This window comes from Schistocerca nitens, chromosome 9 (genome assembly GCF_023898315.1).
Source record: "Schistocerca nitens isolate TAMUIC-IGC-003100 chromosome 9, iqSchNite1.1, whole genome shotgun sequence".
Lineage (NCBI taxonomy): Eukaryota > Metazoa > Arthropoda > Insecta > Orthoptera > Acrididae > Schistocerca > Schistocerca nitens.
In genome coordinates, this window is record NC_064622.1 from 59,226,466 (window position 1) to 59,363,881 (window position 137,416).

At 43.3% G+C, this 137,416-nt stretch overlaps 1 protein-coding gene and 1 non-coding gene across 4 annotated transcripts; both read right to left on the reverse strand.

Moving 5' to 3' along the window:
- Positions 1-2,486: 2,486 nt before the first annotated feature.
- On the reverse strand, positions 2,487-120,827 carry LOC126204471 (circumsporozoite protein-like). Of its 3 annotated transcripts, XM_049938860.1 has the most exons (5): positions 120,603-120,827; positions 70,265-70,462; positions 48,734-48,994; positions 22,679-22,900; positions 2,487-3,384 (listed from the first exon to the last, which is right to left on the reverse strand). In XM_049938860.1, exons 1-5 carry the CDS (start codon positions 120,603-120,605, stop codon positions 2,716-2,718), a joined length of 1,353 nt encoding a protein of 450 aa, XP_049794817.1. In that variant the 5' UTR covers positions 120,606-120,827; the 3' UTR covers positions 2,487-2,715. The 3 variants fall into 3 exon arrangements, with proteins under 3 accessions (XP_049794817.1, XP_049794818.1, XP_049794820.1); XM_049938861.1 differs by lacking the exon at positions 70,265-70,462; XM_049938863.1 differs by lacking the exon at positions 22,679-22,900.
- LOC126204710 (U6 spliceosomal RNA) lies at positions 94,551-94,657 on the reverse strand. The gene has a single exon (XR_007540518.1). It is a non-coding gene; the product is annotated as a U6 spliceosomal RNA (small nuclear RNA).
- Positions 120,828-137,416: the final 16,589 nt, after the last annotated feature.

Below are 137,416 nucleotides of genomic sequence, written 5' to 3' on the forward strand. Positions count from 1 at the left end.
TCTCTTATAACGTAAAATTGTAATTAATTCTTAAATGTGAGAGGGCATACAGGTGTAAAAATTAGCGAAAAATAGCAATTGTGGTTTTTAATTGGGAAATGCATCAGGCGCAACGCAAGCGGTGCCAACAGTCAAATTTTATACAATCAGCTGAGCTGGGAAGGAGTGCGCAGTGAAGTCTCTCGAACATTTTTCCATGCAAGAGGCTTCCAGAACAGGAAGAGACTGAGGCAAAATGACAGTAAGGTTGCCCTCAGTTGTCTACCTGTATATGTTATAGTGGAAGTGGAAGTTTCAGGGAAAGTATGCGAGGTGCCGGGGCTAGCAGTGTATTTAACACTAAATTCTTCTAGAATCTACATATGTACATGATGCTCTAAGCCCCCCCTATTCTAACTCCGACTTTTGCTGTTGCACAAGGATTAAAAAAAAATACGCGAACTGACTCTAATCAACCCTGCCAGTGGAGTAGAAGAGAGTTTGGCACCTGCAATAATTTAATTTGATGAATAAGTTAAATAAACGAAGGTTTCATTAACATAGTGCGGAATGATAGGGTTGCTCTACCGATTAACAGAATGAAAGTTCTGTCCAAAATAACAATATGATTTATTAAGACTAAACACAAAATAATAAACAAAAAGACATGAAACTTTTATAACACATCAAATTGGCTCAAATTGGATACTCAAACAAACGCTGTGAAGGTGAAGTTGTCCCTAAGCTAGATTGTGAGGTTTAAGACGAAGTGGTATGTGGAGCCAATTCCTTGCCACTCAAATCTTAAGAGACACACAGCTAACCCAACATTAATTGCTGCTACTCAAGACAGAACAAAGTTAGAAAAAGACGAACAGGCGCGCTCTGCTGAGCTCTGATTATCACCTAGGAAAATCCCTATCTGCCGGTGCTGCGGACATACATTACCAAACTGTCTTCTTAACTGCCAGAACACGATCTGGCGTACAGGAGGCGATGGCTGGTTGCTTCGACGTCTTCGACCGAAAGGCGAGAGCCGACTACCCCCAAGAGCACCCGTACAAAACCGAACACAGAACATTCCCGCCCCCACGACAGTGGCCGTGGTTAACCGTTCCAATCAGCAACTCGAAAACCGGCGGAAAATTCCACTCCATTGCTGGAACACTACCATTCCACCAATGGAGATTCTTGGCGCCAATTTCTGCGCCGATTTTGCTACGTCACGGAGCTATGCCCTGAGTAAGCCAATCACAGTTACGATTTTGCAGAAAGCGCGGGAATTTGCCCGCCACAACTGCCTGGGTACACAAGTCATTCCCACGCCTCGCTGGTAGCCCGCCAGAAAGTGTTTTCGCTAAGTTTCTGCGAAGTAACGGAACCTCTAGCCCAGCCGCTACTTCAGGCCACTGCGGGCGTGCCTCTTGACAATGTCGGCGTCTGGAAAGCATTCACTCGACTCTCCCACACCAGTCGGCTTACCCTTTCAAAGTCAGAGGAGCCCGCCTGTCACCGGACCACCTGGGTGACGAAAGACGCTACGTGGGAAGTCCGCGTGTGAAGGAATAGCAACTTTCCACCGCATGCAATTAGAGAGGAGAATCGTAAGATAGAAATATGAGAGGGGGCTCATGCCACCTCTCAAGTATACCATCACTGGTGATAGTGCACCTTCAGTGGCACATTTAGCTCTCCCTGATCGTTTTAGTGATGGTGTACATGCACTAGGGAAGGTTTACCTTCTCTAATCTTCCACTTGCACTATAACATATACAACGTGGGCCTACAGCACAGATAACCCTGACTCAACATGAGATCAATAGATTTCAGAAGCATTAATAAATGCTACAATCTCCGTAAGATTCCGTAAGATTCTCACTGCCTCAAGTGGATTAGAATCTGATAAAATTCACAACTTAATGTACCATGACTCATTCACAAACCCACAAAATAGGTTTACTGTCAGTACAAGTTTAAAATATACTGACGTCCGATCTAATTTTACAGCATTATGTAGTGAGCGAATTAGCGTATCGAAGGAGTGTGCTATCGTCTAGCAGGATTTATGTCGAGCGAATGAGGATAGAAGTTTGCTGCAGTGTGGCACTGAAGTAAACTTCTAGTTGAGTGGCAAGGGCTAAATGTGCACATCGTGAACCGTGCATGTTATTTATCAAATCCAGATGTATTTGGCCCGAAAGGCAATCACGTCGTGCGTGCGCAATTGCTCCTTAAAATGTGCACAACTGAGGGTGTGCTCGCGAGCCTGGCGCCAAGTTTCTTGGAGTCTAGAGGAACAGTAGCGCCGTAGATTTAAGTGCCATATCTTTCAGACTGCAGCACCTATGTTACGTTTGACAGCATTCAAAGAAAAATACATAATAAATTCGCATTGTGTCGGAAATTGGGATGTTCACATGCTTTTGTGCTCTTATACAGCAGCCGCCACTGATGACGATGATGACTGTATCTGTATTTTTACAATGAAGTACAATAAATATGTAACGTTTATGTTCTGAGCTCAAATTATCTACATCATTATTTTAAAAGTTACACTTGCTGTATTACTGAGACGCATGTATTTGAGGAGCAGCTAACAAAATCAGTGCTACGATACTGCATTTGGCACATTGTATTTACTGAACCTATGTCTAGTGAAGCTAGAAATTACAGTTCTTACACTGAAAGTACATAATCAAATCTGAACCTCAACAAACTCAGGCAGAATGGCATCCACTAGCCCAAGTCGCCACCATCACCGCCGTTGTCGTCGACGTTACCGCCGTCGCCGTCGTCGTTACCGCCGTTGCCGTCGTCGTTACCGCCGTTGCCGTCGTCGTTACCGCCACTGACGTCGTAGTTACCGCCACTGACGTCGTAGTTACCGTCGTTGCCGTCGTCGTTACCGTCGTTGCCGTCGTCGTTACCGTCGTTGCCGTCGACGTTACCGTCGTTGCCGTCGACGTTACCGCCGTTGCCGTCGTCGTTACCGCAGGCGCAGCTGGCTTTACCGCCGTCGCCGTCGTCGTTACCGCCGTCGCCGTCGTCGTTACCGCCACTGACGTCGTCGTTACCGCCGTTGCCGTAGTCGTTACCGCCGTTGCCGTCGTCGTTACCGCCACTGACGTCGTTACCGCCGTTGCCGTCGTCGTTACCGCCGTTGCCGTCGTCGTTACCGCCACTGACGTCGTCGTTACCGCCGTTGCCGTCGTCGTTACCGCCGCTGCCGTCGTCGTTACCGCCTTCGTCGTCGGCATCTCCGGCGTCGCTGCCTGACACTACATCACTCCGCGATGTGCCAGGCGTCGCCTCCTTATCTCCCTTCATCTTGCTTGTGAGGGCAGGTTTATTAACTTTTATGATGGGGATCAAGCGCTCACTCCCTCGCGCAAGTCGGTCAGTCTCCTGCAAAATTTCTGTGTTAGAACGCCATTATACTGCGCTTCTCCATATTTAACGTTAATTTTGTGCATAGCGAGACATACATTTGATTCAAGCGAAGCAGCTATAAATGCAAACCAAATTATCCTTATACAGGATATTCATCTGCCCCTGCCGATGTCGCTTTATGCAATCCCCAATGTGACAGCCGGCGTTAAAAACACGCGCGAGATTTTAACGTTCTCTCACTCGCTGCGTGCAAATTGTTGCTCCTACAGAAAAAGTGAAGAGGACTCTTGTGTAGCAAATTTAATGTAGCTTACACGGGAAAACCTTTTCGCTAGAGGACGTTGTTTTCTAGTTACGTTGTTCATGGCTCTCCCTCCTAACACTGCACAGACGTTTGCGACTGCACGAATTACTTCCCACATTCGACCTTTTTTGGTGTTCATTGACTGACTTTATTATGCCACCGACACCTGACAGTTTTGTGAATTTTAACAGCATAAAGTAACTAATTATGTGGTTGTATTCATTAGGCCTTCTGGCTACGAAACTACTGTGTTTGTAAGGGTTAAGCTTGGATCCAATTGTCAACGCGACTAGTTTCAGTGTTTACAGTAGCCGTTTTCCTTGCATTACCCTTGCGGGTATGTTTACCTCATAGTCTCAGGCGCCTTGCTACGGTTCGCGCGGCTCCCCCCGTTGGAGGTATGAGTCCTCCCTCGGACATGGGTGTGTGTGTTGTCCTCAGCGTAGGTTAGTTTAAATCAGATTAAGTAGAGTATAAGCCTAGGGACCGATGACCTTAGCAGTTTGGTCCCATAGGAACTTACCACAAAAAAAAAAATAGTCGAATATCGGGAATAGTTCGTGTAGTCGGGAATTTTTGTACAGTGATAGGAGGGAGTGCCATGAACCACATACTAGAAATCCTGACTGGTGAGGGATGAGTGTGGGGGTGGAAGTGCTTTCAAAGTCACTTTTGTACGTTTTTCATCAGTAACTCGAAAACCGCGGACTCCAGCGAAACTGAATTCCAGTACAAAACTTAGCTACATTAAATTTCCTACAACAAGGTCCTGTTCATTTTTTATGTAGGATTAATACCTTGCATGAATCGAGCGAGCGAATATGAAAATCTCGCGCATGGTTGTTGAAGGCCAGCTATTACATTGCGGGTTGTGTAAAAAGACGTCGGCAGGGGCAGTTGAATCGCAATGTACACTACTGGCCATTAAAACTGCTACACCAAGGAGAAATGCAGATGATAAACGGGTACTCATTGGACAAATATATTATACTGAACTGACCTGTGATTACATTTTCACGCAATTTGGGTGTATAGATCCTGAGAAATCAGTACCCAGAACAACCACCTCTGGCCGTAATAACGGCCTTGATACGCCTGGGCATTCAGTCAAACAGAGCTTTGATGGAGAATGTGCTGGCCAGGGCAGCAGTCGAACATTTTCTGTATCCAGAAAGGCCCGTACAGGACCTGCAACATGCGGTCGTGCATTATCCTGCTGAAATGTAGGGTTTCGCAGGGATCGAATGAAGGGTAGAGCCACGGGTCGTAACACATCTGAAAAGTAACGTCCAGTGTTCAAAGTGCCGTGAATGCAAACAAGACGTGACCGAGACGTTTAACCAATGGCACCCCATACCATAACATGACGATGACGAATACACGCTTCCAATGTGTGTTTAACGCTATGTCGCCAAACACGGGTGCGACCATCATGATGCTGTAAACAGAACCTGGATTCATCCGAAAAAAATGACGTTTTGCCATTCGTGCACCCAGGTTCGTCGTCGAGTACACCATCCCAGGCGCTGCTGTCTGCGATGCAGCGTCAAGGGTAACTGCAGCCACGGTCTCCGAGCTGATAGTCCATGCTGCTGCAAACGTCGTCGATCTGTTCGTGCGGATGGTTGTAGTCTTGCAAACGTCCCCATCTGTTGACTCAGGGATCGAGAAGTGGCTGCACGATCCGTTACAGCCATGCGGATGAGATGCCTGTCATCTCGACTGCTAGTGATACGAGGCCGTTGGGATCCAGCACAGCGTTCCGTATTACCTTCCTGATCCCACCGATTCTGCTAACAGTCGTTGGATCTCGACCAACGCGAGCAGCAATGTCGCGGTACGATAAACCGCAATCGCGATAGGCTACAATCCGACCTTTATCAAAGTCGGAAACGTGATGGTACGCATTTCTCCTCCTTACACGAGGCATCACAACAACGTTTCACCAGGCAACATCGGTCAACTGCTGTTTGTGTATGAGAAATCGGTTGGAAACTTTCCTCATGTCAGCACGTTGTAGGTGTCGCCACCGGCGCCAACCTTGTGTAAATACTCTGAGAAGCTAATCATTTGCATATCACAGCATCTTCTTCCTGTCGGTTAAATTTCGCGTCTGTAGCACGCCATCTTCGTGGTGTAGCAATTTTAATGTCCAGTAGTGTATTTACATAGCTGGCAACAGAAGTTACATCACCAGGAAGGGGAAGAAATTACTGAATCTTACTGGTGTTTATACAGAATGTAGCTCTGACCCAGTTGATAACAGAGTCGAACTAAGTTTGGATGAAAGATAAAGGTACGTCATTCAGTGGCGCTTCAAATCTGTGTCAGTGCTCACCAACAGCAGTGGCTAGCTAATTGGTGTTACGCCAGTCCTTTGGCAACCATGACCATGTGAGGGACTATTTGAGGCCGCTCACATTTTTATTTATTTGTTTATTGTTTTTTCTTGTACTAACAAGCTATGCTTTCCCTTCCACGCCAGACTAGGTTTTGACACGAGGTATCGTCTTTTCTCTTCCATGATAACTGCGAACTTCGTGCAGGCCAAACGATACAATACGAGACAACTAGACGTTGGGGCTTGACACAATTCCTCTCACACAGAGGAATATACAGGGTGTATAAATACTATTCAATGAACTGTGGATGAAGCCCGACCAACAGGCATTACATGCATTAATCAAAAATGATAGTGCACTGAGAATGGCGAGTTTCTAGCTGAAACATAGATCTGCCAACTATTATCTTTTTTGAGATACGTGCGTGAACAACGTACTGTTGGAAAGGGAAAACTCCCGCTAGGTAACAGCAGTGTGCGCCCACTTCAGTTCTAATAAAAATGGTGTCCGGACAACACAAAGCGTTTTGTTTTCTACGTTCTGCGCAGTGCGAGTCAGTAATAATTGTTCAGCGTGACTTTCGTACTAGGAATGGTGTGGATCCTTCAACACCACAGAGTATTAGATGATAGCATGAACGAATCCGAGAAACAGGTTGACTGTGTGTCGACAAACTGCCGGCCGTTCCCTACTGTCTGACACAGACATCGAACGCATCCGCCATAGTTTCACAAGGAGTCCGCAGAAATCCTTTCGCCGTGCAGCTCGACAGCTCAGCATGCCCCCAATGTCCGTCTGTCGTGCATTGCATCGACGCTTACACATGAAACTACAAAATTAAGCTACTAGAAGCTCTTCGTGAACGTGACCAACAACAACATGTGGAGTTCTGTAATTTCGTTCTTGGCAAGGTGAAGGATGACGGTTTTCTTACACATTTAGTGTTTAGTGACGAGGCAACATTCCATTTAAATGAAAAGGTGATCCATCATAAAGTGAGAATCTGGGGCATGGAACAACAACATGAAGTTGTACAACATGAGGGAAACTCTTCAAAATTGTATGTGTTTTGTGCGGTTTCACGGGAAAAGGTGTATGGTCCATTTGTCTTTGCCGAGAACACTGTTACAGGAAGCACGTATCTCGATATGCTTGAGAACTTTCTTTTCTCACAGTGGGAGACTGATTCTAACCACCTCATTTACCAACAGGATGGGGCACCGCCACACTGGCATCTGGAAGTGTGGGATTTTTTAAATCAAAGGATTACTGAACGATGGATCGGTCGCACCGAACCAAATGATTCAGCCTTACATTAGTGGCCTCCAAGGCTACCGGACCTGACTGTATGTGATTATTTCTTGTTGGGGGGGGGGGGGGGAGGGGGTTATAAAAGACTGTTTATGTGCCTCCGTTGCCGACAACAGTGAATGAACTGAGTCATCGCAGAACAGCAATTGTGGATGCTGTAACTCAAGACATGCTCGCTGCAGTGTGGGAACAATTGAATAACGCGTTGACACATAGCGTGCATCTCAAGGGGCGGGGGGTATTGAACACCAATTAATATGAAAAAAACTTTTTGAGTTTCCTGTTCATCAAAAAACTAAATTCATTGTATATGTTTATTAGTTTCAGAAATGTAGAAGAGTCTTTCATCGACTTTATTAACAAATATATAAAAGAATCAAGACCCTTCCCACATTGCACATTGGCAGTAGAAAGAATGTTTAACTGCAGTAAAATTATCTCACTAGCGACGTGTTTCTTTTTGTGTTGCTGGTTAAAGCCGCACAGAAAAAAATAAATAAAGCACGAATTTTTCCTCCACAGTTACTGATATGACAGTGACCTGCAGCCGGGCAACCAATATGAATATGCAGACTATGGTCTCGCAGTACTGGGTGAGTCAAAAAGGACTTTACAACTTTGAAATTACGTAGAAATTTACTGAGATAACTTTCAGAATGGGTAGATGTGTCATTTTGTAGCAAACAACCTTAAGTTTGATACACGTAGTGCATCAGTACGCCATTCCGCCTTTGCGAGCGCCAGTGTAGAGCGCAGTTAAAATGGCAACTTTCTCTGGTGCCGAGTGTGCTCGCTGTGTGTTTTCGTTTCATAAAACAAACTGTGCAACAACTGGTGGGCGTAAGTTTCGCACCAAATACACTAAAGGGACTCCAGGGAGACCTACAATTTACTCTTGGCACAATAACTTAGGTGAGACAGGTTGTTCACTGCAACATGATGAATCACCAGGTCGCCCGTGTGTTCATTATTATGTCGAACAATTAGGGAGAGCTTTGCCTGCAGTCCATAAAAATCAACTTAGGAAGAGCGTTGCCTGCAGTCCACAAAAATCAACTTAGGAAGAGCTTCGCCTGCAGTCCACAAAACTCAACGCCAAGTGCGTCTCATGGGACTGGAATTTCACAAAAGACTGTTTCGTGAGTACTGCGTAGAAGTTTACACTTGAAACCATACAGCTTCACAATGGCACAGCACAATAGTGATGCAGGTAAGGTTGCACATGGGGAATTTTGTGCAGAAATGTTGCATCGGAGAAGAGGACGACGAGACATTCCTGACCACAATAGTCGTCAGAGTTGTGTCTATATTTCTCATCAGTGGAATGGTGACTACTTACAACTACAGTAGAATATGGGCAGCAAAACTCCACATGCCAGCCTGGAACACGTTCTTGATAGTCCCAAAGTTATGTGTTTTGTGCCCTTAACAAACTGAAATGGTACAGCCTTTTCTTCTTCATGGAGAAAACTGTCACTGGTATTTTGTATATGAGGATGTTATGAGGATATTTTGTATTTGAGGATGTTTACAACAACATGACATCTACCGATTCTCAACAAATTTTTACGTCATTCCAAAGTTGTATTGTACTTTTTGACACAACCTTTATATTTAAATAGTATTCTTCCAGTGAAATCCAAGATACAAGTCAGGATACTAAATCGACACTGCTGTTTGTGACTACTCCATTGGGAAATCGTGACCAGGTGGCTTCATTAGACGTAAATGTTTTGGACAGGGCAGCAGTCGAACATCGTCTGCATCATGGTATGTCAGGACAGCAGAATAAAGAGATAGTCTTGCATTATCTTTTTAGAAGCTGGCATCATTGAACTTCAAAGACAGGGCACAGCCACCGGCCTTAATACGTCAGAAATATAGTGAATGCTGTCCATATTACCAGCTATACAAAGCAGAGGTGATGTTAATGACACCCAGTAGCATCACACAGCATTTAATGTCAGAAGTTTGAACGTAGTACGAAAGCTAGAAAATCTAAAAAGGGGCATGCAACGTATCAATCTAGATATATTGAGGATGAGTGAAATGAAACAGAAAGAAGATGTGCATTTCTAGTCAGACGAATATAGGGTAATATCGACTGCATCAGGAAATGGTATAACAGGAGTAGGATTCGTTATGAATAGGAAAGTATGGCAGAGAGTGAGCTACTATGAAGAGTTCAGTGGTAGGGTTGTTCTCATCATATTCCAAGGCAAACCCACGCCGACCACGATAGTTCAGCGTCGCAAGCAGAAGATGAAGAGATAGAGGAAAGTATATGGGATACTGAACGGGTAACTTAATATGTCAAGGGGGATGAAAATCTAGTAAGCATGGGGGATTGGAATGTGGTTATAGAGTTACAGGAGTATATGGGCTTGGAAATAGGAATGAGAGAGAACAGAAACAAATTGCGTTCTGCAATAAATTTCAGATGGTAATAGCGAATACTCTGTTCAAGAACCACAAGAGGAGGAGGTATACATGGGAAAGACCTGGAGACACGGGAAGATTCCAGCTGGATTGTATCATAGTCAGACAAAGATCCCAATATCAGATATTGGATTGTAAGAAATACCCAGGAGCAGATATAGACTCAGATCACAATTAAGTAATGACGAAGAATAAATTGAAGTTTAAGAGACTCCTACGGAAGAATCAGTGCTGAAGTACTGAGGATTGATGAGTCATGTGTGAAGTTTGCTGCGGATGTTGATGCTGCAGTAATGCATACCCCAGTAGACAGTTCAGTTGAAGAGGAGTGGACATTTCTAAAAAGGGCAATCACAGAAGTTGAATAATCACAACTACAAGGAAGCCAACTCCAAAGAAACCATGGATAACAGAAGAAACACTTCAATTGATCAAAGAAAGAAGTACCAAAAGACAGGAACACAGCAACGCAAATCACTGGCTGTATACAAATTGTGAAGAAATCGAGAAGAAAATGATCGTCGAAAGGACTGACTCAGCACATGGAACACATGGAAAAGTCAAAACAACTTGAAATTAAAAGCACGGGCGGTAACATTAAGAGAGCAACGGGAATTCCACTGTTAAATATAGGGGAGAGAGAGAGAGAGCAGATAGGTGGAAACATACGCAGATGGCCTTTATGAAGGGGGAAGACTCTTCTGATGACATGGGTCGATAGGGAAGAGACTGGGAATCCAGTTTAGAGTCAGAATTGAAAACTGCTTTGAAAGACTTAAGATCCAAAAAAGCAGACGGGAAAAATAACATGCCACTAGAATTTCTAAAATCATTGGGGAAATAGGTAACAAAACAACTACTCACTTTAGTGTGTATGATATATGAGACTGTCGATATATCATCAGACTTTCGGCAAAATATCATCCACACAATTTCGAAGACAGCAAGAATGGCTCTGAGCACTATGCGACTTAACTTCTGAGGTCATCAGTCGCCTAGAACTTGGAACTAATTACACCTAACTAACCTAAGGACGTCACACACATCCATGCCCGAGGCAGGATTCGAACCTGCGACCGTAGCGGTCGCTCGGCTCAAGACTGCAGCGCCTAGAACCGCACGGCCACTCCGGCCGGCAAGACAGCAAGAGCGGCAGGTGTGAGAATTATCACACAATGTGCTTCACAGCTCATCCATCAAAGTTGCTGGCAAGAATAATGTCAGTAGACTGGAAAAGAAAGTTGAGAATGTGTTAGATGACGATCATTTGGCTTTAGAGACAGTAAAGGTACCACGGAAGCAGTTCTGACGATGCACTTGATGATAGAATCACGACTAAAGAAAAATCAAGGTCTCCGAAAGGATATCAGGATACAGAAAAAGCGTTCGACAGTGTGAAATAGTGCATGGTGTTCGAACTTCTGAGGAAAATAGAAGTAAGATATACAGAAAGATGGGTAATATGCAGTATGTACAAGAATCTAGAGGGGACTGTGAGACTGGGAGTCAAAGAACGAAGTGCTCGGATTAAAAAGTTTAAGACAGGGATGCGATCTTTCGCCCCTGCTGTTCAATCTAGAGTATATATCAAAGAACCGATTACGGCAAACAAAGAAAAGTTCGAGACTTGGAATCAAATTCAGTGTGAAAGGATATCGATGATAAGATTCGCTGATGGAATTCCTGTCCTCAGTGAGCGTGAAGAAGGATTACAAGATCTGTTGGATGGAAAGAACAGTCAAAAGAGAAAAAAATATGGATTGAAAGTAAACGAGAAAAAAACAAAGTCAACGAAAAGTAGTTGAAATGAGAATAGCCAGAAACTCAACATCAAACTGGTGGTCACGAAGTAGACGAACTTAAGAAATTCTGCTACCTGGGAAAAAGTAACCCAAGACGGACGACTTCCTAATATCTGTGTCTGACCTCCATTTGCCCGGCGTAGTGCCGCAACTCAACGTAGCACGGACTCAACAAGTCGTTGGAACTTCCCTACAGATATATCGACCCGTACTTGCCTCTATAGCCGTCCATAATTGCAAAAGTGTTGCCGGTGCAGATTTTGTTGACAAATTGATCTCTCTATGATGTCCCACAAATGCGCGAGGCGATTGATGTCAGGTGATTTGGGTGCCCAAATCATTCGCTCGAATTGTCCAGAACGTTCTTCTAACCAATCGCAAACAACTGTGGCCCGGTCACATGACGCAATTTCATTCACAAAAATTCCATCGTTGTTTGGGAACATGAAGTCCATGAATGGCTGCAAATGGTATCCAAGTAGCCAAACATTACCATTTGCAGTCGATGATCGGTTCATACGGACCAATGGACCCAGTCCATTCCTTGTAAACAAAACCCACACCATTATGGAGGCACAACCAGTTTGCACACAGTCTTGTTGACAACCTGGGTGCACGATATCGTAGTGTATGCGCAACACTCGAAGCTTACCATTAGCTCTTACCAACGGAAATCTGGACTCGTCTACCAGGCCATGGTTTTCCAGTCGTCTAAGGTCCAACCGATGTGGTCACAAGTCCAGTGAGAGGCACTGCAGGCGATGTCGTACTGTTACCAAAGGCATTCGCGTCGGCAGTCTGCTGCCATAGCTCATTAACACCAGATTTCGCAGCACTTTCCTGACAGATACGTCGTCGTACATCCCACATTGATTTCTGCGGCTATTTCACGCAGTGTTGCTTTTCAGTTAGCACTTAAAACTCTACACAAACACCGCTGCTTCCGGTCGTTAAGTGAAGGCCGTCGATGACTGCGTTGTCGGTGATGAGGGGCAATGTCTGAAATTTCGTATTCTCAGGACACTCTTTACACTGTGGATCTCGGATTATTGAAATCTCTAACGATTTCCGAAATTGCATGTACAATGCGGGCAACTTCGAGTATCATTTCGCATTCAAAGTCTGTTAATTCCCGTCTTGCGGCCGTAATCAAATCGGATACCTTTCCAAATAAATCACCCGACGACTCACTCACTCATTCACTCTATATTGACGGGCCTGCCTTGGCCCGAGGTGACGGAGTTTAAGCTGGTTGAGCTGAAATCCTCTCTGTTGGATTGGCCTCTGGTTTCTGTGGATGCAGGAATTTATCTGCCAGCTGATTCTGGCGGCTTCGTGTTCTTCTTCTTCTTCTTACTGCTTCCTGGCTGCCCGAATTCTATTTTCTTCAGGCGGGAGAAGTCCACTGGCAGCGTCTGTTGCTGGATGTACATGACTGCTTGGTCAGTCAGGTACCGCCAGTCCTCGTCCGTGAAGATCGGGTGCTTGTTTATGAGCTCCAGATCTGCACGCCTGACGAGTTCCCTCCCGTGTAGCTTCTGATTCAAGGGTTCGCACCCCAAGTGGAATGGATAAGGTTTATGAGGTAGGGGAGGGATGTTGTCTACCGTGAAAGGGTAAGGATGGCCACGATGGGGGTAGCTACCATCGCGCAGGGAATCGGCGATCTTGGTGAGCACCTCCCTCACACACTTCTTGTTGGGGAGGGGGAGGCACTCGGACGGCTCGCCTTCTTCTTCTTCTCCCTCGGTCTCCGTCGGCACTTCCTGTGTCGTCTGCGTTTCCGCAGAGACAGGAGTGACGACTGCTTCCGAGGGGGCCGTCTCCTTGTTGTCGGCGGTTTTCCCCGACTGCATGACCGCCTCCCTAGCAACCTGCGTTGCCGCGTCGGCCAGGGAGGCGGTCGTTTGTGTTGCGGCGTCTACCCCCGTACTGGTGGGGGTCGGTGCCACGTCCGGCGTCGTGCGAGACGCGAGGTATAGTTTGTCGGTAAACTGAAGAGCGAGCGCGCGAGTCCCCACTTTGCCTACCCTACTACGTCACAGGGCGCTTCTACAGGTTGTTCCACAACGTAGTTACAGTCCCTGCCGCGGCGCGCGCTTTAAATCTATGACGACACCGTGTACAGATACGTCCCGTCTGCGTTTATTTTTAGACAAATGCGTTAAGAGTATAAGGAAAACAAAAGAGGGTAGTTTCTTCGCAACAAAACATTATACAGTAAATAATATTAACATAAGAACGGAAATCAGGATTCTACTAAAAACATAGAACCGAATGCCTATTCGTATGAATGTATGTTCCTCTATTCGTAAGACGAACCAGATATATTGCAATCAGTCTGTAGAATTTAAGGCTTGTTCTCTTTAGTGTTTCTACTAAAAGGTAGAAGTTTTCTTTGAAGGGCTGCATTAAAACTTAACAATTCTTGCAACACGAAGAGTGTTTAAAAAGTAACCAGATATTCATAATTACGTGTGATGTATTAGTTCGATTCGCACTGCTTATTTTGTCATTGCCTTCGTAAACATGTCTGAAAAGTATTTCCAGGTAAATCCCATTTCACGTAATGTCTTGTGTAAAACATCTTTCTGTAACGAAAATGTATTTTTTGTTTCACGCCAGTGAGTAATTTCCGTAATGTGGGCATTATTTTTTGGTTTATGTAAAAGTCCTCCATCGTTTGTCGAATGAACGATTTTGGGAAACTGTCTATAACGATGGGTTTCCTCCCTAAATTATTAGTTTTCCTTCGCGGCGATTCCAGTAAACCATGCGTCTTGTTTTCGCGTTCCTTCCCTATGCGTCCTATTTTGGCGAGGCTGACGTTTGCATTAACTGCAGCCCTTTGATTGGGACTGGTAATATTAGCCAACAGTTCCTTTTGTGTGGCCTCTTTAACACAAGATGTAATAACGTTAGAGACGATCGAACGCTCGTTCTGCGCAAATATCTCCTTCGTATTCTGCACATGTTCTTGCAATGCAGGGCGATTATCCATCACTTCCGGATACTGAAGTATATCAGTGAGTACACAAAGTCAACTGACTGAGATTGGCAACTAAGATCCAACGAACAGAAACGACGTATATCACTGCACGCCGAACTACACCGCTAGATAGGTAAAGGGCAACTGATTTTGGGTTGCCCTGTAGGCCAGTGGCAGGGTTCTTCCGGGGAAGACCACTTCCCCCACCAAAAGCGCTGCTCGCTCTTGAGTTTACAGACAGACTATACAAGGCGGCCCTTAGCTGAGTCACCTCCTGACGCGTCTCTTCCAGTTCCGCTCTCAGGGCCGCACTCTCCTCCGCCGTGGCGGATTTAAACGCGGTGATTGCGTTCTCGTTGGCTTCCCGCAGTGCTTGGCGGAAGGCGTCCACGTCGTCTTTGTGGGGCAGCCCGCTTGCCCTACTAAGGTAGGAGGGCGGGGTGTCCACCTTTTCCTCTTGTTGTGCCACCTCTTCGTGTGTGGTGGCCAACTCCCGCTGCTTCCGCGTCTTCAGATAGCTGCAGCTGCGCGCGTTTGCGGCGTGCGAGCCACCGCAATTTACGCACACTGCTGCAGTACCCCTCGGTTTGGTGCAGTTCCGTGTGTCGTGCGGTTTCCCGCACTTAACACACGCAACCACACCGTCGCATTCCTTGGCTATATGTCCCAGCTTTTGGCACTTATAGCACTGTAATTGTGCCACAGGCTTCCGCTTCTTCTTCTTGTTGCCGTAACCGTTTCTCCCGACTGCGTTTAGCAGGAGCTCCACAGCAGCAGCAATCTTGCCTCTTCCTCCATTCCGGCTTCTCGGCATGGCGTTGGGCTAGTGGCGTTGGCGTGCGCAAGCGACGGTAACGAAGTGAGCCGCAGCGAGTCGAGCAGCGGAGTGCGTGCCAGCTCCGCCAGTGTAGTGTCCTTTTATATCTTGCGTACGCGATACTACCGTCATCTGTACAATTGTGTCACCTCAGTGCAATTTGAGGAATAAATTTCGGAGAGTGTACGTTTGGAACAGAACATTGTACGGTGGTGCATGATGGACTGTAGGATAACTTGAACGAAAAAGAATCGAAGGCTTTCAGACGTTGTGCTTCAGAAGCATGGCGGAAATAAGGTAGACTTATCAGGAAACGAATAGGAGGTTCTCTACAGAATCGGCGAAGAAAGAAACATAATAGGGGAAAATCGACGAAGAAAAAAATGGTTCAAATGGCTCTGAGCACTATGGGACTCAACTGCTGAGGTCATTAGTCCCCTAGAACTTAGAACTAGTTAAACCTAACTAACCTAAGGACATCACAAACATCCATGCCCGAGGCAGGATTCGAACCTGCGACCGTAGCGGTCTTGCGGTTCCAGACTGCAGCGCCTTTAACCGCACGGCCACTTCGGCCGGCTTCGACGAAGAAAGAAATATATGCAAAACACTGGCATAAAGAAGGGATAGGATGATTGGACATGTGCTGCTCTCGTATGACGGAGAAGTCAAGAGTTTGGCGCAGGATAGGAATTCGCAGCTGATCGCACTGAACCAGTCAGAAGACTCGTGAATAATAAAAACAGCCATCACGGATGGTGCTGCCCTCGTATGACGACGCTAACTAAAGTCAGCCTCAAGAGGCCTTGAAGGTCCAATGGTACTGGCCAGCCGCCATGTCATTCTCAGCTCATAATCATAAGTGGATGTAGACATGGCTGGCCGTTGTCAGTTTACGAGACGACAGCCGCTACATCTCACTTAAGTTGCTCCTCAACTGGCCTCAAGAGTGCTGAGTGCACCCCGCTTGGCAACAGCGCTCAGCAGACCTGGCCTGTCACCCATCCAAGTCCGAGCCAACCTGCTTTTGGGGCTGTTTGGGGGAGGAGAGCAGACAGCGAGATCATCGGTCTCATCGGATTACGGAAGGACGGAGAGGGAATTCGGCTGTGCCCTGTCAAAGGAACCATCCCGGCATTTGACTGGAGCGATTTAGGGAAATCACGGAAAACCTAAATCATGATGGCCGGACGCGGGATTGAACCGTCGTCCTCCCAATGCGAGTCCAGTGTGCTAGCCACTGCGCCCGAGCCAAGCCCAACAGCACTTCAGTTCGGTGATCTGACGGAGCTAGTGTTACCACTGCGGCACGGCCGTTGGCTATGCATGATGAAGACAAACACTATTTAGCAATGTTCGTTCTTTTTTTTTTATGGGACTTAACATCTGTGGTCATCAGTCCCCTAGAACTTAGAACTACTTAAATCTAACTAACCTAAGGACATCACACACATCCATGCCCGAGGCAGGATTCGAACCTGCGACCGTAGCAGTCGCGCGGTTCCGGATTGAGCGCCTAGAACCGCTCGGTCACACCGGCCGGCTGTTCGTTCTTCTGGGAGCCTCCACACATGGATAAGTCCATAGTGAACATGTACGCAGAACTAGCACTCTTTAGAGAAAAGGACTCGATGCTGCTCCTGTGAGCAGTGTTGTCGCTGGGCGCAACACTGACGCCATACTTCTCTCTGCTGCCAGGTCGAGAGAAACCAAAACAATTGTCGCCATGAGGACAGTCCGTGGTGCTCCAGACGTTGCCTCACTATCCGTGAGGATACTTGTCTTGCTGGAAACAAACCTACTTCCTGATCCGAGGTACGTGAAGCGACTCTACGATTCCATATAGCCCGGCGTACAATATGTTGCTATTCGCATGGGGTCGCTGAGAACTGGCATGACACAGAGTATGGCTTTCCTGGACTAATTTACTCCACATTACAGTCCTGAGGATCCAGTTAACGTGAGCAGCAATATCGCTCAACAATAAACTTGCCAATGTCAAATGGCGACGCATGTTGGCGTACATTTCTACTTCTTACACGAGGCATATGACGAATTGACAGCCTACATTTAAATACTACACTCGCGCGTTAAACTGAAGCACAAAAGTAACTTCCTTGTGATGTATCAGTGCCAAGTAATATACCTCGGTGAAACTTGGACCATACATAGAAACGACTGTTATGGTATTATACAGAAGGTAACTGAAGGAAATACGCAATGAGACGAACAGAAATGTCACTTTTATTCTGAAGACGATGGTTGCACTGAAGACACCGCGATTCATGATGGTCCTGTGGACATTACAGGAGGTGGGACGTACTGTGCAACGTGTTCGTCAAAGCTGGCCACAAGCTTCTGAGGATATGTTGTGGTAGGGCGTCCCACTTCTCCAGCAGTGCCGTCGACAGATGCTGGAGGGTCGTTGGTGTATGTGGGCATGCTACCGTATATCTCCCAAACGCATCCCACACGTGCTCATTGGGATTCAAATCGGAGGAACTTGGAGGCCAGTCCATTCGCTCAGCATCCTCTCTTTCCACCTGTGTGCGGTTGCGCACTGTCGTACTTAAAAATGAGGTCAGCTCCGAATTCGCCACTGAAAAAGATACATGTAGAGAAGAAGTACAGTGTCACAGTAACGTTGACCATTGATTGTACCTTGTTCAAAGATTTCCGTTGATTCAAAGAGCATAGTCAGGCCACACGTTCTTCGCGCATGAGAGCAAATATAATCTGTTTAGTAATTCCGGACGTACCTAATATGGCAAGACGGCGGAACACGTAATACATCCAGGAACATTGTCGAACATGCTCGCTTTGGTGGTCCACATACTGTGGTGTGGGGAGGCATATCGTCCCATAGGCGTACGGATCTCCAACTGTTTGAACACGGTACACTCAGCGTTCAACGTTATTGTGACACCGCAATCCTTTCCCATGTGCCTCTTTTCAGGGGTCCATTTGGACCGGGATTCATTTTTATGGATGACGATACGCGACCGCATTTAAGAGACACGTGGACGAGCCAATGGACAGAGTGGACTGGTATGCCAGTTCCCCTGAATGGAAAACCATCGAACATATCTGGGATGCGTTGGGGGATATATTGTAGCATGTCCACACGCACCAGCGACCGTCCAGCACTTGTCAACGGCGGAGGAATGGCACGCCCTACCGCAACAACTCACACCACCCTCGTAGCCAGCATGGGAGCACCTTGCAGAGCATACACTGCCGTCCGTGTTGATCACTCCCCCTCTCAAGAACCACTTCCCATCTTTTATAATGTCCAGGGGACCATCATGAATCACGGTGTCTCCATTGTAATTCTTGTGTTTGAATGAAAACGTTGTTTCCGTTCGTCTCATCGCGTATTTCTTACACTCGTCCTTTGGACTGCTCTATAGCTCTTCTTTCTATGTACTGTACAAGTTTCATACAGCTATGTCACTTGGCAATGCCACAGCATGCGAACTTCACTCTCTTTAACTTTCCCACGCCAGCGTCTTTCTGACGGAGAGTCCCGACTTGTACGAGGGTAATCCCAAAAGTAAGGTCTTCTATTTTTTATAACACATAGACCTGTTTATTTCTACAACGGTTTACATTAGTTTACAGCTTGAACATTTAGCTATTTTTGGACATAATCACCATTTCTGTTAATGCATTTTTGTAGACGCTGTGGCAGTTTTTGTATGCCCATGTCATACCAGCTCGCCGCCATGCTGTTCAGAAAGATATGAACCTCTTCTTTCACCTAATCGTCGGAGCTGAATCTCCGGTTCTGAATTGCCCGTTTGAGATTTTTCAGAGCCTCACAGTACCTGTCACCGTTAACAGTGCTCCCAGTGGGCATAAAATCGACCAACAATACCCCTTTCCGATCCCAAAAAACGGTTGTCACGACTTTACCGACAGGCTGTTTTTGTTTAAATTTCCGCGGTTTGGCGAAGAAGGATGTCGCCACTGGCGTGATTGTTGCTTGGTCTCAGGTGTGAAGTGGTATGCCCAGGTTTCGTCACCATTGACAACTGAGTCGAGAAAGTTGTCCTGTTCGGCTGCAAGGCGGTGAAGAAATGCGTGGGAAGCATCAACTCGTTGCCGATGTGGTCCTCAGTCAGCATGCGTGGCACCCATCTTGCGCACACCTTCCCGTAGTTCAATGTTTCCGTTAAAATTCTGTGAGCGGTGCTTCGGGAAACCTCAGGAACCAACGTGCAGAGATCATGCAGGGCGATCCGCCGATCTTCATTCATCCTTTGCTCAATCATCAACACTGTCTCCTCAGAAATTGACGGTCTCCCGCCCCTTTGTTCGTCGTGAATTTCAGTCCGACCAGCTGCAAACTCTCTATACCACTTACGAACATTTTTGACATCCATGCACGACTCACCATACACTCGCGTCAGTTGGCAATGGCTTTCAATTGGCGCAGTCCCCTTGGGTTCAAAAACCGAATAACTGCGCGCAATTCGCACTTGGCGGTAACATCCAACGGGAGCTCCATTCTCAACGGCTGCCAAGCCAAGACTGAGCGCCTCAGCGCGGCGTGCGCATGTTTACACATAGCGCGTGAAGCACTCTTGATAACAGTGTGACCAACTGCCACATAAACAGAGTTCTGTACTTATAAAACAATAGGAGACCTTACTTTTGGGATTACCCTCGTAATCTCCTCTTATACAGTATGATTTTGCTCAACGGAACAAACTGTTGAGATGGCAATGAGCAAGAAAGGTTACATGGAAATATGACTGGAAGTGTGTTCCAAGGGAGGTACATCCACTTGAATGTGGAGATAAAAGATCTTTGACAGCATAAGTTTCAGTGATTGAAAGGCCACACGAGAACACGCCAGGAATGTTGTGTCTGTACTCGAGTTTCAGCTGTGTACTCAAAAGAGCAGTGAGTTCCAGCACCAACATGTAGTATCCACATTACCTTTTGTACCACCAACGACACGTCTTCCAGGAGGGAAGCAGTGTCACCCACAGGAAGTGCAATCACGTCTAGCCTGTGAGGCGTTGTAGATGGGAGGTTAAACCCATGCTAAGGGTCGACTGCCACCACAATGTGGGGGTTATCTTTATCCCACAGGCCGGTATTGTGAAGATTTACAGTACCAACCCTCCTAAAAACAGCCTCATCTGTAATAGGATTCATGACAGAAATCCCAGCAGCGTGGTGGCGTATGCGACAAATCGTGGCCGCGGAGGCACGTCAGTAGGAACTAAGGCCTGCACACATTGTAATGATACAGTTAGTGTCAGCTGTCGTGAAGAATGTTCCACACAGTCGTCCGTCTCACCCCATGCTGGGGGTCAGTCTGCTTGGTGCTGACAACGACACTGTCACAGACCTCGTATGTAGACTTTCAAGTGGATGTACCTCCCTTGGAATGCACTTCAGGCTACATTTCGCGCAGTTTTACCCTATTTAGCAGAATCATTCCGTAAACAGAATACAGATGCTGTTAGTCCTATCTTCTTCCATCAGTTGCTGTGAAAAGCTAATCATTTGTACAACACTGGTCATTAAAATTGCTACACCACGAAGATGACGTGTTACACACACGAAATTTAACCGACAGGAAGGAGATGCTGTGATATGCAAATGATTAGCTTTTCAGAGCATTCACACAAGGTTGGCGCCGGTGGCGACACCTACAACGTGCTGACGTGAGGAAAGTTTCCAACCGATTTCTCATACGCAAACAGCAGTTGACCGGCGTTGCCTGGTGAAACGTTGTTTTGATGCCTCGTTTAAGGAGGAGAAATACGTACCATCACGTTTCCGACTTTGATAAAGGTCGGATTGTAGCCTATCGCGATTGCGGTTTATCGTATCGCGACATTGCTGCTCGCGTTGGTCGAGATCCAATGACTGTTAGCAGAATATGGAATCGGTGGGTTAAGGAGGGTAATACCGAACAACGTGCTGGATCCCAACGGCCCCGTCGAGTCGACAGGCATCTTATCCGCATGGCTGTAACGGATCGTGCAGCCACGACTCGATCCCTGAGTCAACAGATGGGGACGTTTGCAAGACAACAACCATCTGAACGAACAGTTCGACGACGTTTGCAGCAGCACGGACTATCAGCTCGGAGACCATGGCTGCGGTTACCCTTGACGCTGCTTCACAGACAGGAGCGCCTGCGATGGTGTACTCAACGACGAATCTGGGTGCACGAATGGCAAAACGTCAGTTTTTTGGATGAATCCAGGTTCTGTTTACAGCATCATGATGGTCGCATCCGTGTTTGACGACATCGCGGTGAACGCACATTGGAAGCGTGTATTCGTCTTCGCCATACTGGCGTCTCACCCGGCGTGATGGTATGGAGTGCCATTGGTTACACGTCTCGGTCACCTCTTGTTCTCATTGACGGCACTTTGAACAATGGACGTTACATTTCAGATATGTTACGACCCGTGGCTCTACCCTTCATTCGATCCCTGCGAAACCTCTAGGCGCTCAGTCCGGAACCGCGGGACTCCTACGGTCGCAGGTTCGAATCCTGCCTCGGGCATGGATGTGTGTGATGTCCTCAGGTTAGTTAGGTTTAAGTAGTTCTAAGTTCTAGGAGACTGGTGACCACAGATGTTAAGTCCCATAGTGCTCAGAGCCAACCTGCGAAACCCTACATTTCAGCAGAATAATGCACGACCGCATGTTGCAGGTCGTGTACGAGCCTTTCTGGATACATAAAATATTCGACTGCTGCCCTGGCCAGCACATTCTCTAGATCTCTCACCAACTGAAAACGTCTGGTCAACAGTGGCCGAGCAACTGGCTCGTCACAATACGGCAGTCACTACTCTTGACGAACTGTGGTATCGTGTTGAAGCTGCATGGGCAGCTGTACCTGTACACGCCATCCAAGCTCTGTTTGACCCAATGCCCAGGCGTATCAAGGCCGTTATTACGGCCAGAGGTGGTTGTTCTGGGTACTGATTTCTCAGGACCTACGAAACCAAATTGCGTGAAAATGTAATCACATGTCAGTTCTAGTATAATGTATTTGCCCAATGAATACCCGTTTATCGTCTGCTTTTCTTCTTGATGTAGCAAGCTTAATGGCCAATAGTGTATATCCAAATGTGTAGTACGCGTAACGCCATACTGACATTTGTTGCACGCCGCCTTCATAGGGCTGCACTTCCAACAACTAGTAGAGTAGAAAGCATCCCACCCTTATGGATATCGCAATGTAATTCATGAATTCCTATCTTTTTAACAAATAGGACCTGGTTGAAAAATGAACTCGAGATTAAAAGGTTCTGCAGCTTGTTTGCTTACCTTCTTCGGAGCAGTGATAGTGAGGATGCCGTCTGAGGATAGTTCTGATGCCACTTTCTCGATATCCACGTCTTCCGGCAACGCGTACTTGCGCCTCAGGCTGCGTGAGATGAGGCCGTGCTCATCTTGACGTTCATCGTGCTCCGCCTCAACCACCACCTGGTTGCCGACCACTTTCACTTTCAAATCCCCTTCTTTGAAATGTTGGACGTCCAAGGTAACCTTTACGCAATTTGAGTTCAGTAAACTCCGTCAGAAGAATGGAACAGGGAGCATGATGTAATTAATGTTTATGCTTTGTTTTAAAAAAAGATATTTTACAAATACTGAAATAGGCTAAGACAGAACAGGAAAAAAATACTGTGTAAGTTACTGAATGCCATGCATCAACTTTTATTCATTCTAACAAGGAAGACCCATACACTCAGCTAAGAAATTTCATTAATTAACGATAATGGTAAGACAAAGATTCAGGAACCAGGTTTGAAATTTTAAGACATTTCCAGGGGCAGATGTGGACTCTGACCACAATCTATTGGTTATGAACTGCAGATTAAAACTGAAGAAACAGCAAAAAGGTGGGAATTTGAGGAGATGGGACCTGGATAAACTGAAAGAACCAAAGGTTGTAAAGAGCTTCAGGGAGAGCATTAGGGAACGATTGACGAGAATGGGGGAAAGAAATACAGTAGAAGAGGAATGGGTAGCTTTGAGAGACGAAATAGTGAAGGTAGCAGAGGATCAAGTAGGTAAAAAGACGAGAGCTAATAGCAATCCATGGGTAACAGACGAGATATTGAATTTAATTGATGAAAGGAGAAAATATAAAAATGCAGTAAATGAAGCAGGCAAAAAGGAATACAAACGTCTCAAAAATGAGATTGACAGGAAGTGCAAAATGGCTGAGGAATGGGATGGCTAGAGGGCAAATGTAAGGATGTAGAGGCACATATCACTAGGGGTGAGATAGATACTGCCTACAGGAAAGTTAAAGTGACCTTTGGAGAAAAGAGAACCACTTGCATGAATATCAAGAGTTCAGATGGAACCCCAGTTCTAAGCAAAGAAGGGAAACCAGAAAGGTGGAAGGAGTATATAGAGGGTCTATACAAGGGCGATGTTCTTGAGGACAATATTATGGAAATGGAAGAGAATGTAGATGAAGACGAAATGGGAGATAAGATACTGCGTGAAGAGTTTGACAGAGCACTGAAAGATCTGAGTCGAAACAAGGCCCCGGGAGTAGACAACATTCCATTAGAACTACTGATGGCCTTGGGAGAGCCAGTCATGACAAAACTCTACCATCTGGTGAGCAAGATGTATGAGACAGGCGAAATACCGTCAGAATTCAAGAAGAATATAATAATTCCAATCCCAAAGAAAGCAGGTGTTGACAGATGTGAAAATTATCGAACTATCAGTTTAATAAGTCACAGCTGCAAAATACTAACGCGAATTCTTTACAGACGAATGGAAAAACTGCTAGAAACCGACCTCGGGGAAGATCAGTTTGGATTTCGTAGAAATGTTGTAACACGTGAGGCAATACTGACCCTACGACGTAGCTTAGAAAATAGATTAAGGAAAGGCAAACCTACTTTTCTAGCATTTATAGACTTAGAGAAAGCTTTTGACAATGTTGACTGGAATACTCTCTTTCAAATTCTGAAGGTGGAAGGGGTAAAATACAGGGAGAGAAAGTCTATTTCCAATTTGTACAGGAACCAGATGGCAGTTATAGGAGTCGAGGGGCTTGAAAGGGAAGCTGTGGTTGGGAAGGGAGTGAAACAGGGTAGTAGCCTATCCCCGATGTTATTCAATCTGTATATTGAGCAAGCATTGAAGGAAACAAAAGAAAAATTCGGCGTTGGATTATAATCCATGGAGAAGAAATAAAAACTTTGAGGTTCGCCGATGACATTGTAATTCTGTCAGAGACAACGAAGGACCTGGAAGAGCAGCTGAACGAAATGGACCGTGTCTTGAAAGGAGGATATAAGATGAACATCAAAGCAAAACGAGGATAATGGAATGTAGTCGAACAAAGTCGGGTGATGCTATGGGAATTAGATTAGGAAACGAGACGCTTAAAGTAGTAAAGGAGTCTTGCTATTTGGGGAGCAAAATAAATGATGATGTCGAAGTAGAGAGGGTATAAAATGTAGACTGGCAATGGCAAGGAAAGCGTTTCTGTGGAAGAGAAATTTGTTAACATCTGGTATAGATTTAAGTGTAAGGAAGTCGTTTCTGAAAGTATTTGTATGGAATGTAGCCATGTATGGAAGTGAAACATGGACGATAAATAGTTTAGACAAGAAGAGAATAGAAGCTTTCGAAATATGGTGCTACAGAAGAATGCTGAAGATTAGATGGGTATATCACATAAGTAATGAGGAGGTATTGAATAGAATTGGAAGGAAGAGAAATTTGTGGCACAACTTGACTAGAAGAAGGGATCGGTTGGTAGGGCATATTCCGAGGCATCAAGGAATGACCAATTTAGTATTGGAAGGCAGTGTGGAGGGTAAAAATCGTAGAGAGAGACCAAGAAATGACTACACTAAGCAGATTCAGAAGGATGTAGGTTGCAGTAGGTACTGGGAGATGAAGAAGCTTGCACAGGATAGAGTAGCATGGAGAGCTGCATCAAACCAGTCTCTGGACTGAAGACCACAACAACAACAACAATAGGCACAAATACAGATGCCGGTCAATTGTGTACACCAGGAATTAAAGGGCAGTGCATTGGCGGAGCCGTGATTTGTACTCAGGTGATTCATATCAAAAGGTGTCTGACGAGATTATATTCGCACGACGGGAATTCGTAGACTTTGGACGCAGAACGGCAGCTGGAGTTAGATGCATAGAACATTCCATTTCGGTACCCACTAGGGAATTCAATATTCCTAGATCCACAGTGTCAAGAGTGTGCCGAGAATACCAAAATTCAGGCATTACTCCAACCGTGCACAACGCAGTAGCCGATGTCCTTCACTTAACGACCGAGAGCAGTGGCCTTTGCACAGAGTTGTCATTGTTGACAGACAAGCAACACTGCGTGAACTACGTTCAGAAACCAATGTGGTACGTACTACGAGCGTATCCTTTAGAACAGTGAGGCCAAATTTGTCGTTAATTGGGTATGGCAGCTGATGACCGTCGTTAGTGCCTTTACTAACAGCATGACATCGCCTGTAGCACCTCTCCCGGGTTCGTGACTATATTGGTTGGCCCTAGTCCGTTATAGAAACGTGCCCTGGACAGATGAGTCCCGATTTCAGTTGCGGTTCGAGGTTGGCGCAACCCCACGAAGCCATGGACCAAATTGTCAACAAGACACTGCGCTAGCTGGAGGCGGCTCCATAAAGGTGTGGCTGTGTTTACATCGTGTGGACTACATCCTCTAGGCCAAAGGATGACGTGGCAGAAGGAGATGTTGGGAGGTACCTTATGACGTGGTGTTGGGAAGTATCCTGAGACTTTTGTCACCTCAGTGTATGAGGATCTCCAGAAAACGCTAACTGACAGCAAATCCCACTACAGGATGATAATGGGAGATTTCAGTGTGGGTGTAAGGCCAAAACTAAACAACTGTTTGTCTGTGCGAAGCGTTGGATAAAATATTAGAAACGACAAAGATCATACCTCAGTGTCAGTTGCCTACCAGTATCTTCTAGAAAAAATGGGCAAGGATTAAATAGAATAAGAAACGAAATTCAATGTATTTTTATAAATGAAAATCTCATTATTGTCTATGTGCTACAGAATTAATTAATTTATTTAATCGTTTTCGGCTTACATTGGTCATCATCAGACGTTAAGTGACTAAAGTCGTCAACTAAGGTACAACATTCGTGAACAACATTGAAAGACGTTACTCATCAAGAGTGAGACACGAACACAGAGTAAATATAATTTTTGACAATGCGGTCGTATTTCAACTATAAAGTTAAAACCTAAACAGTAAAAGTTTTTAAAACTTAGTATTTCAAAATTTATTGATACTTGGTACTTACTGGAATTAAGTAAAATGTGGAAGGGAGGACCCACTAATATAACTTTCTTTTCACACGATATGTTTATTTGACAATATATAAACTGTGTTTTACAGATAATCGAAGCATTTAACCATAACATTTTCTATAACAGAATGAACAAAGTTGCAAAATTCTTCGACCTTATACCTTAAGTTGGATCAGCTTTTAATCTTTGCAAAAGAAATCTGAAGTCCTGTATTGCGAAACAGGAACCAATATCACAACGATTACAAGATCACGCGACCTGCAGCCCTCCCGTTATCGGGTGAAACAGCGATGTTTATACAGCGCTAGACACAGTCTGCCTTATTAAATGCTCTTCTGCAACACATGAAGACTATATAATCACCACCGATGAAAATGGTTCAAATGGCTCTGAGCGCTATGGGACTCTGAGGTCATCAGTACCCTAGAACTTAGAACTAATTAAACATGACTAACCTAAGGACAACACACACATCCATGCCCGAGGCAGGATTAGAACCTGCGACCGTAGCTGTCGCGCGGTTCCGGACTGGAGCGCCTAGAACCGCTCGGCCACCGCGGCCGGCACACCACTGATGAGAAAAGTGATTCAATTACTCAAAACAAATGACTTATCTTTTAATTTGAGAGCTGTATGTCGAAAGATTCGGGGTTAAGATGCTCACCTGTGCTTAAAGGTTAAACAGATTAGCAAACACTATGACAATGATAAGGCTTGCTTCAAAGCTACCAAACCCTTAATTTCATTTCGGCAACCAAGGTGCGATTGGACCGAAACCCGTCCCTTCTGACAATTGTCTAGACCCCGGGTGACAGTTGGCTGTAAATGTTGTCAAGGTTAAACTGAATGTCAGTTATTAAGACCGCTCTGAAGGAACGTCTTAAAACATCCCTTGTGAACACTTATTACAAGATAACTCATTCGACTGAACCACAAGATCCAGCTAAAATGCACTAATAATGACGGAAACGAACAGCTCAGTACAACAGATTGATCAGATTAAGACTGGTGGCGGAGATATGCAATTACCATCAAAGAACTGAACCGGTTAACAGCTAAATCTAACCACAAGACAGTAAAAAACATTATTGCTCAACTCGAAAAAATTCCCATTACAAACTTCGGGTATTGTACAGGTGAGTGAGTGGATAATATTTTGAATAAAAACGCATGTCTGGAAATGTACCATTTCCGTTCTGCGACGGTTTCAGTTCAGATATGTAGCTTCCCCTGCAGGTCCGGGGGTTAGAATAGACCCAAGGTATTCCTGCCTGTCGTAAGAGGCGACTAAAAGGAGTTTCACACGTTTCGGCCCTCATGTGATGGTCCCCTGTAGGGTTTGACCTCCATTCTTCAAAATTTTCCTGAAGTGTGAGCCAATTCTGGAAGGGCGTCTTACATAGTGCAGTGTGTCCATCGTGCATTGAAATCTTTAGCCCACTTTCTTTTCGTTGAATTGCAGCACCACCCATTTTCCATCTCTTGGGCGAGGACACCTTCCAGGGTGCGTTTTCCACCACGCACTATGCAGAGTCGCTTTCTGCGTCGACAATGACCATGGAATTCTTTGCACCTGGTGTCCAGCACGGTAGCCTGTCCATTGTGGTGGGGCTGCCATGTACCCTGTTGGTTGTAGCCCCCTGACCAAACAGGAATCACTCTGCTGATGCCTGCACTGTCAACTCCCCACGTATGCCAAGGGGTATATGCCAATCCCTCTGGGGCATCGGGACTCCCGGCAATGGCCACCCTGCCAATGAAGCCTCAGTTTTTTGTTGAGCATTTAGAAGACAAGTTCGAGGAGGTGGAGGGCTTGTTCAAAATGAGATATGGGTCAGTCTTGATCAAAACAGCATCCTCTGCCCAGTCATGGGCGTTACTCGCTTGTGACAAGCTGGGGGATGTTTCTGTAACCAGCTTAAATATGGTCCAGGGTATCATATTTCACAGGGACCTTCTTTTGCAGTTCGACGATGAACTGCATGCCAACTTAGAGTGTCGAGGTGTACATTTCATCCGGCGTGTCCACCGGGGTCCGAGGGATAATCAGGTTACCACCAGTGCGTTCATCTTGGCCTTCGAGGGTGATACATTGCCCGAGAAGGTCAATATGATGGTCTACCACTGTGATGTAAAACCCTATATTGCTTCCCCGATGCAGTACTTTAAGTGATGGAAGTTCGACTATATGTCTTCCCACTGTACTTCCAATATCACATGTCCAGATTGCCGACGCCCATCACATCCCAATACTCCATGTGCCCCACCTCCCATCTGTGTCAACTGCAGAGAGCACCATTCCCTTTGCTCGCCAAACTGCAGGATTCTTCAAAAAGAAAGGAAAACTATGGAGTAAGGGCCCTGGACCAACTGACCTACATTGAAACTAAGAGAAAATTTGAACACATGCATCCTGTTGTATGACATCGTCTTACACCGTCACTACAACAGTTCTGCCACCATCAGCTCCGCCAAACCCAGTCACCTCTCAGAGCTGGAAGACTACACCTGCCCCCTTGATGGTGGGGAGCATTTCCCTCCCTGATGCTCCTCCACCACCTACTTTGGGAGCAACACCCCTCCTCAGCCATCGGGGACGTCTGTCCCCACTTCTAAGCCGGAGATGCGTCAGTCTCCTTCGGCTTCTCTCACTAGGAAGGGGTCCCTTGGGTCCCTCCCTTCCCAGGTTTCTGTTAGTAGGAAATATGACACCCGCTAGTGGCTGAAGAGCCCAAAAGCAGCTGGTCGTAGGGCTTCACACTCATCCTCAGTCCCAGAGACTAAGCCAGTGAAGTCCTCCCAGCCAGGGAAGCCCAAGGAGCAGCGAGAGAAATCCAAAAAGAAAACCCCTAAGACCAAGGAAATGGCGTTGGCACCCACGCCACCGCTACCTACAAGCTCTGCGTCTAAGAATGGGGTGGAGATTTTGGCGTCCGCTGAGGGCCTAGATCTCGCCAGACCCTCAGACGCAATGGATATAGACCGCTCAGGCAATAAGTCAGTGGTAGCAGGTGACTCTGAGGCGTAAACTGCCTCACTGAAAATTCCATTCCTTCCCAGGATCACGGTGTCATCCTCCAGTGTAATTGCGGCGGTTTTTTCCGCCGCCTGGCTCAGCTATGGCAACTGTTAAGCTGCACACCTGCTATCTGTATTGTCCTCCAGGAAACCTGGCTCCCAGCAATGCAAACTCCTGCCCTCTGCGGCTATAAGGGGTATTACAGGAACCGTAGCGACTATAATCGAGTGTCAGGTGGAGTTTGTGTTTATGTCCTAAACTCAGTCTGTAGTGAACCTGTGCCCCTTCAAACCCCTCTTGAAGCTTTGGCTGTCAGAATGAGGACGATGCAGGAAATAACTGTCTGCAATGTATATATTCCTCCAGATGGTGCAGATCCCCTGAATGGATTAACTCCACTAATTGATAAACTCCCTAACCCTTTCCTACTTTTGGGAGATTTTAATGCCCATAACCCTTTGTGGGGTGGCACCATGCTTACTGGCTGAGGCAGAGATGTAGAATCTTTACTGTCTCAGTTCGACCTCTGCCTCTTATACACTGGGGCCACCACACATTTCAGTGTGGCTCATAGTAGTTACTCGGTCATTGATTTATCAATTTGCAGCCCAGGACTTCTCCCATCTATCCACTGGAGAGCACATGACAACCTGTGTGGTAGTGACCAATTCCCCACCTTCCTGTCACTGCCCCAGCGTCAGGCCCATGGACGCCTGCCCAGATGGGCTTTAAACAAGGTGGACTGGGAAACTTTCACCTCTGCTGTCACCGTTGAATCTCCCCCACATGGTAACATCGATGTGATGGTTGAGTGGGTGACTACAACAGTTGTTTCTGCGGCAGAAAACGCGATTCCTCGCTTTTTAGGGTGCCCGAGGTGTAAGGTAGTCCCTTGGTGGTCGCCGGAAGTCGCTGAAGCAATTAAGGAGCGTCGGTGAGCTCTACAGCAGCATAAGCGGCATCCTTCCCTGGAGCACCTCACAGACTTTAAACGGCTCCGTGCCCGTGTTCGCCAACTTATCAAACGATGGATGCAGGAGTGTTGGGAGAGATACGTCTCCACCATTGGGTGCCATATGTCACCTTTCCAAGTCTGGGCAAAGATCAAACGTCTTTTCGGGTACCAGACCCCAACAGGTGGCCCCAGTGTTACCACCAATGGCTTGTTATCTGCTGACACAAACGCGATTGCCGAGCACTTTGCTGAGCAGTTTAGTCAAGCCTCTGCGTCGGAGAATTAGCCCCCAGCCTTTTGCACTCTCAAACGGTGGCTGGAAGGGAACGTCTTCTCATTCACTACACACCGCAGTGAATCCTATAACACCCCATTTACAGAGTGGTAGCTCCTCAGTGCCCTTGCACATTGCCCTGACACAGCTCCTGGGTCTGATTGGATCCACAGCCAGATGATTAAACATCTCTCATCTGACTCCAAGCAACATCTCCTCGTCATCTTCAACTAGATCTGGTGCAATGGCGTCTTTCCATCACATTGGCGGAAGAGCACCATCATTCCGGTGCTCAAACCCGGTAAAAACCCGCTTGATGTGGATAGTTATCGGCCCATTAGCCTCACCAACGTTCTTTGTAAGCTGCTGGAATGTATGGTTTGTCGGTGGTTGGATTGAGTCCTGGAGTCACGTGGCCTGCTGGCTCCATGCTAGGGCGGCTTCCGCCAGGGTCGCCATCTGAACAGCCTTTTTCAGACGGCAACATCTGGTTGCCGTCTTTTTTGCTGTGTGACTTAGCCTGCTGCGCGTCGCGTAAGTCACGTGACCAGGGCTGTACACTGAGCGCTACGCCAGGGCTGACCATTGCGCCAAGCGAGGCATACGGAACACGGGCCCTAGTTTTACTAGGCCCGTGTTGCTCGAAAACGACACGACCTGGCGTTATCATATCCTTGCCACATTTTATGAGTGGGGTCTCCAGGCCCCGCTCCCGATTTTTATCCAAAACTTCCTGTCGCTCCATACTTTCCGTGTCCAAGTTGGTGCCTCCCATAGTTCCACCCATATCTAGGAGAATGGAGCCCCACAGGGCTCTTTATTAAGTGTCTCTCTATTTTTAGTGGCCATTAACGGTCTAGCAGGAGCTGTCGGGCCCTCCATCTCACCTCTCTGTATGCAGACGACTTCTGCATTTCGTACTGCTGCTCCAGTACTGGTGTTGCCGAGCGGCGCCTACAGGGAGCCATCCACAGGGCGCAGTCATGGGCTCTAGCCCACGGCTTCGAATTTTCAGCTGCAAAGTCGTATGTCAGGCACTTCTGTCGGCGTCGTGCCGTTCATACGGAACCAGCACTTTACCTTAATGACGATCGACTCACTGTAGTGGAGAAATATCGATTCCTAGGACTGGTTTTCGACGCTCGATTGACTTGGCTCCCTCATCTTCGTCAGCATAAGCAGAAGTGCTGGCAACACCTCAATGCCCTCTGTTGGCTCAGCAACACCAGTTGGGGTGCAGATCACTCTACGCTGCTGTGGCTCTACAGAGCCCTTGTCCAATCCTGAATTGACTATGGCAGTGTGGTTTATGGTTCAGCAGCGCCTTCAGCGTTGCATTTACTCGACCCTGTGTATCACTGCGGGGTTCGACTAGCGACAGGAGCTTTTAGGACGAGTCCGCTGACCAGTGTACTGGTGGAGGCTGGTGTCCCTCCACTGCAGATCAGACGTGCGCAACTGCTCTCCAGTTACGCAGCACACATTCGTAGTCCCCCTGAGCATCCGAATTACCGTCTCCTTTCCCGCCCACGGCAGTCCATCTCCCGCATCGGCGGCCCAGGTCGGGGCCAACGATTGTGGTTCGCGTGCGGCCCCTTCTCTTCGAACTGGAGTCCTTCCCTTTACCACCTCTACTTGCTGTCCGTTCACGTACGTCTCCATGGTGTACGCCTCAGCCGCAGCATCGTCTGGATCTTTCACGTGGCCCTAAGGACTCCGTTAACCCTGCGGCTCTCCGCTGTCACTTCCTCTCGATTCTTGACGTGTTCCAGGGCTCTGAAGCGGTTTACACCGACGGCTGATGGTCGCGTTGGCTTTGCCTACGTTCACGGCGGCCATATTGAACAGCATTCCTTACCCGATGGTTGCAGTGTATTCAACTGCAGAGCTGGTGGCCATGTCTCGTGCACTTCAGTATCTCCGTTCATGCTCTGGAGAGTCTTTCCTTTTATGTACTGACTCCTTGAGCAGCCTGAAAACTATCAACCAGTGCTACCCTCATTATCCTTTGGTAGCGTCCATCCAGGAGTCCATTTATGCCCTGGAACGGTCCAGTCGTTCAGTGGTGTTCGTCTGGTCCCCTGGTCACGTCGGGATCCCAGGCAATGAACTTGCTGACAGGCTGGCCAAACAGGCTACACGGAAACGACTTCTGGAGATGGGAATCGCCGCAACTGACCTGTATTCGCTATTTCGCCACAAGGTTTTTCAGCTTTGGGAGACGGAATGGTAAAATCTCAGTACGCATAACAAACTGCGAGTCATTAAGGGGACCACAAATGTGTGGCAGTCCTCGATGAGGGCCTCTCACAGGGACTCTGTGGTTCTCTGCAGGCTCCGCATCGGCCATGCCTGGGCGACCCACGGCTACCTCATGCGCCGTGAAGACCCACCTCAGTGTCTGTGCGGAGCCCGGTTGACAGTTGCCCATATTCTTCTGCTCTGTCCTTCTTTGGCTGCCCTGCGACTTCATCTTCGGTTGCCGGACTCGTTATCATTGATTTCAGCAGACAACGCCTCATCGGCTGATATAGTTTTTAAGTTTCATCCGTGAGGGTGGGTTTTATTATTCGATCTGAGTTTTAGCGCCGTCCTTTGTCCTTCTGTGTCCTCCACCCTAGTGCTTTTAGGGTGGAAGTTTTAAAGTGTTGCAGGGTGTCTGGCTTTTCCTTTTTATTTTCGTGGGCGGCCAGACACTGTAATCTGCTTTCTTGTTTTACTCTCTCCTGTTTCTTGCATCTCTCTGTTTTCTTGTCCTCTTTTGTTCCTTGTTGCCTTTCCTTATTCGTTCTTGTGGTCTTTCCTATCTTTCCGTTTTGTGTTATATGACTCATCAGTTTTCAAATGGCTCTGAGCACAATTAGACTTAACTTCTTAGGTCATCAGTCCCCTACAACTTAGAACTACTTAAACCTAAATAACCTAAGGACATCACACACATCCATGCCCGAGGCAGGATTCGAACCTGCGACCGTAGCGGTTGCGCGGTTCCAGACTGTAGCGCCTAGAACCACTCGGCCACTCATCAGTTTTATTCTCACATTTGTGGCATTGTTTTATTAGGAACAAGGGACCGATGACCTCGTAGTTTGGTCTCTTTCCCCCTCTTTTAAACCAATCAGATGTGTAATGCTTCCACGTCTGCTTAGAGAAAGAGAAAAGTCTCAGAGTTTCTTGTCCTGGTATGCAATAGGGCAGACAGGATGACGCTGTACTACGTCAGACGGTCACCTAATGTCACTTAACGTTTGCCTTGCTGCGATACCTATTCAGTGCCTACACGTCCCCTATTCGGTAAAAATGGTTCGGTACACGTTTACAGCAATACACGACAGGCTCCTTGTGTATGAGGAAGGCCGAGGCGACGAAAGAGCTGCTAGTCGGCTGTATTATGAATATTTTCCACAATGTAGCACGCCATCGCATAAACGTTTTGTCCAAGTTACGCAGCGGTTCGGAGAAATAGGTACCTTCACCATGAGGAGGCAGGACCGTGATGCTCCACGGCGCCGCCGCACGCCTCAATTTGAAGATGTACTACATCACTTTGAAGAGAACCTGTCAAAGAGTACCCTAACAACTGCGCGAGCAATGGGTGTTAGTCACAGCATCGTCTGGGGCAACCATTACATCTGTCCTACTTAACAAAGGGTTCACGCAATCGGTCCAACCAACTTTCCACAATGTGGTGCCTACTGCACGTGGTTCCTGCACTGCTGCTGCTTCGACACACCTCTGTTTCTACAACGAGTTCTGTTCACAGATGAATGTAAGTTCTCTAGGGAATGTGTTCTGAATTCGCGGAACAACCATGTCTGGGCAGACGAAAACTCTCGTGCCACGGATTTAAGCATTGGTTTGATATTAACGTGCGGGCTTGAATTCTAGAGGGTCATGTGATTGGGTCACACCTCCTTCCACTTAAGCTAACCGATCCTGTATACCCGATCTTCCTACAAAACGTATTGGATCTGTTCTTGTAACCCATGCCACGCAATGCGCGTCAGAAGATGTGGTTTCAGCATGATGGTGCACCAGCTCACTTCTCACGTGCCGTTCGCACGATATGGTGAAAGATCCAGAGGTGCCCCAACTGCGTGGCCGCCGCGATCGCCGGATTTAACTCAGAGGTGCCACCGTACCACCACCCTTTCCTCCCCCCTCCCTCCCCCCTCACCAACCACGCTGAACAGTGTTCACAATGCAGTGTCTACCAATCTGCAATCGGTCTAGTCTGGGGGAACACGGCAGACAGACATTTAACAAAGGCGCTTATTTAAATATCAAAACGTGTTGCAACCAAGAAGAAAGCAAAAGAAAAGAAAATCTCCAATGGAATAGGTAAATATTAAGGAGAAGACGAGAGTTTCAAGCAAACAATAATAAAAACTTGAAGAAATATTCGAAATTAAATAAAAGTATTCGTAAATGGCTTTGAACGGGTGTGAGAAGATACAATCGATCTCTCTAGTATGAGAAACATCTGAAATCAATATGAGTACGAAGGAAATAATTGACACTTGTGTAGACTTTTAATGTTTCGTGTAAATGTTTTGTCTACTTGAAGAAATGAATTAAAGAAACACATTGTCAATAACGAAAATAACGGTGTTCTGCATATGAGATGCAAAAAATTCCATGAGACTCGAAGAAAGGAAAGCAATATGTAGATTATAGTGTTCCAATGAAAATGGTTCAAGCTATAGACAGAGTAATAATAAAGACTTATAACATTAATTACAGAATACCTCTAAATGAAATTAATTCCACAATGTTATAATTATTCAACTTCACACAACAACTGTAAATATTATAAATTAAAGTCCACAATTGCATTTTAAAGGTGGTGTAGTAATGATGAAAGTGCAATTTATTGTGGCATTACTGTTACATATCGCTATACGATATTGATTGAGTTTCACCACCATTTTCTGCTCAATTTTATTTAGAGTTCAAATGGCTCTGAGCACTATGCGACTTAACTTCTGAGGTCATCAGTCGCCTAGAACTTAGAACTAATTAAACCTAACTAACCTAAGGACATCACACACATCCATTCCCGAGGCAGGATTCTAACCTGCGACCGTAGCGGTCGCTCGGTTCCAGACTGTAGCGCCTACAACCGCACGGCCACTCCGGCCGGCTTATTTAGAGTGTACTAGGTACATTTGATATGACGAAGGCTTTGAATTTTTCTCACTGGTTGAGGTGTCCTCCCATTGATGTGTCTGGGTCCTCTTTGTTGGGAGGACGCCATTTTTTGTGGGATATTACGTTATCGTCTAGCAGTAGCAGTAGTAGTAGCTTTATTCATCTGTAGATCTCTTTTTACAAGGATATAGGACATGTCAAAGTATTTACAGGTTTAGACCAATTTAAAATAAGGTCATTCGTACACAAATACATTTACAAACTTCTAGTTAGAGACAATCATTAGAGTTACTCCCCCTATACAATACTTTTTATACAAATAACTTGAAATAATCTAATGCCACACTGTTCACTCATATCCCACTATCAGTCACTGCACACACTATACACACATTGTTTCGAAACACTTCACTCACTACATACACACACACACGCACGCACGCACGCACACACACACACACACACACACACACACACACACACACACTCACACACACACACACTGGTGCTCTCTGGGCCATTTTCTGTACCACAACTTCCCCTTTGCTATCCTGGAAAACTGAGTCAGCATCCCTCTATAATGAGTGAGATGTTGAGCTCAGAAAGAGGAAGAGGTGTTAGTGTTGTGCTATGCATAACTTGATGGTAACTATTTATAGAAAAGGAAAAAAGAAGGAAAAAAACATAGCATTAAGGTGTTGTGTGGAATGTTGGATGTTTTATAATCATTATTATTATTTATTTGTATAACATTCGTTTTTACCAAACCCTTACTCTGTTTTATCTAAGTAAACCTTCAATGTATGAAATGTATTGCATAACAGGTACTTTTTAGCTGCCTTTTTAAATAAGTATATTTTTGCAATTTCTTTAATTTCTTTTGGTAATTTATTGTGCTGTTTTATTCATTGGTAGAAAATGCTATTTTGAGTTTTATGTTTATTTTTTCTTGGTAAATGTAAGTTGAATCTAGCTCTTGTTCCATGGTCATGGACAGAGCTGTTTATGCAGTAATTACCAATGTTATTTTTGATGTGTACAACTGACTGGTAAATGAATTCACACGGAGCAGTTAAAATCCCCAGTGCTTTGAACAGATCCTTAAAATGAGATTGACTATTATTTTTGGTTATTATTCTTATGGCTCTTTTCTGGAGTTTTAAAATTGTTTTCATATTTTGTGCATTTGTTCCCCAAAAAAGAATGCCATAGCTAAAATTGAGTGTATATGTGAAAAGTATGTAACTAAAAGGCACTGCATATTACACACTGATAGGATTCTAAGGGCATAACATTCTGATGACATTCTGTTTACAAGTACCTTTATGTGTTCACATCACATCAACTGAGAATCAATATTCATTCCTAAAAATTTTGCATTTGCTACACAGTCTATAGAGGTACCATCTACATTTAATTTAACATTGTCATTTTCCCTCTTCAATTCAAGGCATTAGTTTTCTTTACGTTCAATGTCACTTTATTGCTTATTGACCAGTCATAAACTTCCTTGAAAGTTTCATTTACTTTCTTGGCCAGGAGTTCTCTTGTTTTCTCAGTGACTATAATATTGCTGTCATCAGCAAAGAGAATTTTTTCACCATGAGTAACACTATTGGGAAATTCATTGATATATATCATGAATAGTATTGGTCCTAATATACTACCTTGCTGAACCCCTATATTAATGTATTTTAATTCTGATAAGTGTTTAACTAAATGTTTAGATTTGTTTGAAGTATGCGTTACCTCTATTCTTTGTACCCTATCTGCTAGGTATGATCGAACCAGTCATTAGATACCCCTCTCATTCCTAATGCTTCTCGTTTATTTAATAGAATCTTGTGGTCAACTGCATCAAAGGCCAGCCGCGGTGGACGACCGGTTTTAGGCGCTTCAGTCCGAAACCGCGCGACTGCTACGGACACAGGTTCGAATCCTGCCTCGGGCATGGATGTGTGTGATGTCCTTAGGTTAGTTAGGTTTAAGTAGTTCTAAGTTCTAGGGGACTGATGCCCTCAGATGTTAAATCCTATAGTGCTCAGAGCCATTTGAACCATTTTTGCATCAAAGGCCTCAGAAAGGTCCAAAAATATGCCTGTGACACACTCATCTTCGTCAAGAGCATCAAGTACAACTTTTGTGAATTTTACTATGGCTGACTCTGTATCTTTGCCAGTTCGGAAACCAAACTGTGATTCGCTTAAAAGATTGTATTTATTCAGGTAATTCATTAATCTGTCTTTCATAATTGCTTCTATTATTTTCGAGAATGCTGGCAGCAGAGAAATGTGTCAGTAATTTTCTGTCTTCTGCATTACCTTTCTTAAGCAAATGTACAACTCTTGCGTTTTAACTGCTCTGGAAATGTCCCTGATGTGAAGGATTCATTTATCATAGTTGTTAAGGGGCCTTGTATAATCCCGATGCATTGTTTCAGTACACACACTGGTACTTCGTCTAAGCTTACTGACCTTTCATTTTTTAGTTTTTAAACAGTTTTATTGACTTCATTCTCTGTCGTTGAAAGTAACATCATTGTATTTAGTGCAGCATTATTTACAGGTGTTATATTTGTTTTGGGGAATTTTTGCTGTAACTTCTCTGCAATACTTGAAAAATGTTCGTTTACATATTTTGCTAAGTGTTGTGGATCATTTACTACCTTACTCCCCTTCCTTAGCATTATGTTATTCTGAATTTGTTTGCCCCTCCCCGTTTCCTTTTTTATAATATCCCAGAGTGCTTTCTTTGTCAAAGTTGATATGTCAAATATTTACGTCAAAGAAATTTGATAGTGTAATAGCCAACTTTGTCAAATCTAGCCTTTCGTCAAATAAATACGATCACTGTACAGTTGATCATAAAAGTTGTTCGTCTTCTGTTGACTGCATTGTGAAATGTAACGGCCTGGAGTGCTCGCATTGTAACAGCTATCTGATGTCTCTGTACTGTGTTTGTAAACATGGGTTCAAAGTTAAGTTGGTATGTTCCTTCGATTCTTTTTCATAACCTTGCTTCCACTGTCCGGTGAGGGGCGGGGGGAGGGGGGGGGGGGAGGTGAGCAAGGGGCACGTTAATCGTGTGCTGATGAGCAGGTAGAATATGCTGCAGGCGACTTCATATCCCCAGTCACAGCTACAGCTATCCACCTCTACATCTGGAAACATCCAGGCAGCTTTCCAGCAAGCCAGAGTAGAGGAGGTGTCACACTCTAAAATAAAAATAAAACTATTCTTAGCTTTCCATTCCACTTTGTCTATTTTTGAACTCTGGATGCTACTAGTTAAAAACTGCATCATATGTTTCGTACTTCTTATTAGTTTTGTAGTTGTTGGTACATTAATTCTATTAATTAAATTATTCAAAAAATAAAAATAATTCTTATTGCCCTTATAGTGTACTAAATATATATTTACCTTCAGATATTCCCCCCTCAGTACTTTACGCATCACTTCACATATTTCTGGAATTATTTTGGTTAATGCGCAACGTGGTATTTGAGCACTGTATTGTAACCTAGAGTCGCTCTACCCTGTATCAAGAAATCGCAGTGTTATGGTGAGACTGTCTTCTGCACATATAGCACTTCTGAAGTAAGTATTCTGTTTTGCAATATGAGAAGCCACTTTACTGAGCAAGTACTGAAATGCACTCTCATCATTCGTACGTAATTTATATAAGACTTGACGTCCGCCACTTGCAGCTCTCGTAGCAAATTTTGCTGAATGCTTTTACTATCTCGATCTAAAACCCACAGCTTCACCCAAATTTTCTTTTTATCCTCCGCTTCTCTTCCAAATGTACACACAACTCAATTGTGGTACGAGCAATTGCAGCGCATAATAACAAGTTGTTGCTCTCTGCCATCTTGACTATGACGAAAAATGTGGTGACAGTGTAATACCCGTTGTGTAGCCCCACGTCAAAAATCTTTGTAAAAAATATTTGACGAAAATTTGTTACAGTAGATACAAGAAATACTGCTCATAATGTGTAATCTTTATTTACAATTACTACAGACTGTTTCGACTTTATCGCCATTTTCAAGTGCCTGCAATTACAATTTTCGTGAGAATAGGTATGGATCACAATGTACACGAGTATTTATATGTACACGAGAAAATACCCACAGGAAATATTAAACGAACATACAGAATTTAGACACAAATACGACCTTAAAAACTTTATTGAACTTTTAGAACACGAACATGGATAAATCGGAAGTAACATTTGCAACAACCAAAGATAAGCGTAACAAAGTTTAGTTAGAAAAATAATATCGCTGTTCATCTGCACAATCTTTGTAAACATAAAGCTTCGTAATAGTGGGACTGTCAAACTGCTGTCACATCGTAATTAACATTTAATTTTGACATCTTGACAACAACATTTACGATCTTATTAAAGCAGTGACAGTTACAAAACAGTCCACTATCGACGCAATATGGAAGTCACATCAGTCTAGACGTGAGTCCAAGACAGCTACGTTAATATGAATGACATTGATATCTATACCTTCTCTCGCCAAAATTGTAATAGCAGGTACTTGAAAATAGCGATAAAGCCGAAACATGCTGTCGTAATTGTAATTAGAGATTACTCACTATAAGCAGCTATTTGGTTTATCTACTGTAACAATCATGTCGTTATCAGACATATATTACGCTGCTGGCCCTAAAGAAGAAAAATTGACGAATATTTGATCATATTTCTTTGTCAAAGAAATATGATAGTGTGATACCGGCCTAAGGCTGCAGCCTGCCGGAGCCGGCGCCTCTCCTAGCATTGAGTGGTGGGCGCCGTGCTGCCACCGCCATCCTCAGAAGATAACTGAGCACGACATTTCTCTCCATTCTGGTGGGACATCAGAGGACGAGACACCAAGACACCACCCGACCAGCGTCGGTAGGTCCATTGCTTTCACTCCAAAATTTAGTGCACCCAGTCGAACTGAGCCGCCCCGCTTGGCTCGAAGATGCCGAACAATTGACGGGACACTGCTGGATCAGACTACCAACTTCTCCTTTGTTAAGGTGCGTTTTGAACGCCAAGAGTGCCAAGTTTCTGCAGCATTCCCCCATTCATTCATTAAATTAGCCGTATTCTCGTCTGTCACATTGGCAACAGCAAAAAGTCGTCCCCTTCATATAGTATTTTAGAAAGTAAGGTGGTTGAGCGCTGTGAACTAAGATTCTGGGTCATTCTGCTCTGGGTCTCCTTGCTGGGTCATTCAGTCACTGCCCGACAGAGGGTCACTCATCTCATGGCCACCATTTGATCCTAATGGGCGCCCGGAATGTAAGTTTTACGGAAATGTAAATATCACTGTTGCGTTATAAGAGCATCTCGTTAACTGCCTACTTTGCCACGCAACTTGCGTTGCTTAATATCGTTACAGTTTATGATAGCTTTCTGTGTTGTAACTTTATCTTGTTGCACTTTTCGTCAGCGAACGCACTGCAAACTTCATTATACGAGATGGACTATGACCAATGGTACTTATACAGACATCTAACTTCTGAGACTGTGTCATTAAAGAATCTAAAGAGATTAAGGGGAGAGTAAGGGAAATGTTGGTCAGCCGTGACTGGCTACATCCTTAGTAAGCCCTGGAAACCTGCGCTTACCCTGTCAGTCTGATTAAGAAGAGGGAGGAGATATCCCACAACAAACTGATTTCGGGGGCAGGGGGGACCAACAGTCAAGACGCCTCTAGCATGCGTCCTTGGGAGCGAAACGTGGCGTAAGCGCCGTGTTGGGGGGAGGAGGAGGAGGGGGAAGGAGATGACGGAGGAGTGCTCGCACCTGGATGCGGACCGCTACTAGAGCACCCGGCTGGAAGCAAGGGTCTGGGTGTAAAAGCACTGCGCCAGCTTCTAGGCAATCAGTTCATCAACCGACCTGATGATGGTTCGCTTGACCGTTCGACACTGACTTCCGGCCGTTCACCGGCGAACTATTTCATCACGAAATACACCGAGAAATGTTAAAGAATCACTGACTTTTATTAGTTTTATAATGACAGGTCCTTGAAGGCGTAGGCTGACTGGTGAGAATCCAGTTGCTGTTTCCTCTCTTTTGGGTACGAGTTGGAATGGGAAACATAAAATAAGCACACTGGAATAAATATATTCACCCCTAGGTGGCGTTACGTTGATACCGTGTAACAATTATTAAGCGAGGAATAGAGTCCACTGTTTCTTCAGGTGTGCCACATCCATCCATCTCACTGATGTTTAGACACCACAGGACTACGAAACCGCGAAGAAGCTGATTGTTACAGCTCACCCACTGTTCCAAATAGCTCCAGATTTTTTGTGGTATTGAAATAGGGTGGTTTATCGTGCCATTCTAGATTAGATTAGGTGCCTGAGTGTTCGTCAGACCAGTGAACACTGATGTCGTCATCTTGGAAGACGAGAATTTCCATTACATACATCATAAAGATGTGGAGCAAGGTGTAACTCTTGGTCTTAAAAACATTTCTCACCAGCTTACGATATAGTCTGGAGACACTGTCTTCTCTACAAACTCATTCATATAATCCCACTCTGAAAAACAGTCAAACTTATTAACACCATGCTTGCCGGGAGGTCATTTCGAATCGTACTGGGGAACAGGATAAGCTCTTCAATGACGCTAAACGATGGACTACCTAAAGAACATGTCCTCGCTCACTGCTCTTTAATCTATACATATTCAATATGCTTGAAACTAGATCTCACATGTTTGTCTATACCGATGACTAGCAATCGGACGCCGAAATTTTGAAGCAACGGAAGCCATCTTAACGTCTTACCTGGTAATAACGAGAACATACTTTCGGAAATGGAGACTGAAACCAAACACCACAAAAATAGAGACAGCTTGCTTTAATTCGTGGGATAGAGAGGCGAATAAACAGCTCCATGTCCAATTTGGTGACGACTTCACCACATTCAGTACCCAAAATATGTAGGGGTTTCATTGAACCCGACACTGTCCTACAAGAATCATCTGCAAGACACCGCAGCAGAGATACGACCTGAAGTCGAGTGGAAGAAGGTGCCTGGCAGCTCGCAGCACTGTTACGAGCTTTCATCTACGAAGTGCAAACGGCTGCAGAGTTTTTACAACACTGATGCATTACCATAGAGACGTTTACAAAATTGCAACTGACATCGATCAAGAAAACCACCCACGAAAACAACCATGGAACTACACACATCTCAGTTCAACTTAACTGACTCATGGGAACGAGACTGGCCAGAGGCTTACACTTCGCATTGCCAGAACTTGTAACGTGCAAGAAAGAGACCCCCTGCCTTTGACCAACCGTGCAGAATATGAACAACTATTAACAGAATACGCTCTAATCATGGCACGAGCGGAGATTTTCTTTATAAATGGGGTTGGGCTCCATCTTTAAAACGCGACTGTGGAGCAGCAAGGCCAACCGTTCGCCACACTGTTTCAGAAAGTGCCAGCAGGGCACATCAAGGAACTTTCAACGGCCGGCCGCGGTGGCCGTGCAGTTCTAGGCGCTTCAGTCCGGAACCACGCGACTGCTACGGTCGCAGGTTCGAATCCTGCCTCGGGCATGGATGTGTGTGATGTCCTTAGGTTAGTTAGGTTTAAGTAGTTCTAAGTTCTAGGGGACTGATGAGCTCAGATGTTAAGCCCCATAATGCTCAGAGCCGTTTTTTTTTTTTAACTTTCAACGAATTCCTGATGACAACGAATGACGCAACTGATTGTATAAAAATTTAAAGATCTGTTTGCAAATTACATAATATGCTATTGCTTGCATTTTATTTAATAGTGTCCTTAAAAAACCAGACGAAAAAAATGAGTGGGTTCACGTAATGGTGCGAAAGACATTACCAATCATCACAGAAACAACTCCGACCCGAACTACGCTCTCTGCACTCTACATGTTAAAACCTCATTCGGTTTTTGGTGCAAAATCGCTACTTGTCGGACGACATTACATTCCTACAGTCGGCTACATAGTCCACTTCCAGAGCTGAAGACGTGCACCTTCAAGTATTTCTGTGAGTAATGGCTTCTTACGAGGAATCCTTCTCCAAATCTCCAAATATTTATTGCATACAGATCCTTTTTCCGAACAGTCGCTCAGAAACTGTTGATATGGACCTACAATCACTAACAACAGCAGTACCTGCCAGGTTTAAAACCGATTGTGATTGCCACGGCGTGAAATGCGTCTCTAAGCCCCTGGTGGATATGATGTTTTTGGGATGCCTGTCCTAACGCGGTGTTACATGGCTGTGGCTGGTACACCACTCCATGCAGAGATGTCGGGCAGTCCACACTGATACACCAACACATCGGGCAACTTCATTCCCAGTGTGGTCATGGGCACATCCAAACACAATAGCTCCTTTCTACCATTCTACTCATTTTTTAACTGCTTTTGAGGAGAGTGCAACTCATGCTAACTCAGGAAGAAGGCTTCCAGTTATCTTGCTTAAGAAATGAGCAGGCCCAGGTTTTCCTTCTGATGTCAGTCACAGATGCTCTAGAGAAGGGAAGTGGCTCCCCAGGACATTGCAGTTCATGGAAGCAGTTGCGGTACAACCCTCCTCCACGCTTTGGTGGCGAATGCAGAGGTCTCTGTTGAAGGCAGCTGCCATTAAGCTACTGCAAGTCCCTAGGGTACAACTGTATGTGTCAGTTCACCTTCCTGTACAAATCTAAGAACAGGCCGCCACAACAACCCTCGGCCTCCACAATAAAATCAGTTGCTTCTCCCTCCAGATTTTCTTATCCAATCAAATGAACTTTGCCCACCACCATGCTTAGGTGCGAAGGGGTCGACCAATGACTGGAACATGGCTAGCAGCCGATATCAGCTCACATGTTAATAAGCATGCTATGAGCCAGGAATGAGGAATTTCTACAAGGCTCCCCTGTATTCACGCCAGTAAAGCCAAATTGACGTTGGTCACTGTAGCAATGTCTGGGTATCCTACCTTCCATGGAGAGTTTTTCCAAAAGTGGGGAGTTTGGTTTAGAGGGTGATAATTTTGGGCATGGCCGCCCTGGCACAAATGGAGAGAGATATGCCGTCCCTTCATGGAGAGAGAGAGATTTCTGTTCCACATTTTCAACGTTTGGGGTAAGTGTTGCATTTCGCATTTGCGCTATCCACTTTCTGAGCAGCTCACAAACTGCGGAGTATGCTGCTAAATTTGCGTTCCGTGATTAATTGTATTGTTTATGGATCTTGGTCTCGTTTACCTTGCATTTTTTCCCTAAATCACTCCAGGCAAATGCCGGGATGGTTCCTCTGAAAGGGCACGGCCGACTTCCTTCCCCATCCTTCCCTAATCCGATGAGACCGATGACCACGCTGTCTGGTCTCCTTCCCCAAAAACCCAACCCCCCCCCCCCCCCTTGCATTTGCGAGGTGCGCTGCTTAGGAAAGCTTGCAACGTTGCCAAGCAGTATTCCACGTAGGTGAGGTACCTCGTCATAGTGTTAGAAGGACATTCATAACTGAACTGAGCTTCTAGAGAGCACAACGTTTAAAACTTTTAGGTGACTTTGTGCTCCTAGTGTGGAAAGTTATTCTCTGCCACATTAAAATGGTATGAGCAGAGACATTAAAGTAAATAAATAACTTATTAAACTCAGACTCGATTTGAATCTCAGACCCAAACTATTGCCCTACAACACATCCTGGATAGGACTCACACTAAAAACAAATACACTCTAAGACAATAAAAGACGCACTATGAAGGAAGTATCCAAAAAATGGTTCAAATGGCTCTGAACACCATGGGACTTAACAGCTATGGTCATCAGTCCCCTAGAACATAGAACTACTTAAACCTAACTAACCTAAGGACATCACGCTACACCCAGTCATCACGAGGCAGAGAAAATCCCTGACCCCGCCAGAAGTATCCAAATGGGACGGAAGTCGTTAGATGTCATATACACGCACGGTCAAGCAAATGATTACAGTTTCAGAGAAAAAATACAGGATGATGTATTCAAGATAAAGAGCTTCACAAATTGAGCAGGTCATTAAAGAGTTGCTCCACCTCTGGTCCTTACGCTAGCAGTTATTCGGCTTGACATTGGTTGATAGAGTTGTTGCATGTCCTCCTGAGGGATATACTGCCAAATTCTGTCCAACTGGCGTGTTAGATCGTCAAAATCCCGAGATAGTTGGAGGGTCCTGCGCATACTGCTCCAAATGTTGTCTGTTGGGGAGAGATCGGCTGACCCTGCTGGCCAAGGTAGAGTTTGACAAGCATGAAGACAAGTAGTAGAAACTTTCGCCATGTTTTGGAGGGCATTATCTTGCTGAAATTCAATCCCAGAATGGCTTGCCATGAAGGGCAACAAAACGGGGCGCAGAACATCGTCGACGTACTGCTATGCTGTAAGAGTGCCTTGATGACAACCAAGGGGTTCTGCTATGAAATGAAATGGCATCCAGACCATTACTCCTGGTTGTAGGACCTTACGGCGGGCGAAAGTCAGTTTGGTCTCCCATCGATGTCTAGGGCGTCTCTAGACCCATCTTCGCTGGTCATTGGGGCTCAGTTTGAAGCGAGACTCGTCACTGAAGACAATTCTACTCCAGTCAATGAGATTCCAGGCCGAAGAAGTGTCTGGAGATGCACTGGACAGCAGTGGGATTCCGTCCCATTAGGATAATTCCTTCGTGGTGCGTCATTTTTCTTTCCTTGAACTGTATAACCGTGCAGTCCTAATTCGTTTGTCTTACTATGACGATATTCCATGGAAAGCAGGCCCTTGGCCTTTTTATTTAAATATTAAATGTGAGGTAGTTTGATCTGTGGTTAAGACTTATCAGCATTCCACTGAGCTCGTCATAGGTTTGTTAAAGGCAAGTTGGAGAGAGAAGTAAGAAAGGCAGGAGCGCAAGTTCTGTTCAACAATACTTCTGTGCCAAGACTTTCATCGGGGACTAAGGTCCACACAGTGGCATGGTAGCAGTTCAGCACCACCTACAGCGCTCGAGAGCGACCATTGTGTTCTTTTATTGCAGTCAGTAATATCTTCTACATCTACATCTACATCCATACTCCGCAAGCCACCTGCGGTGTGTGGCGGAGGGTACCTTGAGTACCTCTATCGGTTCTCCCTTCTATTCCAGTCTCGTATCGTTCGTGGAAAGAAGGATTGTCGGTATGCCTCTGTGTGGGCTCTAATCTCTCTGATTTTATCCTCATGGTCTCTTCGCGAGATATACGTAGGAGGGAGCAATATACTGCTTGACTCCTCGGTGAAGGTATGTTCTCGAAACTTCAACAAAAGCCCGTACCGAGTTACTGAGCGTCTCTCCTGCAGAGTCTTCCACTGGAGTTTATCTATCATCTCCGTAAGGCTTTCGCGATTACTAAAGCACCCTGTAACGAAGCGCGTTGCTCTCCGTTGGATCTTCAACCCTATCTGGTACAGATCCAATACTGCTGAGCAGTATTCAAGCAGTGGGCGAACAAGCGTACTGTAACCTACTTCCTTTGTTTTCGGATTGCATTTCCTTAGGATTCTTCCAATGAATCTCAGTCTGGCATCTGCTTTACCGACGATCAACTTTATATGGTCATTCCATTTTAAATCACTCCTAATGCCTACTCCCAGATACTTTATGCAATTAACTGCTTAGAGTTGCTGACCTGCTATATTGTAGCTAAATGATAAGGGATCTTACTTTCTGCGTATTCGCAGCACATTACACTTGTCTACATTGAGATTCAATTGCCATTCCCTGCACCATGCGTCAATTCGCTGCAGATCCTCCTGCATTTCAGTACAATTTTCCATTGTTACAACCTCTCGATATACCACAGCATCACCCGCAAAAAGCCTCAGTGAATTTCCGATGTCATCCACAAGGTCATTTATGTATATTGTGAATAGCAACGGTCCTACGACACTCCCCCGCGGCACACCTGAAATCACTGTTACTTCGGAAGACTTCTTTCCATTGAGAATGACATGCTGCGTTCTGTTATCTAGGAACTCTTCAGTCCAATCACAAAACTGGTCAATAGTCCATATGCTCATCCTTTGTTCATTAAACGACTGTAGGGAACTGTATCGAACGCCTTGCGGAAGTCAAGAAACACGGCATGTACCTGGGAACCTGTGTCTATGGCCCTCTGAGTTTCGTGGACGAATAGCGCGAGCTGGATTTCACACGATCGTCTTTTTCGAAACCCATGCTGATTCCTACAGAGTAGATTTCTAGTCTCCAGAAAGGTCATTATACTCGAACATAATACGTGTTCCAAAATTCTACAACCGATCGACGTTAGAGGTCTAGGTCTATAGTTCTGCACATCAGTTCGACGTCCCTTCTTGAAAACGGGGATTACCTGTGCCCTTTTCCAATCCTTTGGAACGCTACGCTCTTCTAGAGACCTACGGAACACCGCTACAAGAAGGGGGGGGGGGGGGGCAAATTCCTGCTCGTACTCTGTGTAAAATCGAACTGGTATCCCATCAGGTCCAGCGGCCTTTCCTCTTAAGCTGGCAACGCTGGGTAATCAGCCAGTTTCACAGTAAGGGTAATAATTTTTTGGTCGGCTTATGAAATGAAAACAACAGTTTAAGGGAAGCAGATATCGGCTAGCTGCTTACCTTGAAGCCGTCCTTGCTGCGCTCGATTTTGGAGAAGCCAGACTTTACCGCAGGAGTGTGGCGCCAGGGCCGATTGTACGAGCAGCAGCAAGCGTCTGGAGCCGCGGACGGGTCATAGCACGACGTGGTGGCGCCTAGGCGGGCCGCGTTCAGCTCGTCGTCGCTGTCGCTGTCGCTGTCGTCGAGGTCCAGAAACAGCCAGTCCCGAGCCCAGTCCGTCTGCCCCGGCCAGTAGCAGATCCTCCTCTGGGACATGGGGACCTGGCGTCACAGGGAGCCACAGTTTGGCAATATCCTCAGCTGAAACGATGTAGCTTCTACATCTACATCTACACGATTACTCTGCAATTCACATTTAAGTGCTTGGCAGAGGATTCATCGAACCACAATCATACTATCTCTCTACCATTCAACTCCAGAACTGCGCGCGGAAAACGAACACCTAAACCTTTCTGTTCGAGCTCTGATTTCCCTTATTTTATTTTGATGATCATTCCTACCTATGTAGGTTGGGCTCAACAAAATATTTTCGCATTCGGAAGGGAAAGTTGGTGACTGAAATTTCGTAAATAGATCTCGCCGCGACGAAAAACGTCTTTGCTTTAATGACTTCCATCCCAACTCGCGTATCATATCTGCCACACTCTCTCCCCTATTACGTGATAATACAAAACGAGCTGCCCTTTTTTGCGCCCTTTCGATGTCCTCCGTCAATCCCACCTGGTAAGGATCCCACACCGCGCAGCAAAATTCTAACAGAGGACGAACGAGTGTAGTGTAAGCTGTCTCTTTAGTGGACTTGTTGCATCTTCTAAGGGTCCTACCAATGAAACGCAACCTTTGGCTCGCCTTCCCCACAATATTATCTATGTAGTCTTTCCAACCGAAGTTGTTCGTAATTTTAACACCCAGGTACTTAGTTGCATTGACAGCCTTGAGAATTGTACTATTTATCGAGTAATCGAATAACAACGGATTTCTTTTGGAACTCATGTGAATCACCTCACACTTTTCGTTATTTAGCGTCAACTGCCACCTGTCACACCATACAGCAATCTTTTCTAAATCGCTTTGCAACTGACACTGGTCTTCGGATGACCTTACTAGACGGTAAATTACAGCATCATCTGCGAACAACCTAAGAGAACTGCTCAGATTGTCACCCAGGTCATTTATATAGATCAGGAACAGCAGAGGTCCCAGGACGCTTCCCTGGGGAACACCTGATATCACTTCAGTTTTACTCGATGATTTGCCGTCTATTACTACGAACTGCGACCTTCCTCACAGGAAATCACGAATCCAGTCGCACAACTGAGACGATACCCCATAGGCCCGCAACTTGATTAGAAGTCGCTTGTGAGGAACGATGTCAAAAGCTTTCCGGAAATCTCGAAATACGAAATCAACTTGAGATCACCTGTCGATAGCGGCCATTACTTCGTGCGAGGTTCTCTGAATATGGATGAATTCTTTAGAAAATACGCCTCCCAGCCTACGCTCCCCAGCATCTGCCACAGCATATTCAGGTGAGAGGTCCTCAACCATAACGTTGGCTTGATGTACCGGATGGTTATTACTGAAGTGGAGCTACTCATAGAGGTCCAGTGATTGCTGTGATTATCGAATGGCAGGGAAACTTGGTAGATAAGCTGATGCGTTAATGCTGAACCGATTTACGCTGCAAAATAGTTTAGGTAAAATTTTGGTCACCAGCTGCAAATCTGGCGCTGTATAGCATCTCTCCTTTAAAAGGAACCATCCTAGCATTTGCCTGGAGCGATTTAGGGAAATCACGGAAAACCTAAATCAGGTTCAGATGGTTCAAATGGCTCTGAGCACTATGGGACTAAACATCTATGGTCATCAGTCCCCTAGAACTTAGGACTACTTAAACCTAACTAACCTAGGGACATCACACAACACCCAGTCATCACGAGGCAGAGAAAATCTAAATCAGGATGGCCGGGGATTTCTCATTTGGTTCACCTTTTCTGCCCATGTCCTGTTCCCAGCCCATTACATACGGAAATATGTCTATACGACTTTCTTGCATTCACAGCGCCAGATTTGCACCTGGAGTCCAAAGCTACTTTTTTTCAGCGTAAATCGGCTCTGCATTAACCCACTGGAATATCTGCCAACTTTTGCTGCCATACGAAACTACAGCCCACACTGAACGTCTGTGAATAGCTGCACTTTATCACCACCCTCTAGATGTCCATTCCTGGTGCTGGCGATCTTTCCTCTTCATTTCAACGTAATGTAATACGCTGAAAAATTCCATATAAATTACGTAATTTTTGCTTGATTTCTTAATTTCTGCTATAATGGATATAATTCTTATCGAGAAGATATTCTATCGCAGCGTTTGTTTTATCCCTATGTTTTTTTTATTTAATGGACACTCTCGTCTGGACACACTGATGAACAGTACTTAATTTTAACTTCTCTTGTAACTGCTTATATTTGTCTTTATTATTGGTTAGACAGTTCACCTGGGGCTTATTTGTAACCACTGCACGATGAAAAATAATTAATAATAAATAATATGAAGTAACAAGTTTTCATTTATTTATAACTTATTAATTTAAATCTGTTGTTGCCAATCTATTTTCTGTTTGTTTTGTAATAGTTCGTCGTTGTGGTGCCCAGCAACACGGACGGCCTACGCTACTGGGAGAGACAGATGTTGAACAGTTATTTGCCAGCGGTAATTAAGTAAGAACGGACCTGCAGCTTGTTGTTCAGAACAACAATTTATTTCCGTACATCCATCTTTTTATAAATAGTGTGGCAACAGCTGTTTTATTTATGTGTAAAATCATCAGTTATGTGCATTAGTTTTGTTTAATTGTAACCGGTTTTGATGATATAATCTACCATCTTCAGGCCCCTAGATAGATACAGTCAACGTATCACTATCAAACTACTCGTTAAGTGAATTATACTGCACCAATTTAAATATTTTACATAAGTAAGCAACTATCGTAGTACTAAAACTGTAACAAAGAGCAAATAAAGATAGTTCCCTTCTGTAATATATGTGTAAAAGCTGTTAAACACCTAGTAGCCTTCACAACAGGTATCGGCCTCCGTAGCTGATCTGACTGTTATGCGATAGACCTGCGTTCAATTCCCAATACTATCAGGAATTTGTCTTTGGTAGGAAGATAGGAATGAGGAGCACTCAGCCACGAAATACCAACTGAGGAGCTACCCAAGTGATAAGTAGCGGCTCAAAGATCAAGAAAAGCGACAGTATTGGGACAACCTGTGTATCAGTCCAAAATACCATTATCCAAGATGGTGGCGATGACATCATCCAAGATGGCGGCTGTGACGTCAATCAAGATGGCGGATTTTGGCAGGAAGTTTGAACTTTGGCAGGAAACTGCCACGCTACCCTCCGCTAACCTAATCCTCCAGAAAAATGCCGCTAAGTTCAAATTCCAGCAGGATAATGCACCACACCCCAGTTACTCTACTAAGCAAAGAAAATTATGGGAAGATAGGTCACTTGGGCTAATGTAAGTCACCTGACCACCCCTTCCTCCTAAGCACTGGCGCCAATTTTGGCTGGAAGATAGGTCACTCGTGGTTTCACTGGTGGCATGAAAGAAACGACACTTATGTTAACCCGGCCTCCTCCTAAGGATTCCTGGGAAAAAGGACTTGTCTTTATTATTTAAACAATTCCATGCAGGTGTGTTCGCCACTGGGTCTGGACTCCAACTGACTTAGTACACATCGCCACTACCAGAGGTGCTCTGATCTGTGACGTAATCCAAGATGGCGACACCCAGTGTGTCTACCGCAAGTTCCAGACCCCAACGACTTAGTACATATAGCCACCACCAGAGGGCACTACCGTTACGTCGGGTGATGACGCAAGTACCGTTCTTCAACATGGCTGCAACCAGTATATTCGCCATGTGCTCTAGGACACACAGCCAATGCACGGTCCCATTACGTAATCCAAGATCGCCCGCCTTCTCTCCCGCGTGTTTATAACGACATACGTGTCGCGTCTGCGGCCCACGAGCACGCGACCGCTTACATCACAGCCTCAAGCCCGCACCTTCATACTTGTGCCTGAGATAGTCTTCTGTAAATATGCTAACGAATTTAACTGAACACACGTGACACCAACATCGCGCATCTAACCTATCAATTACCTAAGTACTTAATTCCATTTCAATTTTAATCATATTCAATAAGTGAATTTACAATTTCAATATTCAATGATCAAATGAGAAGTTCCACATTTTCCCACTATGAGTGCAGTGTTCATTCATGAGCTAGTACCCCCCCCACCCCACCCCCACCCCCACCCCCACCCCTATAATGTTGCACTCCTATTGGCTACTGCATTAGTCAAGTGATTCAACTGCATAGAACCTAGGACTTGGAATCAATTTTCGCGAATTCCACGCCCACCTGGACCTGGAATCAAATAGTTAAAGTCTCCACCACGATCCTCAGCCGACCGCCACATCCCCCTACCAGACCATGTTGTCAGGCTAACGTGCACTAATGTGTACTAACGTGCATAGTGCATGATGTAATCGAAGATGGTAGGGCGCACAGGGTACTGTCACCCCTCCTGTGACCTAATCCCAGATGGTGGTCTGTAGGAGGAGAAAGGCGCGAAAATGACTCACACTCCGCTGGGCTGCTGGGGAGAGTAAGGAAGAAGTTCGAAACATTTTATTTAGGGATCGAATATATTCATCACACTGACGCAAAACACTCGCCATGTTACGCTTGGGGTCACAATACACAGTCTGCAGACACGCAAACAACTCCTAATTTACGCAAACAATGTAAGTACAGACATTCAGACTCCCCCTAAATAATGCAGCACAGTGATGTGTAGACACGCTCAGTACACGTAAACTGTTCAAATAACACATAGCACAGCCTACAGACCTGCTCGCAAAATAATCCAACAGACACGCAACCAACGTACGCAGACACCTCCCCCTGTCCACTAGAGTGCATAGGAGACTACCAACAGCCCCGCCAAGGGACGCAGCCGTCAGCTGTCAAACCACACACAGCTGCCCACAGGCATGATGCAGATACATCCCTTTTCATACTTGACACTAGAGAAATTCCTATCCAAATACGTGTTCACCTAAACGCCGATGATGACACGATCGGACGGGAGCGAAGACTCATATACAGACTGCAGACACTCCAAGTTTTGCTGCACGCGCATGTGGTTGATGCAGCTGATGCAGCTGAAATCTGCGTCTATACAGTTTCCCTTATACCGACGTCACAGAACTCCAAGGCGCAGCCCCAATACCAGAAACACCTCTGGCCAGCATTGACTTCACATCAGATGGCAGACTAGCACACGCTACTTCCATCTACAATCTAACAGAACATACGTGACGTGTTCAGCCGGGCGTACACGCCCCAACATGGCTCAAGCCGCATCTCCCGGCGAAACGTCTGCATGGCGGCTCGCCATCTAACAACGGTCCCAACGTTTCTCTTACGTCACATGGCTTTGTAAAAAAAAAATAAGAGCCAAGTCTACCTCTCGGGAATTGCATAGTGTCCCAGAAATAGTTAACACTAGCTTTCTAGATGTCTCAGCTCGTATGCACGGCAATTCCTACTCTAAAAGAACTTGTTTACGAAAATAACACCGAATGCACTCATCCCAGCGCTCCTAACGTCTTACCCCTCCAGATTTCAACATACACAAATGTTCCCTCCACTACGTAGAGACCCCTATATCCCAGCACAAATGATGTCAATGAATCGAGCATTCTAATTGGCTCTTATCGAATTTACACGCCGAATTACTTATGCCGCTGGTATCAAGCACCATCCACCTACTCTTTCTGGGGCTTTCAGCGGTTATTTTACACAGATCGCTAAATTGCATTGACAGTTAAACGCGCAAAATTCTCTCCACATTATCAAATACATATCAGACTCACAAGAATATTGCAAGCCAGGAAGATATTTACCACTGTAACTACAATTAAATATTACGATTGCTCCTACAGTCTGACACCAATCAATGTACAGGTAATCTCTCCTCTTGACAACTGTACTTCAGTATCTATAGAGCATATAATTTTCCACTTAAAAACTCTCTTTCATACACTCATCATTATCAATGTGCTCAATCTATATGTCCCTCACGATAGGACTCACAGTCATCCTCTCTAGTCATGCCATAACATAAACCATATTTACTTTACAATGCAATATATACACATTTTACACAATGTAAGTCACAGTAACTTTACAATACAATATATACACATTTTAGACAAACAGTGCAGTTACCTTTTATATCTCTACAGAACCTGAAAAATTATCGTATGCCTACACTCACACCGGCTATATGTTACGATCCTCCCCAGTCCTAGGGAAGCACCATCAGCCTTTTCTTTCTTTCTACAGACAAGACATTCAGTGGTAATAAACTACTTTACACTGATCACCACTTCACACCAACAACTAAACCTCGCAAAGTGCCATACATATCGTCAAATACTTAAAGACACCTACTCATTTACACTCTCCTCCCACTGTGGCCAGGAGCTTGAATATTAGTTCGTGAAACCGATCTCCAACTCGGCAGCAATATATCAGCAAATACTGTGTCGATGTAGTAAACAAACAATTCCTATCCTACACCATATAAAATCACCCCTTTTACATCAGAACGGCCTTCAGTGAATCGAAGTCACTCTCAGAACTGATGTACAAAGACAGACACGTTTCCCCCTTGGTACAAAAGCGCTACTGTTTCTGGTCTGGACCTGCCTGCATGCTTGTGTTCCTACAGACATCTCCAGACTCTGGGATTACCATAATAATATATCATTTTCGCAGTACTTCTCGATATCAAGCACACAGCAGTAGCTCACCGATCGCTAGCACAACGTAATTCCGATGACATACACTGGAAATTATTTCTCTACAAACGCGAAACTTTAGCTACGTGGAGCGTGCTCTAGACCACTGAGTAACTAGAAACAAACAGATCAAAAATCCTATTTCCACCCGCGAATACCGATCTCGCTCATGTAACAGATTCCAAATCGTCCCTAAAATTTACAAGCCAACTAAGGTCTTTCCCATGTCTAGAGAACTGGCGACCATGTCTTCCACATGCCAGGTACACATACCACAATCGATTTTCTCTCAACTAAACAAAGGCGCGAAATGTACAGAAGGAGTGAACAGAACAATTTACATGGGAGCGAATAACGGTCAAGTGCAAATGCACCTCCATACACAATCTTCTCAAATCTCCACTTGATCACGAAAGCCGCCCATCTTACGATCGTGGTCTCAATTGAAGGTCATTCAACAGTGAGCCAAGTATCAGAAATACACCGTGCTGCCTGCTGTCACTCTCGAAATATAAATATCTATACCTTTCTTATGACTCGATATACTATTCCCCTTGCTGTCGCAGTACTCCAAGTCAAATCCATACCCTCCTTACGACCAGACATAGTCATTTCCTTTAAACAAACACAAACTTTATAAACCTTATGCTCAAATACGAACATATCACGCACCCACCACTACTACTAACTATAGTACTTCGTCAATGGATGATTGCCTACTATAGGAAATAATGCTGACCCCAAAATCAACAAATTGTGTGCATGTCTCTTAGATTTCTTCCTGCGAGTGCTACCACTGTGTCTTAGAGAGACGTAATCGGACAGATGTTAAAGAAAAAAGCCGATCGCGGCAACTACTGTACGTTACTGTCACAAGCGATCTTAGTTCTACAGATGCACACAAGTATCCAGGTTAAAAGTTATACCCGCTTTATAGATGGTGGTACGACATTACCTCTGAATGAGGTAGTTTTCTTTTTTCCGGACAAATACCGTGACCGTGATTGTAGGAGTGTGTAAGCCCATGATGCATCCTCTGGATAAAACTACCACATTTTGAAAGTGATTCAGTTAAGGAACGTAGTATTTAAGCAGTATTTGCCACTCCCCCAAACGGATAATTCTACGAGGGCCGTTCAGAAAGTAACCTCCGGTTGATTTAAAAAAATACACCAAGTTAAATAAAAATATTTTAATATATACATCTTACAACTACATCTTTGCACTATTTTTCTACATAGTCTCCATAGCGATTGAGGCACTTATCGTATCTCTTCACAAGCTTTGAAATTCCTTCTGCATAAAAATCACCCGCTTGTGCCTGGAGCCAGCCTGTGACCACATCTTTGAGCTCTTCGTCGTCATCAAACCGCTGTGACCCGAGCCATTTCTTCAAATGCATGAAGAGGTGATAATCACTTGGCGCCAGGTCTGGGCTGTAAGGTGGATGGTTGATAACATCCCACTTGAAGGACTCAAGAAGGGCCGTTGTTCTGTGAGCAGAGTGAGGACGGGCGTTATCGTGCAAAAAAACGATACCGGAAGTCAGCATACCACGGCGTTTGTTCTGTATAGCCCGTCGTAACTTTTTTATTGTTTCATAGTACACGTCTTGATTAATGGTCGTACCACGTTCCATGAATTCAACCAACAACACCCCTTTGGCATCCCAAAACACCGTTGCCATCATTTTTCTGGCAGAAAAATCTTGCGAGGCTTTTCTTGGTTTGGTAGGCGAATTTGAATGTGCCCACATCTTTGATTGTTCTTTTGTCTCAGGGTTCACGTACTTAATCCAGGTTTCGGCACCGGTCATGATTCTGTTTAACAATGGTTCTCCTTCGCCCTCATAACGTGACAGAAAGTCTAATGCAGAGGCCATTCTTTGAGTTTTGTGGTGGTCGGTAAGAATTTTGGGCACCCATCGTGCACAGAACTTACGGTAACCCAATCTTGCTGTCACTATCTCGTACAAGAGAGTCTTAGAAATCTGTGGAAAACCAGTAGACAACTCCGACATTGAGAAACGTCGATTTTCACGAACTTTTGCATCAACTGTCTGAACGAGTTCGTCAGTCACCAATGATGGTCTATCACTCCTCTCTTCATCATGAACGTTTTCTCGTCCACTTTTAAATAAACGTACCCATTCACGGACAACTCCTTCACTCATAACTCTTGGTCCGTACACGGCACAAAGCTCACGATGAATAGCTGCTGCAGAATATCCTTTGGCTGTAAAAAACCTTATGACAGCACGCACTTCACATTTGGCGGGGTTTTCTATTGCAGCACACATTTCAAACTGCCACAAAAACTAAACTAGCGCGGGTACGACGTTCACTCGACCACGGCTTGATGCCGACTGACCTGTTGAGTGCGTGAACGCACAGATGGCGTCGCTACTCCCCCCACAACCCGCACTGTGACCAATCGGAGGTTACTTTCTGAACCGCCCTCGTATGGTATTTCCAGCGCATTCGCTCTCAATACCATATAACACATTCCGCAATATATCCACTGAGTTATAGGCGATGACTGACTGAGGAGGAACACAACCAGTAGTAGTAGATGATGTGCGGATTGAGGTCATAAGAAAATGTACACTACCTTCACAGATCTCTAGTGTTACACTATAGGCTAGAAATCATGTCCATCATTTGCAATCTGGTCTTTCCATTCAAGCATGTACTTGCATATGCTCACAGCCACATGTCAATCGCCAGCCACGGTGGCCGAGTGGTTCTAGGCGCTTCAGTCCGGAACCGCGCGACTGCAACGGTCGCAGGTTCGAATCCTGCCTAGGGCTTGGATGTGTGTGATGTCCTTAGGTTAGTTAGGTTTAAGTAGTTCTAAGTTCTATGGGACTGATGACCTCAGATGTTAAGTCCCATAGTGCTCAGAGCGATTTGGACCACATGTCAAGCATATTTCAGGCACTCTCATATCTCTAAACGAGTCATCTTCCTCGAACCTATCAGCTACAGTAAAAATACAACGTGGTTTTAGTCACACCCTACACATCCTGCAGCCGCAGCCATTTCTACAGCTTCGCGCGTGTGATCGCTCCAATTTAAGTTGGAACTGAGCAGAAGTCGTAGAAAGACACATACAACACATTCAGCACTCCATGTAGAAATAGAAAGACCGCATTTACTGCAACAGGAGCGTGTTTTGACCATTCGATGCAAATGCGCACAATGTCCTACGTCCCCAAACTAGATGCAAGTATTACAGATCCGCGTCCATTCAAATCAATCAGCCAAACATCATATCATCATTATTCCTACCCCCCAACATAGAAAAATTACGAACTACAAAAGCTCATCCTATTTGCAAGTCACCTAGGGACAGATGAGCGTGCAATGACGTACAGCTGCGGTCGGCCTCCAGCACAGAGAAACAGATTTCACAATACTTCCCCAGAATAGCGTAGCGTGCAACCATCCAAACATTCCTAATGGTGTACCCACTCCCTCACATCAAACTGCTACTGCTACTGACGCTGTCTCTATGGCACGATCCTATTAAATATACAGGTACCACAGAGACCACTTTAAAGTTTGTTCTCCTATACTCTAGACGAATGATCGTATGAGACGCCCCCTCTGGTTGTGTTTAGTTGTTTCAAACGCTGTTTTCTAACACGCTTTTGTACAACACCAAACATTTCCTTTTTTCTGCCACGACTTCGATGGCTGTGTCAGGTTCTAAATTGACATTAAGACGCTCTGATCGATGGCCTCTCACAGAAAACTAGACATCGCACGGTATAAATAATTTTGTTACTGTAACTACGCTAACTCGCGACACACGGTGGATGATTTTAAATAGAACACACTTACAATATGAGGAAAGTAGAAGACTTTGGCTGCGTCGTGGAGAGTTTCCAAACTGATATTCTAAAGCTATTGACGACCTCTACATTTAAACTCACCTGTCACAATGACGGAATAGATGATGGCTCTGCGTTCCATTTCGAGTGATTGCTCATTTTGCACTCATGTACGCGATCACTGAAACAACCCCCACTGCTAGCAACCCCCAGAAGCCGTCCCCCATCCACAAATCTGATTCCCCAGCTCTAACAAGACTTGTCACTCAATCATTATGTGGTAACCAACAGCACACCAATACATGGATGGGATGGAAAAGACAACGCTCATGTATTGTAATATTAAGCAGCACAGTTGATACCGCTAACGACTTTACCAATTTTACAGTAACTCCAACACCTGCCAATCATGTGACAGCATGTTTCCCCAATTTCAGTATCATAGCTAACCCATCCCTTCTCTACTTTGCCAGTATCATTGCGAACATGGATATATCACTGCTCAGTACGCCCATCCACTATTAATTCTCGAACACATAAATCATCAAAATATACCAGACAGTGCTCTTCCCGCGCCCGGGTTCCCGGGTTCGATTCCCGGCGTGGTCAGGGATTTTCTCTGCCTCGTGATGACTGGGTGTTGTGTTCTGTCCTTAGGTTAGTTAGGTTTAAGTAGTTCTAGGTTCTAGGGGACTGATGACCACAGATGTTAAGCCCCATAGTGCTCGGAGCCATTTGAACCATTTTTTTTGAACAGTGCTCTACATATTTCTAAGACCTCGAGTATAGCACTTCATTTACGATCCATCTCTCTGTGTATGGAAGTCACATAGCATTTCCCTGTCTTAGGGTAAAATTAGAGAGTGAAAGACCATCCTCACACTGTCATTGACCAACCTGCCATGCAGCACCGTTACCGAAATAATTGACGTCTCGTCAATAAATCGAGCTTTCCGAGTCCTAACCCGTCCAAGTGCACCAGTTTTCTCGAGATGGGACCATGTTGAGGAGTTTAGCACTCCTTATCGATGTAGAGCAACAGATTTCTAAGTGCCGTAATTTAATAGCAGACAGTTAAGGAGAACAAGAAAGAATTAATTTTTATACGCGATGTACTTCCAGACGGATGGAGTTCGACACATTTTTACGTAAATCATCCAAGCTATCAACTCTAAAGTATTGTTCTAGAATCTAGGATCGGGACCTGGAGGTATTGGTAAGAGAGAGAACATAAACACACACACTCCTAAGGCTACAAGGTTCTGCGCTTAAAATGGGCCTATAACGTTAGATCGCCTACGTTTCTGACCTATCAGTTGTATGGAATGTGGCGTTGTTAATATTGCATTGTGAGAAACATATTTCAAGCGAATGACATACATCCTTCTCCCAGATTCCACTACATTGAACTATCTTATCAAACCGTAAAACGAAAAACGAACTACTTCCGTAAAACGATCGCTCTGCCTGATACGAGCTCAATATAGATTTGCAGAAACGTATAGCGTCCACTGTTCACATCCGATCTCGGTTCACAAATTATACCATGCCTGCATAAGGCCTATATAAAATGATCGTAGCAGTGCGGGATACATCCAACATGAAAACAGATAAACGCATAGCAGCAGCGTCCTACATGTGAAAATTACATGTCATTCCGTCACTAACTCTATAAACAGCACATTTGTCGGGCAATTGTGTACACGGGGATTGCAGCACCTCACAAGCTCCTATCGCTAGCTTAGTTACGATGCTGAAGTCTCGATTCTGAACCCAAGATGCGACGGGGGGGATTGCATAAATCAAAGTTCGTTTAGAGGACTGCATCAAGTTTCATCACACATGAGATGGAAGTCCTCTGATGACTGACAGGTTTAAAGTTAATGATCCCTAGTAGACAATGCTTTACACCACATACACGTTGCTGTACACAAGTAGAACGCAGGCTATGTCACGTGACTGATGCATCCAGACAGAACACTGCAAAAAAATTGACCTCGAGCAACTTCTCCTTCTCTAGTATGAATCAGTCAACCACTAAATCGTACCTCGTTACAGCTCTTTCTCAATCGATCAACCCATCCACTCTCGGTTATCCTTTAGTGCAGACGCAACTAAGTGTAGAGGTGAATAGTTCTCTGTACTCCTGAAAAGTACCAAATACAGTAGTCAACTCTCGTGTATCACCCATACCTCAACAGAAATACAATATAATACTGCCTCAATGGAAAAAAATGGACTGCCTCCCTGATTACCTTCGTTTCGATGTCAACATTTTCCTGGATTCCTCTTGTTGCCACATACTTGCCCCCATGTACAAACTGCTCAACACGAACCAGAAGATATGCAAGTACTTCCTCAATTTCCCCACACAGTTCTTAGGAGTAAGTGGCGGGTGGGTGACTTGCGTTAGCCCAAGTGACCTATCTTCCCGTCGTTTTCTTTGCTTAGCGGAGATAACCAGGGTGTGGTGCATTATCCTGCTGGAATTTGAACTTAGCGCCATTTTTCTGGAGGTTTAGTAGAGGGGGAAGTGGCACTTTTCCGCCAAAATTCAAACTTCCTGCCAAAATCCGCCATGTTGATGGACGTCACATCCGCCATCCTGGATGACGTCATCGCCGCCATCTTGGATGACGCCATCGCCGCCATATTATATCACGTCATCGCCGTCATCTTGGCAGTACTTTGGACTGATACACAGGTTGTCCCAATACTACCGACAACAACCGGAGACCAGTGTGCTGATCCCACGCCCCTCCACAGACACCATTAGCACTTTTACGACGAGCAATCAGAGTCACATTCACTTCACGTGTTCTTTATGCACTGATAAGTTACAGAGACGCCTCTTTGGCTTCTTTTATATTTTGTGCCTCAGATGCAAGATTTTTGAGGTTCTGGTATGTTAATGTTGCTCACTCTCCAAAGTTCAGCAAAGGTGATTGTTATGGAAAAGCAAAAAGGCGAGGTTGAGCTACATTTGTGCTAGGAGACGTGCAGATAATGCAATCTGTTGTCTGATTACTGCTCACACGTCTGTGCATCATTAGGAAGGCATAAATGTTTCCATTTCCGTAGAACTATAAGAGGAAGATCAGTTATAGCTGTACTTTCTAACTATTTTTGAGCAGTCCATTAGTTTTGTAAAAAGTATCCTCGTGTCAGTGTAAATTATTGTGGAATAGTCATTTTCTTTCGTTTATATACTTGAACAGTAAAATAACTGTTGTGCAATATGAATGTTAATTGTATGCACTCAGCATAAAGAAAACATGGCTTCTTGATTTTTCGTTGCCTATTACTATTCCATTAATCCAGTAAAATAAATGAGAACGCAGAAACGATAGCTTTGCTTACTTACAAATAATTGTCTCAACGTTATTATTTTCATGATTAATTGACTTTTAATGTCTTCTATGCCCAATATGAAAAAGTTAAACATTTATATCTGTTTACATTCCATTATAAAAAGACATAATTCTTACTCCAAAAAGTGTTCAGATTGTGCTTGCTTGAGTGATATTGGATTGACTAAAGTGCCTGACTCAGCCAGTTACTTCTTAATCGAAATTTAAAAATATTTTCCAGTTGTTCCTTCAGTACCAGCTACCGTTTCTTCATTATTTGTTGTTTTTAAAAAGGGATTTTCGCACGGCGAGGTAGTAATGGTACCCGCCCCAGTTGCGAGTATGGCGCTGTTGTTTAGTGGATAATACGAAGTGTGGGATCATGCACACTCGTCTCTTATAGGGTGCCTAGGAAGCTGTTTTCTCGGATAGCTAGACAACACACAAGCAGATCATATTAATGGAGTTTCTTACAGTAATTTAATTGACAATGCTCAACTTTGTCGTCTACACTGAAATGTCGCTAGCAATTGGCGACTTGCAAATAATCAATGTCCTTCGCTATATACACTACTGGCCATTAAAATTGCTACACCACGAATATGACGCGCTACAGACGCGAAATTTAACCAACAGGAATAAAATGCTGTGATATGCAAATGATTAGCTTTTCAGAGCATTCACACAAGGTCGGCGCCGGTGGCGACACCTACAACGTGCTGACATGAGGAAAGTTTCCAACCGATTTCTCATACACAAACAGCAATTGACCGTCGTTGCCTGGTGAAACGTTGTTGTGATGCCTCGTGTAAGGGGGAGAAATGCGTACCATCACGTTTCCGACTTTGATAAAGGTCGCAGTGTAGCCTATCGCGATTGCGGTTTATCGTATCGCGACATTGCTGCTCGCGTTGGTCGAGATCCGATGTCTGTTAGCAGAATATGGAATCTGTGGATTCAGGAGGGTAATACGGAACGCCGTGCTGGATCCCAACGGCCTCGTATCACTAGCAGTCGAGATGACAGGCATCATATCCGCATGGCTGAAACGGATCGTGCAGCCACGTCTCGATCTCTGAGTCAACAGATGGGGACGTTTGCAAGACAACAACCATCTGCACGAACAGTTCGACGACGTTTGCAACAGCACGGACTATCAGCTCGGAGACCATGGCTGCAGTTACCCTTGACGCTGCATCACAGACAGGAGCGCCTGCGATGGTGTACTCAACGACGAACATGGGTGCACGAATGGCAAAATGTCATTTTTTCCGATGAATCCAGGATCTGTTTACAGCATCATGATGGTCGCATCCGTGTTTGGCGACATCGCGGTGAACGCAGATTGGAAGCGTGTATTCGTCACAGCCATACTGGCATATCACCCGGTGTGATGGTATGGGGTGCCAATGGTTACACGTCTCGGTCACCTCTTGTTCGCATTGGCGGCACTTTGAACAGTGGACGTTACATTTCAGATGCGTTACGACTCTTGGCTCTACCCTTCATTCAATCCCTACGAAACCCTACATTTCAGCAGGATAATGCACGACCGCATGTTGCATGTCCTGTACGGGCCTTTCTGGATACAGAAAATGTTCGAAAGCTGCCCTGACCAGCACGTTTTCCAGATCTCTCACCAACTGAAAACGTCTGGTCAGTGGTGGCTGAGCAACTCACTCGTCACAATACGCCATTCACTACTCTTGGTGAACTGTGGTATCGGGTTGAAGCTGCATGGGCAGCTGTACCTGTACACGCCATCCAAGCTCTGTTTGACTTAATGCCCAGGCGTATCAAGGCCGTTATTACTGTCAGAGGTGGTTGTTCTGGGTACTAATTTCTCAGGATCTATGCGCCCAAATTGCGTGAAAATGTAATCACATGCCAGTTCTAGTATAATATATTTGTCCAATGAATACCCGTTTATCATCTGCATTTCTTCTTGGTGTAGCAGTTTTAATGGCCAGTAGTGTACAATTTCCATGCAAGCTAATCACACAACTTCGTAAGTCACTGCTGTCGTTAATATCACTGCTCTTCTAGTGCAGCTCTTGTAGTGGCTCTCTTCTAGTGCGTCTTCTAGTGCGGCTCTTCTAGTGCGACCGAGGCTAGGCAGTGCGTCGCTTTTATTCCCTTCGTGCAGAGGCTGCTCCTGTAGTGGTGACGTCCTAGTCACCATACCATTGGCTGACGTCGCCTCACAGCCCTCTCTGCTGTATAATTATTGATCCTCGTGCCGGTGGTTGTCGTTACGCTGGAACATTCCTCCCCACCAAAGCGACGGACTTCGTCGAGTAGGGAGCGCGACAACGGCGGGGGAGGCAGGAGTGTGGGCGATGTGCTGGACCGGAAGCTGTGGCGGCTAGGGAAGTCAAGCTTCCGGTCGTACCCCGCCATCGGGCCTTAGCTCTGGCGGAAACGTCCACTGGAAAACGACCAGAAGGGTACGCGTCCACCTCCTGATGAAGAAGGCGGCGATCGCTACGGTGTGGGCGGATCCAACTCCATCGGTAGGACGAAAGGAGGCGGAGGAGACGAAGGCTCCGTCTCCATGGGGTCGTCCCGCGTTGTCGTGATGACCCTCCGGCTACTGCTGTGGCCGCGTCATTCTCCGGATCCGTGAATCTGGGGGAAGAGACACTGAGAAATCACCGTGCACATGACAGTGGCGAAGCTGATTCTGATGCCGACACTGCAAATAAGATACATGCAAGCGGCAAGTCGACGGACAATCTCGCTTCGCGCCCACCGTCTGCTGTCGCTAAAAACCCTATAGAAGACAATTTCATGCGGCGCGAAGTGATACTTGTGTCCTTCCTGCGGCGCCGGATGCTGAGGAGGGTGGAGCAGCGTCCGATGGCGGCCGTGAAGCATTTCCGCTGGCAATGGTCCATGTCGTGGATGCGAACGATATGGGGCGAAAAATAGTTGCAATGCTTGATCCCCGGTGTGTAGGGAGCGAAGTTTGGCCATGTGCTGCTTGAACATTCTGACGAAACGTTCCGCTTCGCCGTTTGACCGCGGATGGAACGGTGCACTAGTTAGATGTTGTATGCCATTGTGTTCACAGAATGTTTCAATTTAATTTGACGTGAAAGGAGGTCCATTATCTGACACTTTTTCTTCAAGTAAACCTTCGAAGCATAAAATGGAGGACAGCACCTGAATTGTACACTACTGGCTATTCAAATTGCTACACCATGAAAATTACGTGCTACAGAAGCGAAATTTAACCGACAGGAAGAAGATGCTGTTATATGCAAATGATTAGCTTTTCAGAGCATTCACACAAGGTCGGCGCCGGTGGCGACACCTACAAAGTGCTGACATGAGGAATGTTTCCAACCGATTTCTCATACACAAACAGCAGTTGACCGGCGTTGCTTGGTGAAACATTGTTGTGATGTCACGTGTAAGGAGGAGAAATGCGTACCATCACATTTCCGACTTTGATAAAGGTCGGATTGTAGCCTATCGCGATTGCGGTTGATCGTATTGCGACGTTGCTGCTCGCGTTGGTCGAGATCCAATGACTGTTAGCAGAATATGGAATCGGTGGGTTCAGGAGGGTAATACGGAACGCCGTGCTGGATCCCAACGGCCTCGTATCACTAGCAGTCGAGATGACAGGCCATCTTATCCACATGGCTGTAACGGATCGTGCAGCCACGTCTCGATCCCTGAGTCAACAGATGGGGACGTTTGCAAGACAACAACCATCTGCACCAACATTTCGACGACGTTTGGAGCAGTATGGACTATCAGCTCGGAGACCATGGCTGCGGTTACCCTTGACGCTGCATCACAGACAGGAGCGCCTGCGATGGTGTACTCAACGACGAACCTGGGTGCACGAATGGCAAAACGTCAGTTTTTCGGATGAATCCAGGATCTGTTTACAGCATCATGCTGGTCGCATCCGTGTTTGGCGACATCGCGGTGAACGCACATTGGAAGCGTGTATTCGTCATCGCCATACTGTCGTATCACTCGGCGTGATGGTATGGGGTGCCACTGGTTACACGTCTCGGTCACCTCTTGTTCGCATTGACGGCACTTTGAACAGTGGACGTTACATTTCAGATGTGGTTCAAATGGCTCTGAGCACGATCGGACCTAACATCTATGGTCATCAGTCCCCTAGAACTTAGAACTACGTAAACTTAACTAACCTAAGGACATCACACAACACCCAGTCATCACGAGACAGAGAAATTTCAGATGTTTTACGACCCATGGCTCTACTCTTCATTCGATCCCTGCGATGCCCTACATTTCAGCAGGATAATGCAGTTGCAGGTGCTGTACGGGCCTTTCTGGATACAGAAAATGTTCGACTGCTGCCCTGGCCAGCACATTCTCCAGATCTCTCACCAATTGAAAACGTCTGGGCAACGTTGGCTGAGCAACTGGCTCGTCACAATACGCCTGTCACTACTCTTGATGAACTGTGGTATCGTGTTGAAGCTGCACGGGCAGCTGTACCTGTACACGCCATCTAAGCTCTCTTTGACTCAATGCCCAGGCGTATCATGGCCGTTATTAGGGCCAGAGGTGGTTGTTCTGGTTACTGATTTCTCAGGATCTATACACCCAAATTGCGTGAAAATGTAATCACATATCAGTTCCAGTATAATATATTTGTCCAATGAATACCCGTTTATCATCTGCATTTCTTCTTGGTGTAGCCATTTTAATGGCCATCAGTGTATTACATGACGTTGTCGAGTTCATTGGCACAGCAAAAGGAAATTTGCTATACAAGTCAACCTCAATCAACCAACGAGTGTTCCAAAAAGGTTCCTCAAAGTCTATGTGCACACGTTACCATGGTGATTGCGACTTAGGCCATGCAGAGAATTTTTGTGTCGGAGCTGTCTGATTTTTCGCACATGCGTGACAATGTGACGTCATCTGTTCTATTTGGGTGTCCCTATCCTGCCAGGTACAGTGAAGACACGTTAACTGTTTCCTACGAACAATCCCCCAGTGTCCTTGGTGAAGTAACTGCAACACTTCCTTTTGCAAAGTTTTAGGGATCGTCACACGTGACTAAGCATCGATCACTGAGCAATGCATCTTTAAGTTATTGCAAAGCTACTTGGCACTCATCTGTCCAAACAAAGGGGACGTTCTTGCAACGCAAGCGATGCAATGGAGCCGCTATTTGCGCAGCATTCGGTATGAACCGAATATAATAGTTAATTTTTCCCCAAGACTGACTGCAATTCTGTGACACTGCGAGGAACTGGCAAATCTCGTATGGCTAACAAATGCGACTGAAGAGGATATACACCCTGACTGTTTATCACATGACCAAGATACTGCAACACAGGTTTAAAAAAGTCACACATGTCCGGTCTACACTTTAGTCCTGCATTAGATAACACACGAAACAAAGTACGCCAATTTGCAATATGTTCTTCAGGTGTACGACCTGCTACGACAATATCGCCCAAATAGTTTGAACAGTTTGGCACCTGTGCAGTCAGCTGTTCCAAATACAGTTGGAAAATGGCGAGTACGGAAGCACTGTCAAAAGACAAACGCAAATATTTAAACAAGCCCAAATGAGTATTTACTACAAACACTTTTTGAAACTCTTCATCGAGCGGTATTTGAAGATACGTGAGATCCTCTGGGCGTGGCAATGGATAAGTATCAATTACAGTTTGTGGGTTGACTGTAGACTTTAAGTCAACAGAGAGGCGAATGCGACGTGAAGGTTTGGAGAGCAAACCTAGTGGACTTGCCCATTGACTAGCTTGTATGGGCGCAATAGCTCCTCTATCTTGCAATTCTTAAAGTTCGGCGCGACTTCGTCCCGTAATGCAACGGGAACAGTTCTGGCCCGGCAAAATTCTGGCTGAGCATTGTCTTTCAGAGTAATATGTGCAACAAAATTGTTTTCCTTGCCTAAACCTTCAGAAAAGAGTTCCGGGAGTTATTTTAGCAAGCTAGCTACACAGTATTTTGCATGTAATGCAGACACTGACAACAAATTGTACTGAATGTTAAAGCCAAACAAATGAAATGAATCAAGTCCAAATATGTTCGCACAATCGTGTACTGGAGCACCGTAAAAGTCACTGTTCGCATATGCGAGCGATACATGGCAGGCATAAGTGTGTGCTAGTTTTAGACTGGCGTTCAGTTCATATGTGTGATGATTTAGCAATGTGACAGAGGCATCCGTGTCCGACTGAAATTTCCCACCTTTCCCACAAAGAAGTCAGTGAACAAAAAGTTTGTTTGACTGGCGTATCACTGAAGAGACTGCCCATCTACCAGTTTTGAGAACGCATTAATGACATGGGTCTTGTGACTAGCTTTTAGTGATTGGGACAAATTCTTCTTTTTGTTCCACTGCGAACATACGGATTGTAAGTGTCCTTTCCTGCCACAATCGTAGCACTGAGCTTGGTCACGAGGGGCAGCCTTGACGATTGTGCCGTGAATAACACCGAGGGCAAAACTTAACTTTTTCCGCCTGTGTAGCCGTGTGTTAAGCGAACTGCTTACGCGGCATGAAGCGTTGTTTACTCGGTGGGGCGAGTGCAAGCTGACACTGAATGGGCTGGTCACAAACAAGGGACTCAAGCCGACAAATAGCTGACTGCTCGAATTTATTGGCTGACGGGGGACCAGAATCGTACTGATCTAGTATTTGCACCACCTGCTGAAATGATGGATTGGACTGTTTCAAAATCTGTTCTCTGAGTTTGACATCAGGTCCACTGTACACAGCCGGCCGGAGTGGCCGCGCGGTTCTAGGTGCTACAGTCTGGAACCGAGCAACCGCTCCGGTCGCAGGTTCGAATCCTGCCTCGGGCATGGATGTGTGTGATGTCCTTAGGTTAGTTAGGTTTAATTAGTTCTAAGTTCTAAGCGACTGATGACCTCAGAAGTTAAGTCGCATAGTGCTCAGAGCCATCCACTGTACACGATCGCATCACGCAACGTAACGTCTGAATATAAAGCACCACAAGCACATTTGAATTTGCATTTCTTTGTCATACCCTGCAAATCTGTTACCAACTCACGATAAGTTTGTTCTGGCCGTTTTTTACAATTAAAGAATTGATATCTAGCTGCTACCACATTCACTTGTTGGTCATAATAGCTATTTAGAGAATCTACAACCTGTTCATTACAAAATTCACTCAGAGTCCCGTTAGGAAACAACTGAGTTAGTCGGAACACTGCACTTGTTCAAAAAAATGTGTGTCAAATATTGTGGGACTTTACTGCTAAGGTCATCAGTCCCTAAGCTTACACACTACTTAACCTAAATTATCCTAAGGACAAACACACACACCCATGCCCGAGGGAGGACTTGAACCTCAGCCGGGACCAGCCACACAGTCCATGACTGCAGCGCCTTAGACCGCGGGCTAATCCCGCGCGGCTGCACTTCCTACCGTGGATAATAGATAGGGTAGCTTCACAGTACCTGATACGTTGTGAGCAAGTATGTGTGCTTCGAACTGTTGCGACCACTCGAGTGATTCCTCTTCTCGTTCACGAAACTGGCGAAAAGGCGGCATAGCGGTAGGTGTTGCTGTAGGTGGTGCTTGTTCCGTCTGGCGCGCAGGATGGACAGTATCAGCTCCACTGTGTTGAGCAGGGTAGAGATTTGCTGCATCAGAAACTGAAACATCTGCATTAGCTGTGTTGCATCTAACACTGGCAGCTGTGTTGGCAAAGCAGGCGGTGGGATAGGTGGGGTGGAGATATTGGAAGAGACAAATGCAACAAACAGACAAGACAAGCAAGAAAAATAAGTACAAAAGCAAAGAAAATTTCTGCAATGCCCACCTGAAGACACTGATTAGCTATAGCGATTGTTAAAGCAAGTAAACTCCCCTGCAAAGTAAATACGAGAGAGAATTAAGGCACCAGCAAAGCAAAAGAAAATACCGTGTCCGCGGGCGTGGGGTTTGTTTGTAAATCAGCGACGTCAACGTAGGATCTGGCCCACTCGTCTCTTAGAGGGTGCCTAGAAAGCTGTTTTCTCAGATAGCTAGACAAGCAAATCATATTCTTCTTCTTGGTTGGCTCTACAGTCCTTGAAAAACCTTGGCCTCCTGCATCACCTGCCTCCATTCTTCTCTGTCCATCTCCTTCTTCTCCAATTTCTTATTCCCATCGCCTTTACATCTTCTTCCATATCGTCCAGCCACCTTTTCCTGGGTCTACCTCTTCTCCTTCCCCCGTCAGGTTTTCCCATGAAAACTTTCTTGACACTCCGAGTTTCTGGCATTCTCTGTACATGTCCTGCCCATCTTATTCTTCCCTGCTTAATTTTAACAACGATATCCATCTGTCCAAAAAGTGTTTGTAGTTCTACATTTATCCTTACTCTTCAGCCACCTTCCTCTCTCACTGCTCCAAAAATCGTTCTCAGTATCTTTCTTTCCCATCTCAATAAGCAGTTCTCCTCCTTTAATGTCAATACCCAGCCTTCTGATCCATGTATTACTATAGGTCTTAATATAGTCATGTAAATTTTAATTTTTTGTTTCCTACTAAAATTCGTGGAATTAAATACATTCTGCAAGGCAAACTAGCAACGATTTCCACTCGCTATCCTTTCTTGAATTTCTACTGCTACTTTATTGTCCTCCGTTATTACATAACCTAAATATTTAAATGTTTTCACTCTTTCATATTCTTTCCCATTAATTACTATTGAATTCTTTTGTCCGTTTGTATTGGGCTCCCCCATCACCATATACTTTGTTTTGTTTATATTTACTTCTAAACCTACTTCTCTTGCTGCTTCCTCTAACGTATCGTAGTTTCCCTTTAGTGTCCTTACATTCCTTGTCATTAATGCTACGCCATCCGCATATGCTACCACTTGAGCTACCTGCTTAAGTATTGTTTCTCCTCGGTTTATCGGCATTTGCCGCATCACCTTTTCTAAAACTAAATTAAATAGCTTTGTAGAGATCACATCTCCCTGTCGTAGCCTCTGTACTTGGAATCCACCAGACAGTTCTTGCTCTACTCTTACTTTACACACTGTTGCTTTCATTGTCATTTCTGTTAAATTGACCAGTTTCAGTGGGTTTCTAAGTTCTTTCATGATCTGTATAATTTTATTTCTGTGCAGGCTGTCGTACGCTTGCTTAAAATCAATGTACAACTGATGTAGTTGCTTGTCATACTCATAAAACTGCTCTAGCACTTGTCTTAATAAAAATATCTGATCAATCGTGGATCTGTTCCTCCTAAATCCAGCCTGATAGTCCTCCAATATCCCTTCTATCATCCCTTCAAGTGTGGAGGCTAAAATTTTACAAAGTATCTTATATGTTACGTCCAAGAGAGTGATTCAACGATAACTGCTACATTCTGACTTGTCGCCTTTTTTTGTAACGGGCAGATAATTCCCATGTTCCAATCCTTAGGCATTGCCTCCTTTATCCATATTTCCTTTATCAATTCACGGACTACCTCCTCCATTTTCTTTCCCTCGTATTTTAATAATTCGGCCTCTATGCCATCTTCTCCTGCTGCTTTATTATGTTTTAGGCTCTTGATAGCATTCTTCACTTCCTTTAGCTCTGGTACTGCTTCCTCTCCCCGATGCTCTACATCTAACTCTGATTCCAATTCTGAGTCCTGTTCCCTTTCATTCTCAATCACGATTCCTTCTTCTTTATCCCCTTCTTTCCCGCCAAGTAGTTCGGTAAAATACTTTTGCCACCTTTCTAGGACTTTGCTTTTATCTCCAATTACATCTCCGCCCGTATCCTTATAGAAAACTGCTCGAGGTTGGAAACTTTTCTTTAAATCTCTTGTTCTTTCATAGCACCTTCTGATCTCTTTCTTGTCTCCCATTTCGTCCGGCTGCTCTATGCTTTCATATTAACGGAGTTTATTACAGCAATTGAGTTGACAGTACTTAACTTGGCCCTCTTCACTGAAGTGTCGCAAGCAGTTGGCGACATGCAAATAATTAATGTCCTTAGCTATATACAATTTCCATGCAAGCTGATCACACAACTTCATAAGTCACTGCTATCTTTAATATCACTGCTCTTCTAGAGCAGCTCTTCTAGTCCTCTCTTCTAGTGCGGCCGAGGCAGGCAGTGCGTCGCTTATATTCTCTTCGTGTTGAGCCCGTTCCTGTCGTGGTGACGTCCTAGTCAGCATGCTATTGGCTGACGTCGTCTCACAGCCCTCTCTGCTGTATAACTCTTGATCTTCGTGTCGGCGCCTGTCGTTACGCTGGAGCACAAAGTTATGTAAAAGTTAGCTCAGCTAACAAGGGAACCTCCCCATCACACCCCCCTCACATTTAGTTATAAGTAGGCACAGTGGATAGGCCTTGAAAAACTGAACACAGATCAATCGAGAAAACAGGAAGAAGTTGTGTGGAACTATGAAAAAATTAATAAAATATTCAAACTGAGTAGTCCATGCGAACATAGGCAACATCAAGGAGAATGGGAGTCAAGGAACGCCGTGGTCCCGTGGTTAGCAACAGCAGCTACGGAACGAGAGGTTCTAGGTTCAAGTCTTCCCTCAAGTGAAAAGTTTAATATTTTATTTTCAGTTTATGTGACAAACTCTTATGTTTTCGTCACTTTTTTGGGAGTGATTATCATATCCACAAGAAAACCTAAATCGGGCAAGGTAGAAGAATTTTTTTACCCATTCGCTAGGTGTACAAATTAGGTGGGTCGACAACATATTCTTGTCATGTGACGCACACGCCGTCACCAGTGTCGTATAGAATATATCAAACGTGTTTTCCTGTGGAGGAATCGGTTGACCTATGACCTTGCGATCAAATGTTTTCGGTTCCCGTTGGAGAGGCACGTCCTTTCGTCTACTAATCGCATGGTTTTGCGGTGCGGTCGCAAAACACAGACACTAAACTTATTACAGTGAACAGAGACGTCAATGAACGAACGGACAGATCATAACTTTGGGAAAATAAAATTTTCAGTTGAGGGAAGATTTGAACCAAGGACCTCTCGTTCCGCGTCTACTCACGCTAACCACGGGACCACGGCGCTCCTGGGCAAAAATTCTCCTTGATGTTGCCTATCTTGCGCATGGACTACTCAGTATGTATATTTTACTAATTTTTTTCATACTTCCACACAACTTCTTCCCGTTTTCTCGATTGATCTGTGTTCAGTTTTTCAAGGCCTATCCACTGTGCCAACTTATAACTAAATCTGAGGGGGGTGCGATGGGGAGGTTCCCTTGTAAGTAGTGAAGTGTTAGTGAAAAGTGTTTTGACAATGGCATCAATAATATCCACTAGACGCTTCGGAAAATCACGATAACCTCTGCAATAGTTGTAATTGCTGTTCGAAAAAGGTTAAGTTTTTTAGAAACTAAAATCATTAAAATAATTCTTAAATCAGTAACAGTTTCATTAAAAGTAACGTGATTTCCCTAAATCGCTTCAGGCAAATGCCGAGATGGTTCCTTTGACAGGGCACGGCCGACTTCCTTCCAAATCCGATGAGACCGATGACCTCGCTGTTTGGCCTCTTCCCCCAAATCAACCAACCAACCATTAAAAGAAATCATCACTAATGTTAAAGTGTCACTTTGCTAGGCTGTTCATGTGCTTAGCTTACGCATCTGTAGCAAGTCAAGATTGTAGGAAGGTCACAAAAGCTAGCAGACATGATTTGACACTCCGAAGGTAACAGTTACAAACAAATGATAATAAAAAATGAAGTGACTGGTCGTCGAAAAGTGTCTCCATAACCTGCAGTCACTGGAAGAAGGAGGCCAAAGTTTGGGGCCTCCCTAACCAATCTAGTTTTCTAGAAATGGCAGCGTCAGGTGCCACGAAAATTTGCTGGCGCTGCATCCTGCCTGAACCATATCTGTAGTCTTTGCTGAGATGGCACGAACTCCAGGAAGGTTAGAAAATGTCCTGACAATGAGACCCGTTTAATCCCCCGTACTGTGCTATTAATCTGCCGCCAAGAACGCCTGCCTCCTGTCCGTAAGCTGAATGAGAAGCGGAGCAGCTTCCCGCTGCAACTGCATGAAGGTTTTCATTATTTCACACACACACACACACACACACACACACACGCTGATTATGAAAGTGGAGAACACTATCTCCTGTGAACTACGCCTGGTCGTAAACAAAATCAGAGATGTAAACTGCCCGCATGTCGTGGTCGTGCGGTAGCGTTCTGGCTTCCCACGCCCGGGTTCCGGGGTTCGATTCCTGGCGGGGTCAGAGATTTTCTCTGCCTCGTGATGGCTGGGTGTTGTGTGCTGTCCTTAAGTTAGTTAGGTTTAAGTAGTTCTAAGTTCTAGGGGACTGATGACCATAGCTGTTAAGTCCCATGGTGCTCAGAGCCATTTGAACCATTTTTTTTAGAGATGTAAACTGTGATTCTGCATCACACTTTTGCAAACAGCCATTGACGGAACCGCGACCTGCCACTGTGATCTTGTGGCGTTCATGTCCTGGGAGCGATAAATATGGCATGGATTGGCGAGGGTCGGATACTATCGAATACGTAAGCTTTTCCGATATTACATTCTTTCTGAAGGCTGTATTGGAATCTTGTTCATACTTACCAATACTGTGATACTTTACTTCATATAATTGTAAAATTCAGTGTCATAAGAATACACGTTTGTTGTTGTTTTCATATTTTTTCCTCCGTTTGAATTTTGGTCGTTTAAATTTTTGGAGGGTTTTATTGGCCATAATATTGCAACGTGTAAAAGTGCCATTTTTTTTACAAAAACGCCTTAATTGGGCCGTAAACAGATATAAACATTAAACGAAAGTAAGTACAAGCTATACATCTTACTACTTAGTTTCAACATGGGGAAAAATTTGAGTCTAAGAAGCAAAACTTCATAACAATTACTGAGTAAAATTTTGAACAGAATAGGCCTAAATCAAAATATTAGTTTCACCTGTAGTGAAACATTTACCGCACATATGTTTTGATAAGCTTTTTGAAATGGTGCCAAAGTAAGTAATAGATCCTCAGAACGTTTTGAAAAGCTGTAACATTAACCCAACAAGCGATGGTTAAAAGATTATTAAAAAATCAGCGTTGACAGCAGAAAATAAAATGAACCCACTGACGATGCTGAATCTTCACTGTAATCTGTAAGTGTGTTGAAGTATTTGTGTTTCATATTTCCATAATTACGTAGTAGAAAACCATATCCACCACATCGCTTATGGAGTAGTAGGCTTCCATTGCTTATATGTGGAAAAACACGTCCGACCCGGTAGCTGAATGGTCAGCGCGACGGTATGTCATGCCAAGGGGCCCGGGTTCGATTCCCGGCTGGGTCGGATATTTTCTCCACCTACTCTTCATCATCTCATCCTCATCGACATGCAAGTCGCCGACGTGGCTTCAACTCAAAAGACTTGCACCAGGCGAACAGTCAACCCGACGGGAGGCCGTGGCCACACGACATTTCATTTCATTGGAAGAAACGAGAACATAAAATGCACTGAACCATTCATATCTCGAGCAGCACAACAATAATGAACACAGAAATGAAGTCATTTGTGTAAGTAGGTACGATACCACGATATATCCCCAGAACTGAGAGTAATCTGTATACAGGCTGAGGGGTCATTCCACGTCAAATCAACAAATGAAACCATCGTTTTCAACCTTACCCCCTTGGATTTAAAAGAAATTAAGTATGCCTATAGTACTCATAAATAGTACCACAAATTACTTTTTTCACATTTTTCTGACGAAAAGTTACTGAGTAATGGACTTTCAAAAATTGAAAAGATGACAAATTTTTAACTCGCGGGCCAATGTTGTTTCCTTTATAACTCGTGTTCTAATTAAGCTAGAACAGTAAAATTTACTTCATTGGAAAGCTCTTTTAAAGAGCTTTTATATGATACCAAACGTCATTAGTTATATATATATATATATATATATATATATATATATATATATATATCGTTTATAAAAACAACATTGTTGAATATATCGAATTTCGAAAAACTGTATTTTTTAAATTCTCAAAAAAATATATGTGAAAGATACACTTTACCTCTACATATTCTGAAAGTTTCAACTTGGGATGAGCATGGGATCAGTATCAAAAGCAATTTTATGTTTACCACGATTCTCCTAAATCACAGTCAAGCTACACATGAAAATATTACAGTGTTAGATTTTGTTACATGGTCCACAAATTGTACTTTTGAAATGAATAACTGCTTTAGTGCTAACTATTTATTAATAGCTGTAAAACCATGGCAAAAAAAAGAAAAAAAGGAAGCTATCTCTCATTTTAAAGATTATATATAAAATGCCCCTTGTGGTGTTACTATCTGCAATCTATTCAGTATTTTATCTCTGGTTAATATTGCCAGCAATTTTCACCTATTGTTGAAAGTGACCCACACATTCTTTTGTTGTGAGGCAGCTGTAGTGAAATTATGTGATGTGTTTTGAATCTAGCTTACAGGTACTTTTGTACAAACCTCACAAGAGTCTGTAAGTTTGTATGCCTACAACCAGTTAATGTTTGCATACTATTAACATAATGAAATATTTTTTTACAGGAAGTGAAAGAATAGAGAAGTAATATTGTGTAGTATTGAATATAGAAAGCTGGGGAATTCAACTTCAAAAATATATTTTTAATTTATTTTTTTCACTTGAGAAATATAAAATGCCTAAAATTTCAGCTTTGTGATGTAATCCATTTAATGAAAAGGGCCACAATAACCACAATAAAAACATGACCTGTGGATGATAGCAAGAATGGATGATAGCAAGAAAACCTTTCTTACCTTTAAATCAAAAAGTGTGTGACAACTGCCGTAAAAATTTTGTGATACGTCTAGCACAGAAATTATGATGATCTACTGTACGGGAAACAAGAAAGTGAAAAGGTTTTATGTGATAGTGACGTACAATACATTGCAGCAAGTGAGGCCTTAGAAAGGTTGAATATTTCTTTGCAGTCCGTTAGTGAATCGCCAATTAAGAAGAAACGACTGTGTGAAGCAAAATATCGTTAGGAAAAACTAATTAAATTAACTTCAACAATTCAAACAAATGTATTATTGCTTCCTTCCGAGAAAGAAGAAGAGGTACATGATGATGCAGAATCTGAGATGATCAGTCAGCTAAAAGATAAATTTCGTACATGTACATCTCGAAGTAAACGGATGGAAATTCTTACCATTTTACCTAAAATCTGGGGTGTTAAGAAGCTTCAAGATGAATTTAACATAACAAATTACATGGCTCGAAGAGTAAAAGATTTGGTGAAGGCCAAGGGAATTTTGTCTTCACCAAACCCAAAACCTGGCAAGACTTTTGATCAAACAACTGCTGATTTTGTTAGAAACTTTATTGTTCTGATGAGATAAGCAGGGCAATGCCTGGGAAAAAAGATTTTGTGCTTGTGAGAGATAACGGAGAAAAACTGCAAGTACAAAAACAGCTAGTTTTAAGTAATTTGAAAGAAATTTACGCGAACTTTAAAGACAACCACCCAGAGCTCCACATTGGATTTTCGAAGTTTGCAGACCTACGTCCCAAAAATTGTGTTTTAGCTGGAAGTAGTGGTACACATAGTGTCTGTGTGTGTACTACCCATCAAAACTTCAAACTCATGCTGACTGGATGTAACATTCCTCAGCTGACAAAGGATGAAGATAATCCAATAAAAACTTACAAAGACTGCATTGCAAGAGTTGTATGTAATCCGTCATTACCTGCTTGTCATTTTGGTGAATGTAAATTGTGCCCTGGCCCAGAAACATTTAAGGCATATTTACAAGATTTGTTGAATACTAATGATACTGATAATATAACTTATCAGCAATGGGTTTCTATTGATCACACATCTCTAGAAACAATCATAAAATCATCTGACAACTTTATTGATTGTTTTTTTATAAATTAAAATCGCTTACACGACATTCATTTGTTGCTAGTCAACAATCAACCTTCCAAAAGAGACTGAGAAATGAACTTATAGAAGGCGAGGTCTTAGCGATCTGTGCCTTTTCTGAGAATTACTCCTTTGTCATCCAGGACGAATTTCAAGGCTATCACTGGACAAACATGCAAGCAACGATTCATCCCATTGTTGCTTATTACAAGGATGGGAACAAACTCGAGCACACAACTCTTGTAATCATATCAGAATACCTAACACATGACACTGTTGCTGTGAATTTGTTCCAATCGTACTTGATGGACTTCCTGACTGCTAAATTCGGTAGAAAACCAAGAAAAATATATTATTTCTCTGACGGAGCAGCAGCTCATTATAAAAATAGGAAGAACTTTATCAACCTGTGCCATCATGAAGAAGATTTCCAAACTGAAGCTGAATGGCATTTTTCAGCCACCTCGCATGAGAAGGGAGCTGGTGATGGTGTTGGTGGAACAGTTAAATGACTCGCAGCTCGAGCAAGTCTGCAACGGCCATACAGTGATCAAATAATGACACCAAAACAACTTTATATGTTTGCCAAGGACAACATAGAAGGAATGAACTTCAACTATGCTACTAAAGAAGATCACAAAAATGAAGAAGTGAAACTTATGGAGAGATTTGAGAAATGCTGCAAAATTGTAGGGACACAAAAACTTCATAATTTTATTCCTTTTAGCAAGGACAAAATAATAAGAAAAGTGTATTCAAACCCTGATGATAGTAAAATTGAACTGATGACAGTTTCTGACAGTGATACAATACCGTTCAAAGACATAAAAGGATATGTTTCTTGTGATTATAATGGACACTGGCGGTTAACCTGTGTGCTTGAAAAAATAAGGAGAAGGATGAAATCACAGTTAGTTTCTTACATCCACATGTACTGTCACCATCTTTCCCATTTCCGAGTCATCCAGACATTCTTTCCATAAGCAGTAGGGAAGTAGTGGCAATCGTGAACCCTCAAACTGCTACAGGGCGAACATATAAGTTATCCAGTGCAGAAATGTAGATGTGCAACAGACTGATTAGTTCGAAGTATGAAGAAGTGCACTAATAGGACGCCTATTTGTAAATAACAGTAATTACTAACTTAATTTAGTTCAGATCTCAGGTATTCATCTTTCTGTGTTTTTTTATTTATTTTAAGTTTTCATTTTGTATTTATTAATTACAGAAGCATAAAACATATGTTCTCTTGTCAATTATAAGTTAATTTTAATTTCCACATTTTACAAAATACAGCTGGTGAGAAGTAGGCCTAATGTCTAAAATAAATTAGTTTTTACGAATTTTTAAAGCACCACCCTTAACATAAAATTGCTTTTGATAGTGATCCCATGCTCATCCCAAGTTGAAACTTTCAGAATATGTAGATGTAAAGTGTATCTTTCACATATATTTTTTTGAGAATTTTAAAAATACAGTTTTTCAAAATTCGGTAAATTCAACAACGTTATTTTTTTTAACAATTTGTGTGTACATATTAAACTAATGATGTTTGCTATCATATAAAAGCTCTTTGAAAGAGCTTTCCAATGAAGTAAATTTTATTGTTCTAGATTAATTAGAACACGAGTTGTAAAGAAAACAACATTGTTCCGCGAATCAAAAATTTATCATCTTTTCAATTTTTGAAGGTCCATTACTTCATAAATTCTCGTCAGAAAAATGTGAAAAAATTAATTTGTGTCTTGATTTATGAGTAATATATGCATACTTCATTTCAAAAAAATCTGAGAGAGTCAGGTTGTAGCACTTGTTGATTTGACGTGGAACTGCCCTGATACAAGGATCAGTGGTCACATAGCAACCGTGGGTCGCAACGCCACGAGTGGGAGCTATGGGCACGAGAGAGCGTTGCTATACAAACGGTGGTGGAGCGAACGGAGGCCGTCGCCATTCACGCCGTGGAAACGTTAACACGGCTAACTAAACGTACCCTGCAACGGCCGAGACGCATCTGATCTATGGCACGGCCAATTACAATGGACGAGAAAACTGCGATGTATCGTACGAAAAAACCCAAGAGCAAGGTGCCGTGCCACACATTCGCCACCAAGCATCAACAATTGTGCGAAGCCGGACGCAGGTCGCCAACGAACAACACGGCCAAATGTGGCGGAAGAAAGGGTCCTCAAAAGCGTGCAGCATACGCCGTCATCAAATACACTCCTGGAAATTGAAATAAGAACACCGTGAATTCATTGTCCCAGGAAGGGGAAACTTTATTGACACATTCCTGGGGTCAGATACATTACATGATCACACTGACAGAACCACAGGCACATAGACACAGGCAACAGAGCATGCACAATGTCGGCACTAGTACAGTGTATATCCACCTTTCGCAGCAATGCAGGCTGCTATTCTCCCATGGAGACGATCGTAGAGATGCTGGATGTAGTCCTGTGGAACGGCTTGTTGGACCAGCGTTCGTGCTGGACGTGCAGACCGCGTGAGACGACGCTTCATCCAGTCCCAAACATGCTCAATGGGGGACAGATCCGGAGATCTTGCTGGCCAGGGTAGTTGACTTACACCTTCTAGAGCACGTTGGGTGGCACGGGATACATGCGGACGTGCATTGTCCTGTTGGAACAGCAAGTTCCCTTGCCGGTCTAGGAATGGTAGAACGATGGGTTCGATGACGGTTTGGATGTACCGTGCACTATTCAGTGTCCCCTCGACGATCACCAGTGGTGTACGGCCAGTGTAGGAGATCGCTCCCCACACCATGATGCCGGGTGTTGGCCCTGTGTGCCTCGGTCGTATGCAGTCCTGATTGTGGCGCTCACCTGCACGGCGCCAAACACGCATACGACCATCATTGGCACCAAGGCAGAAGCGACTCTCATCGCTGAAGACGACACGTCTCCATTCGTCCCTCCATTCACGCCTGTCGCGACACCACTGGAGGCGGGCTGCACGATGTTGGGGCGTGAGCGGAAGACGGCCTAACGGTGTGCGGGACCGTAGCCCAGCTTCATGGAGACGGTTGCGAATGGTCCTCGCCGATACCCCAGGAGCAACAGTGTCCCTAATTTGCTGGGAAGTGGCGGTGCGGTCCCCTACGGCACTGCGCAGGATCCTACGGTCTTGGCGTGCATCCGTGCGTCGCTGCGGTCCGGTCCCAGGTCGACGGGCACGTGCACCTTCCGCCGACCACTGGCGACAACATCGATGTACTGTGGAGACCTCACGCCCCACGTGTTGAGCAATTCGGCGGTACGTCCACCCGGCCTCCCGCATGCCCACTATACGCCCTCGCTCAAAGTCCGTCAACTGCACATACGGTTCACGTCCACGCTGTCGCGGCATGCTACCAGTGTTAAAGACTACGATGGAGCTCCGTATGCCACGGCAAACTGGCTGACACTGACGGCGGCGGTGCACAAATGCTGCGCAGCTAGCGCCATTCGACGGCCAACACCGCGGTTCCTGGTGTGTCCGCTGTGCCGTGTGTGTGATAATTGCTTGTACAACCCTCTCGCAGTGTCCGGAGCAAGTATGGTGGGTCTGACACACCGGTGTCAATGTGTTCTTTTTTCCATTTCCAGGAGTGTATATGAAGTGTACCCAGCACCGCTGATATCCCCAACCATCCGTCTGGCGCACTGTACACAATGAAGCACTGCATCCACTTCATTTCCAATGCATTCAGGCATTGCAGCTGGGGGACTACAACAAGTGCATGGGATGTGTGCTGTGGTTTCTGGAGGAATCCGCTGCAGACCGAAGCTCCACGGCTAGTGTCCCCTTCACTGATAAGTCTGCGTTGTCACTGTGTGACGAACGTTCACAACATGAGATCACATAGGCGTATCTGAAGCCACATGGTACATGCACGCTTGTCTCACAACGCTAATTTACCCTTAACCTGCGGGCTTGAATCGTCAGAGACTGTTAATTGGGCAGTACATTCTCCCGGACGAAGTTGATGGGACCGGACGAAGTGGCCGTGCGGTTAAAGGCGCTGCAGTCTGGAACCGCAAGACCGCTACAGTCGCAAGTTCGAATCCTGCCTCGGGCATGGATGTTTGTGATGTCCTTAGGTTAGTTAGGTTTAACTAGTTCTAAGTTCTAGGGGACTAATGACCTCAGTAGTTGAGTCCCATAGTGCTCAGAGCCATTTGAACCATTTTTGAAGTTGATGGTCGCACGTATCATGTATTCCTGCGAGAGGTTCTGCAGGATATGTTCCCATGCCTATTCGTCGCCACATTCGATTGCAGCACGACGGAGCACCCACGCATTTCAGCAGACATGTGAGGGCACATCTGCAGGCAACCTTCCCCGACCATTGGATAGGTCATGGTGGGCCAGCCACATGGCCACCCAATCTGTCCCCAAACTTTATTTTTCCTGTGTGTTTGTGTATATTTGTGTGTGTATGTGTGGGGGGGAGGTTGTATCTGAAGTGCCTTGTGTATGAAATACCTATTACATCGCTGGAGGATCTAGTGTGCAGTATTGCTGCGCCACCAGGATGTCTTCAAGATAGGCAAAGTATGTTTGAGAGGGTGTGCCGTTCCATTCAACGCATCGTCGACGTCAGGTGTGTCTTGATGCATCTGGGGAAAACTTTGAGCATCTCCCGTAGCGGGTGTCCATTTGTAGCATGTGACTACATAACTGTAACGCCATTTTGTTGCCCCAGATGACCTCTGAGACCCCCCATGTGACTACTGATCCTTGTTGTATGCCCTAAATGCCATGTCAGTTCGTAACTTTTTTTAATCACCCTCTATATAAAAGACAATGTCCCGACTGACTCATCACTTACAAGCCCAAGCCACTAAGGATGTTGTTGTTGTTGTTGTGGTCTTCAGTCCTGAGACTGGTTTGATGCAGCTCTCCATGCTACTCTATCCTGTGCAAGCTTCTTCATCTCCCAATACCTACTGCAACCTACATCCTTCTGAATCTGCTTAATGTATTCATCTCTTGGTCTCCCTCTACGATTTTTACCCTACACGCTGCCGTCCAATACTAAATTGGTGATCCCTTGATGCCTCAGAACATGTCCTACCAACCGATCCCGTCTTCTAGTCAAGTTGTGCCACAAACTTCTTTTCTCGCCAGTCCTATTCAATACGTCATCATTAGTTATGTGATCTACCCATCTAATCTTCAGCATTCTTCTGTAGCACCACATTTCGAAAGTTTCTATTCTCTTCTTTTCCAAATTATTTATCGTCCGTGTTTCACTTCCATACATGGCTACACTGCATACAAATACTTTCAGAAACGACTTCCTGACTCTTAAATCTATACTCGATGTTAACAAATTTCTCTTCTTCAGAAATGGTTTCCTTGCCATTGCCAATCTACATTTTATATCCTCTCTACTTCGCCCATCATCAGTTATTTTGCTCCCCAAATAGCAAAACTCCTTTACTACTTTAAGTGTCTCATTTCCTAATCTAATTACCTCAGCATCACCCGACTTAATTAGACTACATTCCATTATTCTCGTTTTGCTTTTGTTGATGTTCATCGTATATCCTTCTTTCAAGACAATACCCATTCCGTTCAACTGCTCTTCCAGGTCCTTTGCTGTCTCTGACAGAATTACAATGTCATCGGCGAACCTCAAAGTTGTTACTTCTTCTCCATGGATTTTAATTCCTACATCGAATTTTTCTTTCCCTCGACTCTTATAACTGCCATCTGGTTTCTGTACAAATTCTAAATAGCCTTTGGCTCCCTGTATTTTATCCCTGCCACCTTCAGAATTTGAAAGAGAGTATTCCAGTCCACATTGTCAAAAGCTTTCCATTCGTCTGTAAAGAATTCGCGTTAGTATTTCGTAGCTGTGACTTATTAAACTGATAGTTCGGTAATTTTCACATCTGTCAACACCTACTTTCTTTGGGATTGGAATAATTATATTCTTCTTGAAGTCTGAGGGTATTTCGCCTGTCTCATACATTTTGCTCACCAGATGGTAGAGTTTTTTAGGCCTGGCTCTCCCAAGGCTGTCAGTAGTTCTAATGGAATGTTGTCTACTCCCGGGGCCTTGTTTCGACTCAGGCCTTTCAATGCTCTGTCAAACTCTTCACGCAGTATCATATCTCCCATTTCATCTGCATCTACATCTTCTTCCGTTTCCATAATACTGTCCTCAAGCACTTCGCCCTTGTATAGACCCTCTATATACTCCTTCCACCTTTCTGCTTTCCCTTCTTTGTTTAGAACTGGGTTTCCATCTGAGCTCTTGATATTCATACAAGTGGTTCTCTTTTCTCCAAAGGCCTCTTTAATTTTCCTGTAGAAGGATAGAAACTTGAAATTTGGAAAGGGTATTGATCTTACACTGAAGGAATCGTTTACAAAGACATTTTCGAAATTCCACACCCTAAGATGGTGAAATAGGGGACCAAAGATATTTTGAAAGTATGCCGCTATTAAACACATGTTGAAGCTTAGACCTACGAAAATTGGTGTTTTGTTTCTTGGTCAAAAATAAAAAAAAACATATTTCAGATATTTTTGAAAATTGACCACTTTGGGGGTGAAATAGTGTGTGAAATATGTTTTTGAAAATAAATTTTTAAAGAACTACTAAGATACTTCCACCTATTGTAAGGTGGCAGAATAAATGAAGATCAATTTCGCACCTTACATAAGAGTTTTATACATCGTAACAGGAAGGTGAATATTACACCTAACTTACTTTGGCAGTAATGAGCAGATTTGGCTATAAGTATGTAATGCAAAAGGGATGACACTCAATTGATGGTATTAACACAACCCTCGTATATAATGCATGTCAATGAGCAGAAGGTGAAAATACTGGAGAGAAAGTACAGGCCACCAGAAGTAGGACAGAAAGAAGCTTTAGTAAACTGCGTTTCAGAATTCCAAATGGATACAAACAAAATCAGTGACGCGATCACGTGAACAGCGAGTGGTACACATGTAACTTTCAGGCGTCTGGAGCGGGCTCAAAACGTCCGATTGGCAGAAACTAACTAGGAAGGAGTAAATTTCCGAGATTTCGGCACAGTTTAATGGTAGAGCCCTTGCGATTGGCAGAGAGAGTTCCCACAAAATAAGAGGAACGCTCCTATTGGTCGAAAAAAAAACGTGACATGGAGAACGAAAGAACCCAGGTGGGAGACAGTTGGGCTACGAGGAAGACAAGAGCGAAATTTTCGGGAGCTCTTCTATGAACTGGCGTCAAGTGCAGAACAGGCCGCATAATGCTCTGTATGACGACGCAGAGGAGAAATTTGTATGAACACTGCTTTCACTGCAGCTGACATTCAGCTAGATATTAGCTGTAGCATCGTTGAGCTCCAACTGTGGAGAAACGTTAGTTAATTGTTCTTGCGAGGACTGAGAGAGCATTTTAATATGCACGCTGCTCCAGCCATGCACGTGCATATCTCCATATTCCATGACTATGGATGAGTACATGTTTTCTCGCATAACGAGAAACGTAGGGAGAGTTTCTGCTGGAAAAATCAGCAAAGGCTTAATTAGTTTTTATAGCAGCCATACAGACGACAGCTCATCGCAGCTAAGGTAAATGCCCGAGCAGAGGCGTAAACTTGTTGGTTCACCAGCCTACGTCCACTGTAAACTCGAGAGAACTTTGTTAATCTTTTGCTCAATTTGTCACAAAACTACTCATTCTCCGTAGACTTGTGGTCATCCTAAATAGCACCGAACTTTGAACCAGAATTGGATGATTTATCATGATGTAGTCGTAAGAATAAGTTTGTAAGGAAACTTCTAGTTAAAATTTACCATTGTTGTGTTTAGTATTATTTCACTTTCTCAGGGCGAGATGTGTTCGTTTGACAACTGTCGTAACATTATCACATTGTAAACTGTGTAATTGCATGTAATTCTGTGATAAGATTGCAACATTAAACCAAAAATATTTACAGCTTACACAGTTGTTGCTCTGTCCTCAAACCTTCCACTATGAAAATTGGTACTTAACTTCTCGGTTAGAAATGAAAAAATTAGTGTTCAACGTTTTTGTAAATTCAACCCTTAATAGGGGGTAAAATGTTTTATCAAAATATTTCATTGTGAAAGCTTATTGAAGCTAAATCTCTGAAAACTGGAATTTGGCTTCTTAATTTGAAATGAAAAAATACATGTTCTGCTGTTTTTAGAGATTCAACCCTAAAGGAGCTGAAACAGGGGATGAAAATGTTTGCGTAAATATTTCGTTACATTAAAAGTATTTTAAAGCCAAGTCTGTGACAGCTGGTATTCTACTTCTCTGTTAGATATAAAGAAATATGTATTAGGAAATGAAAGTTTCTATCGAAATATCACCACAAGGACTCAAAAGGTATGATTAAAGGAAACTTAGACTCCGACTACCAAAATCGCTTTTTGGCCAGAAGTACATTCGGAAAACACCATGCGTCTATGGCCTTAATTAGCTGAAGAATTTTAGAAGGTACTGTAATTTGTGAACAACGCAAAAACTCAGCTCAGAAACGCACACTAGACGAAAGGACATAAATCACCGATAGGAGAAAATATAAAAACATAGAAATCAAGCAGGGATTCATAAGTCCAAAAATGAGATTGATAGCAGGCGCAAAAGGCTAATCAGGAATCGCTGTAGTACAAATGCTTGGACGTAGAAGCATGCGTAACTAAGGAAAAGATACAGCCCTTAGGAAAATTAAAGAGACGTTTGAAGAAAAGAGAAGAAGTTGTGTGAATACCAAGAACTCAATGGCAATCCAGTACTAGATAAAGAAGGAAAGCTGAAAGGTGGAAAGAATGTATAGAAGGACTATGCAAAAGAAACAAACTTGAAGACAATATTATAGAAAGGGAAGACGAAGGGGATGAGTACGAGAATTCTAATTCCAGAAAATGCAGTTACTGACAAGTGTGAGTATTACTAAACTATCAGTTTAATAGGTCAAGGTTACAAAATACTGACACTAAGTATTTACAGAAGAGTGGAAAATCTGGTAGAAGCCGACCTCATAGAACATCGGTTTGCGCTCCTTAGAAATGTAGAAACATGAGAGGCCATATTGACCCCACGACTTACGTTTGATGATCAGAAAAAAAAAACGTTACACCATTTGTAGATTTAGCAAAGTTTTGGCAATGTTGACTAGACTACACTAGTTGTAATTTTGAAGGCAGCTGGGATACAATACAAGGAGTGCAGGATTATTTACATATTGTATAGAACACCGACAGTAGTTATAAAGAGTCGAAGGACATGGAAGGGAAGCCACAGTTGAGAAAGAGGTGAGTCGTGGACGTAACCTGTCCTCCATGCTATTCGATTTTTACATTGAATATACTGTAAAAACACGGAAGACGAATTTGGAGGAGGAATTAAAGTTTTGGAAGGAGAAATAAAAACTTTGAGATTTGCCGATTACATTGGCGTTCTGTCTGAAACGGCGTACGATTTGAAAGAGCTGTTGAATGGAATGTGATAGAGTCTAGGAAAGAGACCATAATACCAGCATCGACCAAATTAAAACAAGAATAACGGAATACAGTCAGATTAAATCAGGCAATACTGAGGTAATTAAATGAAGGATTGATACACTAAAAGTAAAAGACGAGTTTCATTTATGGCAGCAGCAGCACTCCATCTTCAGGCCACAAGTGGCCCATTGGGACCATCCGACCGCCGTGTCATCCTCAGTTGAGGATGCGGATAGGAGGGGCATGTGGTCAGCACACCGCTCTCCCGGTCGTTATGATGGCTTTCTTTGACCAGAGCCGCTACTATTCAGTCGAGTAGCTCCTCAAATGGCATCACGAGGCTGAGTGCACCCCGAAAAATGGCAACAGCGCATGGCGGCTGGATGGTTACCCATCCAAGTGCCGGCCACGCCCGACAGCGCTTAACTTCGGTGATCTCACGGGAAACGGTGTATCCACTGCGCCAAGGCCGTTGCCAGATTCATTTTTGGGCAGCAAAATAACTGATGATGGTCGAAATAGAGAAGATATGAAATGTAAAATGGCTATAGCAAGAAAAGCATTTCTGGAAAAGAGGAGCTGATTCACACCTAATATCAGTTTAAGTGTTTGCAAGACTTTTCTGAAGATATTTGTCTCGAGTGTATATTTGCATGGAAGTTAATCGTGGACTGTGAGCTGTTCAGACAAGAAATGAATGAGGGAAATGGTATAGGGAGACCAAGGAATGCATCAAAGGGACGTAGGTTGCCATAATTGTGCTGAGATGAAGAGGCTTTCATAGGAGAGACTAGCGAGGTGAGCTGCTTCAAACCACACCTCGGCCTGAAGACCACAACGTAAAACAACGACACGCAGTAACACCTCGAAACTTTGTTCCCAAATTTTTTTCTACGTTTACCTTTTACTTATTGTGCGTGGTCTCCTTCGAAATACTCTCCTCCGCAATAGACACACCGCTCCCAACGCCGTTTCCACTTCCGGAAGCAGTCTTGGTACGTCTCTAGGTGGTTCGCGTGAAGGATCGTCTGCGAATTTTCTTTTATCCCGTCTATCCTTTCAACGGGGTTCTCATCTCTGGAAATAAAAAAAAGTCCGCAGGGTTCAGGTCTGGAGAGTACCGGGGATGAGGCAGCACATTGATTTCATTCTTTGTGCAATACTCACGCACGAATGTGTGGGTGCGTTATCGTGATGCAAGAGCCACGAATCGTCGCCGCCACATTTCAGGCCGTTTTCTTCTGACATTTTCTCGCAGGGGCCGCAAAACGTCCCGATAGTACCATCGATTAAATTATCAGCATGGCTTTGATATTTGACCTGATCTCGCGAGCTATTTTTTGCTTTTGGAGAACCTTTCCCTACCCATTGTGAAAACTCAACCTTGGTCTCTGTTGTGTACATAGTTCCGCGTAGTCAGCGCGTACACAACTTTCCCACTAGAGCGCGCTCCGCTGAGCACAACAGCGCAGATGCAGTGCTCGTCCGTCTCCGCACTACGAGATGGCGCTGCCGTAGAGACGGACCAAATTCTGCTTCCGCCGATCCGCGTATTAATATGTAACGCAGCCAATGAGATTGCTGCTAACGTAGAACCTTTTCTCCTCGTGGATCACGCTCGCGCAGTGATACATGAACGCGCGAAGTATTATAACGAGTGTACAGACCTCCGATTAGTCAGTCTGCATTGGTCTGTACCAGTCCAGAGTCAAGTTTCAGTCTGCACCTAATAAGATTACCATATCCCTGTACATAGCCATGAAGATAAATGTATAGACACTTTTGTCAAGTATCAATAAGATTAACGAACCAATACCAAATGAACTTCAGATTGTCAATTGTAAATAGCATCCAGAACCAAGTTATGTAATTTTTATGCTTGTTATTATTTTAATACATGTGTGTGAAAATTAATCAAGTTCTGTTTAAAGTTGGTCACTGTCAATCCGCTACTCTAAGCGTGCAAGTGGCATTTCTATTGTCTGACCTAACGGCAGAAGATAAACACGCCACGACAAGACCGCGAGACATATTGCTGACACTCGCCTACTTCATTAGAGTGACAAGTCAAATAGTCTGATGGTGTGTGTACTGAAGGTCTTACAGTACGCTCACCACAGTCCCATTATCAAACTATAGACCCATGTCTCATCGCCAGTTATAATTCTCTTAAAGAACATCTCATTCCTATTTGCGCAATCCAAAAGCTCTTCACAGATTGCGAGGTGAAGGTCTTTCTCGTCTTGACTCGTGAGCCGTGGGACGAACTTGTCGGCAACACGATCCATTCCAAGATGCTGTGTCAGAATCTCCTGACATGATCCAATTAAAATGTTACATTTTTCTGGAACCTCTCAGACAGTCAGTCTTCAATTGGGACGCACAATTTCATTGACGTTCCTGACATGAGCGTCGTCGGTAGACGTCGAAGGGAGTCCTGAACGAGGGTCTCTTTAACATCTGTCCGACCATTTTTAAACCATATGAACCATTCGTAGTATCCGAGTATGGCTTAATCAATCATCACCGTAGCCTTCCTGCATCATTTGATGTGTCTCTGTAAAGGTTTTCTTGAGTTTCACGCAAAATTTAACGCAGACGCGTTACTCCTCTAACTCGGCCGTCTCGAAATTCGCAAACACTGCGACACAACGGTCTACTCAATACAGCAGTGAACAATAACTAACAGACATACAACGATGGAACTTCCCACAGATACACATTAAACACAGGCGTGTGCAGGGATGCCAACCGCACTTTGCTCCAACACATCGTTGGCGCGAAATTACGAATGTTCCGGAATTTTTTGAACAGACCTCGAATACTGTGCCGATTTTCGGCACGATTGTGTGCCGGCCGCGAGTGTTAAGGTCGATATTGGCCTCGTCATCGATACTGGGGCGCAGAGTTGGCGGCGAGTGGCCCTCTGGCCACGAGGAGAGGAGGGTTGGAGAGTACCGAGCGAGATGGACAGAACCGCAGAGTGTTGGGGTCCGGATGGTCCGAATTGTGCATTAATAAATTTGGCATTCTGTGGTAACGAACTGATGGTGAAACCGAGACACTTGGGAATTCAACACTGTTGTGGAACGATAAGCCGTGGGCTCTGCAATTGTATTGACACAATTTACGGCGAGCTGTGGCCGATGTCGTTTGTGGGTGTTTTGCCACGGCAGATAAACAAGACAGCGCGGGCCCAACCTGAGCACGCTGTGCTGTAGCATCTTCGCCCACAATAAGGATACTGGAGAAGAAAGCAGTGGAATACGGTACGTCTATTAACCTTCAGTGACTTCTGTGGTGTTAGTTTACTTAACTGTGGGAGATTGAGCAGTAACTGTCACTTTTCAACGAAATTTACGATTGTGTAAAAGTGTGGACAATGTATGTGCGTTGTCGTACAGTATCATATTTCTTATTTGTGAACATAATTTTCTGTTATCAGAATTACTCATTGGACAGATTTGAAATTGTCAGCTCTGCGCTGCAGTTCAGTGGGCTATAAATACTCGAATTTGACAAATATGCTAACTGAGTTTTGGATATGTTTTTATATCTGCGTGTTAAATGAAAGTAAATATTGAAGTTTGTAATGTACCTTTCTACCATTCTGTAAGTTTTTATGTGGAAGTGATGTTGTTTGCTACTGTTATTGGTTGAGAATTTATTACCCGATAAATCAAAGGAACAGTTATTTAACCAGCCTTTCTATGGGGTGTTTTAAGACTTGTTTTTCAGTGAACTATTATTAATAAATTACGAAAATCAGTAATGTTGTGTAAGCAGTTATTGAAGGCACCCATCTCCATTAGCCAATCAACCATGGCCAGTTGGGAACGGGCACTGATGTAACATTACGGGACTAGAGGCTATTTGTTGAGTTGTGGCAAAGCTAATCCTGTTGTTTGTTGTTCTTGTTGAAGTGTCTAGTCGCCCCTAAATTAAATACTAATTCCGCACAATACAACACGAGTCGAACCGCGCAACTGACTGCAGACTGCCTAATGCTCAGACTATTATGTACGTAGAGTGCTGTAATACAGGACATCAAAACCCTCTATTGATCCAGTTGGCGAAGTACTAATGCAACGAATTTGATCAATTAGGCAAGAGAGCGCCTTTCATCCACACTTAAGAACAAGTTCCCTGATCACAGACATACGTGCGTCCGACCCATGTGTATTGGACTTAGTTTCTTGTCTCGCTGAGTACTAGCATCTCACAAAATAGTCGACGATTTCTGTTAACACCCTCTAGTTTCGGATGTTAACGGCTGTTTAGTTTAATAGAAAGATAGACAACTCTTTTGTCTTGTGCAATCCCTGCTAATATGTTGTGTTTACCGCGAATCTTTCACAAAGAGAGGAGTCTCAGACGAGTGGAAAGAGCGTAAGACATTCCTGTTCATAAATTTTTCAACCCTAAGATTAATTTAAGTCTAATTTGAACTTCACTGTAGGTGTGATCCCGTTCTAGGTGGTATCTCCTTACATTACGGGCCCAAAATCAAATGTCTGAGCTGAAATGATGTTAAAGTGATTTTTTTTTTCATCTGCATAAAGCTAGCAGAACTAAAAGAAGCGTTTTGAAATAAAACAAGAAAACAAAATTAGTTAATAGTTCGTGAGTATTAAAGCATTCTGTTATTGACACACCCACCACGCCCCCCTTAGTAGACTATTTATAAAAAGGCAAAACAACAAACTTGCAAAACTGTAGCCCAAAAAATAAAAACGTGTCTGTTTGAGAATCCCTTGTGATGTTTTAAGCTTGAATAAAACGATTTATCCACAAACACAGAAAAGCTTATAATTAAAAACCAGCTCTTTCGGTACGTAACATCTGCAGCTCATGGTCGGAGTTGAATATGAACATTATGGGCGCCTGTATTGCTGAAATGTGCTCAAATGGTACCACGCTGTTGACTAATAAAAAAGTACAATCATCTAATATCTTCGCTAGTATGTGATTCTCTAGAAGTATTTTTACTGGCAGACTCAATCACATTACTCTACGCATCTAGTGTTCATCAGATACAAATGTTTAAACACAGTATCCATGTAGTGTATTGAATCTTGGCTTGTCTTAAATTAGCATAAAAGCAAGATGGTGTTTATTACATGGTCTGTCGCACAGTCTTCGCCTTACCATTCTTCGGGGTCAAACAAGTCATGTAGCATCGAAATCTCCTCTCTATCCCGTCTGCCTGAAACCACAGATGATGAGTTTCTAGTATCTGACCATCTCACAGTTTCCCCTTTCCTGTTTCGCTCAACATTTTGTCACTAGAAGAGTTATCTCTACTACATTCTTCCCCAATATCCCTACTCCTCCCCACACTACATCTGTTTATGGTTACCCCTTAAATTATTATACAAATCATTCTGATTGTCCGTTGACAACTCTGTCACTCGTGGATAACTCAGGAACTGAAACTGAAGATACCAAAGAAAAATCAGTAATACTGAACTTTGTTTTCAAATGCTGCTATACTAATAAAGATACAGAAGTACTGTCCCAGTTTACTTCTCCATCACTGTGAAGCTTAGTGATACGTATGTTACTGGCAGTGGCTTTGAGAAACAGCTAATATCGCTCATGGGCCCGATGAAATCACTCTCAGGTTCCAAACAGAATTTGCATCTGAGTGAGCTCCCATTTTAACCACAGTATACCGAAGATCCCTTGAACAAAAATCTGTGCCCAGTGACAGGAAAAAGGCAGAGGTCATAATTGTCTACAAAAGGAGTAAGAGAAGAGATCATCAACACTACCAGTCCAATCTCATTAACATCCACATCTTGCAAAGTTCTACAAAATAATCTGAGCTCAAACATAATAAGATACACATGATAATTAATTGAAACCCTCAGCTGCCGACAGGTGTTGTTAATATACCTCGATGGGGACAGCTGAAAATGTGTGCCCCGACTGGGACTCGAACACATGATCTCCTGCTTACATGGCAGACGGTTTATCCAATTTTTTTTACCGAACCAGCTATCCATCTGAGCCACCGAGGACACAGCTGAAGAGCGCGACTGCAGGGACTTATCCCTTGCACGATTCCCGCGAGACCCACTTTCCCAACTGTCCACAATCTACATACGTAATGTACCTAATAGATATTTGCCCATCCACTCATTACTCACGCACACTAAGGTGACGATTCCCGTAAGAGTTTGGGCAACCTGTGCGCATTCGCTCAGACGAAGGTCAATAACTGGGTAGCCTTTAACTATATATATGAATACAGTAACTGTTCTCGAAAGAATAGATACTATTGATGACCGTGCAGCTTCTTTATCATTTATTCTAGAGAAGCTACAAAAGAAGATAATTAGTTGTCAAAAAATGTGGAACGCTTCACGATTTTGCGTGTCATCCTTGCGCAGGGGCCATGCTAATCTTCTCTGTATCGTTCCAATTTTAGTATATGTACTGCCGAAGCAAGTACATTGGTGTGCTGCAAGTATTTTGTATATATACGACGGAGACACGGTTCAAAATACATTCTACTCGCTACATAAGTTTTGTTCCATTAAACTTCTTTTAAACTGATGATTAGCTTTGAAATATTATGTGGTTTCAAGGGACGTACGTTTTGGTGTCTATTTTACCGGTCATTAAGCCTATACGTAAACACTGTTTAAAACAACAAGTTAAATTTCTTTTTGTACTACCCGTACTCACAGGCTATGTCTCGCATCTCCTGCCATCTCGTGACGGCCACGTGAACTACAGCCGGTACACAGGCAGGGCATGCCAAATTGCGTGCGCACGCAGTCTGCCGTTCCGTCATTAGGATTGCGGAAAGCGAAAACACGTACATTGTTAATGCAAGCAAATTCCCAAATCCCTGCGTTCAAATAAAAAGAATGCAGTTGCTTATTGGCTATTCTTCATGCTGGTGATTTTGTAGTATTATGAGCAAAAGCTGAAATCATCGTGCTATTGCTGAAAGCTAAAGTGCTTCATATGAAACTGCAGATGTTCACTATCGATTTCCAAAAGATGAGAGAACTATCCACAAATGAGTTTCACGTTGGAAAAGAACGATTTTGTTAATGTGAACAACGCAAGGATTTGTTGAGATCATCTCCTTTCCGAATATTATGAACGGTACTTAAAAAATTATCTCTTAGGGTTTTAAAGGGTGATTTTTTGCTATCACAAAAAGCTCCAAATTAACATGGAGGTGCCTCCGAAGTTGCAAGTACTAGCGAGGACCAAGTACACTTGGCAGACATTTATCCTCTTTAAAAAAAAAAAAAGTTTTAATGTATTATCGCCTTTTCTATGGCTTTGACAAAAGTTTCATTTTTGCAACAACAATAATGCTTTTGTAAAATAGATTTGCATTTATTAATAAGCAAGAAATCGCCGATTTGAAAAGAAAAGAATACGCTGTCTGCTATAGAAGCTTTATCTCGGAAGAAAATTAAATTAGACCAGTCGAACCTAGACGATCAGTCTTGACCTAAACGATACAGATAAACACCAAACAGACGGTTAAAAACTAAAATACGACTGCTGAGGAGAGAAATCCACTTTTTTGAAAAGAAGTAACAGGGTCGTTTAAGTATTCGGAGTACGAATTGGAAGTAAATAAATGTGCTTCTTCTACATCAACAGGACTACTCTGCAATTTCCAATTAAGTGCCCAGCAGAGGGTCCATCAAGCTGTTTCTCCCAAACAGAGAGCGGGTAAAACGAACAGTTAACTTTTTCCGTGCAAGCTGTAATTTCTCTTATTTTATTACGACGATCATTTTTCCATGTGTAGGTGGGTGCCAAAAAAATATTATCTTAATCGGAGGAGAAAGTTTGTGACTGAAATTTCATGAAAAGGTGCTGCTGCAACAAAAACGCCTTTGTTTGAATGATTGCCACTCCAATTAGCGTATCATATCCGTTGCACTCTCTCCGCTATTTCGCGACAGTACAAAACGAGCTGCCCGTCTTTGGACTTTTTCGATGTCCTCCGTCAATCCTATCCGATGCTGGTACCACACAGCAGTACTCCAGAAGAGGGCCCACAAGCGTAGTGTAAGCAGTCTGTTGCATTTTCTAAGCGTTCTTCTAGTAAATCGCAGCTTTTGGAATACTTTCCCGACAACACTATTATGTAATCATTCCAGCATAAGTTATTCGTAATCACTGGCGTAGCCGGAGGGGGATGGCGGGTGAGTTCAAACTCTTCCCGAAATGTTGACGAAGTTAAAAAAAGGGGGAAAAGTGATTTTGAAGCATATTGCGACATAATCTTGATTTAAAAATTACGTAATTTTCAAACCGCCGCTTTTACCAGCATGACGTAGTGCACAAGGGGATTATGGTCCAGCGTTAGCAACAACATTGGCACCAATGTCGGACTGAGCGTAAAAGGAGTGCGGTATGTCTGGAGTCCTGGGAAATCCAGTAGTGCTGTCCCTGCGTGGGGGTATCCTTAATTGTTGCTGTTACTGACAGTGAGGAGACATTCGTTCATAGCCGGCCGGAGTGGCCGAGTGGTTCTAGGCGCTACAGTCTGGAAGCGCGCAATCGCTACAGTCGCAGGTTCGAAGCCTGCCTCGGACATGGATGTGTGTGATGTCCTCAGGTTAGTTAGGTTTAAGTAGTTCTAAGTTCTAGGGGACTGATGACCTCAGATTTTTAAGTCCTATAGTGCTCAGAGCAATTTGAGCTATTTTCGCTCGCCGAAAGATCCATACCTAAGACTGGAAAGTTGCTTTGGAAAGTTACTAAAGTCGCACCAGTACCCAAAAAAGGAAATAGGAGTAACCCACTGAACTACGGGCCCATATCACTAACGTGGATTTGCAGTAAAAGTTTGGAACATACACTGTATTCGAACATTATGAATTAACTTGAAGTTAACGATTTATTGACAAATAGATACATGGATTCAGAAAACATCCTTCTTGTGAAACACAACTACTTGTTTATTCTCACGAAATAACGAGTGCTTTCGACAGCGAACGTCAAAATGATTCCATATTTTTAAATTTCCAGAAGGCTTTTGACACCGTTCCTCGCAAAAGACTTCTAATCAAATTGCGTGCCAATTAGTGTGCGACTGGTTTCGTGAATTCCTGTCAGAAAGGTCACAGTTGGTAGTAATTAGTGGAAAGCGATCGAGTAAAACAGATTATTATCTGCTGTTCCCCATGGAAGTGTTTCAGGCTGTCTGCTGTTCCTGATCTACATAAACAAACATAGAAGAGAATCTGAGCAGCCCTCTTAGACTGTTTGTAGATTATGCAGTCATTTACCGTCGTGTAAAGTCATCAGAAGGTCAAAACCAATTGCAAAATGATTTACACAAGATATCTTCTGTATAGTGCAGGAAGTGGCAATTGACTCTAAACAATGAAAATTGTGTAGATATCCACACAAGTACTAAAAGAAAACCGCTAAATTTCAGTTACACGATAAATCAAACAAACCTAAAGGCTGCAAATTCAACTAAATACTTTGGGATTACAATTACTTAAACTCGAACTATCATATAGATAATGTTGTGGGGAAAGTGAACCAAAGATTGGTATTTATTGGCAGAAAACTCAGAAAATGCAACAGGGCTAGTAAAGAGACTGCCAACACCGCGCTTGTCGGCCTTCTTATGGCGTATTGCTGCGCGGTGTGCGATCCGCATCAGATAGAATTGACAGAGTACAACGAAAAAGTTCGAAGGAAGGCAGGTCGTTTTGTGTAATCGCGAAATAGGGGAGAGAGAACAACGGAGATGATGCGCGAATTGAGATGACAATCGTTAAAACAAAGGCGGGTTTCGTTGCGGCTGAATCTTCTCGAGCGATTTCAAAAAAATGGTTCAAATGGCTCTGAGCACTATGGGACTCAAATGCTAAGGTCATCAGTCCCCTAGAACTTAGAACTAGTTAAACCTAACTAACCTAAGGACATCACAAACATCCATGCCCGAGGCAGGATTCGAACCTGCGACCGTAGCGGTCTTGCGGTTCCAGACTGCAGCGCCTTTAACCGCACGGCCACTTCGGCCGGCTCGAGAGATTTCAATCACCAATTTTCTCCTCAGTGTGAAAATATACTGTCGACGCCCACCTGTGCTTGTGATAAAATAAGAGAAATCTGAGCTCGGACAGAATACTTAATGTTCGTTTTTCCCGCGTGGCATTCAAGAGTGGAAGTGCAGAGAAATAGCTCGAAAGTGGTTCGATGAACCCTCTGCCAGTCACTTATTTGTGAATTGCGGAATAATCATGTGGACGATGATGATATAGACAGATCTAACACTTGGTCGGGATGTGGAATGAAATGAGCACGGATGGGCTCAGCCGCAGTAAAGCAGGCAAGAGACTTCGTTTCATTCGTAGGACACTGGGTAAATGAAGTCCCTTTGCAAAGGAGATGTAGCGGTTCCAGCTGCTTTATTTATTTTCACTATGTAGTCCTCGGTGTCGACGTACTGCGTTGCTACGCTGGCTGAAAAACGGTGTTTGTAATTTGGACACTGACAAAGATAAATAATGTAGCCGACAGATGCTCAGTTGGATTTCAGTCTTTTACTTCAGCTGATCACAACCTCCCGATAATACACTGTTATACAGGGTGGTCCATTGATGGCGACCGGGCCAAATATCTCACGAAATAAGCGTCAAACGAAAAACTACAAAGAACTAAACTTGTCTAACTTGAAGGGGGAAACCAGATGGTGCTATGGTTGGCCCGCTAGATGGCGCTGCCATAGTTCAAACGGATATTAACTGCGTTTTTTTAAAATAGGAACCCCCATTTTTATTACATAATCATGTAGTACGTAAAGAAATATGAATGTTTTAGTTGGACCACTTTTTTCGCTTTGTGATAGGTGGCGCTGTAATAGTCACAAACATATGGCTCACAATTTTAGACGAACAGTTGGTAACAGTTAGGTTTTTTAAATTAAAATACAGAACGTAGGTACTTTTGAACATTTTATTTCGGTTGTTCCAATGTGATACATGTACCTTTGTGAACTTACCGTTTCTGAGAACGCATGCTCTCACAGTGTGATTACTTGTAAATACCACATTAATGCAATAAATGCTCAAAATGATGTCCGTCAACCACAATGCATTTGACAATACGTGTAACGACATCCTCTCAACAGCGAGTAGTTCGCCTTCCATAATGTTCGTACATGCATTGACAATGCGCTGACGCATGTTGTCAGGCGTTGTCGGTGGATCACGATAGCAAATCAACTTTCCCCACAGAAAGAAATCCGGGGGACGTCAGATCCGGTGAACGTGCTTCGACGACCAATCCACCTGTCATGAAATATGCTATTCAATACCGCATCAACCACACGTGAGCTATGTGCCGGACATCCATCATGTTGGAAGTAGATCGCCATCCTGTCATGCAGTGAAACATCTTGCAGTAGCATCGGTAGAACATTACGTAGATCAGCGTACATTGCACCATTTACATTGCCATCGATAAAATGGGGGTCAATTATCCTTCCTCCCATAATGCCGCACCATACATTAACGCGCCAAGGTCACTGATGTCCCACTTGTCGCAGCCATCGTGGATTTTCCTTTGCCCAATAGTGCATATTATTCCGGTTTACCGCTGTTGGTGAATGACGCTTCGTTGCTAAATAGAACGCGTGCAAAAAATCTGTCATCGTCCCGTAATTTCTCTTGTGCCCAGTGGCAGAACTGTACACGACGTTCAAAGTCGTCGCCATACAATTCCTGGTGCATAGGAATATGGTACGGGTGCAATCGAAGTTAATGCAGCATTCTCAACACCGACGTTTTTGAGATTCCCGATTCTCGCGCAATTTGTCTGTTTCTGATGTGCGGATTAGCCGCGACAGCATCTAAAACACCTACTTGGGCATCATCATTTGTTGCAGGTCGTGGTTGACGTTTCACATGTGGCTGAACACTTCCTGTTTCCTTAAAGAACGTAACTAACCGGCGATCGGTCCGGACACTTGGATGATGTCGTCCAGGATACCGAGCAGCATACATAGCACACGCCCGTTGGGCATTTTGGTCACAATAGCCATACATGAACACGATATCGACCTTTTCCGCAGTTGGTAAAAGGTCCATTTTAACACGGGTAATGTCTCACGAAGCAAATACCGACCGCACTGGCGGAATGTAACGTGATACCACGTAATTATACGTTTGTGACTTACAGCGACATCTATCACAAAGCGAAAAAAGTTGTCCAATTAAAACATTCATATTTCTTTACGTCCTACACGAATATGTAATAAAAGGGGCTTCCTATTTAAAAAAAAACGCAGTTGATATCCGTTTGACCTATGGCAGCGCCATCTAGCGGGCCAACCATAGCGCCATCTGCTTTCCCCCTTCAAGCTAGTCGAGTTTCGTTCTTTGTAGTTTTTTCGTTTGATGCTTATTTCGTAAGATATTTGGCCTGGTCACTATCAGTGGACCACCCTGTATATGTATGGCCAGTGCACTACTGTCTAACCTTTCCATAAGCCTCGTTAATTGTTTGCAGGCGAACCTCCACAAACTGCTACAAGTTAACTGTTGAACATTTACGAGCAGTATAACCTAACCAAAAAAGTTCACGGTTCTTGAAGAATAATCAAGTACGCATGGAGCAGACATTGTTACTGTTTTAACACGTGGCCTAATTGTTTAACACTTATTCCACAGTTAAAGTTGAAGCATTGTTGTTGTTTTAATCAGCACAGGTTTCTCATCTGAAACTCAGCCGTGGACTGACTGTCTCGTGACCAAAAATAGGACCTTACTATAATAGGTCCTGAAACTACATTGTTCGAAATTAAATTTACAGAAATTACGATTAAAACTTAGCTCATTAAATTAAATGAATACATCGAAAAATTCCGTCTTTTTAACTGTTTCTTCTACCGCAAGGGTTAAGCCGAATTATTTGTTTAAATCGTGAAATTAACAAACATAGTTAGGCAAATAACACTTTTGACAAAACTGTTAATTACTTTGGAGTTAATGAAGGGCTGGTTTTGCTAACATGTTTTCGAATAGAGCCAAACAGATACTTTAAGATTACTAGTATTTCGTCTTCCAAATGTTTACAATTATTACACAATTTATATTTGTTTATATGTCAACAATAGAATTTAAATTACGAAACAACCTATAGGGAAAGATACTAACTAGGAATCGTCAAAATAAATTAGAAAATCAATTACATACATAAAACTAAGCACAAAATTAGATCTGGTGTTATATTCTTTAACAATGAAGGCCAATCTTTCTCTTTTATGGAAATGCAGATAATATTCACGTATGTTAATGGTAAGTAGTTAAAATAACAAAACGAATTAAGGAGACAGATGGCAAAACAGGAGGAGAGTTAAAATTATCCCATCTTGCTTCGTCACAGAAGCTGCTTACAAATCACTTTTGTGTCCCATCTTATAACACTTCTCAAGTGCCCGCAGTTCGTGGTCGTGCGGTAGCGTTCTCGCTTCCCACGCCCGAGTTCGATTCCCGGCGGGGTCAGGGATTTTCTCTGCCTCGTGATGGCTGGGTGTTGTGTGATGTCCTTAGGTTAGTTAGGTTTAAGTAGTTCTAAGTTCTAGGGGACTGATGACCATAGATGTTAAGTCCCATAGTGCTCAGAGCCATTTGAACTTCTCAAGTTTTTGGGGCCCGTACCAATCACGGCTAGCAGTGAAACTTATGTTTACAAAGAAGGGTAGCACAAATTGTGTTTTGTTTGATTCGCAGGAAAACGTCAAGGAAATGAAAAACATGAATTGGTAGACTCTTGGCGGTAAACGTAAATTACCCCACGAAAACCTAGTTACAACGTGGCAACCATCATAAAAGAGAAGAATTTAGAGATATTCTTTACAGCACACAGAGGCATTTAAGAACGTTCCTTTCCCGCGCTCCATACGTGGATCAGACGGGAAGAAACCCTAACATGGGGTATACTCTGTCATGCACTGCACAGTGGTGTGTACAGTACGTATGTAGCTGTATTAACGAAATAACACTCATCAAACAACACTGTAACTGTACAGATGTTAATCCCTTAGCGAGTATTACTTTCCTATAGTTTTCTAACTTACCTTTAGTAGCAATCAGGACACTTACACGAAAATTTTTCTAACACAGAGACATCGCTAAAGCAAAAATCAATATAAACAGAAAACAGCTTTTCCACGGATTCTTTGTATCAGTGCTGTCAACATTTGAAGGTGGAAATAAATTATATCTCTGGCTCACTGGTTATTATAGAGAATCGCTGGTCACATATCGTATGTGTTTCATAGTTTTGCTAACGCATTTGTTTGGTCTTTGTAAGACAAGCTTTCGTGTTCCCACAATTACAACGATAAAAGTAGAATTTCTGCGTAACTTAATCATCAAAGACACTTTTTCTAAGACCTGTGCTAAAGAGAACAAAATGCAGTATTGATGTACATACCGGCTACTATGCGAAATATTCATTAAGCAAATGGACCACATGCTACAGAAATCTACGTAGCGAAATCACGGAAGACATCTCACCCCCTAAAACCAAGAGAACTACGGTAACATGGTAGGTACAACTTGCAAAGCAGTTCTATTGTTCATAAGCCCGGGAAACAGCTGTGAACAACTCTTAAGATCATGTCCCTTGGTAGAAGGGGCTGTAGATTCGAGACGAATAATTGTTAGAACGTTTTCGTTAAAACATATAGAGATAGGTTTATTTAGGAAAACTTTCTCATCTACAAGAGGACATAGGCTGAAATAAAAATGCATCGAAAACGAGAACATAGCGCAAAACCCTATTAAGTTAAGGTCTGTCACGAAACTTAATAGAAAGGCAAATTGAGGTAGCCTACTACATGAGTGGACGGAAGACTTCGGGGATATCATAGTGCTACCAGCTGCACACATTAAACAACAAAAATTCAGTTGTGGTGGGCGTATAAACGCCGGAATCTTTTCAGCTTATTCAATGGAATTTGAATTCGTAAAATAGTTCCCAACGACTAATGTATCCAGATCACAGTCTCAATGCTAAAGCCGAGCAAGAGGCTAATAATACCGACCGACAGCCTTATCTTCGTGCGTGGCGAGGACCATTGAAGACCATCTTAAATTATGGATCGAATAATGATACGATACCACAAGCTACTCCACACCACACGGTATACTTTAAGAAGAATTATTTTAGCATTATGATGAGGACATTTGCAACGAGATCTTTGTTAATAACTCTATTCTTAGGTGTACCACGTACATACATTACTCTTTGTGGTATTGCTGTAATTGTGAGGAAGTACTATTTGGCCATGATAACTTGACGACTGCGCTAGTGCTACCAGAAGCGGAGAAAATCGGCTCCGCTTGAAAACTACACTCCTGGAAATGGAAAAAAGAACACATTGACACCGGTGTGTTAGACCCACCATACTTGCTCCGGACACTGCGAGCGGCTGTACAAGCAATGATCACACGCACGGCACAGCGGACACACCAGGAACCGCGGTGTTGGCCGTCGAATGGCGCTAGCTGCGCAGCATTTGTGCACCGCCGCCGTCAGTGTCAGCCAGTTTGCCGTGGCATACGGAGCTCCATCGCAGTCTTTAACACTGGTAGCATGCCGCGACAGCGTGCACGTGAACCGTATGTGCAGTTGACGGACTTTGAGCGAGGGCGTATAGTGGGCATGCGGGAGGCCGGGTGGACGTACCGCCGAATTGCTCAACACGTGGGGCGGGAGGTCTCCACAGTACATCGATGTTGTCGCCAGTGGTCGGCGGAAGGTGCACGTGCCCGTCGACCTGGGACCGGACCGCAGCGACGCACGGATGCACGCCAAGACCGTAGGATCCTACGCAGTGCCGTAGGGGACCGCACCGCCACTTCCCAGCAAATTAGGGACACTGTTGCTCCTGGGGTATCGGCGAGGACCATTCGCAACCGTCTCCATGAAGCTGGGCTACGGTCCCGCACACCGTTAGGCCGTCTTCCGCTCACGCCCCAACATCGTGCAGCCCGGCTCCAGTGGTGTCGCGACAGGCGTGAATGGAGGGACGAATGGAGACGTGTCGTCTTCAGCGATGAGAGTCGCTTCTGCCTTGGTGCCAATGATGGTCGTATGCGTGTTTGGCACCGTGCAGGTGAGCGCCACAATCAGGACTGCATACGACCGAGGCACACAGGGCCAACACCCGGCATCATGGTGTGGGGAGCGATCTCCTACACTGGCCGTACACCACTGGTGATCGTCGAGGGGACACTGAATAGTGCACGGTACATCCAAACCGTCATCGAACCCATCGTTCTACCATTCCTAGACCGGCAAGGGAACTTGCTGTTCCAACAGGACAATGCACGTCCGCATGTATCCCGTGCCACCCAACGTGCTCTAGAAGGTGTAAGTCAACTACCCTGGCCAGCAAGATCTCCGGATCTGTCCCCCATTGAGCATGTTTGGGACTGGATGAAGCGTCGTCTCACGCGGTCTGCACGTCCAGCACGAACGCTGGTCCAACTGAGGCGCCAGGTGGAAATGGCATGGCAAGCCGTTCCACAGGACTACATCCAGCATCTCTACGATCGTCTCCATGGGAGAATAGCAGCCTGCATTGCTGCGAAAGGTGGATATACACTGTACTAGTGCCGACATTGTGCATGCTCTGTTGCCTGTGTCTATGTGCCTGTGGTTCTGTCAGTGTGATCATGTGATGTATCTGACCCCAGGAATGTGTCAATAAAGTTTCCCCTTCCTGGGACAATGAATTCACGGTGTTCTTATTTCAATTTCCAGGAGTGTATTAATTTGTCTCCGAGCGCTGCCAACGTCAAGCTGCCCCTGGACGCGAAGTACTGTATTATGATAGGCTTGTGTTTGCTAGCAAGTAACTTCTGTAAGCACTTGCTGAAGTGTTTGCATTAGAACAAAATCAAGTTTACTTGTTCGAGTCACTGGGGCGAGTTTATTTCAGGAGCTTGCTACAAGTAGTTGTCGCAGAAGTGCAGTTATTCTTAAAAACCGAAGCGGTCTTCACTGCTGTTGCGTTATTATTAATGAATAAGAATCAGGATGAAACACAAAAACAAAAATAGAAAAAATGTTAGAGGAGTACATATTGATGTTACCAAGAAACTTTATTCAATTAACTAAAATCAGAGCATTTCATGTCAATCAAAAACGTGAGGATGTTGTATGCAAATTTCGAACATCTCTTGTCTACTGTATAATCAAATATTCGGTAACACGAATCAAAAATGCGGCGCAGTATCTCACCAAGAGACTGCACTTTAATTACTTTTCGAGTTTGGAAGCAGTAAATGAGAGCCTCCCGTCAGGTAGACCGTTCGCCTGGTGCAGGTCTTTCGATTTGACGCCACTTAGGCGACCTGCGCGTCGATGGGGATGAAATGATGATGATTAGGACAACACAACACCCAGTCCCTGAGAGGAGAAAATTTCCGATCCAGCCGGGAATCGAACCTGGGCCCTTAGGATTGACAGTCTGTCACGCTGACCACTTTTTTTTAATTTAATTTTATTTTTTTTGCATTTTGTTCTTTATTGATCGTTGTGTTTGGTCGTTGCGGACGTTGCAAGACATCCTGTTCAAGTTCGATGGTTGATCCTTCCACTCAGTTTTTTATTACAGAGGCCAACCGGCTCTCTGACCGAACACGCTGAGCTACCGTGCCGGCTGCCACTGACCTACCGGGGCGGAATTTTGGAAGCAGTAGTTACTGCTTTTATCACACATGTAATGCATTTATGTTTACGGTAACACTAAGACATCATCTAAAATTTAAAGACGTCTATACTGCCATTCCACTTTTCATTATGGCGAAACAAATTGATTGGTAAACTTGTTTCGCACTTCCTTGACAGGTGGTGCCAATTATATTCGTTTAAGTGTACCAGTGATACATTTGCTTCGGCCCATCTGTCTTTGTGCCATCCTCGTTTTCTAAACTGACATTTTCGCATCAGTGCTAAACACACACAACTTTTGCAAGTTTTTCTCAAACTTCCACAAAGTGACAAATCCGGCAAGTACTTGCAGCAAGATGCAAGAAACTGGAACGAATTTTCACCCTACAGCGGAGTGTGAGCTGATTTGAAACTTCCTGACAAATTAAAACTGTGTGCCACACCGGGACTTGAACCTGGGAAGCCAGTCTGGCACAAACTTTTAGTTTGTCAGGAAGTTTCATGCAAGAAGCTGTTTTCACTAACTTGCGAATTTCTTGAAACTGACAATGCTACCGGACGTCGGCGGAGTAGGTGGTGGGGGCAGGAGGGGGGAGGGGAGGGCTGTTGCAGATATGGTGGTTCCTATATCCCACCAAATTCTGTGATCTATAGATAACACGCCATACTACGACAGGAAGCTCCACAGAGTGTCTAATAAATATGATTATTGGATTACGATGTTTGAGTGGTTGTGAGACAGGCAAATAAATTGCAATGACTCAGTAAGGAAGACTGAACTGTTGCCTAAAAAGCAAAACAAACTAGCCGTGAAAGCGTACGTCGTAGATAAAATCGCTGAGTCCTTTCAGTACTGCACAGGACTGGCTAGGTTACTGCAGGAAAATGCAGCAGCTGGAGTAAGCATACTGGACACGAGATGGAATAATGGAAATGATCATCGATTAAGTTGTCATCAGTACCACGCCTTCAAGCTATCATGATGGTCTTGAACCAAACACAAATGAAAGTGATGTTTAGTGAACATAGGCTAGAATGTTTCACTCCCTTTCAAGTACAGCTCTCCTTTCATGTTCTTCGACTTTTGTGCTGCATTCTGCTTTCTGTACAAGTTGTGAACAGCCTCTGGCTCCCCGCTTTTTAATCCACCTATCCTCAAAATTTAAAATACCTTAGTTCAGTCAACATTGTAAAAAGTTTTCTATAAATATTTTTCAGCCTCTCTTCTAGGATAAGTCGTTGGAACAGATCGCATAACGTGCTTCTTCATTTCTTCAGAACCCAAACCGACATTTCGCGATGACCGCTTCTACATATTTTTTCCATTTCTGTGAATAATTCTTGCCATTATTTTGAAACTATAACTTATTAAACTAATGGCTGCGTAGTATTTGCACCTGCTGGCACCTTCTTGTTTTGGAATTGGAATAAAAGCACTCTTCCTGGAGTCTGAGGATATTTCGCCTGTTTCCTATAGCTTGCACACCAGGTGGAACAATTTTGTCATGACTAGCTCTCTCAAACATCACACTAAGCCTCAGGGAATGTCATCCACTCGAGGGGCCTTGTTTTCACATAGGCGCCGGCCGGTGTGGCCGTGCGATTCTAGGCGCTTCAGTCTGGAACCGCGAGACCGCTACGGTCGCAGGTTCGAATTCTGCCTCGGGCATGGATGTGTGTGATGTCCTTAGGTTAGTTAGGTTTAAGTAGTTCTAAGTTCTAGGGGACTGGTGACCACAGATGTTGAGTCCCATACTGCTCAGAGCCATTTGAACCATTTTTTGTTTTCACATAGTTCTTCCAGTGCTCTGTCAAATTCTTCTCGTAGTATCATCTCTTCCACCTCATCTTTGCCTGCTTCATCTTCTACTTCTGTAATATTGTCCGCACGTCTGTTTACGTTATATAGACACTTCGTACATTCCTTCCACTTTTCCTTCTTTGCTTAGGACTGCTTGCCCATCTGAGCTATTGATATTCATACAGATGCTTCTCTTTTATCTAATATCTCTTTTTAATTTTCTCATGAGGTGTCTATCTTTCCAAAAGCTTCCACAGTATTGCGTTTATCCTGTAGACATTGTTGTTTACCAAATTTGTGCTTTCTGTGAATCTCGCTTCTGTTCTCTTTCGCCTGCTTCATTTGCGGCATTTTTATATTTTCTCCTTTCGATCGTTAAATTCAGCATATTTCCAAAAGCTTCCACAGTCTTGCGTCTATCCTGTAGACATTGCTGTTTAGCCATTTTGTGCTTTCTGTGAATCTCGCTTCTGTTCTCTATCGCCTGCTTCATTTGCGGCCTTTTTATATTTTCTCCTTTCGATCGTTAAATTCAGCATATCCTATGTGATCTAGGGATTCCGCTATGCCTTTTCTTATGTAATAATCCTCAGTTGCCTTCCTTATATCGCCCCTTAAGATTAGCCATTAGTTTTCTTTCCCATATTTCAGTATAACATTGCCTAATGTTCTCTCTGAAACTCTCAACACCTCTGGTTCCTGCTGTTCATCAAAGTTACATCTTCTTCCTTCCCTACCTTTTTTGCAATGCAACAAAATATATTCAGAGTTCACGTCTTCCACTGGAAAGGCTTTAAATTTTAAAATCTGGTTTCAAAATCTCTTTCTTACTATTATACAATCCATCTATTGTTCATGATGTATATTAACGACATAGGAGACAATCTGAGTAACCGTCTTAGATTGTTTGCAGATGGTGCTGTCATTTACCGTCATGTAAAGTCATCAGATGATCAAAACGACTTGCAAAATGATTTAGATAAGATATCTGTATGGTGCGAATAGTGGCAGTTGACCCTGAATAAAGAAAAGTGCGAAGTTATTCACATGAGTACTAAAAGAAACCAGCTAAATTTAGATTACGCGATCAGTCACACAAATCTGAGGGCTGTAAATTCAACTAAATACTTAGGGATTACAATTACAAATAACCTAAATTGGAAAGATCACATAGATAATATTGTGGGTAGAGCAAACCAAAGACTGCGATTCATTGATTCATTCGCAGAACACTTCGAAGGTGCAACAGGTCTACCAAAGATACTGCTTACACTACACTTGTCCGCCATATTCTGGAGTACTGCTGTGCGGTGTGGGATGCAAGACTCAAGTTTCACACGGAATTTGCAGTCTCCCCTCCACAACAGCCACACGCCGGTCACGTGGGACTGACGGATGACATCGAAAAAGTACAAAGAAGGGCAGCTCGTTTTGTATTATCGCTAAATATGGGAGATAGTGTCACAGACATGATACGTGAATTGGAGTGGCAATCATTAAAACAAAGGCGTTTTTCGTTGCGACGGGATCTTCTCGTGAAATTTCAATCACCAGTTTTCTCTTCCGATTAGAAAACATTCTCTTGGCACCCACCTACGTAGGGAGAAATGATCATCACGATAAAATACGAGAAATCCGGGCTCGCACGGAAAAATTTAAGTGCTCACTTTTCCCGCGTGCCGTTCGAGAGTGGAACAGTAGAGGGACAGCATGAAGGTGGTTCATTGAACCCTCTGCCAGGCACTTTATTGTGAATAGCAGAGTAATCACGTAGGTCCCTTCCACATATAGAAACATTTCTTTCATGATACTTAAACCCTGTGTTAGTGAAGATTAAACTGTTTTCTGTTCAAAATTCTACCAGGCTACTTCCTCTTTCTTTCCTATATCCCATTTAATTTTTCCTACCATTTTTATTTCTCTTCCTTTTCCTGCTGTCGAATTCCAGTCACCAATCTGAATTAAATTTTACTCTCCATTAACCATCTGAAATACTACTTTATTTCATCATATATTTTTTCATTGTCTTCATCATCGATTCTGGTGTGTTAGATTCGTGCCCGCCTTGGCTACAGTAATGTGCTCATAATACCTTACCCGCGTTCCTATTTTCTTATTCATTATTAGCCCTACTCCTAAGGAAACGATTGTGGATATCTCTGTTTTAGAATAACTGTCTCTCTTCTCCCCTCAGAAACGGTCCCACGTCGGGATGAATACATGGTGTGGAGGTCACTCAACTGTTTTTGTTCTGTGTTGGAAGTTCCAGGAGTGATCTCCAGAAATGTCATTTCCCTGCGAATACGGCCAACTGTGACTGTGGTGAAGCAAAGGCAATGGAAAAATGGATTGTCAGCTATGTCCTGCTTGCGACTCCCATTGCGGTTGAAACAGAGTTGGCTCAACGGTAGTACAGCTTGATAATTCTTTCTTTCATCTGCCTTTAACGACAATTACCACGTATTTATTTGTTTCTAACCCTGTAGGTGAGGCAACCACAGCTATTAGTATTCATCTTGGCTATTAATAACCACTTCAGCCGTATTTAGTTCGTTATTATTGGATCACTACCCGTTTCGTGGCACTAAAAATCACAGCTTCAAGTGGACATATGGTTAAAACATTAGAGCAGAAAATCTCGGAATCGCATTACCCAACATTCGTTGTCTGTCAAAACAAAACACCGCTAAAAGACAGTATGTCATAGATTAAAAACTGCAAGATCCCAATATAGTGGATGGGTTCAAAACAAATTGTACCATAGTGATCGCTTCTCTGATCTATATGGAACCACATACAGGGGGTTTGGCCCACTATCCTTCTCACCCCTCCCACAGTGGTATTCTGCCATCCACCGAACCTACACAATATACTCGTCCATCCCTCAAAACCCATGGTCCCTACCTCATGGCTCATACCCATGTAACAGACCAAAATGCAAGACCTGTCCCATACATCCTCCCACCACCACCTACTCCAGTTCGATCAGAAACATCACCTATTCCATCAAAGGCAGGGCTTCCTGCGAAACAAGTTCAAATGGTTCAAATGGCTCTGAGCACTATGGGACTTAACAGCTGAGGTCATCAGTCCCCTAGAACTTAGAACTACTTAAACCTAACTAACCTAAGGACATCACACACATCCATGCCCGAGGCAGGATTCGAACCTGCGACCGTAGCGGTCGCACGGTTCCAGACTGAAGCGCCTAGAACCGCTTGGCCACACCGGCCTGCGCGAAACAAGTCATGTAATCTACAAGCTAAGCTGCAGTCACGGGGCTGCATTCTATATGGGCATGACAACTAACAAGCTGTCTGTCCCCATGAATGGCCATCGACAAACTGTGGCCAAGAAACAAATGGACCATCGGTTTCTGAGCACACTGCCAAACATGAAGACCTTCATTTCAATGACTGCTTCACAGCCTGTGCCATATGAATCCTTCCCACCATCAGCAGCTTTTCTGAACTGTGCATGTGGGAACTTTCCTTGCAATATATCTCACGCTCCCGTAATCCTCCTTGCCTCAACCTTCGTTAGTCGTTGTCCTCACCCATCCAGCCTCCCTGTCCCATTCCAGCACTATACAGCCCTCATTCCACCATCATACACAGTCTCTTTTACTTCTCTCCTTTTCCGCTGCTCCCTCTCCCAGCCTCTCCCCTGCCCTCTGTCTAACCTCCGGACTGCACTTAGCTGCCCACCCTCTCCATCTCGTCCCTCCTCGCTCCCTAGCAGCACTGCACTGTCCACTACACCTACCCTACTATACCTCACCCTCCCTGCCCCAGCCTCCTCCATACCCCCACCGAGTCGTCACTCCCATCACCCACTGGTGCTGCTCCTCACAATGTGGCTACAATTGCTTTGGACTGCAATCACATGTCTGTGTGTGTGTGTGTGTGTGTGTGTGTGTGTGTGTGTGTGTGTCGTTTATTTTTACAATACTTAGTTACACTGAGCGCATTATTACACTTAATTTGTACAAAAGTCATACATCCAGAAATTTCCTTCAAGAAGGAAAAAAAGTATCTTACGAGCATAAAATGGCGTAATTAACCGTTTGAGACGATTTCCAGAAAACAATCAAATAACCTATTACGGAAACCAGTTCCGATATGAAAGAATGGGGAGTGGTTTGTGGAGAGCGGAAAGGGTATGTGATGACAACACTTTCTACAGTTCGTTCGTATCATGGGGCTGTTTGAATTCGTCCGAGCCGACTATGTCCTGGATCCTTTCCTCTCCGTTTCGTCCAAAATCTGTTTACGCCCTTGTAATATTATAGTAACTGAAGCTAGCAATTCCATACACAATCAAATCTTAAAATATTCATGCACTATCAAATGAGCAAGGAGAAACAAGCAGTGTGAGAATTCAATCTTTTGGTGTGATGTATGTTATTTTAATTTAAAACAATGTATAACAACTAGTTTTTCCAAATTCTCCGCCGACTTGGGGTAGCTCTGCGTGTTGAACTGCTGAATTAGCATTCCCTGGATCAGGAGGCAAGGTGGTGTTGATTCATCCCCCTGCAACCTCGAAAATGGTTTTCTGTGGCTTTCCATGTTCAATTTAGGCAAATGCCGGGGTTGGCCCCTTACTACAGGCCATACCAAATTCCGTCCGAATACCTTTAATTCCTGACAGATTCCAGTTCCCTTGAAGATGCAGCACCTCTGCTTAAATGAAGAGCTGCATCGTAGGCGAGCCGAGCATCTCTTCGGATACTCTCAGCACTAAAAACAGTATTATGGATAAATAATAATCCAGTGATCGAAGACATCACGGCAGCTGTGAACTAAATGAACATTACTGCGAACCACCTCTATATCTTCGTGCATCTTCCCCTGAGGCTATAAAAGTCATGGGATAGGTGTAAAAGGGCAGCACGTTGGCGGAGCTGTCATTTGCACTCGGGTGATTCACGTGAATAGGTTGCCGACGTGACTGTAGCCGCAAGGCGGGAATTAAGACTTCGAACGCGGAATGGTAGTTCAAGCTAGATGCTTGGGACATTCCATTTAGGAAATACATAGGGAATCCAATATTTCGAAATCCACAGTGTGCTGAGAATGCCAGATTTCAGGCATTACCTCCCACCACGGACAACGCAGTAGCCGCCGGCCTTCACAGAGAGCAGCGGTGTTTGCGTAAAAGTTGCCTGCGTTAACAGACAAGCTACAGTGCGTGAAATACACGCAGAAATCAATGTGGGACATACAACGAACGTACCCGTTAGGACAATGTGGCGAAATTTGCTATTAATGGACTATGGCAGCAAACGACAGACGCAACTGCCTTTGCTAACAGCACATCTCTTGCAGTGCCTCTCCTGGGCTCGTGACCACATCCGTTCGACCCTAGGCGGCTGGAAAACCGTGGTCTGGTCAGATGAGTTCCGATTTCACATGGTAAGACCTGATGGTAGGGTTAGACTGTGGCGCAGACCCCATAAATCCGTGGGCCAGGGTTGTCAACAACACACTGTGCAATCTGGTGGTAGCTCCATAATGGTTCGGGTAGTGTTTACATGGAATGGGCTGGGTCCTCTGGTCCAGCTGAACCGATCATTGACTGGAAATCATTTTTCTCAAACAACTATGTGCCATGCCACCGGGCCAAAATCGTTCACGGGTAGTTTGAAGAACATTCTGGACAATAGTGAATGATTTTCCCACCCAGGTCGCTCGACCTGAATCCCATCGAACATTTATGGGACTTAATCGAGAGGTCAGTTCATGCACAAAATCCTGCCCCAGCAACACCTCCGCAATTATGGATGGCTATAGAGGCAACATGGTTCAATATTTCTGCAGGGGACTTCCAACGACTTGATGAAACCATGCCACGTCGAGTTGCTGCAGTACACCGAGCAAAACGAGTCCAACACGATATTAGGAGGTATCCCATGACTGTCATCACCTCATTGTACGGTAGGATAACCGCCCATGCCATAAGACCAGATCGCACTACATTGGTTTGAGGAGCATGATAATGAATTCATGTTGATGCCTCGCCCAGTACATTTACCTAATCTGAAGCTGATAGGAAATGCATGGAACGCAGTGGGGTGCAGGCTCCGTGCCCACATACCACTGGTCGGTAAGTCTGGGGAACTGCGTGAGCTGTGCATAGACATTTGGTGCCACACGGGTCTGGAAACGAACCAACAACTTGTCGAATCCATACCAAGCAGAATCGCTGCTGTATGCGTTCCAAAGGTGGACCGACAGCAGGTCGTTATAATGTTTGGCTCCACAGTGTAAATGCTTGACAGAGGCGGTGTGAAAAACCAACAACGCCTGTACAATCGTACAGAACGCTGTGGGCGAAGCAAACTACATGGGCAATTCGCTGCTCTGCGATAATCCCGAGGGCCAGGTTGACAATCCTACTTTTACAGGGTTTCTCAAACTTTCGGATCAACCTGAAACAAGTCACTGAATGTCCATCTTTTTATAAATGGTTGCGGGACTCATCTTAATTAGCAACCAGTCTCAGCATTTTATTACGCCATCTTCAGGCCCCTGACCGATGTTTAAGAAGAATCTACCTGGGCCGGCAATACTGGTATGAGTAGATTTGCTACAGTGATCTCCTCAACCACCACCAATATCAATATTGCTGGCCCCTGTTTTGAGCACAACCGAGGTAGATTCTTCCTACACGTCGGTTAGGGCCCGAAGATGGCATAAGAAAACGCTGAAACTGGCTGCCGATTAAAGTAAGGTTGAAAACTGACGGCTCAAAGGTATTCCATTTGACATCCAAATTGAAACAGGTGATAGTGGGTCCACAGTTGACTATATTGAGATGTGGAACCAATGGTCACAAGTGCATATTTATTGTGTTATAGACATACACGGCGTACATCGCATAACAACGGCGTTGCTCGTAGTAACTGTTCAAAGTGACAACCGCCAGTTGAAACGTCCCCTTAGAAAAATTATAAATGACTGAGCTTAAACTGACACACAATATTTTTAGCGCAACGCAATCTGACTTTCAAAAATGCCTACAAAAGAATGGCCCTGACTAACAATAACCTATACCTTTCATGAATCACTTACCTCACAAAAATCTTCGTTACTCGAACTACTGCAATACAGCTTGCGCCAGTACTGCCAGCTGAATACAAGATTCTAACTACTGAAGGCACTAACTACTGATAAGCATAGTCAGCAAATGAAAGATTTTGATAGAGAACAAACAATGTATTTACCTTAATAGTGTTCAACAGTCATTCGATCAGTCATGGGTGACTGGAATTAGACAGTAGGAAAAGGGAGAGAAGGAAACATAGTAGGTGAATATGGATTGGGGCTCAGAAATGAAAGAGGAAGCCGTCTGTTAGAATTTTGCACAGAGCATAACTTAATCATTGCTAACACTTGGTTCAAGAATCATAAAAGAAGGTTGTATACATGGAAGAATCCTGGAGATACTAAAAGGTATCATATAGATTATATAATGGTAAGACAGATTTAGGAACCAGGTTTTAAATTGTAGGACATTTTCAGGGGCAGATGTGGACTCTGACCACAATCTATTGGTTATGAACTGTAAATTAAAACTGAAGAAATAGCAAAAAGGTGGGAATTTAAGGAGATGGGACGTGGATAAACTGAAAGAACCAGAGGTTGTACAGAGTTTCAGGGACAGCATAAGGGAACAATTGACAGGAATGGGGGAAAGAAATACAGTAGAAGACGAATGGGTAGCTCTGAGGGATGAAGTAGTGAAGGCAGCAGAGGATCAAGTAGGTAAAAAGACGAGGGCTAGTAGAAATCCTTGGATAACAGAAGAAATATTGATTTTACTTGATGAAAGGAGAAAATATAAAAATGCAGTAAATGAAGCAGGCAAAAATGAATACAAATGTCTCAAAAATGAGATCGACAGGGAGTGCAAAATGGCTAAGCAGGCATGGCTAGAGGACAAATGTAAGGATGTAGAGGCTTATCTCACTAGGGGTAAGATAGATACAGCCTTCAGGAAAATTAAAGAGGCCTTTGGAGAAAAGAGAGCCACTTGTATGAATATCAAGAGCTCAGATGGAAACCCAGTTCTAAGCAAAGAGAGGAAAGCAGAAAGGTGGAAGGAGTATATAGAGGGTCTACACAAGGGCGATGTACTTAAGGACAATATTATGGAAATGGAAGAGGATATAGATGAAGATGAAATGGGAGATAAGATACTGCGTGAAGAGTTTGACAGAGCACTGAAAGACCTGAGTCGAAACAAGGCCCCGGGAGTAGACAACATTCCATTAGAACCACTGACGGCCTTGGGAGAGCCAGTCCTGACAAAACTCTACCATCTGGTGAGCAAGATGTACGAGACAGGCGAAATACCCTCAGACTTCAAGAAGAATATAATAATTCCAATCCCAAAGCAAGCAGGTGATGACAAATGTGAAAATTACCGAATTACCAGTTTAATAAGTCACAGCTGCAAAATACTAACGCGAATTATTTACAGACGAATGGAAAAACTGGTAGAAGCCGACCTCGGGGAAGATCAGTTTGGATTCCGTAAAAATGTTGGAACACGTGAGGCAATACTGACCTTACGACTTATCTTAGAAGGAAGATTAGGGAAAGGCAAACCTACTTTTCTAGCATTTGTAGACTTAGAGAAAGCTTTAGACAATGTTGACTGAAATACTCTCTTTCAAATTCTAAAGATGGCTGGGGTAAAATACAGGGAGCGAAAGGCTATTTACAATTTGTACAGAAACCAGATGCCAGTTATAAGAGTCGAGGGGCATGAAAGGGAAGCAGTGGTTGGGAAGGGAGTGAGACAGGGTTGTAGCCTCTCCCCGATGTTATTCAATCTGTATATTGAGCAAGCAGTAAAGAAAACAAAAGAAAAGTTTGGAGTAGGTATTAAAATCCAGGGAGAAGAAATAAAAACTTTGAGGTTCGCAGATGAGATTGTAATTCTGTCAGAGACAGCAAAGGACTTGGAAGAGCAATTGAACAGAATGGACAGTGTGTTGAAAGGAGGATATAAGATGAACATCAACAAAAGCAAAACGAGGATAATGGAATGTAGTCGAATTAAGTCGGGTGATCCTGAGGGAATTAGATTAGGAAATGAGACCCTTAAAGTAGTAAAGGAGTTTTGCTATTTGGGGAGCAAAATAACTGATGATGGTCGACGTAGAGAGGATATAAATTGTAGACTGGCAATGGCAAGGAAAGGGTTTCTGAAGAAGAGAAATTTGTTAACATCGAGTATAAATTTAAGTGTCAGGAAGTCATTTCTGAAAGTATTTGTATGGAGTGTAGCCATGTATGGAAGTGAACATGGACAATAAATAATTCGGACAAGAAGAGGATAGAAGCTTTCGAAATGTGGTGCTACAGAACAATGTTGAAGATTAGGTTGGTAGATCACGTAACTAATGAGGAGGTATTGAATAGGATTGGGAAGAAGAGAATTTTGTGGCACAACTTGACTAGAAGACGGGATCGGTTGGTAGGACATGTTCTGAGGCATCAAGGGATCTCAAATTTAGCATTGGGTGGCAGCATGGAGGGTAAAAATCGTAGAGGGAGACCAAGAGATGAATACACTAAGCGGATTCAGAAGGATGTAGGTTGCAGTAGGTACTGGGAGATGAAGGACCTTGCACAGGAGAGATTAGCATGGAGAGCTGCATCAAACCAGTCTCAGGACTGAAGACCACAACAACATATATATAGCCGGCCGCGGTGGTCTCGTGGTTCTAGGCGCTCAGTCCGGAACCGCGGGACTGTTACGGTCGCAGGTTCGAATCCTGCCTCGGGCATGGATGTGTGTGATGTCTTTAGGTTAGTTAGGTTTAATATATATATATATATATATATATATATATATATATATATATATATATATACTCCTGGAAATTGAAATAAGAACACCGTGAATTCATTGTCCCAGGAAGGGGAAACTTTATTGACACATTCCTGGGGTCAGATACATCACATGATCACACTGACAGAACCACAGGCACATAGACACAGGCAACAGAGCATGCACAATGTCGGCACTAGTACAGTGTATATCCACCTTTCGCAGCAATGCAGGCTGCTATTCTCCCATGGAGACGATCGTAGAGATGCTGGATGTAGTCCTGTGGAACGGCTTGCCATGCCATTTCCACCTGGCGCCTCAGTTGGACCAGCGTTCGTGCTGGACGTGCAGACCGCGTGAGACGACGCTTCATCCAGTCCCAAACATGCTCAATGGGGGACAGATCCGGAGATCTTGCTGGCCAGGGTAGTTGACTTACACCTTCTAGAGCACGTTGGGTGGCACGGGATACATGCGGACGTGCATTGTCCTGTTGGAACAGCAAGTTCCCTTGCCGGTCTAGGAATGGTAGAACGATGGGTTCGATGACGGTTTGGATGTACCGTGCACTATTCAGTGTCCCCTCGACGATCACCAGTGGTGTACGGCCAGTGTAGGAGATCGCTCCCCACACCATGATGCCGGGTGTTGGCCCTGTGTGCCTCGGTCGTATGCAGTCCTGATTGTGGCGCTCACCTGCACGGCGCCAAACACGCATACGACCATCATTGGCACCAAGGCAGAAGCGACTCTCATCGCTGAAGACGACACGTCTCCATTCGTCCCTCCATTCACGCCTGTCGCGACACCACTGGAGGCGGGCTGCACCATGTTGGGGCGTGAGCGGAAGACGGCCTAACGGTGTGCGGGACCGTAGCCCAGCTTCATGGAGACGGTTGCGAATGGTCCTCGCCGATACCCCAGGAGCAACAGTGTCCCTAATTTGCTGGGAAGTGGCGGTGCGGTCCCCTACGGCACTGCGTAGGATCCTACGGTCTTGGCGTGCATCCGTGCGTCGCTGCGGTCCGGTCCCAGGTCGACGGGCACGTGCACCTTCCGCCGACCACTGGCGACAACATCGATGTACTGTGGAGACCTCCCGCCCCACGTGTTGAGCAATTCGGCGGTACGTCCACCCGGCCTCCCGCATGCCCACTATACGCCCTCGCTCAAAGTCCGTCAACTGCACATACGGTTCACGTCCACGCTGTCGCGGCATGCTACCAGTGTTAAAGACTGCGATGGAGCTCCGTATGCCACGGGAAACTGGCTGACACTGACGGCGGCGGTGCACAAATGCTGCGCAGCTAGCGCCATTCGACGGCCAACACCGCGGTTCCTGGTGTGTCCGCTGTGCCGTGCGTGTGATCATTGCTTGTACAGCCCTCTCGCAGTGTCCGGAGCAAGTATGGTGGGTCTGACACACCGGTGTCAATGTGTTCTTTTTTCCATTTCCAGGAGTAGTTCATGACATCCAGTCTTACAAATTTACTGTCTCTGATGGACACACGTCCAGATCATACGCTCTGAAAACTCCGCATCTCTCTCCCCACATCCACCACTGCTGGTGGCTCACCTCCAACTGCGCACGCTACGCGCTGTTCACATCCAACAGCCCAACACTACAATAACAATGGTCCAACAATGCAAATCACCCACAGACTGCACACAGCAGTCAGTGATTTTCATATAGAGCGCTGCGTGGCGTTACCAACATAAAAACCTAAACAGCCTACTTACACAGTCTCTGTGCATGCTTGGCAATGGCACATGAAGACCTACCGCACCCTCTCAAGATCCCTGGTGCCTGTTGTATCAGGTGACTGGCAGCGTGGACCCTAGCAAGCATTTCTTCATCCGTTTCTACCAGTGTTTCATACTCCAACATCTTGACCTAACCCCAGAGGAAAAACTTAATACGCCATTGCGATGCTTGCGGCCGTCACACGAAGCAGTACGTCTGTTTGGTGGACGTGAGTGTACGCTGTTTACCACCTGGTGCCTGTTCGAGCGTACAAAAGAGTGGCTGAACTGCGTAGGCCCTTGCAGTACATGGATTGAGAATGGCGGTCGTCGCTTTGAACAATTACACTGAGCTACGTAGCTGTTATGCAGCGTACACTGGGTATATCTATAACACAATAAATATGCATTTCCGACCATTGGTTCCCTATCTCAGTGTAATCGGTTGTGAACCCGCTGTCATCTGTTTCAATTTTAACCAAAATGTTTGAGACACTCTGTAGGATCCACTCGTGCTCTGTTTAGCGACCTAATTTTTCTTAAGTACTTCCACTTAGCTGTCTGTTAAATCTACTGGTTTCTTCTCGTGTTTCAAACGATAGAATATTTCTTACGTAAACATGGTGTCAAATAATTTCTTCCAAGAAGAGTACTCCCTCATTTTGTCCACACAGTCGTACCGGTTTTGTCATATTTCGAATAATAATTTTTCGTAAAAAGTCATCAAACATGGCGCAGTACTGTTGAAGGGTACAAAGATGGTAGCCTCCGAGTCTTTTGCTCAGTAGACAGAAAGATAGTGGGTTCAGATCAGGCGAGAAGCCTCACATTGGGAGACAGCGTACTAGGCAAATCCAAACAAAAACCTTTTCGGCTAATGAATAAACTCTTACAATATTACATTTATTACTAAATAAGATTTGAATGTTTTCTTTTAGACAACGAAATTAATTACTAAATTTTGTACTGCATTAACTGGCCAAAAATATCTGGACACCTATTAATGGACATCGCAACGGCATTGGAGAAATTACTTTGCAGGGCGAGAAACTTAATGCTAGTAAAAACGCAGGCGATATTTTTTGCAATCATCTCTTCAGTTACTAACACTTCTCTCCCGAAACTTTTTACAGTGCTGATGAAATTGGACAGTGCTGGAATGGCATGACGACACAAACTTTGCGTATCGCAACTGAAATGCATGCTACCATCCATAAGCCTAGTAGAGAAAAGTTAACCGTTCTTTTTTTCTGTGCAAATTACACGGGTAAGCACAAGGTGAAGTCATTCGTTATTCGAAAAAACTGACTACTAAACTTACCATTTAATTACGTGCGTCAGGAAGGAGCCTGGATAGACAGCACAATCTTCAGAGTCTGCTTCCCTTCTGTGGTATAAGAAGGCTGGGACATCCTCAGTTCCGGAATCCCTGAATATGCTCGTGCAATCCACGGTGACGCGGGATAACGTGAAGATACTAGCAATGGCTTGTTCGCAGAAGAAAACTGCAACACCTTGCGCCGAAAATAGTGACGCGTGGCGATTGGTTGCGGGATGGCGTGTAACTTGCCACTCGCGGAAAAGCCTGTTTTTATCCGAAATGGCATGCATTATCTCAGGGAGAGGGGGGGGGGGGGGGGGGGAGCTGGGATACGTGGCGCTGTGAAGTAATGTGAGTGACCGGGGGTACGCCGAGATAGTCCGCGCATTTGAAATAAACACTGTGTCCGGATGGCGCAATGGTTAACGTAACTGCCTAGTAAGCAGGAAATCCCATGTACGACTCCCAGTCCAGCACACATTGTCACTCTCGCCGCTGTTTCTGCATAAAGGGCTGATGCGGCTAATATGTTCCTTCCTTTTCCTTTCCTGTCTCCCCCACCACTTTCAATTTAAATAATATGTATCACAATTCCGGATTCTGCCTGGCGTCTGTTCTTTCATAACAGACACCACCCATTGATAGAAATAATCAGATTGTTAGGCGTCGTTATTTGTAGAGCTAATACCCCCGAAGTTCCTCGAAAACATTTACGGTTTGTAAATTCACGTGACAGTAGCTACTTCCGACGTTTCTTTAAGTAACACAGTGTAAGAAAATGACAACTTTGTTGGAAGAGAATTATGTGTTGCTGCAGTTATTACTGTGAGCTACTGTCTCATCCTGTACACAAAACGTAACGTTGCAGCAACTCCGCTCCCTTCTGGGGGAATCGAAACTCAATAAAGGAAAAAAAAAATCTTTTACCTGTCTGCTTCATATGTATTTTATTAGCATCATCAACCCTTTGTTTCATGTTTTAAGTTCCACGATTTTCCGCCATTTTACCATTTAAGTCACCGATTTTATCGTCTGTTTTTATTATTTATTATCTTCATGTTTTTAAAACAAATTCTGTAGGCTGAAGAGCGGCGTACTAAGATGCTGTCAGCCCGCTCCCTTTGGGGGAGAATCGAAACCCAATTAAGGAAAAAAAAAAACAACTCCGCATTTCGCTCACCCTGAAAACGCATTTGACTGTTACTGATTGTAAACAGCTGCAACGCAATAACCGATTAATGCGTGGGTGACCAATTTTTATGCCTTTAGCTAATTTATTTACCCCGTGAGTGCAAATGGTGTATGTTAATATGTGCGTTTTGTTTGTTTAGTAAAGCTACCGTACAGATATTGATAAAACACTGAGTGTTTATAATTTTATCTGATATTGGTGGCATTATGTCGCAGGTAAGCCGACCAATGTTGCCGAGTGGTTCTAGGCGCTTCAGTCCGGAACCGCGCGACTGCTTAGGTCGCAGGTTCGAATCGTGCCTCGGGCGTGGATGTGTGTGATGTCCATAGGTTAGTTAGATTTAAGTAGTTCTAAGTTCTAGGGGACTGATGACCTCAGATCTTAAGTCCCATAGTGCTCAGAGCCATTTGAACCATTTGTCGCAGGTAAGCAACATATTAAAAGATTTTGTTCATCGTGGTGAAAATTTTGAGGGCTCGTAGGTGTAATAATTTCGAGAATACATTGAAAGAATTCTGCTACAGTGCAGCCACTGTAAGCCTGTTTTGTTTAATTTACTTGTGCATATGATCAGTTTCGAGAATTTCAATCTCTTTATGAATTGTTATTTCAGACGGAATGGGATGGTCAAAAAGTAACCGAGATGCATCTGAATGTGACTTTTTTGTTTTTTCTTGTATGTTTCGACCATCAATAAAATTACACTCTTGTGTATTGACAAACCGCACCCCTTCCTGAATCATGTATATGTTAAACTGTCGTCAAAATAACGTTGAAAGTTAAGCTGCCACTATTTCAGAAATCGTTAATTTTTACCGTAGTATAACTTCTATTTGTTGTTCATATGACGTTTGGGCGGGCCAGACGCAGCGAAGATATCATTTTCTACACCTCCTTCATTTCAGGTGATTAGCATAGAGCAATCGAGTTAGCATGTGCCTGCACTGTGGTATGCTTATCACTGTTGGTGCTGTACAGTGCGTGATAGCATTTATTTATTATAACGTATAAATTATATTCCTAAAAATTATATCACACAATAGTCTAATGGGCTGCATTTGCCCAAATTCAAGTTTTCTTTACATGGATTCTACTGGTACCGTATTCTTATTGTATTCTTAATTCAGAAGGCTGGTTTGATGCAACCTCCATGATAAGTCTTGTACGTTCGAACCTGCTTGCTGTAGTCAAGCATTCGTCTCCGTCTACAGTCTTCACCAAACACACTTCTCTTCATTGCCACATTGTCCTTGATGCCTCAGGATGTGTCCTATCAGACTATCTCATTTTTCACTTACATTGTGCCATAAATTTCTTTTCTCACTGATCATGACAGTGGGAGCAAGTCACAGTCATCTCCTTAACGAAATACATGGTCATGCAACAAGAGGAAAGGAAAATTATTTCACAGGACTGTGAAAACTGAAATTGACAGAATGAAGCAGGCCAAAGACTTTTATAATACAACACCAAACTACATTAAAGTAAATAAAATGATTTAAAAATTACTTAAAAATGTATCTTACAGAGAAAAGTATATACACCGTGAGTGAGCATTTAAAGAGTAACTTAAATTCCAATTTATTTATTTACTTGTTCGACATATACTAAGGCAATCATTCTTACATTAATTACAATATACTTATGCAACTGTGGTAACAATACTCTTTAGAGGCGCTCTTATAATATTATATAACATTCAAATACTCTCGAGCCACTTTGAGGCCGAGTCACTGAGTCTGTATATCTCTTTCAAACGATCCTCATACCCATACACTTCACACACGAGTAAACGGTTCATTGTTTGGATTTCACCACACTCACATTCAGAGCTGTCTGACAGGTCCCATTTCTGTTCATTGTAACTAAACCTTGATACAGAATAATGTAAAATGGTAAATGCAGTCAGCAAACACATGCTACACCTGTGTTGCTGCTTATAAAACTTCTTGGCGCATCCAGCAGTCTTGACTTTGGAAACTGGGAGCTGTAATGCACAGGCAAAGAATAATCTGGGTCCATGTGTTGCCAGTCTGCATTTTATGCCTTGTTTATCACTACTGGTGTTTACTACTTTTAGCATTTTGTTTCCTAATCAAGTACCTTCTGTATCACCTGATTTAATTCGATTTCACAAAATGTGTTACTTTTGTTTATGTTAATCTTATAACCTCTTTTCAAGACATTATCCATTCCACTCGAGCGATCTTTGAAGTTATTTGCTGCCTCTGAGCAAAGCAGTGTTATAAGCAAACCAAAAAGTTTTTAATTTTTTCCAAGATCATTAATTCCTTTTACAAATTTCTTCTTAATTTCCTTTACTGCACACTCAATCTACACATTGAATTTCGCTGAGAATATGCTACAAGCCTTTCTCACCCTCTTCGCAGCTACTGTTTCCCTTTTATGGTCAACTCTTACAACTGCAGTTTGGTTTTGGCACAAGTAATGGATAACTCTTTGTTTCCTGTACATTATCCTCTATAAATTCAGAATTTCAATGAGCATATTCTGTCAACATTACCAAAAGCATAGTGCAATTCTACAAATGCTATAAATGTGGTTTTGCTTTCCTGTAATCTGTCTTCTAAGGTAAATCACAGGGTCAATATTGCCTTTCATGCACCAGCTTTTCTCTGGAATTCAAATTGATTTTCCCCCGTGTCAGCATCCACCAGTCTTTCCATTCTTCTGGAGACAGCTAATTCATGATAGTATTTTGCAAACATGATTTATTAACCTGCTTATTCAGTAACATTCACGCCAGCGTTGGCATCTTCCTTCTTTGAACTGGGGTTATTACATCCTCCTTGAGGTCTGAGAAGTCTCATGTTATCTTATATATCAGGTGCAACATTTTTATCATGGTCGTTAGCCCAAAGTTTTTAATAATTCAGAAGGACTGTTGTGTATTCCAGGTTTCTTGGTTTTGTATAGGTCTTTTAATGTTCTGTTAAATTTTTCTTGCAATGTCATATGTCGTATCTTATCATAATTTACTTCCTGTTCCCTTTCCATAATACTGCCTTTGAGTTTCTTTCTTTTGTATAACCCTTCTGTATATTCCTTTCATCTCTCAGCCTTCCACACTTTGCTTAATACAAGCTTGCTCTTGATATTCACACAGTTGTATCTCTGTCTTCCCAAGGTCACTTTGATTTTGGCATGTACTGGATCTATCCATCCAGTAATCATGCGTGCCTCTACAACTTTGGATTTCTCTTGTGACCGTTCCTGCTTTTTCTCTGTGCACTTCCTGTCAATCTCTTTCTTTTAATCTGAATTCACTTTTTCCTGCTTCATTTGCTGCCTTTTTATGTTTTATCTCCATTCGTCAATTCTTCTCATATTTCATAATATGTTGTTATTCAAGATTTCTACTGGACCTTTTCTTTTGGCCTAGTTATAGCTCTGCTTCCCTCACTGTTACATCTCTCAAAGCTAGCCTTTCATTCTCTACTGTATTTCTGTCACCTATTTCAGTTATGTGTTACCTAATACTCTCTTTGAAACCCTCAGCAGCCTATTTCCTACCACTGCAAATGAGCTTTGTTCAAAAAATTCTGGAACTTTGTCCACAAATTTTTTCTACATTTACCTTTTCCTTATTGTGCACTGTATCCTTCAAAATAATCTCCTCCACAATTGATACACCATTTATAACGTTGTTACATTTCCGGAAGCAGTCCTGGTATGCCTTTTGCTGGAATTCGCGGAAGCACCATCTGCGAATTTTCTTTTATCTCATCTGTCATTGCATATCTTCATCCTTTCAATAGGGTTTTCAACTTTTGAAATAAAAGAAAGGCTGCAGGGGCCAGGTCTGGAGAGTACAGAGATAGAGGCGCAATCCAAAAACTGTTCACAGATAAGAAGGCAAAGGTCTTTCTGGTCTTGACTATCGATCCATGGGACGAACTTGGCGGCAACACGATGCTTCCAAGATGCTGTATCAGAATTTCATAACATGATCCAACTGAAATGTTACATTCTTCTGCAGTCACTCAGTCAGTCTTTGATTGTCATGCATAATTTCATTGACATTCCTCACATGAGTGTCATCGGTAGACGTCGAAGGGCATCCTGAATGAGGGTAATATTTAACCTGGCCATTTCTAAACCAAGTGAACCATTTGTAACACTGAGTATGGCTTAAGCACTCATCACTGTAGACTTCCTGCAGCATTTGGTGTGTCTCTGTAAAGGTGTTCTTGATTTTCACACAAAATTTAATGCAGACATATTGCTTCTCTAACTCTTCCATCTTGAAATTTGCAAACTGTGCAACACAACGTTCTACTCAATACAGAAGTAAACGGTTACTAACACACATACAGCAATGAAATTTCTGCCAGTTATACATTAAACACAGCGATGTGCAGGAATGTCAACCACATTTCTGTCCACCACACCATTGGTGTGAATTTCAAATGTTCCAGAATTATTTGAACATGTTTCATACAAGTCTCCCATAAAAATTCAGTTTTTGTCATCCTTAACTAACAGATTATCTCATTATACAGTCATTCAGTCTCTACATCATCTGCAAAGCTAGTTGGATGGTGGATCCTGGGGTTGTGTCTCTCTTGGCTATGACAACCCTTTCACTGTGCTCTTATTGTAATTCACCCGCATTGTTGTTTATTATTAAACTTATCCTTGCATTACCCTTATTTGATTTCATGTTGATAAATCTGCACTCGGTTGCTGATGATATCCAAGTAAGCTATTCTGACAAAGGGCCCAAAAACATTAATTCAAGAAACAGTCTGTAGAACAGTGGAACAAGGATGCAGTTGTTCACAGCAAAATCTGTATCTTTTATAAGACTGTCCACCTCCGTAGTGCAGTGGTAGTGTTAGCGCCTACCACGCAAGGGGGCCTGGCTTCGATTCCCAGTAGGGGACTGGATGTTGTGTGTCCTTCATCAACATTTTCATCATCATTGCCATGCAAGTCGCCAAAGTGGCATCAACTAAAAAGACTTGCAATATGGTGGCTGAACCCCAAAGGGGATATCCTGGCCAGTAAATTCCATACGATCATTTCATTTCATAAGACTGATTCCATAGTCATGGAGTGACACTTGAACTCCATTAATAAACTATAAAATGATTTTAAAATATTCCATTTTAAAGATTCCTCTTTCAGTATGTATAATTTAAAAGGTAATTAAGTACTGATCTAACATACCAAACGAAAGCGTTGGTATGTTGATAGAGAGACACACACACACACACACACACACACACACACACACACACACACACACACACACACACACACATATATATCCATCCGCACGTATACAGACATTTGTGAAGGCAAAGAGTTTGGGCAGTGATGTCAGTCGAGGCGGAAGTATAGAGGCAAAGATGTTGTTGAATGACAGGTGAGGTATGAGAGGTGGCAACTTGAAATTAGCGGAGGTTGAGGCCTGGTGGGTAACGGGAAGAGAGGATATACTGAAGGGCAAGTTCCCATCTCCAGAGTTCTGATAGGTTGGTGTTAGCGGGAAGTATCCAGATAACCCAGACGGTGTAACACTGTGCCAAGATGTGCTGGCCGTGCACCAAGGCATGTTTAGCCACAGGGTGATCCTCATTACCAACAAACACTGTCTGCCTGTGTCCATTCATGCGAATGGGCAGTTTGTTGCTGGTCATTCCCACATAGAAAGCTTCACACCAGCAACACACTGCCCATTCGCATGAATGGACACAGGCAGACAGTGTTTGTTGGTAATGAGGATCACACTGTGGCTAAACATGCCTTGGTGCACGGCCAGCACATCTTGGCACAGTGTTACACCGTTCGGGTTATCTGGATACTTCCCACTAACATCAACCTATCAGAACTCCGGAGATAGGAACTTGTTCTTCAGTATATCCTCTCTTCCCGTTACCCACCAGGCCTCAACCTCCGCTAATTTCAAGTTGCCGCCTCTCATACCTCACCTGTCATTCAACAACATCTTTGTCTCTGTACTTCCGCCTCGACTGACATCTCTGCCCAAACTCTTTGCCTTTACAAATGTCTGCTTGTCTGTATATGTGCTGATGGATATGTGTGTGTGTGTGTGTGTGTGTGTGTGTGTGTGTGTGTCCTTTTTCCCCCTAAGGTAAGTCTTTCCGCTCCCGGGATTGGAATGACTCCTTATCCTCTCCCTTAAAACCCACATCCTTTCGTCTTTCCCTCCCCTTCCCACTTTCATGATGAAGCAACCTTGGGTTGCGAAAGCTTAAAATTTGTGTGTGTGTGTGTGTGTGTGTGTTTTATTGTGTCTATCCACCAGTGCTGGGTGTGACAAAATTCTGATGTGCAATGTAATACTTTGACCTTTAAAGAGAAAAATCTGTGAATTGCATGATTATACATGTACAAATTATACTAATAATTTTATATTATATACTAATAATACTAAAAACTTACTATATTACCCTTGAAAATATCAGAAAGAACATAACATTATTTCCAAAATAATAGCATACTTTCTGTTCTCACTGGTTTGAGATAATAATGTCATGGTTGTGACATGTATGGAGAAACTTCCCTCAATATTTCAGAGAAATATAGGTTGAAAACGAATTAAAATTACGTTTTTGGCAGTACAAAAAATTACATTGCTTAATTAGTTATGTTGGTGTTAAATTAATTAAAAAACTCTACTTTTTGACTGAAACTAAGCAACAATTCATTTTTAACTGAAACACCCTCTTAGTTCTTCAGCATATTATACAATATGAAGAATGAAGCAATGTTATTTTCAAAAAATTAATGGATTGAATACTTCATAAAATAAAGAAATATACAGTACACAGAAATTCACCTTTAAATATCTTTTGTACAAAAACAATAGAAACCTCAATTCCTTTTCATTTGAATTGCAGGATGATTCAAAATTTTAACAACGTTCTTTTGTAAAGAAACAACTGAAATGTCATTTTCAGTAGGACAAAAGAGTTCCTTTTCTTTGTCACACGGTTTTAAAAATGTGACCTTGACTTTATCAGCCACAAACTCTGATTGGCATGATTGCATGTGATTTATTTTCTGGTGTTGCTTGATTATCTTCAACATTAGACTATTCAGAAACTGAATAAACATCATCGAAATTTCAGCTGTTTCTTGAATTTAGTGATCTCCCGAAGGATTTCATATCATGGCATTTCATTGACAGATGTTCCTGCAGCTAAAATATGATGACTGTTATAGTTTCTAAAAAAAATAGTTGGAATGTGCTTTAGGAACTGGAGTGACATCTTCCCAAAACATTGACTGTCTTTTCTTTGTCTTGTCTACATTACTGCTTGAAATAAAGAGAACATGAACTCCATTCAGTTTATCGCTAGCATAATCATAAAATTCCTTTGCGTTATTCACCACCACTTTCCATCTTCTGATACCTCTCCAAATAGTTCTCTTCACTGTTCCCCCCCCTCCCATCAACAGCCCCTTTGCCATGTAAAGCGGCAAAGAAGTTCCACTCCATTTTAACTCCCAGATGTGATTTGGTGCAGCAGAGGTAGGACAATGTAAATTTATTTTTAAACTGTGCTTTGCACTTTTCAGAAAACGTATGAATTTTTGTTAAATTTGGACTCTACTGTTTCAGATGTACTATTATTTTTTCAGGAAATCACCCAACTGCAAAATTGTCAGGTGAAAGGTAACCAGTAATAATAATAATAATAATAATAATAATTTTATTGTCATTCGGCCATTACAGCAATAGACAACGTCATATACATACTAAAATAAAATTAATAGTTTGAAAGAAACAACAGGTTTCTTGTTAACATTATAGTATTATATTACAGTTGATAAATTCTCTTATGTCATAGAATGGGTGGAGGACTAGCCAGTTATGAATTGTTTGTTTGAATAATTGTTCAGGTAATTCTTGAACAGATTGAGGAAGTTTATTAAATAATTTGTACCCCATGATTTCGTAGCTGTTGAGTGACTTTGACAACCTGTGGTAAGGAATATAGAGGCACCTATTCCTTCTTGTATTGTGGCTGTGTACATTTTCTCTGGTTTTTGTTTCTGGTAATTTCTTCTTCGTATAAATTAGAACATAGTGTATGTACAAGTTTATAACAGTCATGATTTTCTGTTCACAGAACAATGGTTTACAGTGTGCCTTATATGCAGAACCAGTAATTATCCTAATAGCTTTTTTTTTTTGCAGTATTAATATGTCATGTACACAGCTAGAGTTCCCCCACAAAATAATTCCATATGTTATTATACTCTGAAAGAATGAAAAATAGGATGTTCTAACATATTTTTCAGGAACACAATCCATAAGTCGCCTTAACAGGTACATAACTCTTGACAATTTACCACTAATATATTGTACATGTTGACCCCAAGATAATTTATCATCAATGTATACCCCCAAAAATTTGACATAACTTGGATCATCTGACAGAAGCTTGTCTCTAAGACTACAGACCATCTGCTGTGTTTTGTTTTCATTCAGCAGGAATCCATTTGCCTTGAACCAATAGGATGCTTGGTCGATTGTCTTTGCTGCACAAGTTTTAAGGCTATTGAAATCCTCACTAGCATGAAGAAATGTTGTATCGTCTGCATACAACACAGTGGTGGACTTGATAAATGACGGCAGATCATTTATCATTATCAGGAACAAAAAGGGGCCCAGCACAGATCCCTGCGGAACACCTACCTTGACTTGCTCTATACTCGACATTTCTCTCCCTACACAAACAACTTGCTTACGATTCTGAAGATATGATTTTATTAGTTTAAGGCTGTTATGTCTAATGCCATAGAATTCCAGTTTTTCTAGGAGTGGCTTATGCTTTACACAGTCAAAAGCTTTGCTTAGATCACAAAATGTGAGTTGAGCATAGCCCTTATCCTCAAACGCTTGATGTAAGTATTTGACTACAAAGTCTATAGCATCCACTGTAGACAACTTTTTCCTAAAACCATACTGAGATTCACTAATTATTTCTAATTTTTCAAAATAGACAGATAGCTGTTGGTAAATTACACATTCCAGTATTTTAGAAAAAGCTGGGACTATGGAGATTGGTCTGTAACTGCAAGGTGAGTCCATATCTCCCTTTATATATATTGGAATTACCCTAGCCAATTTGAGTTCTTCGGGAAAATATCCTTCAGATATGCATTTATTTATACAGAATGTTAAGGAGTACACAATATAGTCTATTACTTTCTTTAGTAAACTACAGGATATGTCATATATATCTACGCTGTCTGAAGATTTCATCCGTTTTACAATGCTTAGGACATGACTAGGTGAGACCTCGGAGAACATAAACGTACCTGTGTCTGTTGGTGTTCTGCAAACATTTTTAGAAAGTAACTCTGACGAACTGATATCAGGTTTGATTATAGTATTTCCTACATTTTCAACAGATTTAATAAAGAAATCATTGAATTTTCGGGGACTTGTATTAATTTTTTTGCTTCTTACATCTTTAGCAACACCATTCCATGCAGCTTTGCACTTATTTGTGGAATTATCAATGGTATTGAAATTATGTGCTTTTTTGGCTTCCACGGTGGTTTTTTTATACTCATTCCTGCATTTTATATAGGCTAATCTGGCATGTTCTGTTTTCTGATTGCTACATATATTGTGCAACACCATAACTTGGTTTTTCATACTTGATAATTGTTTAGTGAACCATGAATTTTGTCTGTTTGTAGCCCTGTTTGTAAAGCCTCTGTCAGTTAATTTGCATTTCTTTATGGGGATATTGTCATTAAATTGTGTCAGAAATGTTTTAAAAAATCTCTCAAATAATAGTTTCCCTGACAAATCAGCACTAAGACTATAACTTGTGTCACCATGACATTGGTTGAACCAGTCTCTCTCAGCAAGGGACTTACAGAGCTGAACAATTTTGTCATCTGTGACAGGCCTGGTGATTATAACTTTTGGGACAGGCTTGTCAAGACATGCTTTATCTCTTGTGGGCCTGTTATTGATTGAGTGCAAATTGCACTGTCTTAAAAGGTTTTTCAACTCAGTCACAGTACGTTTATGTGTTGTTATATCAAAATCTGCATAAGAATAAATCCTTAGACTATCCCATACAGAGCATGTAATAATGTTACTTGTTTATGACTTCAATGTGTAGCCTGAATTTCATCTCATGACATTAAGGAAACGTTCTTGGCAAAGTCAGTTTGCATGGAATCATCATACCTTGTAAGCTCTTGCTTACAATATTCAAGATGTTTGACTTATTTCTCCTTTACCCAGAAATTCCTTTTAAATGTTGACAACTAGTCCTATAACTCTTCAGTAACTGTTTTCAGTGTTGATATATTTTCCATTAATTTTGGCACTTCAGTCTTCCCGATGCTCCCATGGAAGAATTTTATCTTTTCATTAATGAACTACAGTGAGAGGTCATGCTTATACTATCTGCATTTTCCTGTCATGCAATCTCATTCTGTACATCACTAGTAATTTTCTAAAGTAACTCTTTAGTAGAATTAGGAAAATCTGGAATCACATGTGAAGTGCTTTCAGTGAAACATTTTAAATTTGCATACGCACACATTATGAGGTGTTCCTGTTGCTGGTAGTATGTTATGACTTGGCCTTAGTTCATAAAATGACTTTCCTAATGGAGTATCAGGATTTGTTTTCTTAAATTCCTCATAGGCCTCACCAAAAGTCATAATTATGAGGGTTGGAATTTAAATAGTGGCAACTATTTATTCACAACCGATACAAAAGAGTTACATGTTTGCACCTGTTACTGTCCTTCAAAGTAGTCACAAGCCTTGTGTAGAACCTGTTGCCAGCGATGTGAAAGGCGTAGTATACCGTTAGCAGAGCCTGTTCTGTTGATGGTGCAAATGGAGCGGTCTACTGCCTGTCGAATCTCTGGAACAGTTCTGAAGCGAATGCCATGAAGTGGTCCCCTCTTCTTCTAAATCAAATCAAAGTCACAGGGACTTAAGTCTGGGGAGTATGGTGGATGGTACAGTACTCCCCAGTCCCATAGACCAAACAGAGTAGCAACAGCTTGCACTGTATGCGCCCCCGCATTGTCGTGCAAAATGATGGGTGGGTTGCGCAGAAAGTGTCACGGCTTCTTTCGCAAAGCTTGTCACAGGTGATGCTCCAAAAATGAACAGTAATACTGTGCACTGACCGTCTGCCATGGAGGAACGTTATGTGTTAGGATAACACCATCACAGTCATACACATTTCCTTTCTCTACACAGCCTTTGTCTAGGTTTATTCTTCTGTCTTTTTTAGTGGATTGTGTTTGTTCATCAGCAGTTCCTTGCTATTCTTCATTCTTCTCATTTGTCCCTTTCTCTCTCATTTTTTTAAGTGTTCTTCTGGTTTCAGTGGATCTTCCATCATTTTACACTGCAACTTTCTCATTTTTTCTGTTGAAGAAGGCATTGTCTGGGGATGTAAGGCACATTATTTACATTTTATTTCGTATATCAATGGTTTAATATTTCACATGAACGGGAACAACTTGCTTTAAATTTTATATACTGGTATTTCATGATGCTGGGATATCTTGAAAAATGTGTGCACATTACCGCGCTTGACAAATATTACTGTCACACCCGTGACAACATTCCAGAATAAAATATAGTTATTTGAAAAAATTAATAGGGAGGAGTTAATATATTGTCTTAACCTCACTTTCTTAGAATATTAACATTTATGGAGTACTTGTTGAAACAAGAAGCAAACTTTATCATCTCTTTTTGTTATGGGTGTGTCAGTAATCCCTGTCATTTTCATAAAGAGAAAAAAGTTCAAAAGAAAGCTTACCTGAAAAAAAATTATTCAATGCAGGATATCAAGGAAGCTTCTTGTTACATTGCAAGTTTGTCACTGTTGCCCCATCTGTTTTACAGAAGCAAATCATTTCAGCCAATATAACAAAGTTTCTTGAAAGTCTCTTAGGGTTTGCTGCTGGATCCTAAAATCAATTCGATTTGATATTTTGGCGATCCAGCTGTTCACTATCTTCAGGAGAATGCTGCTTCTGCTAATGAGTTGTTGAGACTCAGCAGGACTCGTCAGAAGAAGCAAAGTTCTCCTGAAGATGGCGAACAGTTGGCTTGCAAAAATATTGAATTGAGTTGATTTTTAGGATCCGGCAGCAGACCTGATGAGACTTTCAAGACTTTTTACGCCAAGAAAGTTATAACAAAGTTTCTTGTTGTTCTTGGAGTACATGAAACTACTTAATCTTTGGGATAACAATTCATCACTAAATATCTTGAATACCATAAAAAATGATTTTCAAATCATTAAATTTTCTGTTTTATTAGTGCATTCACATGCTTAAATCTTTACTTTCCTGATTTTCTGAAGAGGACCTTTTGGCTCATTTCATGTGGAATGGGCCATAAACACAAATTAGGCTGTAACAAACAAATAAAAATGACTGACAAGTAGGCCTACCAGTAGCAGAGACCAATGGGCAACAGTAAATGAAACTCTTTGTGTGAATTCCTAGGCATTCAGATGGATAACAAACTGAAATGTCAGCATCATATGGATGTACATGATTTGTGTGTATAAATCTCTCTCATTGTGTTTACCTGCATACTGTCACAGAATGCTGTCCTATACCATAAGCTTTTGGGGTAATACAGCTTAATTCAAAAAAGTACTTATGTCACAGTTGTGTGCTTTAAGAAATTTTATGTAGTGTTGATAACTAAACAAATTGTTCTTCTGAAATAGAACACACACACACACACACACACACACACACACACACACACACACACACACATTCATGCAAGCTCAAATCACACACATGTGGCTACTAGAGATGTAAATTCAGTTAAATTCCAGATGTACATATTAAATAGGGTTAACTTTTCCTGTGTGTAGACAGCTAATGTGCTCAGAAGTCAGTAACATAACATATATGATTGTTATGAAGTAATAGTTAAAACAGCTTTAGCTGACTGATGTAAAAGAATGATCAGTGTTTTTTGTTTCTGCAAAGTAGCCACTTTTCTTCTAATATAGATGTAAAAAGTAATAAACTACTAGAAAATGCCATAATTAGTAGCGAGTAGATAAGCACTAGTCATTATTTGTTGATTGCGGACTTTACAGAAATGCTTCAAAGTGGGTCCTTTTGTTGTTAACGTATAAGTTGACTCTTTTCATATCCCTGAAAGCTCTGCTTCAAAGGGGTTTTATGAAACACAATGTGTAAATTAATCCATTAGTTTTTCACATAGTTTGATCACTTGTAAGATCAAAAGCATTAAATATTTTTATTTAATTTTATTTGTTTGTTGTGAAGCTGAGCAAAGGAATATCAACAGAGAAAATAGTAAAACATGTTTTTATGAAAGTTACTCAATGGTTTGCCATAAGAATGATTGCTAACTGTAGATCTATAGATGTCAGTAAGTTAACACATTTTACAGGTTTCCATTCATTGATGCCTTGCAGGATAATCTCCTGTGGCAACTCCTCACTCAGGCAAAAGGTATTCATTGCATCAAAGAAAGTAATTAGAATTATGTGTGGAGTTCACACACATACATCTTGCAGATATCTCTTAAATATCTGGGAATACTAACCACAGCCTCACAATACATCTGTTATAAACAATCCACCTGATGTTGAGAGCAACAGAGGTATTCACAACACTAAAAGGAAAACTAATCTGTATTACTCTCTAATGATTCTAGCTTGGGCACAGAAAGGGGTGAAATATGCAGCTACAAAGTCTTTGACAATCTACACATGGAAATAAAATGTCTGACAGATAGCAGCAGTGATTTCTTCCATTGCAATGGCAACAATCAATCTGTTACTTTCTCACACAGTTCGCTCACTTGCAAAATGGAAGCTATTTATTCCACATTGTTCTATTGAATATGTTCATTTAATTTTGTTTTGAGATCACTGGAGAAAACTGAAGCACTAAGTTTCATAACTGCACAAGCCCCATTTAGTAAGTACTGAGGTAATTTAATTAAAAACGTAATTAATTTTCAAAATGGGTGGTTAGTACTTTAATTTTTTCTGTAGAAACTGTTTCCTATTATAAATTAAACACAATTGACTAAACTTAATGACAGTATGTACTTTTTGGCACAATAAATTAATGAATGTGGTGGACTTGCACTATTATGAAATGCAACTACACAATGTTTAGATTCCAGTGTTACAAGTAGTGAATTAAGTGGCTTGTTGGCTATACAATAAGTAAACAACACAATAAAACCAAAAGCCTACAATCTGACAATACTTTTTGATGAATAAAGAACAACAGGTTGGGCATCAGTCACACCTTACAGTAAAACATATTCACATTTTAATCCGAGGCCCAGGCTTTGCTTCCTGATGCTACAACATTAACACTTTGAATCTGCCCATATTTGTTCATAAGATTTTGAAAGTAAGGACGAAGTTCAGGGTGAACAGAGGAGATATATTTACTAATATATTTCACTTTATGAACTTTGATTGGCTGCTTGATTTTTTAAAAAACATTCTTGAAGTAATTTTTCATACTCTATTCTACATCAACAATGTTAACATTCTTGGAGGAGTTCATCATCACCGTAATCCTTTCATCTGCATTGTAAACAACGTCCTGTTTTTGTTTCTTGTGTTCAATTTGTGCAAAGGATCTATCACATGCCATGTAAGAATGTCCTCTTGTTGGGTACATGTGACGAATGTAGTTGAATTAACCCTTTTGTGTCAAATGGCTGAAATATTTCACAACAGTGTCATTTCTCTTTTGTTCCACACATATATCTATAAACACATAGTCTTTTGATACTGACGTCAGTGACGTTCACAATGAAGTGCTCCAAGGAGATAACTGTGTGCATTGGGACCTTTCTTCCCAACTAACTCCGTGTATGGAAACATTGTAGTGGTCCCATCAGAAAAGCAGTGTATTCCACAAGTGAAGAGTTACAATTGCCTTGCGTAGAACATCTCCTTTATAGATATGTGAGGACAAGGAATATTCTTCACAAAATCAAAGACTATAGCTTCTGACATATAATGTTCATTCTATCTTTCCCTTAAAACATTTCACATTCCTTCATTGCATTATAAAAGTACTTAGCTTTAGCTTTATGTACTTGAAGTTCAGTTTTTAATTTTTGCCTCACTGCTGATACTTTCTTTGAATTTCCAAATGAAGTTTTTCACACACAGGACATACATCAACTTTTGGTCTTCCAAATGGATAATTACTAGTTTCTTTATAAACTTTTAAAAAATGTTCATACTTCAGTTTTAGTATCACATTTACATTGTTCCCTTTTAAAGCTAGATAGGCTTCCGGCTCATACATTTCAAGGTATATCTGCCAGATCTTTTTACACATTCTATTCAAATTTCTCTTAGTTTTCCCATAATAAGCAACTCTTTTGGGAAAATATTTAATACGATTCAACATTTGAATGTTCAGTTCAGCAGGTAAGCATCTCGCTTCCCATTGACCACAGCGTCTATCATGTTGGGATGCTATTCCTTGCAGAAGTAAGTCAGTAATGCGCCATACTCTTCTGTTACAATGCATGCAAAGAGAGAAAAGCACAGTGGATATACAAAGTAGTGAATATAACACACTGTAAA

Excerpts from the sequence above, each read along its gene's own strand:
- LOC126204471 (XM_049938860.1), bottom strand. Across the intron at positions 48,995-70,264 it reads ACTTGCTCACAACGTATCAG|GTCCCCATGTCCCAGAGGAG; the intron begins GTACTGTGAAGC and ends CTGTGACGCCAG. Across the intron at positions 3,385-22,678 it reads CTATCACTGCTCCGAAGAAG|GAGACTGACCGACTTGCGCG; the intron begins GTAAGCAAACAA and ends GAAATTTTGCAG.